Raw genomic sequence first — 144,179 nt, 5'->3', positions numbered from 1 at the left:
AGGTAGAAGAGATAGAACTACAATGGACATGTTATTCCATTGACTCTTGCGCTTCTATGCATGAACTATCTTTCCTTTGTCATTTGCTTATCTTAGCACAATTAACTTTCTTGCAGACCCTACGAGCCCGGCAGCCGCTGATAATAATTTAACAATTTTTACTGACAGCTTTTCTTTATATAACGAGATAACATCCCAGGCAGAAAAGGTCTGGTCACAGGATTCCAGTTCCATTATAGGATTTCATTTGTAGATACTACTCTTGTTATCTTGTAATGGGGAATCGAGACGAAAAAAAATGGTTCAAATGGCTCTGAGCACTATGGGACTCAACTGCTGAGGTCATTAGTCCCCTAGAACTTAGAACTAGTTAAACCTAACTAACCTAAGGACATCACACACATCCATGCCCGAGGCAGGATTCGAACCTGCGACCGTAGCGGTGTCGCGGTGCCAGACTGCAGCGCCAGAACCGCGCGGCCACTTCGGCCGGCTAATCGAGACGAAACCACGATATTAAGTTACGTGTTGTAGTAGTTTGCATCGAACAGACTTATGAAATATTCTGTGGTGCAATAGGCACACGACTTCTCACGAGCCTGGAATAATATCTGTGGTGTTGGGTAAAGAAGGAAAGGACAATTAATTTCAGAAAAGTGTTTTCAGCCGCTACTATTGAGTCATGAAGAATAGGATTACAGCCGTATATTTTTTATATGCCACTGTTTTTGTATTTTTACACTACATTCTTTTAAGCTAGTCACACGAATTAAAGCTTTAACTCATTAAAAAGTTCAGAAGTCAGTCCTTGCGAAAACGATTAGTATTCATATAGAGGTTAGGAATACTGTACATGTAAAATACTTACACGAATTACGCTCTAAGAGTAAAAAAGAGATACAACACGAAGGAATTATCCGATTGGGAGGGAAATCTTTAGATGTGATGTACATGTATAGACAAACTAATGGTTACAGTTTCAGAAAAAAATTGGATGATTTATTCAAGAGAAAGGGCTTCACAAATTGAGCAAGTCAATAACACGTTGGTCCACCTCGGGCCCTTATGCAAGCAGTTATTAGGTTTGGCGTTGACCGATAGCTACTGAATGTCCTAGTGACGCATTCGTGCCAAATCCTGTCGAACTGGGGCGTTAGATTGTCAAAATAGCGACGTGTTTAGAGGGGTGTGCCCATAATGCTCCAAACGTTCTCGATTGGGGAGAGATCCGCAGTAGCGGATTTACATATAGGACCGCTAGGCACGGGCCTAGGGGCGGCAGCTTAAGGGGGGCGGCATTTTTTACTCTGTACTCATTTTAACCTTTTACATTTCAAAATAACTGCGCTTACAAACGACAAAAAAATTTAATGTTGTTAAACAACTTGCTAGTTTAAATAAGCCTTAAGAACGAAATTCGACAATACAAGCTTGGAAATATACATAGTTTACTTGGTGACTGAATGGAAATCTAACATTGGGTTTCTGTATGGTATGGTATGGTATGATATATTTTGAAGTAAGCTGTCAGGACGGCAATCTACGATACAATGTTTGAAACGTTATTATTCTGAGACTATTGTCGGCTTCTACTTATCCCTATCATATTTTCCCCGTGGAAATACCGGGACCCCTGAAAAGCTGTGATAAACTAATCAGTAGTTTCTTAACTACTGTAACATGAGTGGGTCTCAGTATGTAAAACCCGACTCTACTTACATTTCTTGTAGAAATTACGGGGAAGTATCAAGTCATTCCTCCATTACTGTAATTAATGTGAATGCTCTGTGGTCTTTAGTATCTGAACTTTGATTTAACTACACCCATTTAACAAAACATGTTGATACTGGGAGTGTTTTACATAACAAAACATGTTGATACTAGGAATGTTTCACATTCTTAAACTCCTGTTTACACGAAAAGAACATAAGCAGAATAACTAATAATGTGTGAAATACACTTCACAACAGTTTAAAAATTTTATTTATTTATTTACTTAGTTACGTTTTTGGCGAAAAAATAATAAGAAACCAACTTTCGTTTATCTCATTTATTGTGCTGCAACCTGCACGATATCAAAGTTCCCACTCTGTGCAATCGAACAGTACGTGGCATTGCAAATTTTATATTAAACTTCTTAACTAAGCTTTTTTTCTCCTAGGAAAGGTTATTTTTATTCTATTTACGAACAAAAGGTGCATTTGCGTGTAGGCATAACAGCAGTGTTCATACAAATGACAACACACCACATCAACTGCCAACAAGACTACTTAAACTTTGTAGTCCGTCTTCTCTGCCCACAGAAACCTCTAAAATGTTATAAAAATAAGTGGGATAAGAGTCGATACTTCACACCTCACTGCAAGAAATTGCAGTGTCAAGAATATTCAGAACACATTTGCGTCCCAGCTGAACTTCCGGAGACGTGGGAAACAGAAACCAAGAAAGGGACTGTCTCGTTTTCTTTACGAGACGTATTCCAGCCGGCAGGTATGCTTTACTGTTCACTGACGACAGAGAAACAGGCGACAATGAAATTAAATTATTCTGCGTTGTCGTTCTTTCATAACACAGTTACGTAGAGTAATCCGAGCTGGTCAGCTCATCGCTCCGTGTTTAAAGGAAAAATCTTGGTGCTCATGTACCGTGTTTGAAGTAAATAGCTTTGTGCTCGTGTGCGGTGTAGTACGATTGGAACTGGGTACAGTCTTCCTTTCCTTTTACAATTTTTTCTTTTCTTTTGACTGTTGGCTGACAATTTTGTAAGTGCCTTTACATTAATAACAGTGAAAAATGCAAAATTAAGTGGGGCGGCATTTCGGAAATTATCAGAGGAAAGGCGAGAACGAGTAGCGAATGTTCTAAAAACGCTTGGTAGAGTAGATAAATTTTTCGAAAAAAAATGTTGCTGGGTCGACTTCGAGTTCAAGTTGTCCGGATGATATTTCTGGCACTGCAGCTGTTGCAAAAGAATTAAACACAGACGAAACATAAGTTAGAAATGAAGAAAAGCAAATTGTTCTTGATTTCGAGTTTCACGAACAACTGATTACAAAAAGAAATAACCTCGTTAATGATGATCCTGCGGAATGGTGTGTCAATGAATCAACAATCGACATTCTCTTACAACGTGGCATAATCAAAATTGTAACAGTGATTTTTCTAATTCAAGAAGATCAATAGGCGATAAAATGAGATATTTGAACAAAAATGTATTTTACCGTAAACTTTGAAATGGTGAATCAACTTTGCGTGATTTTCTAGTATACTTCTGTAGCACCGGTGCTGTTTTTTGTGCACCATGTAAATTGTTCGGAGGCAAGGCCGCGATTGCTACTAATGGTATTGCAGATTGGAAAAATATTTCTAATAGGCTATTTTATCCCATCTAGAGAATTCACTTGAACACAAAAATTCTGAGTTATCACTCTTAACAAGAAAAAAAGTCACTTGGAACAATAGATAACCATTTCGAGTCATATGTTGAAACAGAAAAAAATGTATTGGTGGAGTGTGTTGAAAAGGGTGTTTGCAGTAGTGAAGAAGCTAACAAGTTGTGGACTTCCCCTACGTGGTCACGTTGAAAGATTGCATTCATTATATAATGGTCAGTTTATGATGTCTCTTCAACTTATAGCCGAGTCTGATCCTTTTCTCGCAGATTACATTGAACGACATAGAAATCCAGGGCAGGGACATGCAAGTTATCTTTCTGCAAAAATCTGTGATGAAATAATAGAGCTTCTTTCTGAACGAATAAAAAGAATTATCATAAGTGAAATAAAACAGGCCAAATATTTCTCTATAATAGTCGTTTCTACTGTGGACATTTCACGTATTGATCAATTATCTTTCATATTAAGATACGTGAACGGGAATGCTGAACCTGTTGAAGGTTTCCTGCTGTTTTTGCCAAACCTGGGACACAAGTCCTAAAACTTAGCTGAGGCCGTACTAAAGGTCCTGTTTACAAATTTCACTGATATTACTGCCTGTAGAGGCCAGTCATATGACAACGCAAGTAATATGTCAGTAACCTACCCTGATTTGCAGGCACGCATTAAAGAACGGACTCTGAAAGCGCATTATGTGCCTTGTGCAGCACATTCTTTGAATGTAATCAGCACTAGTGCTGCAAGCTGTTGTCGGGAAGCATGTTCATTTTTCAATGTAGTGCAAAACCATTACAATTTTTTCTCTGATTCTGCACAGCGTTGAGATAAACTTCTTTCTTTCATGAAACCAGGAAGCAAAACGGAAAAAGTTCATCAAAAACACGTTGGCCAGCAAGAGAGGAAGCGTTTATAAGTCTATATGAGAACTGGGAGGGCGCTATAAATGCCCTCAAACGTATTGCCAGTAATACGTTTGAAAAACCACTTGAATGAAATGAGGCTTCAGCTTTATTGAATCAACTCAGCAGACTAGAAACAATATTCATGATGACACTTTGGAAGGACATACTCCAGAGATTTAATAGTGTAATTCTGAAATTGCAAAGTGTAAATATTGATACTAAAGTAGTGCATGAATTATATGAATTACTTGTAGGATTTATTGCATCTATTCGTGGCATGTTTGACTATTATGAAAATAAATCCATGGAGATTGTGACTGTTATAGACTATGAATGCACCTATAAAAGATCACGAAAACGCAAACTTCATGATGACGAAGAAGCGAACTCTGAAGAAGTTTTTCTGACTGGAAGGGAAAAATTTAGAGTTGAAACATTTCTCCCAGTACCTGACAACTTGTACGTCGAATTAGTGAGGAGGAAGGAAAGCTCTAGAACACTGTTGAACGCCTCCACAGTTTTCAGTAACCTTAAAGACAGTTCATCTGACGATATTGCTGAACGTGCAGCAAAACTCCAAGCGCCATATGACACAGATTTAGAGCCTTCCTTCCCTAGTGAATGTGTACATTTCGCGGAACTTTTGAAATCTTCTGATATACCAGTCGAAATGGGTAAACTTTTACGAAAAGAGACGTCGTGTTTCCGAATATTTCTATGTATGGCACTTACAAATTGTTCAGCAGAACGCTCGTTTTCGGTTCTTAAAAGACTGAAATCGTACCTACTTTCTAAGTTGTCTGTGTAGAGATTGAACGCCTTGTCCATTCTTCACATCGAAGCCGACCTCCTAACTGATAACAGTCTGAACTATGCTGCCAAAGCCAGACGCAAACTTGGCTGACTGGTGAGTTTATTTATTCATATTAGTTTTAAAAATTGAAGATTATAATGTGAGTTTTATTATAACTTAGAGCACATTAATTGAATTAACAAACTACGTATTATGTGTTTATGTTAAAGCGGGACTAAACCCCGTTTACGTGCAGACGTGACCGAAGGCGCTATACAGTCAAGTCATACTGATACTGTAGTATATTACAACTGATGCGTATTCTTGGCGTCTGCTGCAATGTATAGTTATCGCGGAAATATACGTTATCGGAGAGTACGCTCAGATGAAAAAGTGTTAATAAATAACGTAGTGCAGTTTTGCCGATAAACTCATGAAAGCTTCGCTAATACCGTTAGAAAGAGCTATGGTAAGAGCAGCAGCTGCAGTGCAAAACTATTCAGCCCTTACATGGATTAAGGGTATTGTGTACACTTATTATGCAGCATCTAGCTACACAGACCCTAATGCTTTACACGTTAACTATTAGATTATAAAGTAACTTTTATCTTTCCACACTGGTGTTTAAAATTATGTAACAGCAAATTCAGTTCTGTGTTGTCCGTCTGTATTTAGTTATTAGGTCGTGCACCGAAATCTCTACTTCATTTTCATTTCTTCCGCTTTCCTATAGATTCACGTCTTAAAACCGAATGTGCTTTTTTTTTAAATCTGCTACACATTCAAGTTATTAGAATGTAAAACGACAATTTAATTTTAATTTTGAATTCATGTCTGTAATAGTACGTATTAATTTCAGTTTTTAGATCGTGACAACTTTTTTATTTTCGTTTTCATCGGTTTCGTGTGAAACACACTAAAAGTGAATGTACAACAAAAATCCGTTGTCTCCTACACGCTCTGCTGAATTTTTAGGCCATAAAAGAAAAGTTATTTTCCTTGTGTTCGTTTCTGTTGCCTTTCGACAGAAGAGTGTGTTAACACAATGCAGTTTTAAATTTGTTTTATCCGCTCCCGTACACCAAGTACAGTTCAGGAACCATATTACATTTTGATTAAGAGCGACTAGACCTCTGACGCTTCCTTCAGAATAACGAATAGCAGAGTACGGAAACAGCTCACAGCGCTCCCACCCAAAACGGCAATTCTGAAGTTATTGGGTAGTAGTTATTATTTAAAACATGTTTTTGAGACGTGGGACTTAGGGAAGGCAGGAAAAGGTGTGAACGGGGCCTAATCAGTTACTGTTGGTTGCAAAGTAAACACGTACACTTTATTTAAGGAAATGATTTCTTTTAAAACAATCATTTTTTTAAAAAAACTGACTGTAAGACAAGCTACACTGACGGCTGAAGGCCTTATTACGAAAGAATTCAAAATTATTTGTCGGCTGAATGCCACAAGCAATAGTAATGATGTAGGCAAAGTATTATTTCTAAACAATTGACACTCAGACCAAATAAAGAAGGGAGTGGTCCACAGACAGTGCTCCAAGGATCGACCTGAGAAAAGTTCCTACAGCTGCGTAAGTGGTGAGACAGGCAGCCAAGAGTTATGCTCACCTAACAGGATGGCAGCTCAAGCTAGGGACAGTTTAAACGCCGATCAATCCTCTTACCAACTCCACCTAACGTGTGATAACCAGTACACCGATGGAATAATTTGAAACGTCCCCTTTGAACAATTATACATGACTGTGCTTAAACTGACACACAATATTTTTAGCGCAACGCAATCTGACTTTCGATAATCCCTACAAAAGAATGCCCTGACTAACATTAACCTATACCTTTCATAAATCACTTACCTCACAAAAATCTTCGTTACTCGAACTACTGCAATACAGCGAGCGCCACTACTGCCAGCTAAATAAAAGATTCAAACTACGGAAGGCACTAACTACTGATAGGCATAGATAGCAAATGAAAGATTTTAATAGAGAACAAACAATGTATTTACCTTAAAAATCATAATATACATAGCAGTTCATGACATCCAGTCTTACAAATTTCAAAACTCCGCCATTTCTCTCCCCACATCCACCACTGCTGGCGGCTCACCAACTGCGCAACGCTACGCGCTGTTAACATCCAGCTGCCCAACACTACAATGGCAGATATTCCAACAACAATGCAAACCAGCCACAGACTGCACACAGCGCAAACAGAGCGCTACGTGGCGTTACCAATATAAAACTTAAACAGCCTACTTACAAATTCAAGCGAAGTGACAGAAAGCACTGCATTTTCAGAACCCAGTGTTTAGAACATCGAAAGGCAGAAGGAACCACTACAACCAAGGTAGACAAAAGAAACCACAATGCACAACGCAATCAAGGAGGCTGTCGAACTACACGTAATGACGGACAGCATCGGCAAGGCTAGGAAAAGTACACTGCCGCAAAACTACGCTAACCTCCAGGGCAGGTAACTGGGGCGTTAGCAGCCACTAGGCTGGTTACACTTCACTAACTAATAACACAAAAGTCAAAAACGAATAACAGACAGCAGAAGACAGCTAATAGTTTCCATCAACTCGACACGGTTCACTTGCTGCTATTTCTCTCACGGCGACCCTTGGGCAGCAACGCACCAACAAACGGCGTGGTCACAAAATAGTGGAGGTTTCACTTCTGGATTAATGTTCACTCAACTCAAAGTGCTGGTTGTGGCCCTCGCAACTTCAGCCCCTCGATCCGACAATGCCTGCGTGCCGCCAGTGGTCCCGGAGTGTTCCCGCGCTGCCGGACCTCTTTGCTGCTCCGTCCCAACTGAACTACCAACTCACCCGACCCGGAAAACACTTCACGTCCTTCCAAAGATAGTACAGGCACTAGATATCGATAAACGCTGCTGCTACCACTCGCGGACAGGCAACGCTAGCAAACATAGCGGCGACAGTAAACACAAGAAGAAAACGAGACGCCACTGTCCCTATTACACGATGCCAACCTACCAATGGCACCAAAGCGAGCTGCACAAGGGGCTCAAAATTTTTAAATCCGCCACTGAAGAGCTGGCGACCATGTTGGCCAAGGTAAGGTTTGGCTAGTACGAATCCCAGCAGTAGAAACACTCGCCATGTAGATGGGCATTGCCTTGCTGAAATGTAAGCCCAAGATGGCTTGATCTGGAGAGCAACAAAACAGGGTGAAGAGTATAGTTGACATACCTCTGTGCTGTAAGGGTGCCGCTGATGACAACAAAAGGGGTCTTGCTATGAGAAGAAATAGGAACCGAGACCATCACTCCTGGATGTCAGGCCATATGGCGGGCGACAGTCTGGTTGACATCCCACCAGTCAGGGGTGTCTCCAGACATGCCTTCGGTTAACTGGGACTCATCACCGAAGACAAGTCTTCTATAGTCATTGAGATTCCAAGCCGAAGACATGTCTCGAGACGCCCCGGATAACTGTAGGGTGTCAACCTGACTGTCGCTCGTCATACGGCCCGACAACCAGGAATGATGATTTAGGGTGCCATTTCTTTTGATTAAAGGACCTCTTTGGTTGTCATCCGTGGCACCCTTACAGCACAGCGGTACTTCGTCGATATTCTACGCCCCGTTTTGTTGCCCTTCATGGCAAGCCATCCTGGGTGAACATTTCAACAAGATAATGCCCGCCCACACACGACGAGAGTTTCTGCTGCTTATTTCGTCCTTGCTAATCCCTCCCTTCAAGCGAGGTTGCCTAATCTCTCTCCAACTGAGAACGTTTGGAGCATTACGGGCAGGATCCTCCAACAAGCTCAGGCTTTTGTCAGTCCAGAAATGCGCGACTGCTACGGTCGCAGGTTCGAACCTTGCCGCGGGCATGGATGTGTGTGCTGTCCTTAGGTTAGTTAGGTTTAAGTAGTTCTAAGTCTAGGGGACCTACGACCTCAGATGTTAAGTCCCATAGTGCTCAGAGCCATTTGAACCTTTTTTTTTGGGATTGTGGGGGGGGGGGGGGGGGGGGGCTTTGACGATCCAACGCGCCAATTCAACAGAATTTTGCACGATAGGAGGATATACAACAACTCTACGAATCAATGCCAAGCCGAATAACTGCTTCCGTAAGGGCCAGAGGTGGGCCTACGCGTTACTGACTGCTCTTTCTCATGAATGAATCATCCAGTTTTTCTGAAATTGTAATCATTTGTAATCAGATGTACCGATTTCCTCCCAATCGGTTAATTTCTTCGTGGTGCGTCGTTTGTCTTGGAGTGATTCGACGAGCCAAAAATACGAGTATTATGACCAACGCCCACCACTATAATGAATGCCACGTGGTAGTTTTCCAGGAATGTGGCGTGTTAAGGAATGTGTAGAATGGAGCAGAGACGAATAGAGAATCATTATAGCGTCGATACATGCTGCAAATCGAAAATGTCCTTACATAAGCGACTTTGACAAACAGCAGACTGTTACGTGCGATGCTTGGGAACTAGCTTCTAGGAAACCGCGAAACCAGTTGGCTGTTCGGGAGCTACTGTCGCGAGCGTCTATGGAAAGTATCTGAAAGGCTTTGAAACCACGAATGGGCAACAAGACGTCGGTAGTCTACGCCTCTTTATAGAGCGTGGACGTCGGAGGCTCGCCCGCTTTATAAGAGCGACATAGAACAAGTGTTTCGGAGCACACCGTTGACTGCACATTGTTGAACATGGAGCATTCCCGTCGCCATACGGTATCGTCAATTACGATTGCAGTAAGCACTGCCATTGAGATTTGGCGGTGCATCAGTGACACCTTGACATCAGGTCGGGTAAATTAAGTTTCTTGATACACCAGATTGACAGTTGTGCCCGGATAAGCAGTTATCCAGGCGAACGGTTTGCTCGAAACACGCAGACGCAGGCCGGTGAAGGCTCTATTATGCTGCGAGCGACATTGACCTTGTCTTTCATTGGACTTTTAGTAATGGAAGTGTAAGTAGGCTGTTTGGATGTAAGTAGGTTGTTTAGATTTTTATGTTGGTAACGCCACGTAGCACTCTCTATGAAACTCACTGACTGTGCTGTGTGCAGTCTGTGGCTGGTTGGCATTGTTGAAATATTCGCTATTGTAGTGTTGGGCAGTTGGATGTGAACAGCGCGTAGCGTTGCGCAGTTGGAGGTGAGCCGCCAGCAGTGGTGGATGTGGGGAGAGAAATGGCAGAATTTTGAGAGCGGACGATCTGGACGTGTGTCCATCGGAAAGAGTAAATTTGTAATATTGGATATCATGATATATATATATATATATATATATATGATGACTTTGGAACATTATTATGGTAAATACAGTGTTTGTTCTCTATCAAAATCTTTCATTTGCTAACTATGCCTATCAGTAGTTAGTGCCTTCAGTAGTTAGAATCTTTTATTTAGCTGGCAGTATCGGCGCTCGCTGTATTGCAGTAGTTCGAGTAACGAAGATTTTTGTGAGATAAGTGATTCATGAAAGGTATAGATTATTGTTAGTCAGGGCCATTCTTTTGTAGGGATTTTTGAAAGACAGATTGCGTTGCGCTATAAGTATTGTGTGTCAGTTTAGTGTTGATCAGAATAGGTAAAGAGCGAAATGTCTGGGTACGTTCAGTTCTACTCAGCTGTTTGAAAATCAAATAATGTAAGAGGTTTATCAGCACAGTCATTCATAAATTTTTCTAAGTTCAGTTCTACTCAGCTGTTTGAAAATCAAATAATGTAAGAGGTTTATCAGCACAGTCATTCATAAATTTTTCTGACGGGACGTTTCAGAAGGCGTCATGACGGCTGTGGACTACGTGAACATTATTGCAATCCTTCTACATCTACGTGACTACTCTGCAGTTTAAGTGCTTAACAGAGGATTCGCGCAACCACTTTCACAGAATTTCTCTACCCTTCCACTTTCGAACAGCACTCGTGTGAGCTCTGATTTCTCTTATTTTACTAGTATGATCAGTTCTCCATACGTAGGTGAACAGCAACAACATATTTTCGCTTTCGGGTGAGAATGTGGAAGACTGACAGCTAGAGAAAACGCCTTCACGCAACGAAGTTCGACTTCGTTTTAATGATTGCCACGCAAACTTGCGTTATTATGTCTGTGACACTCTCTCCCCTATTTCTCGATATAACAAAACGTACTGCCGTTCTCTGAAATCTTTCCATGTCTTCCCGCAGTACTATGTGGTAAGAATTCCATACCGCACAGCAATAGGCCTACTCTAGCAGAGAACGGACAAGCGTGATTTTGTGGCATCTTCTAAGTGCTCTGGAATGAAACGCAGTCTTTGGTTCGACTTTCCACCAGCTTATCTATGTCATCGTTTCAGTTTAAGTTGTTTGTAATTGTCAGTTAAACTGACAGCCTTTAGGATTGTGTTATTTGTGATATAAGCAAAATTTGACGGATTCATTTTGGTACTCATGTGGATGCCCTCACACTTTTCGTTATGTAGCCCCAATTGGCAATTTTAGGATCATACAGATACCTTGTCTAAATTATTTTGCAATTTGTTTTGATACTCTCATGACTGTACTACACAGCAAAGGACAGCATCATCTGCAAACAATCTAAGATAGCTTCTCAGATTGCCTCCCAAATTTTTATATAGATTAGGAACAGTAAAGGCCCTATAATACGTCCTTGGAAACGTCAGATGTAACTTCTGTTTATCTCGCTGACTTTCACTCAGTTACGACGAAGTGTCACCTTCATGACAGTAAATCGCGGATCCAGTGACGTAACTGGGACAATTCTCTACAGACACACAATTTGACAGGAAGGAACGGTATCAAAAGCCTTCTGTAAATCTAGAAACAAGGACTCAATTTGAGATCCGCTGTCGATGGGACCCATTTTTTCATGAGAATAAAGAGCTAGTTGTACTGCGCTATCTGTTAACACCTCGTTTTCTTCGAACTAATTGATAACGGTCGAACACGAGGTGTATATGTTCCCAAACACTGTTTCAAATCGTCGTCAGTGATACGCGCCTCTAATTCAGCTATTTACTCCTATTTCCGTTATTAATTGTTGGTGCGACCTGTGCAACATTCCAGTCTTTCGATAGGGACATTTTGTCGAGCTAGCGGTTGCATAAAATTGAGAAGTATGGAGCTATTACACCAGCTATTACTCTTAAAGCCACCTAACTGAAACTCAGCCTGAGCTGGAAGACGTGCGTTTAATAAGTGATTTGAGTTACTTCGCTACCACAGAGGGTATCTACTTGTTAGTTAGTCATGTCTGTTGCATTCCTCGATTCGAGTTCTGGAATATTTCCTTCGTCTTCTGTGGTAAAGGGATTTCGGAAAATAGTACATAGTAACTGCGCTTTAGTGGCGCTGTCATCTGTAACGTTACAATTACTGTCGTGCGTGACTGAGTCTTGCTACTGATGTACTTTACACACGACCAGAATCTCTTTGGATTTTCTTCCAGATTTCGAGACAGTTTCATTGTAGGAACTGTTAATTGCGTCTCGCTGTGAAATCAGCTCTAAATTTCGCGCATCTTTAAAACTTCACGCTTGGTGCCTTACCTGACGGCTATGGCATCCTCCACCAGGATAACTATCCGCGCCACAAGGTCGGAACCGTACTACACTGTTTTGAGAAGACTGATAGTGAGCTCATGTAGATGTCTCCGGAACCAAATTCATTAGTTCTGAACCAGATGGAACACTCCCGGGACGCTACTGGGCGACAGATCCACGCCCACAAAACACCGGTCCGTAATTTGTAGGAATTTCGTGATCCATGCACAGACGTCTGGTGCCACATGACTCCACAACTGTACCAAGAATCTGTCGAATACAGGACACGAAGAACTGTTGTTGGATTGCGTTCCGAAGGAGCGTTGCGTCAAAATTTCAAACATTCGCTCAAAAACTTTCAGAGATTTGCGATTAGGAACATTTACAGTGTCCTCATAAGTACAAACAAGGGCGTTCATTTCTTCAAAATCTCAAATGTCCGGAAGTTCTTGACAGATTGCTTTGAAATTTGACAAAACCATGCATTCCAGTAGTCATGTGTTTTATATACGTACTGGAATGTCATCTGGTATATGTGTAATACAACGGGAAGCGTTATAAAAATGTAAACGTTTGTTCAAAATAGTTAATATCCGAAAGTTCTTACCGACTGTTTTGAAATTTTGACACAAGTTTGAATTCTAATACGGGCGTGTTTTAGGTAATTAATTCTTTAATATAATGCGTATATTTGTTATACATATAAGATATAAATATATTTATGTAATATACAGGGTGCGTCAAAAAAATGTGTACACACTTTGAACTGTCATAGACAATTTATTTCCCGTTCTACAAAGTTAAATATCTGTGGGAAAGTAATGTTATGTTTATTCAACAGGTGGCAGCAGTGGCAAGGAAGTAACTGCAACATGGCGGACGTGCGTTTGAGCTTTGAAGCGCGGAAGTAGATAATTAAGTGGTACTGGAAGTTTGAGAATGTAGCTGCGGTTCGAAGACAGTGGAGAAGTGAGTATGGTACAGAACCACCTTCAAGGTTAACAATTACACGTCTACAAGACAAATTCGAAATTCATGGAACAGTGTGTGATGTGCATAAAAGTTGATCAGGGCGACCTCGCACAGCTGCAAGTGATGGTTCCACAACTGCGGTCTTGGAACTATTTCAGCGTTCGCCTCAAAAATCTTCAAGGCAAGCGGCACGTGAGAGTAATGTAAGTGCTAGTAGTGTGCTACGCATTCTGAAGAAAGGCAAGTTTCGTGTGTACCTTCCAAGGCTGGTGCAACAGCTAAGTGACGACGATACAGATCGAAGGTTAGAATTTTGTGAATGGGTTCAGGAGATGGTGAGATGTAAACCGGGATTTATGGGTAGCATAATTTGGTCGGATGAAGTCCAATTCAAACTCAATGGAACTATCAATAGGCACAATTGTGTGTACTGGTCTGAAGATAATCCTCACATTACAGCTGAAAAGGCTGTGAATTTGCCTGGTGTAAATGTGTGGTGTGGTTTGTCTGCAAGGGGACTCATTGGGCCTTTCCGCTTTGAAGGTACTGTTACTGGAGAAACGTACCTAACAATGCTTGCTGACTCCATATTCCCTGCCATTAATGCATTATACGGTAATGATGAGTTTTATTTCCAACAAGATGGCGCCTCGCCGCACTGTCATAGGGACGTACGAGCATACCTGTATCACAATGTGCCAGGCCAGTGGCTAGGACGCAGGGGACCAATCGAGTTTCCTGCACGTTCTCCAGACCTCACGCCGCTGGATTTCTTCTTATGGGGAACAGTAAAAGATGAGGTGTACAAACATAAACCACGTAAGCTGGACACACTTTGGAATAAGAGTCAGGCGGTTTGCGCAGTAACCTCATTGGACACTTTGGTACCATGTATGAAATCAGTGGTGACTCGTACTCAGAAATGTATTGATGCTGAAGGCCACCAGTTTGAACATCAATCACATTTGCAAAGTACAGTACATTTATTTTTCCAGTTGGACTTTAAGCTTTCTATTTCCAGAAATTTAACATTGTAGAAAGGGAAATAAATTTTCTATGACGCTTCAAAGTGTGTATACATTTTTTTGACGCACCCTTCATAAAGGGAAAACATTGTTACCAAAAATCTCAAATTGTATGTTCCCGATTTACTTCAAATTTTTACACGTTAGTGTAATCGTTTAGACACATATAGATTATAGACTTTTCAATATATGAGTATACTTATATACAATAGCGAAACATTTTTAGTAAACATGAAAGTTTATTATTTGTGATTCGAATACTACTACAGAATCTGAATTTGCAATTATAATAAACAAGGCTCCAGATCAGAGAGGAGGGGAGAGGGGATGGACAGTGAAGGGAGGGAATGGACATAGACAACAGGAAATAGACAAGAGGGAGGGGCAGGAGGAGATGGAGAAAGAAGGGGGAGGAGAAGATGGACAGAGGAATGGGGGAAGAGGTGATGGACTGAGAGAGGGGAACAGAGGTGGGGCAGGAGGAGATGGAGGGAGAGGTGGGGGAAGGAGGGAGGTGGAGGAGGTGACAGAGAGAGGTGGAAGGAGGAGGAGAAGATGGTCAATGATGATGATGATGATGATGATGGTGTTCGGTATTGTCGGGGACTCAGCTGCACGGTCATCAGCGCACGTACACATTCCCAAGCTAGACACGGTCCAATGTAACCAATTTCATGAATGATGATGGAATGAGGGAGATGGTCAAAGAATGGGGAAGATGGACAGAGACAGGGCAGAAAAGAAGATTAAGATGTGTATCCAATTCCCATACGTATTAGAAACGTGTGCTTTCGCCTTTCTTTCTCTTCCATTTAAAAAGAGTCACAGCAAAGCGCTGCCGGGTGCAGCTAGCTATCTAAAAAGCAGCATAAACTTCACATGACACCATTCTGTATTTCAAAACATATTTAATTTCGATTTTAGCTCGACATTAGGTAACAGGTTTTGTGATTATATAACGCGAACGTGTTTGACAGAGTACTTTTTAAATTTCTGGCGTTTCAAAACGCTGCACGATTGTGTAATAACATTCCTTAAAGCGACCGGGAGGTGCGGAAAAGTACTGGACCAAGACGCAAAACGTACGGTCGTCGAACTCAAGAAGCGCTGATGCTGCGGCGTGAGTAAAGGAATAAAAGCTTTTGACCGAGGCCGAAAAGTTTCGGAGAAACAACTGCTTGACTCAAGTGGCCCCGTTATGCGAATCCTAACATCTTCACAACATAAAGACGTGTGTGTACCCGCAGAAGCGGGATTCGGAATACATTCAGCAGAACGCTAGCCTCGGCCCCTGACACGACTGCAGCGCCTCACAATGGCGCCCGGCGGTACTAACGACTGTAGCTTCCCATATTTGGTAGTCCTATCGAACAGCCGTGAATACCCGTCTCACCGGTGCGAACATCCATCACCTGCTGGACTGTTTGGCATGACTGACGTTGACGGACAATAATTGACGTCCCGGGACGGCTGCCCGCTAGAAGACAGACATGTGTTCGGCGAAATGGCTGTCGAGTGTGTGCGCTCCAGTGAGCTCTTGGCTACGTCCAGAATTTTTTCCCCGCGTGCTATTCGTTATTCGGTAACGGCCCGTTGTAACTCCTCGCCAGGGAGCAATATGCCTTGGCTCACTTTACGGCAGGGCGTGGGAGAGGATACGAGCATGAAACATTCCGTGCTGCACTTTATTGCAGTCTCGTGTATAACACGGAGCGCCCCTTTTATTTACCGGATGTTCAGGAGGGTATTCGGGTGAGTTGGCGCTTAGCTCTTGTACAATACGCGAGCTCGTCGAAATATTTCAATTCCTGAAATTTATGGGAATATTGCATCCGGTCGCATGCGTAAAGAGGTGTCGATATACCTCAACTGGTTCCCGTGCCGATCGCCAGGTGGCTATGCATACGAATAATCTTTTGTTCTAGCTTGTATGAAGGGCGTCGCTTTCGCGTCCATTTGGTCTACTGGAAACGATGCGTCATGAAACCAATTACAATTTCACAAGTCGTTTGTTTTGTGATTAGAAGACCAACAGCTTCGCTTGATATTTTGTTACATTTATGTAATTTTTTGTGACTCTTTTCTAGATCGCAGCCCATTCTGAAGCACACTTTCAAGCATGGGCTATTCCATTTCAAATCGGACGAGAAATGAGAAAACTGACCGGATCTTTTTTAAAATCGTTAATAATTCTTACGTGGGTCAATTATTGAAAAATAAAACAAATTCCATAAAATTATCTCTTAAATGTATACTAGTTTTCGAGTTAAATTTCGGTAAAGTTTGCGTTATTTTTCGAACGCGACAGTTTTTCTGCTGTGACCCTTATATTTGGATTTCAGTGAACTGAGGTTCATGCTGAAACTGAATGTCTGTTGTTAATGGATGTATATAGCAGTAATTAATACAGTTTCAGAAACATTTATTCATAAATTAATCACAAACACAATTTTCATAAAGATTAAACTTACGTAGACTTGAACCTATTTTATCGCATATTGATTTCAGATAAAGTAATTTTGGCTATTGGACCAGGTCGCTGTAACTACTAAAACATCTAAGTATCCGACGTTTCGACCAAATTCCTGTGGTGCTTTCCAGGGCGGATCCCGTCTTCTTCAGGGCAGGACCGCAAGAAGTCGGTCGGAATGTCGGCAATTTAGTAGTTACAAAGGCGCGGCCCGGTAGCCAAAATTATTTTATTCAAAATTACACCGGCCTAGGAAACCTACAAACTTACAACACTGATTTCAGTTTTAAGTTTTATGGAACCCTTTATCCGAAACGTGGAAAAAATAAATAAATAAACATTTATGATCACGCTGTACTCAGGTTGCGATGGGTTGTCGTGAAACATGAACAGTCAGCGAGCGAAAACGGTCCTTGTTTCAATTTATTTTTTATTTTTTGTACAGCTCCTCATTGAAGATACCATAAAAAGTTTACCAATATTATTTTTAAATCAAATGCTGAACAATATGGTATTTTTTTATTCGACTTAAAATTGTGGTTTTCAGAAAAAAATATGAAACGTGATAAAAATTACATTAAGTTCTAAGAAATACCGCATAAATACAACATAAAACTATACAATTAACTTTATTTTGAATTTCATTTGTCAGTTTTATTATGAATAGTTTCTTATTACTAGTCTCAGAATTGCGTGACTTTATTAAATTACGGTAACTTTGGCCTTTTAAAAAATTCTGAAGCACTTTCTTATCACTGCTGCGAGTTTGCACGAGGTATTGACCTAACGTCTATTCCAAGTGACCGAAAATTGAACCCCCACAAAAAATGCAAGATTTATTGCTGCCCGAAGTGAAATGAAAGGGTTTTTACAGACCATCTGTCGAGTTGGAAGACGACACCATCATTGATCACAGTTAGTCTTTGACAGTGAAGATGCCAGACTCCAGATCGAAAGCTTTTCTGTATACTTGAACGAGAGTAAGAGAATGTGTTTTCCACACCAAAGGTGAAATCTAAATAAATAAAACCAAAACCAAGTGTACCGCTGGAATTATTTTTTCTAAAAAAAATAAGTTATCAGCTGTGGACGCACAAATAACATGCTCCTCTAAAAGTAAAGGAAAAAACATTATTCATTGTATACATCGATGAAGTTATGAGGAAAAACCGAGGAGTAATTTAGAAACGGGAATTAAAGTTCAGGGCGAAGAAACTACGACGATACTGGAAAAAAAAATGGTTCAAATGGCTCTGAGCACTATGGGACTCAACTGCTGTGGTCATAAGTCCCCTAGAACTTAGAACTACTTAAACCTAACTAACCTAAGGACATCACACACATCCATGCCCGAGGCAGGATTCGAACCTGCGACCGTAGCGGTCGTGCGGTTCCAGACTGTAGCGCCTTTAACCGCTCGGCCACTCCGGCCGGCGACGATACTAGAGTAGAAGTCGAAGTGAGTGAGCTGGCACTGAGAGAATAAGATTAGAAAAATGAGGTACTAAAAGGAGTAAATGAGGTTTGCTGCTTCGGCAGTAAAACAGTGTTGTTGATAACATATGCAGGACGAGGCAGGTAAGACAGGTCACCGCAGATCCATCCACAATGAATAAATATAGCGAGGTGCGATTTCACCAAGTTAAAGCGGACGATGTGGCTAATTTCATCAAGTTCGCAACTGACGTGTATCGTTTGTAGCCGCCGAATTATACCTTCTTTTTACTTCTAATGGAACTATATACCGGGTGGTTATAATCAAGCTTTCCCTATTTAACACGCTATAACACGGAAACTAATTACTGTACGAGTGCCAAAGTTGGCAGCATTAATGTCAAGGGCATGGGGAAGAGAAATAAGGCAGAATAAATTCGATTGAAACTCTAGCAATGTGCTGCTACGGTACATCAGACCATTATTACCGGTACCATTACTGCTACGAAAGGGGCGCCCATCAGTGTCCAGAAGAATCTGAAAGCGCGGAATCGCATTCTGCACAGCAGAACGAAGCATGTCCCTAGGTATGCCGGCTTCCTCTCTTGATATGTTGCGCTTCAGATCAGCACATGCGTGAATATTCCATTGGTAAACCCTGTCCTTGAGGTAGCCGCACAACTAGAAATCACAGGGTGTGAGACCAGGTGATCGTGCCGGCCAACCATTTGGAAACGACCGGCTGATAATTCGATCATTTCCAAATGTGTCTCAGAGAAGTAGGTGAACTTCACGAGCGATGTGCGTTGGGGCCCCTCTTGCTTGAAAACTGTTGAGCTCAATGCGTCTCTCAATCCTTGCGAGAAAGTGGAGAGCGAAGTCAACATGTCGTTGTGCGTCTTGTGGTGCAAGCAGCTATACGATATGGACCTTGTACGGATAGCACTTAAGAATGGTTCGAAGCATCTTCCGTACTGTGGACCATGGGATGTTATTCGTAGTTGCAATGCCTAAGTATTTAGTTGAAATCACGACCTTTAGATTATTTTGATTTATCGTGTAACCGAAATTTAGCTGAATCCTATCGGTACTCATGCGGATGACTTCACACTAGAGTCAATTGCCACAATACGCTCCATGCAGATATATTGTCCAAATCGTTTTACAAGTTGTTTTCGTCATTTGATGACTTTATAAGACGGTAAATGACGGAATCATCTGCAAACAATCTAAAAGGACCACTCAGCTTGTGTCCTAAATCGTTCTTGTTGATCAGGAACAGCAGAGCGTATATAACATTCCTTTCGGAGAAAAAAAAGATGTAGTTCCTGTTTAATTCAACACTTGCCGTCGGCTATAACAAACTGAGACCTTTCTGTCAGGAAATCACGGATCCAGTCGAACAACTGAGACGATACTGCATAACACGCAATTTGGTTAGAAGTTGCTAGCGAGGAACGGTGTCAAAAGCCTTCTGGAAATCTAAGAATATGGAATCAATCTGATACCCCTGTCGATAGCACTCATTACTTCGTGAAAATAGACAGCTAGTTGTGGTTCGCAGGAACGGTATTTTCCGAATCCGTTTTCGCTATTTGTCAATAAATCGTTTTCTTTCATTTAATTCATAAAGATCGAACACAATATAATTTACAACATCCTACTGCAAATCGACGTTAGTGATGTGGGTCTGTGACTCACAAGGGGAGACCACGACGTTTGCAACGCGGATTTACTGCAAACTTCGGACACTCGTAGTACTCCATGAGGACAACAAAATGTGTAAGCAGTAGCGCGTACTTATCAAGCGCTACTGAGAAAATCGCAAGATTATTTCGGTCGTCGAATATATATCTGTGCGTGGCCATTTTAACCATGAAGCGACTGCAGCCGAGTGGTGACGTCACGGTAGCACAGCGTGTTCGGTCAGAGGGTTAGCTGCCCTCTGTAATAAAAATCTGAGTTAATGGATCAACGACGAACTGAAACGGATGTCTTGTAACATCCGCCCCGAGCAGATGCAACGAACGAAAACGAACAAAATGAGATTAACAAATAAAAAAATAAAAAAAGCGTGTTCGGTCAGAGCGTTAGCTTCCCTTTCTAATAAAACAACTGAGCGAACAGATGAACGAACAAACAGAACGGGTGTCATCGGACGCCCGCCCTGAACAAATTCAGTGAACAATATAGAACAAAATGTTTTTTTTTAAGACGCTATTAAAATACACTCGTTACTGCATAACCAATTATCAGCGCCGATTTTTAAGGAAATGCTGCGTTATGCATGGTTTGCTTCCAAACTATCGTCTGAAAGAGAGGTTTTTGAAAATGTTCACAAGGTTTGTTTTTCCACAGAAAACGTCAAAAGACCTTGCGTACAGCCGGCCGAAGTGGCCGCGCGGTTCTGGCGCTGCAGTCTGGAACCGCGAGATCGCTACGGTCGCAGGTTCGAATCCTGCCTTGGGCATGGATGTGTGTGATGTCCTTAGGTTAGTTAGGTTTAACTAGTTCTAAGTTCTAGGGGACTAATGACCTCAGCAGTTGAGTCCCATAGTGCTCAGAGCCATTTGAACCATTAGACCTTGCGTATGTTTTCCATGTTTTTACGAAAAATACCATCCTGCAACTTGTACTCGTAATGTTGAAAGCGACGATTAATTGTACATCTTTCGAAAGCCGTCGGTGCCGGTCAAAACTTGGAGGTAACAAGTCGTTTCGGGCTCCTTCCAGGTATAAGGTATTCCTCAAATCACGGACAAGCATACATTTTCAGTATGACTTTATGCATTCGGTCGTTCACTAGTCGATAGTTATGAATATTACATTATTTGTGATAGTAAAAATTAGTAGACTCTGCCAAATGACATTGTGAATTTAATTAAATTTCATCCGATTACACGTACTTTCCCCATTATATCAGTTATAATATAAATAATAAAGACAATGACTGTGTTGAAAATAAAAAAATGACGAACGCAACTCGATCCAGCGGCTTCATGGCTTAATTGGCCACACACACACACACACACACACATATATATATATATATATATATATATATATATATATATATATATATATATATATATATATACATACAGGATGGTCCAAAAGTCCGGAAACACCCTCATAAAATTCAAATGGAGTAGCAAACAAGGAAACAGAGTCCCTACACACGAGAAACGGGAAGGGGGAAACTTTATAGGCTATGCCACCAACATGGCGGCCATCTTGAAAGCCGCCATCTTGGATTCAACTCCAAAATTTCAAATGGGAATGTGGTCATGTGACATATCAAACAGATAGAGAATTTCACCAGAAAAACAATGCCGTTGTTATTTTAAACATAGCTATATTCATTCTCGGGCTATAGCCAGCTACATGTGGCACCGGTGGGATGCTGGGCAGCATGTGTGTTATGTGCCGAAGAGACATAACGCCGATGTTACACAGTCCCTTGAGACCACCAACAGTCATAGGAATGGCTCGATATGTTGTCCATTATTTTGGATTGTTAATGCTATCCTCCGAACCCAGTCCTGATGAACTTTGGCCAACACATCTGGCTGAATTTGTCCACACGCATCAGCAATGCGCTGCTTTAGATGATGCAAATCCCATATTTTCACAGAATAAACCAGTGCTTTGACATGACCCCAAAGATAAAAATCCAAAGGAGTCAAATCTGATGAACGTGGTGGCCACTCCACAGCACCCCTACGACCAGTCCACTTTTGAGGGAACTGCACATCCAGGAATGCTCGCACATTGCGCCCATAATGTGCTGGGTCTCCATCATGGTGGAAGAATTCCGTAAATGTCTCGTCCTCCGTTAACAACGAGGGAAACACTTCTTCATCCAATAACTTCAGATAACCATTGGCTGTTAACGTACCATCAATAAAAAAAGGACCAACGACTTTAGTACCCCACACACCACACCAGACCATCACTTTTTGTGAGTCGACCGTTTTGGAAGCATCAATCCAGTGCGGATTTGTGTCGGGCCAGTATCTGTGATTCTGCTTGTTCACCTCACTATTGATAAAGTAATTGGCTTCATCACCGAACAGCACCTGATAGGGGAAACGTGGGTTTATCTGCAGCTGTTGTGTCACCCATTCTGCGAACTGTACTCGACGGACTGGATCATCCTCGTTCAGGTGTTGGAGCAGCTGAATTTTGTACGAGTGCCATTTGTGCTGCGATACAATTCGCAGTATGGAGGTACGGCTAACCCCACATTCTTGTGACAGGCGACGAGTACTCCGTTGCGAAATCTTGCTAAATGATGCCAACACGCTCACTGTTGTTGCTTCATCGGTGGCGGATTTTGGTCTTCCAACCTTAGGTTGATCTGCGACAGAACCTGTTGCTCGGAATTTGGCCAAAAGCTTAGCAACTGCGCTGTGAGTGATGGGCTGTCTGGTTGGGTGACGACTGCTGAAGTCCTCAGCAATGACCCGTGTGCTTCTTTCTCCTGATATCAAGAAGATTTCAATGCGTTCTTCATGTGTTAGGGAGGTTTTGTAACCTGTAAATAAGGAAACAATGATTAAAACCTTAGCATGAGTAAATGATACCTAACAGTTAAACACATGTAACATATCAGGCATGGGATAGTCACTTTGCACCGTTTTAGACTCCATTTTATGACTTCTCAGTACGTAACACTCACGCTGCCGAGCATCCCACTGCTGCCACATGTAGCTGGCTATAACCTGAGAACGAATAAAGCTATGTTTAAAATAACAACGGCATTGTTTTTCTGGTGAAATTCTCTATCTGTTTGATATGTCACATGACCACATTCCCATTTGAAATTTTGGAGTTGAATCCAAGATGGCGGCTTTCAAGATGGCCGCCATGTTGGTGGCATAGCCTATAAAGTTTCCCCTTCCCCTCCCTCGTGTGTAGGGGCTCTGTTTCCTTGTTTTCTACTTCATTTGGATTTTATCACGGTGTGTCCGGACTTTTGGACCACCCTGTATATATATATATATATATCTTGCGATTTTCTCAATAACGCTTGAGAAGTACGCGCTACTGCTTACACATTTTGTTGTCCACATGGAGTACTACGAGTGTACGAAGTTTGCTGTAAATCCGCGTTCCTAACGTCTTGGCCTCCCCTTGTGAGTGGATTATTCCTATTTCCTTTTTTGGTCATTGGTGTGACTTGAGCAACTTTCCAGTCTTAGGTGCGTATCTTTAGACGAGCGAGCTGTTGTGTATGATTGCTAAGTACGGAGCTATTGTATCACATACTATGAAGGGAATCCGACTGGTATAGAATGTGTATCGGAGGCCTTGCCTTTTTTGATTGAACTGTTTTGCTACACCAAGGATATCTACTTGTAAGTTACTTATGTTGGCAGTTGTTCTTGATTCGAATTCCGGAATATTTACTTTCTCTTCTTTGGTGAAGGAATTTCGGAAAACCGTGTTTAGTAACACTGCTCTAGTGTCCCTGTCATCGGTAACATCACCGTTGTTACTGCACAGTGAGGGTATTGATTGAGCCTTGCCAATGGTGTCCTTAACATACGACCAGAATCTCTTCGGCATCTGTTATCCAAACACAAACACAGAACCAATTTTCGTCGACACGTAAATGATGGCGCAGCCGATCTTGCACGATCACCGATCTCTCTCGAGCGCTGTCAAAATTTACCCACCCATGTAGTATTTTGGTACAACTAAGCCTACCTGAGATGTAACTCAGGAGATTAAAGCACCCCATTAACTTCGGTTATATGATGATTATAAGTGCCACGACTATCTTACAGCAGATACACCTCGGTGAACTACTTTCGTGGTAGGATCAGAACCTGGATCCACCGCATGGAAGTTTGCTCGACCAGCAATGGAAACGAGAGGAAATAACCGAAGCATTTATTTGTGGTTCCAGTCACGCAGCCAGTACCACACAGAAAAACCCGCCGCCTTTCCAAGTTGGCGGTTGTCACTGTGCGTGGTATACAGTATACTGATGTCTCCGCTGACAGGAGAGCCCGCAGCCGATGTACTTCCAAAGCTCATCTCCCGTACTGCTCTTGCGCACAGTTGCAGCTGCTTGTATATCCGTACTTTTTATCTTCTTATTTCGCAAATAAATGCATAACTTTAGAATTTTGGAGCAAGTATTATGTTCGAGTATAACGACTTTTCTGGAGACTAGAGATCTACTTGTAGGAATCAGCATGGGTTTCGAAAAAGACGATCGTGCGAAACCCAGCTCGCGCTATTCGTCCACGAGACTCAGAGGGCCATAGACACGGGTTCCCAGGTAGATGCCGCGTTTCTTGACTTCCGCAAGGCGTTCGATACAGTTCCCTACAGTTGTTTAATGAACAAAGAAAGAGCATATGGACTATCAGACCAATTGTGTGATTGGATTCAAGAGTTCCTAGATAACAGAACGCAGCATGTCATTCTCAATGGAGAGGAGTCTTCCGAAGTAAGAGTGATTTCAGGTGTGCCGCAGGGGAGTGTCGTAGGACAGTTGCTAATCACAATATACGTAAATGACCTTGTAGATAACATCGGAAGTTCACTGAGACTTTTGCGGATGATGCTGTAGTATATCGAGAGGTTGCAACAATGGAAAATCTGAAATGCAGGAGGATCTGCAACGAATTGACGCATGGTGCAGGGAATGGCAATTGAATCTTAATGTAGACAAGTTTAATGTACTGCGAATACATAGAAAGAAAGATCCTTTATCATTTAGCTACAATATAGCAGGTCAGCAACTGGAAGCAGTTAATTCCAGAAATTATCTGGGAGTAGGCATTAAGAGTGATTTAAAATGGAAAGATCATATAAAGTTGATCGTCGGTAAAGAATATGCGAGACTGAAATTCACTGGAAGAATCCTAAGGAAATGCAATCCGAAAACAAAGGAAGTTGGTTACAGTACACTTGTTCGCCCACTGCTTGAATATTGCTCACCAGTGTGGGATCCGTACCAGATAGGGTTGACAGAAGAGATAGAGACGATCCAACGGAGAGCAGCACGCTTCGTTTCAGGATCATTTAGTAATCGCGAAAGCGTTACGGAGATGATAGATAAACCGCAGTGGAAAACTCTGCAGGAGAGACGCTCAGTAGCTCGGTACGGGCTTTTATTGAAGTTTCGAGAACATACCTTCACCGAGGAGTCAAGCAGTATATTGCTCCCTCCTACGTATATCTCGCGAAGAGACCATGAGAATAAAATCAGAGGGATTAGAACCCACACAGTGGCATACCGACAATCTTTCTTTCCACGACCAATACGAGACTGGAATAGAAGGGAGAACCGAAAGAGGTACTCAAAGTACCCTCCGCCACACACTGTCAGGTGGCTTGCGGAGTATGAATGTAGAGGTAGAACATATATTTTCAGACTCACTGGTACACTGATTCAGAGCAGCGTTCAGTATATGACAAATACTGCGCTCTTTAAATACCTCTAACTTTTTGCGTATGCATGTTCCATACTCGAAACATTTCTGTACCAAACTCTCTTTGTAGATTTCTTACAGAATAATTCTGTTTGCATTACATTATTGTTTCCATAGCCATCCTCCACAACAGCTCAATTACTGTTGGTGATCCCGTCTTAAACTTACTGCAATTAAAGCGTATTATTCACCAGCTCTCCATTGAAGTTACCGTAAAGAAGTTCTCTAATATTATTTTTTAAATCAAATGTTACAATATGGCATCATTTTTATTCCACTTAAAATTGTGGTTTTCAGAAAAAAATTGAAACATGATAAAAATTACATTAAATGTACGTTCTAAACATATCGAGTAAGTGCAACCTAAAACAATACAATTACCTTTGTTTTGAATTGTGTTTTACAGTTTTACTTTGAATATTTTCTGAGCTACGATTCTTAGAATTGTGTGATTTGATTAATTTACGGCAACTTTGACTTTTAAAGGACCCGAAAGCACTTGTTTATCACAGTTGTGGGTTTGCAGAAGACATTGACTAAACTCTGTTTCAGATGACAGAAAATTGAGCCCCCACAAAAATGCATTGTTTGTAAGTAGGCTGTTTAGGTTTTTATGTTGATAACGTCACGTAGCGCTCTGTATGAAAATCACTGGCTGTGGTGCGTGCAGTCTGTGGCTGGTTGGCATTGTTGGAATATTCGCTATTGTAGTGTTGGGCAGTTGGATGTGAACTGCGTGTAGCGTTGCACAGTTGGAGGTGAGCCACCAGCAGTGATGGATGTGGGGAAAGAGATGGCGGAGTTTTGAGAGAGGATGGTCTGGACATGTGTCCATCAGAGAGAGTAAATTTTTAAGACTGGATGTCATGTACTGATATATGTATTATGACTTTTGAACACTATTAAGGGAAATACATTGTTTGTTCTCTATCAAAATCTTTCATTTGCTAATTATGCCTATCAGTAGTTAGTGCCTTCAGTAGTTAGAATGTTTTATTTAGCTAGCAGTATTGGCGCTCACTCTATTGCAGTAGTTCGAGTAACGAAGATTTTTGTGAGGTAAGTGATTCATGAAAGGTATAGGTTATTGTTAGTCAGGGCCATTCTTTTGTAGGGATTACTGAAAGTCAGATTGCGTTGCGCTAAGGAAATATTGTGTGTCAGTTTAGTGATGATCAGAATAAGAGAGAAATGTCTGCGTACGTTCAGTTTTGCTCAGCTGTTTGAAAATCAAATAACGTAAGGGGTTAACCAGTACAGTAATTGATGAATTTTTCTAAGGGGATGTTTCAGGTTTACTGCCGTCCGAAGTGAAATGAAAGGTTTATAAAGGCGGATTCGGAGCGTGTACCCTCTCCCGACGCTACGAGAGAAACCTCTGCTAGCAAAGTAGTTGTTTACAGAATATGAAAACAAGAGGCAAAAAACTAACTAAATTATATGCCACTCTCTTTATAAATTACTGTTTTTAATTTATAAATACAAAAATGTAGAGACATATTATGTATCCCTATTTCCAGAATGACCATCGGAGATGTTTTACTTACAATATCAAAACGCTTCTGGTGAAAACGTGGTTGCACCGAACGTATCAGCTTTAGCGCTCTTTGTCGAAGTAAAAATAAACCTGTCTATAATAATTATCCGGGCTGTTATGCCGTGGTCGGTTGATGAATTCTGAGGTGATTCCCAACGTTTCGTCTCCGACTGCGGGAGACATCTTCAAGGGGGTCCGTAGCTTGATGGAACGTCCAACACACACACTGGCTCGCTACTGACTGCCGCTAAATTCCGTGTCCGGTTTTTATAGTTTTTAAGAGGCACTCAGTGATGTAGTTGTTAAAAGACAAGGACAGTGTTCTGCTCATGGGTGATTTTAATGCCAGGACTGGAAATCGAACAGAAGGATATGAAAAGTTTATGGGTAAATTTGGAGAGGATATGGAGGCCAACAGGAACGGGAAATAACTCTTGGATTTCTGTGCCAGTATGGGCTTAGTAATCACAAATTCCTTTTTTAAACATAAGAACATTCACCGGTATACTTGGGAAGGTAGGGGAACCAGATCTGTCATTGACTATATAACAACAGATCAGGAATTCAGGAAGGCTGTGAGGGACACACGTGTATTCAAGGGATTCTATGATGACACTGATCATTATTTAATCTGCAGTGAAATTGGGATTGTGAGGCCGAAAGTGCAGGAGGTCAGGTCCATATGTAGGAGGATAAGAGTGGAGAAACTTCAGGATAAGGAAATCAGGCACAAGTACATAACAGTGATCTCAGAAAGGTACCAGTTAGTTGAATGTAGTCAATTACAGTCATTGGAAAAGGAATGGACAAGGTACAGGGACACAGTACTAGAAGTGGTTAAAGAATGTCTTGGAACAGTAGTGGGTAAAAGTAGGATGAAGCAAACAGCTTGGTGGAATGACACAGTCAAGGCAGCCTGTAAAAGGAAAAAGAAGGCGTATCAAAAATGGCTACATACTAGAACTCAGGTAGACAGAGAAAGTTATGTTGAAGAAAGAAACAAAGCCAAACAGATAATCGCAGCATCCAAGAAGAAATCTTGGGAAGACTTTGGAAACAGGTTAGAGACTTTGGGTCAAGCTGCTGAAAAACCATTCTGGAGGGTAATTAGCAGTCTTCGAAAGGGAGGTAAGAAGGAAATGACAAGTATTTTGAACAGGTTAGGAAAACTGCTGGTGAATCCTGTGGATTCCTTGGGCAGATGGAGGGAATATTTTGAAGAGTTGCTCAATGTAGGTGAAAATACGATCAGTCATGTCCCAGATTTCGAGGTACAATGGGATAGGAGTGATGATGGAAATAGGATCATATTTGAGGAAGTGGAGAAAATGGTTAATACATTGCAGTGTAATGAAGCAGCTGGGGTGGATGAAATTAAGTCGGAACTCATCGAATACAGTGGAATGTCAGGTCTTAAATGGCTTACAGGATAATTGAAATGGCCTGGGAGTCGGGAGAGGTTCCACCAGACTGGACAAAAGCAGTAATCACACCAATCTTTAAACATGGAACTAGAAAAGATTGTAACAACTACAGGTATCTCTTTAATCAGCGTTGTGGGTAAAATCTTCTCAGATATTGTTGACAGGAAAGTGCGAGAACCAATTGGATGAAAATCATTGTGGGTTAGGCCTCTTACATGTTGTCAGGACCAGATCTTTAGCTTACGGCAAACAATGGAGAAGTGTTATGAATGGAACAGGGAATTGTATCTATACTTTATAGATCTAGAAAAGGCATATGACCGGGTTCCTAGGAGGAAGTTATTGTCTGTTCTACGAGATTATGGAATAGGAGGCAAACTTTTGCAAGCAATTGAAGGTCTTTACATGGATAGTCAGGCAACAGTTAGAGTTGACGGTAAACTGAGCTCATGGTTCAGAGTAGTTTCAGGGGTAAGACAAGGCTGCAACCTGTCTCCACTGTTGTTCATATTAATTATGGATCATATGTTGAAAGCAATAGACTGGCTGGGTGAGATTAAGATATGTGAACACAAAATAAGCAGTCTTGCATATGCGGATGACTTTGTTGTGATGGCAGATTCGATTGAAAGTTTGCAAAGTAATATTTCAGAGCTAGATCAGAAATGTAAGGACTATGGTATGAAGATTAGCATCTCCAAAACGAAAATAATGTCAGTGGGAAAGAGATATAAACGGATTGAGTGCCAAATAGGAGGAACAAAGTTAGAACAGGTGGACGGTTTCAAGTACTTAGGATGCATAATCTCACAGGATAGTGAAAGAACTGGAAGCGAGGTGTAGCAAAGCTAATGCAGTGAGCGCTCAGCTATGATCTACTCTCTTCTGCAAGAAGGAAGTCAGTACCAAGACTAAGTTATCTGTGCACCGTTCAATCTTTCGACCAAATTTGTTGTATGGGAGCGAAAGCTGGGTGGATTCAGGTTACCTTATCAACAAGGTTGAGGTTACGGATGTGAAAGTAGCTAGGATGATTGCAGGTACTAGTAGAGGGGAACAATGGCAGGAGGGTGTCCACAATGAGGAAATCAAAGAAAAACTGGGAATGAACTCTATAGATGTAGCAGTCAGGGTGAACAGGCTTAGATGGTGGCGTCATGTTACACGAATCGGAGAAACAAGGTTACCCAAGAGACTCATGGGTTCAGCAGTAGAGGGTAGGAGGAGTCGGAGCAGACCAAGGAGAAGGTACCTGGATTCGTTTAAGAATGATTTTGAAGTAATAGGCTTAACATCAGAAGAGGCACCAAAGTTAGCACTGAATAGTGGATCATGGAGGAATTTTCTAAGGGGGACTATGCTCTAGACTGAACGCTGAAAGGCATAATCAGTCTTAAATGATGATGATGATGATGATGATGATGTTTGCAGAGAAAAAGGAAAATTCGGTACTTCTCGCTAGTGTAATGTAATGTTAACCAGCAACTACCCTTTTCTTAGAACACGACTCAAGCAGGTCCCCAAGTAGTTACCAAGGTACTGCTGCATTCTGCTCCCTGACATTGTTCTGATGACGGTTAATGTAGATAGTTCTCATTATGAAATACAAAACATATTGCAGGATCGTAATATTAAATTTGGCACTTGAACATGACGACTAACCAGATGACTTATCAATACAAAAAGACAATATTATGACAATTTAGCAGGATTACTCAACATGAATTCTGAAATTGGGTAACCGAACGCAAAAGTGCTAAACGTCGTCAAGAATATACGAAGTCTCAATCGCACTAATAATATGAAGTTCGTGTTCGACAGCTCGCCACTTACACATTGCTATCTCCACCTCACTCCAGACAGCCCTGGGTGGAGCTGCACTAAGTTGCCGATGTAATTGAAGGCTTTCAAACCGACGACAGACCACAGATTGAAAAATGCAATCGAATTCTCTTGCAGCGTAAGCTTGGTCAATGTCCCTGTAATTTTTGCCCTCTTATTTCAGACCGAGTTGATGAACATAGTAAAATTCGTGACTCTCATAGATGCTTCGAATCTGTTCAGTAATTTTATCAGTAATTTTGATGTGACTTAAGACTAGTGAGGTCTACGATCAGGGCAACTCCTGCCAGTTTGCTAGGACACACATGTGACAGGTAGCACCTGATTTAAAACTTACCAAAAGGAATTGATAAGACATCTTTTGCAGCAAACCTGGAACTGCTTTCGGAGGCAACTAACGTTTTATAAAGTCACTACTTTACAACTATGATACTAAGGAGTTTCTGCATAAACTCACTCATTGCCATCATCGTGGCAGCAGTAGATAACTGATAACTCACAATGTGAAGGATGAGACAAGGTATAGATTCTGCATGAAATGACCTTGCACTCGTAAAATATTACTAACTCAATAAGATATCATTAGAGGGAATATTCACAGTATTTCATACAGATGACAAGAAAATGTCAGGCGAATTTAGCAGGATAAATCTTCTTGCAATTTCGACTTAGTAAATTATGTTAATATCATGAATGTCTGTTTTGCAAATGCCAAGGTGCTTCAATGTAAAATAGTTTCCGAAAAGATTCAAACCTACTGTCAACGATTCGAATTTGAGCTTTGTTCGTCATATAGGTCTAACATGTCAGGAGGTTGTTTATGAAGTGAACATGTAGATAAATATAGTTTCTCTCTTCTAAATTTTGTAATAGCTTTTAACTGTAGACGTTTGCTGACACCGGCGTTGGCAATTCCTTTGCATTCTGTGAAACCTCAAAATCGATAACTTTTTCTGGTTTAAATCTGACGACCTTAACTATCACTTCCGGTCAACGTTAAATATTTCCTGAATCCATACATGGAACTCCAAATGTGCAGTGCTTCTGCACTGTTACAGAGCATGCATTGGAAGGTATTCACACAGTTTATCGCATAGAGTTACCATAAGGAATGAAACAAAAACTGTAATACACTTTACACCACAGACGCTCACTCTGGCTTGACGAAAACATCCGAATATTGGCCAAAAGTTGCACAAATAATGGACTTTGAAACGAAAAGAAAGAGGTATGAAGCATTTATAAATTCATCGAATGTAATGAGGTGGTTTAGTTTCGTCTAAGTCTGTCAAATTAATTTCGGACCATACACAGCTCTTGTCGATTAATGTAATACAGTCATGGACTGTGCGGCTGGTCCCGGCGGAGGTTCGAGTCCTCCCTCGGGCATGGGTGTGTGTGTTTGTCCTTAGGATAATTCAGATTACGTAGTGTGTAAGCTTAGGGACTAATGACCTTAGCAGCTGAGTCCCATAAGATTTCACACACATCTGAACATTTTTGAATCTAATACAGTACCCGCCGGCCGCGGTGGTCTAGCGGTTCTAGGCGCTCAGTCTGGAGCCGCGCGACTGCTACGGTCGCAGGTTCGAATCCTGCTCCGGGCATGGATGTGTGTGATGTCCTTAGGTTAGTTAGGTTTAAGTAGTTCTAAGTTCTAGGGGACTGATGACCATAGATGTTAAGTCCCATAGTGCTCAGAGCCATTTATACCATTTTTAATACAGTACCCATCTACTAATCAGGGCGTCGGTCTATGTTGCTTTCGAGCGTGAATGGAAATCGTAGAAATCTTCTATGGAGCAACATTTAATAATAATAAAGCGTTTTAAATTATCAATAGCTATGAGCGGTAGCAGGCGCTTTGGATAAAGAACGGGGGAGTGCTGCGCCGCTGCTGTCGCCACCGCCGTTGCAGGTAGCCAGCAAATGGATCCCGGTGCTTTGCCGCATGCGACGTCCAGAGGAGGGCACTCTACAAGAAATCAGCCGCAAAATGGTTACTGGATAAAAGTTTGCTATCGGTGTGATAGAAAGTGAAAAATATTGAATCTGCATTACCATTAAATTCATGTCTTCAGCATTCAGTTGGAAGAGGATATAAAAATTTTTTGTGCCAGCTACTTTCGATCCACAGACGTTGTAGACAGAGACAACGCACGGTACCACAATACCACGGGCGTAAACAGCGTATGGCTTCTCTTATATGGGACAAGACTTCCTCCTGGAAGTGCCGCAGTCAACAGTGTTGCCAGATTGTGCAGATTGCCAGACTTAGATAAACCACATCGTGACGCAGAAAGCCTCTCTTGCAGCGTTTGCCACTGATGTTGGTCGATCGTCTTCGTGATGCTTTCGTCCTTACTAAGTGAATCTGTAACGAAACGCGCTGCTCGTTTAATGAACAAAGTAAGAGCATATGGACTATCAGACCAACTGTGTGATTGGATTGAAGGATTCCTAGATAACAGAACGCAGTATGTCATTCACAATGGAGAGAAGTCTTCCGAATTAAGAGTTATTTCAGGTGTGCCTACTGGCCATTAAAATTGCTACACCAAGAAGAAATGCAGATGATAAATGGGTATTCATTGGACAAATATATTATACTAGAACTGAGATGTGATTACATTTACATGCAATTTGGATGCATAGATTCTGAGAAATCAGTACTCAGAATTACCACCTCTGGCCGTAATAATAGCCTTCACACGCCTGGGCATTGCGTCAAACAGAGCTTGGATGGTGTGTACAGGTACAGCTGCCCATTCAGCTTCAACACGATACCACAGTTCATCACAAGTAGAAACTGGTGTATTGTGACGAGCCAGTTGCTCGGCCACCATTGACCAGACGTTTTCAGTTGGTGAGTGATCTGGAGAATGTCCTGGCCAGGGTAGCAGTCGAACATTTTCTGTATCCAGAACAGCCCGTACAGGACCTGCAACATGTGGTCGTGCATTATCCTGCTGAAATGTTGTGTTTCGCAGGGATCGAATGAAGGGTAGAGCCACGGGTCGTAACACATCTGAAATGCAACGTCCACTGTTCAAAGTGCCGTTAATGCGAACAAGAGGTGACCGAGACGTGTAACCAATGGCACCCCATATCATCACGCCGGGTGATAAGCCGGCATGGCGATGACGAATATACGCTTCCAACGTGCGTTCACAGCGATGACGCCGAACAAGGAAGCGACCGTCATGATGCTGTAAACAGAACCTGGACTCATCCGAAAAAAATGACGTTTTTCTATTCGTGCACCCAGGTACGTCTTTGAGTACACCATCGTAGGAGCTCCTGTCTGTGATTCAGCGTCAAGGGTAACTGTAGCCATGGTCTCCGAGGTGACAGTTCGTGCTGCTGCAAACGTCGTCGAACTGTTCGTGCAGATGGTTGTTGTCTTGCAAACGTCCCTTGACTCAGGGATCGAGACGTGGCTGCACGATCCGTTACAGCCATGCGGATAAGATGCCTGTCATCTCGACTGCTAGTGATACGAGGCCGTTGGGATCCAGCACGGCGTTCCGTATTACCCTCCAGAACCTACCGATTCCATATTCTACTAACAGTCATTGGATCTCGATCAACGCGAGCAGCAATGTCGCGATACGATAAACCGCAATCGCGATAGGCTACAATCCGACCTTTATCAAAGTCGGAAACGTGATGATACGCATTTCTCCTCCTTACACGAGACATAACAACAACCTTTCACCAGGCAACGCTGGCCAACTGCCGTTTGTGTATGAGAAACCGGTTGGAAACATTCCTCATATCAGCACGTTGTAGGTGTCGCCACCGGCGCAAAGTTTGTGTGAATGCTCTGAAAAGCTAATCATTTGCATATCACAGCATCTTCTTCCTGTCGGTTAAATTTCACGTCTGCAGCGCGTCATCTTCGGGGAGTAGCAATTTTTATGGCCGGTAGTGTATATAAATGACCTTGTGGATAACATCGGAAGTTCACTGAGGCTTTTTGCGGATGATGCTGCAGTATATCGAGAGGTTGTAACAATGGAAAATTGTACTGAAATGCAGGAGGATCTGCAACGAATTAATGCATGGTGCAGGTAATGGCAATTGAATCTCAATGTAGGTAAGTGTAATGTGCTGCGAATACATAGAAAGAAAGATCCTTTATTATTTAGCTACAATGTATCAGGTCAGCAACTGGAAGCAGTTAATTCCATAAATTATCTGGGAGCAGGCATTAGGAGTGATTTAAAATGGAAGAATCCTAAGGAAATGCAGTCCGAAAACAAGGGAAGTAGGCTCGACGTATTCGCCCACTGCTTGAATACTGCTCACCGGTGTCGGTTCCGTACCAGACAGGGTTGATAGAATAGATAGAGAAGATCCAACGGAGCTCGGTACGGGCTTTTGTTGAAGTTTCGAGAACATACCTTCACCGAGGAGTCAAGCAGTATATTGCTCCCTCCTACGTATATATCGCGAAGAGACCATGATAATAAAATCAGAGGGATTAGAACCCACACAGAGGCATACCGACAACCTTTCTTTCCACGACCAATACGAGACTGGAATAGAAGGGAGAACCGATAGAGGTAATCGAGGTATCCTCCGCCACACACCATCAGGTGGCTTGCGGAGTATGGATGTACATGTAGATGTAGATCTTCGCTGTTTCCTGTATCAGTCGTATCTGGTACGGATCCCATACTGAGTAGCAATATTCAAATTGAAATTTGGTTTTCGCCGGACATAGCGGATCAGGTTATGGTTGTGGAAAGGGGCCAAGATCAGTTACTGTTAGTTGGACCAGACACACAAATTTTATTTTCCCAAAGACACTTAATCACATATGCCCTTATAAGGAATGAAAAACAAAACGGCTGAAGGCCCGAACACGATTTATTAAAATTGTTTTAAGGACTACACACGGCTGAAGGCTTTAGTTAAAAAAGAAAAAAAATTTACATAAAGCTCGGCTGAAGTCCACATACTAAACACTGAAGAACTGACGGCTTAAGGCCTGAATAAGAAAGATCTGAAATAGAGCAAAATCTTCTTTTTAAAAATAAGTTTTAAACAATTCAATCTTGAAACCTTAATTGAAGTCGGCTGAAGGCCTTATTTTTAATTAAAACAAAATAAATTAATAAACAGCTGAAGGCCTCGCACAGTACTTGAGACAAAAGACAATCACAATTTAAAACAACAGATCAGTGGTGCTCAGAAGTGTTCCAAGGGTCGGCCTGTGGAGGTAACTAACATAAGTTTAGGTGAGACAGGCAGCCAAAAGTAAGATTAAATAATCGGACGGCAACCCGACCCAGGGATGGCTGAAGGACCGACCAACAACCTAATCAATCCCCTTCCGCTTGACCAACGGCACGACAACGGAAAATATCACCGAGGACGAAGATACGAGCAGCACTACGTCTTCAAAACTGGCGTTTAAATACAGCGAAGGCACAATAACCACTCAAAAATATAAACAAACACCAAAGGCTGTCAAACTACACGCCATGCTGGACAGCACCAACACGGCGAGGAAACACACACTCGCTGCTCTGTCCCACCCGACCGACTGCCTACTCCAGTACGCAGGCAGCATTCATAACTGGTCAGTGCAAATCACAGAATCTACACACAGTGCCACGTAAACACTTGCACCAAGAACTCCGACAGTCTTAAAACCAGTCACTGTGGAACAAAAAGGAAAAATCACAAGTCGACACAGAGTTTTCATAAGCGGTCGACGACCAAATACACGTCGTCCGATGAGACGACCAACCAAGGTCGTCCCCACTCAAGTTATGTGTGTCGGCAACGGTCGGGAGCGTCATGGCTTCCCTGACCTCACTGCAGATCCATCCCGACTCCCTTGATGTCCGTTCGGAACTCGGAGACACGGGGACCCGGGCACACTGGCTCGGACCCAACCATGCAGAGGTAATTCTTGCCCATTGGGCACCCGACGTCTCTGAACAAGAAATGAACCGACCCACGTCGGGCGAGATGACCATCTGCCGAGGCCCAGAAACGGTCAAAGACCAAATACACGTCGCTCGATGAGACGAGAGACCGAACGACCAACCGACGGTCGTTCCCGCTCCAATAAATGGTTTACTGAGGAAAACGCCCACAGGCGCTGAACACCTTTTAAGATATAACAGAAACAACTCACAATTTCTCTTTCTGAATAAGATATTAAAAACCCAGTACAATGAAAGGCATCTTTCAGGTATTACAAAATTTCAGTGACAAGTAATGGCACATCAGAGACGCGCGGAAACTACGACTCAGATCGTTCCTGAATGAAAACTGAAAGGAACGATGGAGAAGGAAAGACGGACGCCTCGGCGCCACCAGCAAACAAATAATAAAATACCCAACTTCAATTCGCCGAAGAACTGGAGACTGATAGACACAGCGGCCGCGTTATCGGTTACAATACGGACGACGCGCACCGCTGATTACACTACTGAAACAAGATAAAACCACGTAGCAACTGGGCAGTGTCCACAGTAATACAATCCTTAAAACGCTAGAAAAATCCAAAAACAGGAATATGGCCACAAGGGGCGCACAAGCCATTCACATTCAGAATTAACCACTTCAAATATCTGACCTAGTTTGTCATTAATAATACAGGGTGTCCATGAAGTCCCTTTACAACTTCAAAACTGTATTACAGCGGCAGTTGTTGAAATATTTTAACAAAATTTATTTGATTGTAATCACTGTTTACTAAAGTTTTTCTACATACTAAAATTTTATGTTTCAGTACTCTGTTGATGGAAGGAACTGAACCTCTATAAAATGTCAACTCTTCAAGAGAAGGCATAATGTGTGTCCTGGTTTACTGAGACAAAATCGGATGTTCAGACTCAACGAAACTTCAGAACGAAGTATGGAAGAGATCGACGATCGCGCCCTTCAATCCGTGAATGGCACAAAAAATTTATGGAGACAGGGACAGTGTTGCGTAAAGGGAGGAGCGGGCGACCAAGTACATCCGAGGAAAATATCGATCGCGTTTTAAACGTCTTCAGTCGTTCACCTACGGAGTCCATTCGCACTGCTGCCAGACAGTTGCAACTATCGCGTTCAACCACGCGTAAGGTCCTCCACAAGAACTTACGGTTGTACGCGGACAAAGTGCAACTGTTACAGACACTTGAGCCAAATGACAAGCCAAAACGGACAGAGTTTGCACTCAGCATGCTGTAACGCCTTTCGGAGGATGAAGCATTCCTCAAGCGAGTTTGTTTCAGTGACGAGGCAACTTTGCATGTTTCTAGGACGTTGAACAGACACAATGTGAGAATCTGGGGATATGAACACCCCCATGTGACTAGGGAGCTTCACCGGGATAGTCTAAATGTGAATGCGTGGTGTGGAATCATGTGCAAATTTTTCAACAGTTACTGCAGCTGTTTACCTAGACCTCCTGACCGAATATGTAGCACCACAATTTATTCACTTACAACCATCATTTTCCAGCAAGATGGTGCTCCACCACATTGGGAACTGCATGTTTGTCGGTTCCTCACTGAAACATTGCTAGGCAGATGGATTGGGAGGGATGGTCCAATTCCTTGGCCACCGCGTTCGCCAGGTATCACTCCTTTGGACTTTTTTATGGGGTATGTAAAACATATCGTGTATCAGACACAGATACGGGACATTGCTGACTTGAAGCAAAGGATTCGTAATGCCATTGCCACCACACTCGCTGGCCCGCACGCACCTCTCCGTCCGCAGCCCCACTACCCACGTGACAGAAAGAGGCAGGGCATACGCATAGAGCGACCGCCAACAACCAGACTGCACACCGGAGCGCCAACCAACAGACGTAAAACCAGCCCTCTCCCCACAGCGACCTGCGCTTAAGTAGCCGAAAAGCGACCAAAGAGAAAAACCTCGGCCACGGCATACAAAGCTAATGGCAGAGATCTTAAATGAATACAGAGAAGCGACTGCCGCCAAAGGTGTCACGTATCAATAATGAAAACAGAAATATTCTGTAAGAAATTTAGAGTGAGAGTTTGGCAGGGAAATGATTCCAGTATAGAGACATGAATACGTAAAAAGTTGAATGTATTTATAGAATGCAGTATTAGCCACATGTCGGTTGCTGCTCTGAATTGAGTGTGCAAGTGTATGTTATGCATTTAATTGTGAAACAAGCAGATACAAGGTACGGAATAAAAGACAGCTGCGAAGTTCAAAGTGCAGTCGGCATAATCGTAGTACTGAAGATATAAACACGCCTTGGCATAAATAAAATTTTATTTGAATTAGGTGGTGCTATAAATAATTAAATAATGCAAGTTGTATATATTCTTTTCAGTAATAACCGAGTATCGAGAAAACACGAATCGACGTACAGGGACTGGACAAAAATACGGAAACACCATGAGAAATGGATGCTTGGACATAAATACAGACGCTAGCCAAGCGTACAGGCTGCGCTGTTGTAATTGACCATGGCGGCAATTGTACCATGTACTCAATAAGTTTCAAGTGTCAGTTGTGGTCAGAACAGTGTTCTGTGTAGTTGTGAATACAGTATGTCGGAGCCGGCCGGGGTGGCCGTGCGGTTCTAGGCGCTGCAGTCTGGAACTGAGCGACCGCTAAAGTCGCAGGTTCGAATCCTGCCTCGGGCATGGATGTGTGTGATGTCCTTAGGATAGTTAGGTTTAATTAGTTCTAAGTTCTAGGCGACTTATGACCTCAGATGTTAAGTCGCATAGTGCTCAGAGTATTATGTAGGAGCTAAGTGTATTCGAACGACGGCAAATTGTTGGTGCTCGTGTGGTGGTGGGTGTTTCCGTAACCAAGACAGCTGGTGTGTTTGGTGTTCCAAGAGGTATCGCATCCAAGATATACAGGGTGAGTCGCTAACTATTGCCACCAAGAATAACTCCGAAAGTGTGATAGGAGCTGAAAAGTTTGTGGGACAAAAGTTGCATGGGACACCGGGGGCCATGATATGACGCTGGTTTTTTGTTGCTAATTGGGGTTGCTTCAGAGATATGAAGGTAAACTTTGTCTTTTTGAATGGGGTGTTATAGTTTGGTACTAATTCTCTGACAGCTGCTATCGAGACGAATCCAATGATATGTAACAGTAAGGTCTTTGAGGGTCAACGTAGGTCAGAAAAGCGGCATGAACGTCCATTTACAGAAGGTGTTCGAAATGATGACCTTTGGTATGAATGCAGTGCTTCAATCTTCTTATCATGGATTCAGTAGTATTCCTACCACTTCGACAATTGTCGAAGCATATGTTGAAAGTTTACCGTCTTACTTCCTTGCCTAGGGACGCCAGATGAAAGTTGATGTCGTCAAGCCCTGAGTCAAAATTGCGCAACGGATAACTGGGGAGAGGAGCTTGAGAGCACTACCTAGAGAGCGTGCCCTTTCTGTGCGATACTAGGCAAGGGGCTGGAGGGCTCACATGCTGATGTGTGGATCCCTGCATTCTGTAGCTTTTATTTTAAATAAATCCCTTTAACTTGACTTCTTTGTGATTTAAAAATCACAAATGTTATATGTTAAAGATTGATGACAGTTGATTTCCTATTTATTTTAAACATTATCACTCGACTTGACAGCGATAGCACCAATTGTTTCAGTTTACAGATATTACAATTTTACAACTTATAGCTCGGGTATATTATACACTAATCTGCACGCACATTTCTACGGGTAAGACGGAATTGCGTTGGCCAAATGTATACCACCAAATTCTTCCAATATTTTACATAGGACATTCACTATGTGAGGAGGATAACGGGCAAACTGGGGACCAGATACTTTAACACAGGGGGTCAAATTTCCGGAATTAAACAAGCACATTCATTACCTTACACAACCCGAAGCTGGAAATAAAAGAATTAGTACAAATATTCAAATACCTCTCTTCCATGCGTGAACATTGAGACAGACGCACTGAGGGCACGTCTGCTCACTTACCCGTCTTCTGTAACACTCCTCGAATATGGCGGGCACCCGGAGGTCTTCCTGGCCCCCGGTGGAGGGTGTGGTCGAACCACTTGGCCGTGACCAACCTCTCCACCCCAAATCTTGTGACACTAGAAAGTCTTTGACTTTTACGTGCCTGTGCTGTCTCTCTGATCCCCTATCCAGGAGTATGGTTGGCACTACTATACTACAGAACTACTTCCCAACAAATATTTGGCCACGATTTACGGAAAGGTGCGAGGAGGATTAGGAAAGTTCATGTGTAGATTCACATCCACGTACAAGAAATGCATAATACACGACACATATAAATACGTATTATGAAGCCTGACACATTTCTTTCCACCCGTCCACATGGGTTCTGTTGCACCCGCGGCCGGCCGCGTCGTGTAATAAAATTGGCTGCGGAGCCGCCTCTGTTTCTATTTCCCGGTGGGAGCGAGCAGCGAAACCTGCTGTTTATAGAGCGGAAACTACTGTACCGTTTCAATGTTCTGACAGTTCTTTCTCGCGTACCTTCAGGTGTAGTTGGAACGTCTTTATAAACAATGTCTTTTACGAATCCCCACAAGAAAAAATCCAGAGGCGTCAAGTCTGGCGAACGAGCCGGGCACGACACATCTCTTCCTCCTCAAATCCAACGATTTCGGAATTGTCTCTGCAACTCATTTCTAGCCAACAGCGAAAAATGTACCGGACACCCATCGTGTTGATACCAAATTCTGTTCCTTGTCCCTAAAGGTATTTCTTCCAATACCAGACCTAATGTTTCTTGCAGGAATGTGGTGTACTTCCTAACATTAAGATTTTCTTCTATGAAATAGGGGCCTATAATTCTATCCTCCGGAATCCCACACCACACATTCACCGACCATGGTTTTTGCTGTGCAACTTGCCGCAGAGAACATGGATTTTCGGTGTCCCAATAATGCATGCTAAGCGAATTAACATTTCCTTGGTTCGTGATTGTAGCCTCGTCAGTAAATAAAATCAAATTAAGAAATGTGTCATCGCTCTGGATCTGAAGTTGAGTCCATCGGCAGAATTTAGTGCGACGCATACAATCCGCACCAGTTAATTTTTGTTGGAGACTGATATGGTAAGGATGATATTTATGGCGATGCAGGACACGAACAACACTACTCTGGCTCATGCCAGATTCCCTTGCGATTTGACGCGAACTAACACAAGGATCTCGAACAGCAGTGGCAAGAGTACCAATTTTCGTTTCCTTGTTAGTAACTTTCCTTTGCTGGATGTGTTTCCGATGCGTTAAAGATCCAGTTGTTCTCAGTTTGTCATACACATATTTAAGTGTACGGTGTTTAGGGTGAGTACGTTGAGGCCGCGCGGGATTAGCCGAGGCGCTGCAGTCATTGCCTGTGCGGCTGGTCCCGGCGGAGGTTCGAGTCCTCCCCCGGGCATCGGTGTGTGAGTGTGTTTGTCCTTAGGATAACTTAGGTTAAGTAGTGTGTAAGCTTAGGGACTGATGACCTTAGCAGTTAAGTCCATAAGATTTAACACACATTTGAACATTTTTTGAGAACGTTGAGGATATCTTTCTGCGTATAAGTCTAGCTGTGACTGAATTTCGTTGGCATTCTCCGCAAACGAGAAGCATAAAGACTTGTTGTTCGAAGGAATACAGCATTCACATTCGCTTGATTCGACTATACTAGTCTTACCGTTCCTATTAGTGCTTTATTGCGGAACAGTTGAATGGTATTTACATGTCACTGACAGGTTAGATGGATACGCCGTATTCGACGAGTATTTACTATTTGCACGATGTACGAGAGAGAATTGTCAGAGCATGTGCTTCGATTAGTGCTGACGTGATAAGGAATACCACTCAATCCATGATAAGAAGAATGCAGCACTGCATTGCTACCAATGGTCATTACTTCGAACACCTTCTGTAAATGGACGTCCATGCCACCTTTTTAACTTTCGTTGACCCTCAGAGACCTTACTATTACACATCATTGGATTCGTTTCGATAGCCGCTATCAGAAAATAAGAACCAAACTACAGCATCCCATATCTCTGACGCGACCCTTCCTTGCAACAAAGAACCAGCGTCATATTAAGGCCCCGTTATCCCATGCAACATTTGTCCCACAAGCTTTTCAGCTCATATCATAATTTCGGAGTCATTCTAGGTGGCAATACTTAGTTATTTTGGATGAGTCTAGTTTCAGACTAACTTCTGCTCTAGTTTATGTACCAAGAGTGAAACATGGAAGTGGTTCATCGATGATTTGTTATACTATGGGCCCCTTGGTTACCACACAAAATCGCATTACTGCCAAGGATAATGTGACCATTTTCGCTGATCATGTCCACCCACGTTGTACAATGTTTGTTCCCCAGTGACGATGGTGTGCTTCGAGACCACAGGGTCCCCTGCTAACACAGCTCGCATCGTTTAGGTCTGGTTTTGTGAGCATTTGGATGAATTATCGCATGTCCTCTGGCCACAACAGTCAACATCTCAATATTAGTGAGCTTTTATTGGAATACTTCAAAAGAACGGTGCATAGTCGCTATCCACTGCTATCATCGCTGCCCGAACTTGCCAAAATTTTGCATTAACAATGGCATAAGATTCCCTTAAAACACACACAGGACCTGTACCATATTTATCCATTCCGAAAAGACTGGAAGCTGTTTCGAATGACAACGGGTTTCCTACATCGTTTTAGGTATGGGGGTGGCGTTTCCATATTTTTATCAAACCTCTGTGTATTTACTTGATATTTTTCGATGCTCCCGAAGTTTATACTAGTATTCTTGAAAGTCTTTGTAAGTCAGATGAGATCCTTGTCACTGCTTTTCAAACCTGTTACCAAATGGTGAACATTTTCATCTCCCTTAGGTGGTTAGTTTAACGAGACTTAATCATCCTGTATTCTCGTCTCTTAACAGTCGGAAAGTCTTTCGTGACCGTCTTAACAGTTGAGGACAGCTTCTGGTGAATGTCGTGTTTCTCTCGAGCACAGCTTTGGACGTAATGTTAGCGGCACATAAACTATCGAATCTTTACTTTTTTTTATCAATCACCATAAATATCACTCGCCACTTCAGAGATATTGAAATTAGCTAAAACGATGATATCGGACATGAAGTTTATGTAAACTCGTGACAGGTTAATACTGTTAATTGCTATGTAAAAGAGATGTTTTATCGAAATCTGGTTTGACTGGCTGGTCAATCTCATCCTGCTTCCAGCTGTGGAAAGACACCTGTTCTAGCGACCATGTCACTCTTAATGGCTAACTAACGGAACGGGTTGGAGCTTAAGGCTTTTTACTCCGGCTTTCCTATCCATGAAGGAAAATGTAGCCCTCAGTTCCTGACACAAAAATCCGACAAATTGCGAGAGGGGAGAAGATGTTCTAATTGGGCATATGTTAGCTGTGCTTTCCAGCAGCTGTACTCCTGTTGTAACCAAGAGAAAATCCCCAAAAGCCTTGCCGGAACCGGGGAACTGGAACTCATTTCAAACTATTTCTGGAACCATTTTGTCCTTGAAAATACATTTGAAGCGTTCCAGGGCTATTTATTTGAATTGTATAATGCCAGTGAGAAGAACGTAGTGCTTTCCTCCTTAACGTTGGTTTGTTTGCATTTACTAGCTACAGCATTATTAAAGGCAACGGGTCTGAGGTGAATAATTTGTATTCGAGAGAAAAACGTCTTTTAATGTTGCAAAGATAATACTAACATCTGAGTATCTTTCTGAGTTGCAGCGAACAAAATGAACCCAAAAATCATCGTCATAGTCCTGCAGCCGGCCGACAGGTTATTGAAGCACTAATTGAAGATTATTATCTCTTTTTATATGTGAAGTATTTCAAAGTAATTTTCTTGAGCGAATGTGCTCTATTTTATTAAAGAAATATTTCAAATTCTCTACGAAAAATGTAATAAGACGTGTGTGAACTGCGAATTGGTGTTCACTGTGACTGAAGTGAGTCGGAGGAACTGTATTTTCCTATGAAAATATACAGACGGAGAGAGAGAGAGAAAGAGAGAGAGGGGGAGAGAGAGAGAGAGAGAGAGAGAGAGAGAGAGAGAGAGAGAGAGGGAGGGAGCGAGAAGCAAAGCTCCTCTCAACAAACTGACTTTTCCCCTCTTATCTTGCTCCATTGCTCCATCGAACTGAGTAGATGTATTTTGTGTAAGTGTCCCTGTAGTAGACAGACCGATTTACAATTAAATACGTTAAAAACGGTCTTCATTCCTGCTATCGTTTATAGCTAATAGATCTCTCCGCAGCTACTAAACAGTACGTGGATTACAGTTTTGCTATGTTTGTTTCAGAAAAAACTAGCTGGAACTCGAATGGAGCACATCACGTCAAGAGACACAAAGTGCCGAATGAAATTACCGATCGGCCATTGATTTCATTCTGCTACAAGCAAATTGCGTCCCTGTGATTATTTTCGGATCATTTGACAGTGACCTGCAATCGTTCCGAGCAAGCATAAATTACGTACGGTCTGGCCGTTGACTCCGAACCGTGATTCTGCTGTTCCCTCTTCTGTCAGATACAGGACCCACGGGAGTGACGGTGGTGTTAAATTACTACGGCTCGTAAATGGTAAAGACTTCAGAAGCCAATTTATGTTCTAAAATCATTGCAATATTTTTAGATGCGTATGATATGCAGTAGGAAGAACGCGCCACCTTCAATAATGTCCGTTGCTACACTGCAAAATGGGAAAGAAATTAAATTCATTTGACAAGTTGATTTTCTTTTTAGCACTAGCATTTTACATTACGAAACAACTTCTTTGGATGAATGTAGGTTGTAAACAAGACTGTTGTATGCTAGGGCAGGGGTTACAAAATTTTTCCTCTGACGAAACACTTTCTCGTTTATTTTGAAGGTTAACAAAATTTTAAAATAATTGGAAAACTTATTCCGTGTTCACTTGAATTTTACATCATAACTAGTGACACAGAAATAATAATAAATTTTTTTAAGAAAAATTAGTAAGGTGAGGATGTTGTAAAACACACTATGTTGTTAATAGTTTCCCGCGCAGCAATTAATCACTTTCCAAGGGACAGCAGTGTTACACGCAACACAGTTTGGGAAACCATGGCCTGAGCGTAAGACAAATGAGGCACCGCTGTTTTAAACAGACTGACCTCTTATTCGGGGGGATGGAAGCTCTATTCTCCTCTTGATTTAGATTTTCGACGGTTCACCTAAATTACTTCAAATGCCGGGATGATTCCAACTGAAGGGCTACGCCCGGGTACGTGTCCCATTTTTGTCAGAGTAGACCTGTAACGATGTAGCTCGGTATATGAATTATGTCATTTTTCTGACACTATAATATCATGAAGATACAGGAGCAGCTGTAGAACACACAGGGGATCCAATATTAGAATCAGAATTTGAAAGAACTTTCGAAGACTAACGAATGAGGCAGAACGGGTAGACAGCATTTCATCAGAATTTCTAAATTCATTGGGGAAAGTGGCAAGAAAACGATTATTCACGTTGGTGTGTAGAGTGTATGAATCCTTTCGTGAAAATGTCATACACACAATTCTGAAGACTGCAAGAGCTGACAAGTGCGAGAATTATCGCAAAACCAGCTTACCAGCTTATGCATCCATGTTGCTGACAAGAATAATATACAAAAGACTGGGAAAGAAAACTGAGGATCTTTTACATGACGATCAGTTTGGCTTTGGGAAAGCTGAAGCCTCCAGGGGGGCAGCTCTGAAGGTTGATAATGGAACAAAGACTAAGGAAAAATCAGGAAAGATTCAAAGGATTTGTCGATCTGTAAAAAGGCGTTCGACAATGTCAAATCGTACTAGATGTCCGAAATTCTGAGGAAAGTAGGAGTAAACTATAGGGAGAGGGTGGTGGTGGTGGTTAGTGTTTAACGTCCCGTCGACAACGAGGTCATTAGAGACGGAGCGCAAGGTCGGGTTAGGGAAGGATTTGGCAGGAAATCGGCCGTGCCCTTTCATAGGAACCATCCCGGCATTTGCCTGAAACGAGTTAGGGAAATCACGGAAAACCTAAATCAGGATGGCTGGAGACGGGATTGAACCGTCATCCTCCCGAATGCGAGTATAGGGAGAGACGGGTAATATACAACATGTATAATGAGGGAATAATGAATGACTAAGAGGGATATGTTCGGATTAAAAACGGTGTAAAACAGGGGTGTAGTCTTCTGCCCCTACTGTTCAATCTATACATCGAAGAATCAATAATGGAATACACCGAAGAGCCAAAGAAACTGGTACAGGCATCCGTATTCAAATACGAAGATATGTAAACAGGCAGAAACCGGCACTGCTGACGGCAACACCTATAAGACAATTGTCTGGAGCAGTTGTTAGATCGGTTACTGCTGCTACAATAGCAGGTTATCAAGATTTAAGTGAGTTGGACCGTTGTGTTATGGTCAGCTATTGGACACAACATTTCCGAGGTAGTAATGAAGTGGGGATTTTCCCGTTCGAGCATTTGACGACTGCACCCAGGAATACGGTAAAACATCACATCTACGACATCGCTGCGGCCGGAAAAAGATCCTGCAAGAACGGGACCAATGACGACTGAAGAGAATCTTTCAATGTGACAGAAGTGCAACCCTTCCCAAAATTGCTGCAAATTTCAATGCAGGGCCATCAAAAAGTGTCAGCATGCGAACGATTCAACGACCGGGCCACTCGTGTTCCCTCGATGACTCTAGGACACAAAGCGTTACACTTCGCCTGGGCCCGTTAACACCGACGCTGGACTGTTGATGTGTCTCGTTTCAAATTGTGTTGAGCGAATGAACGTGTACAGCTATGGAGACAACCTCACGAATCCATGGAGGCTGGATCTCAGCAGGGGACGTTCAAGGTGGTGAAGGCTACTCAGGTGACACACACGTAAGCATCCCATCTGATCACCTGCATCCATTCATATCCATTGTGCATTCCGAAGCACTAGGGCATTTCAGCAGGACCTGCGACACCCTACACGTCCAGAATTGCTACAGAGTGGCTACAGGAACAATCTTTTGAGTTTAAACACCTACGCTGGCCACCAAACTCCCCAGATGTGATCATCATTGAGCGTATGTGAGGTGCCTTGCAATGTAATGTTCAGAAGAGATCTCCCTAGTCGTCTTACGGATTTATGGGCAGACCTGCAGGAATCATGGTCTCAGTTCAATCCAGCACTGCTTCAGACGTTAGTCGAGTCCATGCCACGTCGTGTTGCGGCACTTTTGCGTGTTAGCGTGGGCCCTACAGGATATTAGGCAGGTGTACCAGTTTCTTTGGCTCTTCAGTGTAAAAGAAAGGTTGAAAAGTGGAATTAAAATTCAAGGTGAAAAGATACAATGAGCTGATGACATTGCAATCCTCAATGGAAGTGAAGAATTACGGAAACGATTGAATAGGGTGCACAGTCTAGTGAGTACAGAATATGGTCTGAGACTGAATCGAAGAAAGTAATGAGAAGTAGCAGAAATGAGAACAGCTAGAAACTTAACACCAGAATTTATGATCACGAGGAAGATCAAATTAAGGAAGAGCAGATAGAGAAGACCCAGAGAAGAAAAATGTGTTTCCTTACACGTTCATTTAGTAACTACTAAGTGTCACTCTAGTAACATACTCAACAAGAGACATGCTTCTCCATATTCTTTACTGTAGAAATTCTGAGTGCTTAAGACCCTAGAATAAATAACCAAAATATTCTTTTGTCCTATATATATCTCACGAGAATCCTGGTGGGAATTAGAGAGATTGAAACTTGCACAGAGGCCTGTCAGCACTTACACCTCCTGCACTCCATTCGTGATAGGAAGAAGAGAGTGGGAGGTAACATCAGTACACGAAGTGCCCTCCGCCAGGGGCCATAATGTAGTTTGCTGAACATATCTTGTGAGCAACTTTGCATTCTGTCTTCCGTTGTAATTATTCTTCTCCTTGCCGATTATTTACTGTTTTTAATTATCATTACATGTTGCTCAGCTGGTTCGAGTTCATTAAACAAAAATCAGCTGGAATGTCACTACCAGTTTTTTATGTCCTTTGTTGTGACCGGTTAGTGAGTTATACACTGGTTGATAAAAAAGAGTGTAATGGTGTCAGACGCCATATGTATCAGGATGACCAAACGTAGTGGGAAGAGGTAGACGACACGATTTAAAACTCAGTGAGAATTTCCTCTTGGTTTGCATCACAGGGCCCGGCAATGCTGAGGAAGCACCCCAGCGGCGCTTGCAACACAATGCTGTGCTGTGCTGGCCTTGGACAGCCGCGGAATTGTAACGGCGTCAGGATGCACCAATAATTGGCTCAGCGATCTGCATCCCTGCTGATTACGTGCTGCTTGGTGTGAACCCTAGGCAGCCAGCTGCTGCTTCTTCTCGCCGGCGTGGCTGATATTGCGGCGAAGACAAGTGCCCGTGATACAGAGTCCGAATCTGCGACCCTCGCCTCAGGATGCCTCTGGCAGGTGTTGGAAGCCTATACGACTGCCCATGGAAGCGAGGCCTGGAGTGGCCTACCGCTGGCTGGCTGGCTACAGATCCCACGTTGGCCTCAGGGGGTCGAACCAACGTCCTGCTGTGGACTGGAACGCTGGCGCCCCATCTGCTGCTGTGCATAGCCAGGGGTGTGACTTGCCCCACTGTCCAGGAGAGCTGCCACACTTGAATGAATCTCGTTAGAAAACGGCACCTATTTATACTCGGCTGTGGGCCTCTGTTTCGCTAATGCACCGCTTTGCATCACGAAGCATAACACTTAGGTTGGCCAGTGGCCCCCTTCTGCCTGAATTTACGTTCCTTTGTCTTGTTTTCCCTCGACACTCTCCTGCGGATGCCGAGGAAGTAGACGGGCGCAGAGTCCAGGTTCGTTGGCCGGCTTAGCGAAGACGTGTCACCTGGACGTTCCGGCTGCGTCGAAGTCTCTTCCGGGAGGCAATCCGCAGCGGGACGAAAGATGCCTGCTTTCCTGTCTTCCGGCTATTTAACCCGGCGGCTCCCGTCTTCCTCCGCTGATTCCGGAGTGATGATTGGCGGCCGTTGGCGGTCCCTGATTGGCGGTTGGTGATATCATCGTGTGACCATCCGCGCCGTAAAAAAGCTCGTGGCTGTGCGTAGTTCGCGGCTGATTGAATGTTTGGCGGGGACGCGTCTAGCGCCAGCTGGCGGTATGCGCCGGTACTAAGTTGCAGGTGCAGCGTAACTCTGCCGCGGTAGCCGACCGTTGCGCTTGTGTGGCTGTGCGCGCCACGGCAAAGTTCATAGGAAAGTTTTATTTGGGATTGTTTTTCTCTTCAAAATGGCGTAAGAGAATAACTTTTCCCCGTCGGCTGCAACAGCTAACATCACCGTTCATAATCACCATTTAAGGCTGATTATGCCTTTCAGCGTTCAGTCTGGAGCATGGCCCCCTTATAAAATTCCTCCATGATGCCCTATTCAGTGCTAACATTGGTGCCTCTTCTGATGTTAAGCCTATTACTTCAAAATCATTCTTAACTGAATCCAGGTACCTTCTCCTTGGTCTGCTCCGACTCCTCCTACCCTCTACTGCTGAACCCATGAGTCTCTTGGGTAACCTTGCTTCTCCCATGCGTGTAACATGACCCCACCATCTAAGCCTGTTCGCCCTGACTGCTATATGTATAGAGTTCATTCCCAGTTTTTCTTTGATTTCCTCACTGTGGACACCCTCCTGCCATTGTTCCCATCTACTAGTAACTGCAATCATCCTAGCTACTTTCATATCCGTAACCTCAACCTTGTTGATAAGGTAACCTGAATCCACCCAGCTTTCGCTCACATACAACAAAGTTGGTCGAAAGATTGAACGGTGCACAAATAACTTAGTCTTGGTACTGACTTCCTTCTTGCAGAAGAGAGTAGATCGCAGCTCAGCGCTCACTGCATTAGCTTTGCTACACCTCGCTTCCGGTTCTTTCACTATGTTGCCATCCTGTGAGAATAAGCATCCTCAGTATATGAAACCGTCTACCTGTTCTAACTTTGTTCCTCCTATTTGGCACTCAATCCGTTTATATTTCTTTCCCACTGACATTACTTTCGTTTTGGATGTGCTAATCTTCATACCATAGTCCTTATATTTCTGATCTAGCTCTGAAATATTACTTTGCAAACTTTCAATCGAATCTGCCATCACAACTAAGTCATCCACATATGCAAAACTGCTTATTTTGTGTTCACATATCTTAATCTCACCCAGCCAGTCTATTGTTTTCAACATATGATCCATAAATAATATAAACAACAGTGGAGACAGGTTGTAGCCTTGTCTCACCCCTGAAACTACTCTGAACCACGAACTCAATTTACCGTCAACTCTAACTGCTGCATGACTATCCATGTAAAGACCTTTAATTGCTTGCAAAAGTTTGCCTCCTATTCCATAATCTCGTAGAACAGACAATAACTTCCACCAAGGAACCCGGTCATATGCCTTTTCTAGATCTATAAAGCATAGATACAATTCCCTGTTCCACTCATAACATTTCTCCATTATTTGCCGTAAGCTAAAGATCTGGTTCTGACCACCTCTAAGAAGCCTAAACCCACGCTGATTTTCGTCCAATTTGTCCTCAACTAACACTCGCACTTTCCTTTCAACAATACCTGAGAAGATTTTACCCACAACGCTGATTAAAGAGATACCTCCGTAGTTGTTACAATCTTTTCTGTTTCCATATTTAAAGATTGGTGTGATTACTGCTTTTGTCCAGTCTGATGGAACCTGTCCCGACTCCCAGGCCATTTCAATTATCCTGTGTAGCCATTTAAGACCTGACATTCCACTGTTTTTGATGAGTTCCGACTTAATTTCATCCACCCCAGCTGCTTTATTGCCCTGCAATCTATCGACCATTTTCTTCACTTCCTCAAATGTGATCCTATTTCCATCATCATTCCTATCCCATTGTACCTCGAAATCCGAAACATTGCTGATCGTATTTTCACCTACATTGAGCAACTCTTCAAAATATTCGCTCCATGTGCCCAAGGAATCCACAGGATTCACCAGCAGTTTTCCTGACCTGTCCAAAATACTTGTCATTTCCTTCTTACCTCCCTTTCAAAGACTGCTAATTACCCTCCAGAATGGTTTTCCAGCAGCTTGACCCAAAGTCTCCAACCTGTTTCCAAAGTCTTCCCAAGATTTCTTCTTGGATGCGGCAATTAACTGTTTGGCTTTGTTTCTTTCTTCAACATAACTTTCTCTGTCTACCTGAGTTCTAGTATGTAGCCATTTTTGATACGCCTTCTTTTTCCTTTTACAGGCTGCCTTGACTGTGTCATTCCAACAAGCTGTTTGCTTCATCCTACTTTTACACACTACTGTTCCAAGACATTCTTTAGCCACTTCTAGTACTGTGTCCCTGTACCTTGTCCATTCCTTTCCCAGTGACTGTAATTGACTACATTCAACTAAGTGGTACCTTTCTGAGATCGCTGTTATGTACTTGTGCCTGATTTCCTTATCCTGAAGTTTCTCCACTCTTATCCTCTACGTATGGACCTGACCTCCTGCACTTTCGGCCTCACAATCCCAATTTCACTGCAGATTAAATAATGATCAGTGTCATCATAGAATCCCCTGAATACACGTGAATCCCTCACAGCCTTCCTGTATTCCTGATCTGTTATTATATAGTCATTGACAGATCTGGTTCCCCTGCCTTCCCAAGTATCCCGGTGAATGTTCTTATGTTTAAAAAAGGAGTTTGTGATTACTAAGCCCATACTGGCACAGAAATCCAAGAGTTGTTTCCCGTTCCTGTTGGCCTCCATATCCTCTCCAAATTTACCCATAACCTTTTCATACCCTTCTGTTCGATTTCCAATCCTGGCATTAAAATCACCCATGAGCAGAACACTGTCCTTGTCCTTTACTCTAACAACTATATCACTGAGTGCCTCATAAAAACTATCCATCTTATCTTGATCTGTCCCTTCACAATGCGAATATACTGACACAATCCTAATTTTCTTGCTAGACACTATCAAATCTATCCACATCAGTCGTTCGTTTACATACCTTATTGCAACTACGCTGGGTTCCATTTCTTTCCTTCTGTAAAGCCCTACACCCCATTGTGCTATTCCTGCTTTGACTCCTGACAGGTAGACCTTGTATTCTCCTACTTCCTCTTCTTTCTCACCCCTCACCCGAATGTCACTAACAGCAAAAATGTCCAGCGCCATATTACTTGCAGCCCCTGCCAGCTCTACTTTCTTCTCAGAGTAGCCCCCATTGATATTAATGGCTCCCCATCTCATTTCCATTTGTTTGCCAAGTCGTATCTTAGGAGTCCCTGGTTTGTCAGTTAGAGGTGGGACTCCGTCACCTCCAAAGGTCCGAGGCATTTTGCTCTGATTGTTGCCAGCATCATATTTAAAGTACCAGGGAAGCAGGTTGCTAGCCTTACTTGCCCCGAGTCCCATTGGATTTTACCCCTAACGGTTGAGGGACTAACCGGTGGATTTGGTAGTCTTTGCCGTTTGGGCACAAAGGTGACCACGACTCAGAATATGTCCGAGATGCCCAGTCTTATTCCAAAGTAGCTGGTATCCCGACTGTCAGGACCACTTACTTGGCCACTCATACGTTGCCCGTGGTTCATGAACTAGGACATGACTACAGGAACCCACACCATGAACCACAACATCACCGTTGTCTATTTTTTTCATTCCCGGTTCTTCTTAATGAGATACTTTTTGTCCCTTTCATGTCTACTGTCGTATTGCTCGGCATGTTAAAAAAGACTGTTGTTTCGTCATCATAGCCAGTCTGATGAAAAGGATAGAGTAACAGTTTCGTAAATGTATGACGTAACGCTGGAAGTTGACCAGCTTCTCCTTGAAATTTACAGGCATTCTCTGTACTACTGTAGTACTTCGTCGGAGAGCTTTCTTCTTAACTTGCACATAGAAAAGAACCTTAGCTTCAGGTTCCGGATAGTTTCCACATCCCTTGAAAGACTTTCTCGTTGAAACTGCCTACTCCCATTTTTCTTCTGAAGCAACCGAAAGTAGAATATTACATTCGTACTTAGCATATTACTTTCTTCCGCCTCTCTGTTGGATGTGGTTTTGGTATAACGCAAAAGTGCAATTCCTCGGCTTGGTGATGCTTTTCGCAGTAAATGGCCATTCATATCGTCATAGATCAGACTTTCTTACCAGTATGCAACTGAAACTGAATTATAAGCTAACGAAACAATACTGTTAGACCCAAACATTGTTAAAGCTGATAAAATACCGGTATAAGTTTGCATTGCTGCGTAATAAACTGCCTTGTCACTAGTTTTGGCTACAGACACCTGTTGTATAGCAGTTGTTTATAAAAGGACAAAGTAGCGGATAGAAGCCGCAATTTAACTTTTCGAGGGCGAGATTTCGACAAAAAGTGCGGCAACACCGTACTTCGTCCGATACGCGATCCTATAGTACGGGGCTATTTGGAAAGTAATGAGCGAAGTGGAATCCACAGTGAAAATTCGATAAAGCTTTAGATAGATGTGTTGGGATGTGTCTCTTGTATGACAGTAGATAGCGTCATGTCGCTGTCACTCTTCTCACTTCTGAGTGGACAAGGAGCGTCTGAAGTTGCCTAGCAAATAGTGTCTTCCGCCAACTATCGGCGTCTGCGGAGAGATTTCGCCTTATTCCATGCAACCCCACATTACGTAACTGTCATGCAGTTCCTTCTTCATGATAGTTCTCGGCCACAAATTGCAGGGACAGTGAGGACGTTCCTGCATAGTTTAAGATGGGAAATATTGATCATTCACCGTACAGCCCTGAATTGGCTCCCTCTGATTTTCATATCTGCTCAGATGAACCGCTGGCTATGAAGACATTTTGGCATTGACAACGAGCTGTAGTCCTGTGCAGCAAATCGTCGGAAAGCCTTCTATTAAGAGGATATTGGAACGTTGGGAGAACACTACGATAAATCTCAAATTCGGAGCGGCGATTAAGTAGAGAATCGGCTGCAAGGAGTAGCTAACTGTTGCAAATAAAATAGTTTCCATTTCGCAACCGATCGTTGCTTACTTTGCGAATAGCCCCCCTGGTTCTCGGTACACTACTCGGTTACCATTCGAATGCTTCCTCTGGCTGCCTGTTCGCCGACGACCGCACCTGTAGGTTCCGCTTTAACGACGCCCTCGCTGGCGCGCACTGAAAACAAGAAACCGCGAAACTCATTGTTCACCCCTGAGATACTTAAGTACACATTGTCGCACATCACAGAGGTTTTTGTTGTTCTAATACCGAATTAGATACAGCAACAGTGACCTCACAAGATGTAGACGCAAATGAGTACGTCGAAGACACTTTAGTTGCGAGCCGTGCCTGGAACAGCCCCTTCACCTTTTGTGTCCACAGTGTTCAGTGCCCCTGCAGGTCGCCGGCAAGTTGTCTTGAAATTCATCGTGTTTACGGTATCGACCTACCGAGATTTTGTGAAACGTCTCCCTGCGGTTTTGTATCCTCTTTTGAATATAGCCACACAAAGAGCAGAAAGAGTTGATCTGATTAGCTCCCGCGGATCATCCCAGCTCCCCGCGACACACGTAACCGGAATCTGCTCGCACTTACCTGCCACCTGCTCCGCAGACGGCAAACACAGCCTCCCCCCTCCCCGCCCCCAGTTCTTTCCCTCCTTTGGACAGGGTTGACAGTCGGCAACCGCAGGCTGCGTGATCCGCTTAGCACGAACGTCGCAGAGGGAGGGCGCGTCTCACATTAGTTCGCTCTGTCCTCACGGTTCCTGTGATGTAGCGGGAGATACGCGACGTACTAGCGAAACACGAGAGCGCGAGAGGAGACTACTGGATGGTTAAGTTTCGCAACGTATCTTTTCTTTCTTTAAATTCTTTTTTACATCTAAACTGCAGGTCATTAACAATGTGACCAGAAACCACGTTAGGAGAGGTAGGCACATTGTCCTGAAGTAACTTGCAATACAGTCCAACTTTTTGTAGTTGACTTTATGAAATTCGTCTTATTAAACAACTGAAACTAACATCTGATGAAATAACACGATATTGTGGACCTTTTACGATCGAAGAGGTTACTTTGGTTATAAAGAAATCAAAGCTTGGTAATACTTCAGAATTTGATGGCATTCACTCAGAGTTCCCTCATCACTGCAGAAAGAGGAGAGGTCTACTACTGAGACACATTTTAGAGAGCACTCTCCGGGACGTCATATTACTTCCTCCCACATACATGTCACAAAATGACCATGACGTGAAAATTCGAGATATTAGAGCCAATACAGACGTTTACCGACAGTCATTCTCGCCATGCGCCATTCGCGAGTGAAATACGGAAGGGGAATCAGTTAGTGGGCCCAGAAGTACCCTCCGCCACACATCGTTCGGTCGCTTGCTGAGTGTGATGCAGACAGATGAAATATGTAAAAAATAGCTCTCTAGATGCTTTTGTGACTTATTACTAACTCGAAGCATACCTCATCAATGAAAATGCCAAAAATTGTGGACGTATGAAAATTTGGGAAAAATGGTTCAAATGGCTCTGAGCACTATGGGACTAAACAGCTGAGGTCACCAGTCCCCTAGAACTTAGAACTACTTAAACCTAACTAACATAAGGACATCACACACATCCATGCCCGAGGCATGATTCGAACCTGCGACCGTAGCGGTCGCACGCTTCCAAGCTGAAGCGCCTAGAACCTCTCGGCCACTCCGGCCGGCAATTTGGGAAAGAAAGTAATTGGTCTCAAAGCTTTAGTCCAGTTGCCCTACTCAGCATAATCTACAGACTGTTAGAAAGAATCACCCTCAACAGAATTGGCAATAATATACTGGAGTCAATTCCACTCGGACAAGCCGGCTTCCGACCAAATAGATGCTGCTCAGATCAGCTTCTCTCTTTAACTACTTACACTGAAGGTGGATTTCAAGCGCAAATCATATGTTGTATTTTCATATTTCACAGCAGCATATGACACAGTCCAGAGTCAAGGATTAATATGTAATTTCGTTCGTGTTATTCCCTGTCGTGTGACTGCTAGACTGATGGAAAAAGTGCTTAGCAGTAGAACATTCCAACATTATCCTGAATACGTGATTCAAGAGTATGATTAACTGTCTTGACCAAAGTCATGTTTTAGCTCCCCTGCTTTTTAGTCCGCGTATTGCTAATGTATCTGCAACAACATCTCCAAACTTTTGGATACGCTGACGATTGGGCACTAGCTGAGCAATGCAAATAAATTAAGAAGACGGAGAGCGTTCTAACAAATGATTTGGTTGCAATAGGGGAACTCAAATGAAAACGGGACAGATGAAAAGAAAGTGATCACCACACATTTATCCCACTGTGGGACAAGGTGGTCATTGCCTTCTGGAAAAATGTACTCAGGCGTGCACCTCTTCGTCCGAAGCACATCGACAATCACGAATGTGAAACTTTCTGGCAGATTAAAACTGTGTGCCGGACCGAGACTCGAACTTGGGACCTTTGCCTTTCGCAGGCAAGTGCTCTACCATCTGAGCTACCCAAGCACGACTCACGCCCCGTCCTCACAGCTTTACTTCTGCCAGGTTCGCAGGAGAGCTTCTGTAAAGTTTGGAAGATAGGAGACGAGATACTGGCAGAAGGAAAGCTGTGAGGACGGGGCGTGAGTCGTGCTTGGGTAGCTCAGATGGTAGAGCACTCGCCCGCGAAAGGCAAAGGTCCCGAGTTCGATTCTCGGTCCGGCACGCAGTTTTTGTAGTGTTGACAGATTGCCAACACTACGCACATTATTTAAGGGAGGCGGCCATTAAGCAAGCAGGCGGACTTGATGGTCTGAAACAGGATACTTCATAAATGCTATAAAGAAAAGTACGTAGCTGCTGGAATACTTAACTTTAATCCACCATTTGTATACATCGTTCTTGTTGAGACATGCTTTAGACGATAATTATCAATTGCTATGTAAGGCTAATGGCGCCTTGCTAGGTCATAGCCATGGACTTAGCTGAAGGCTATTCTAACTATCTGCTCGGCTAATGAGCGATGCTTCGTCAGTGTAGTCGCTAGCAATGTCGTCCGTACAACTGGGGCGAGTGCTATTCCGTATTTCGAGACCTGCCTTGTGGTGGCGCTCGGTCTGCGATCACACAGTGGCGAAACGCGGGTCCGACATGTACTAATGGACCGCGGCCGATTTAAAGCTACCACCTAGCAAGTGTGGTGTCTGGCGGTGACACCACAGTTTAATCTTCCAGGAAGTTTCATATCAGTGCACACTCCGCTGCAGAGTGAAAATCTCATTCTGGAAATCACGAATGTGTTTCTTCAGGACTCCAAAAATGTGGGAATCTCATGGGAAAAAAATCGGGACTATAAGGAGCACGTGTAAAAGCTTCCGGCATAACTTCTGCAGCGTAGTTGGAACCAGCTTGGTAATATATGGGCAATGATTACCCTGCAACAGAATGATGTCGTCCATCAACATTGCTAGGGGTTTGGACTTGATGGCATGTTTAAATTTTTGCTATGTGTCCACGTACCACTGTACCTTAATTGTGGCACTTTGTTCCATCAAGCCAATGAGCAGCACGCTCTTGGAGTCGAAGAGAAAGATCATCAAGACTGGCGTGCCTGTTGTTTCGATTATGCTGCGGAAGTTTCGCTGGGAAACCCTTACACATCCTGCATACAGTCTCGATCTCCTTACATGCGATTTTCATATTTTTGGAGCCAAAAATAAACGCATTCGTGACCTTCGATCTGCTACGGACCAAGAGGTGCACTCATGGATACAATCTCGTTTCCGTAGTCAACCGCACATGTTCTTTCATAATGGCATTGACCGTCTTGACTCGCAGTGGGCCAAATGAATCAACAGTTTCGGCGATTACTTTTGAAATAATGAACAGTTTACTTACTTCTATCCATCTGTGTCGTTTTTATTTGACTGCTCCTTATATTGCCGTAAATGTAGGCTCCGGTTCAGATAATCTAGGATGGAGTTTCATGCTTTCACCTGAACAATTAACTTACAAACATGGAACTAAGAATTCCTTCCGACATTGTCACCTTAGCACCTGACACTTAATGTCTAAGTATCCAGGAGATGCTTCAGACAGAATGTTAAGCTATAAGGAACAACTGCCAAAGGCAGCTACAAAATCCTGTAGAGGAATTACATCATACAGAAGCTATGTGGCACTACATGGGGCTCACCGGCATCTACTTTACGACACTAGCTTTAGCTAAATTCAGTAGCAGAATATTTTTGTCCCTTCTAGCTTAAGAGCCACCACACCACAAAAATTAAAGTCGAATTAAATCACACAGTGCGAATGATTTCGGGAAGATTAAGAGCACTCCCACCTTGTGGCTGCCAGTTCCATTCGCACACCTGTATGACAACTGCGAAGACAAGCACTTCTTAGAGGGTATAGAAAAATTCATAACAATCAAGAACTCCCTTTTCATCCTTTTATAATTACATAAATATCGAACGACTCCGCTCTAGGAAACTACGACTTGCGGAAGCTATGTGCTTAGAAAATACCGTGTATGGTATTGTGCAGTACTGGGAGAAAGCCTGGGAACGTACCGCAACCGCGGATCTCAATAAACTCCAAAGTATCTCCGATTAACCGATTGGCTTCGACCATCGATATAAATTCTGGTTAATTGTAAACCGAATTAGAACCAATCATGACAAATGTACTGAATTCTGCATAAATGGAAAATAAATACATCGAAGTGTGACTGTGACACGCAAAGACAACTCATCATACAGTGCAGACGTGTTCACAAAAATACTTTTTTTTCTTTTTTTCTGACTGGTCTGATGTAGCCCGCCACAGATACCTCTTCTGTACTAGCCTTTCATTCTCAAGTAACACTTGCAACCTACATCGTTAAATAGTTGCTGGATTTATCTCAATTTCTACAGTTTTTACCCTTCGCAGGTCTCTCTAGTCCCATGGAAGTTATTCCCTGATTTACTATCCGATGTCCTGTCATGCTGTCCCTTTCCTGGTCGGCGCCAATTCTGCGAAGAACCTCCTCATTCCTTACCTTACCAGTCCACCAAATTTTCAACATCCTTCTGCCACACCACATCTCAAATGCTTAGATTCTCTTATGTTGTGCTCTTCCCACAGCCTCCGTTCCACTACCATACATTCCTGTGCTCCAAACGTAGAGTCTCAGACATTTCTTCCTCAAATTAAAGCCTGTGTTTGATACTGGAAGACATCTCTTGGCTTTTTGCCAGTGATAGTCTGCTCCTTGCGCCCTCCTCGCACCGTTTGTCATATGCTGTTTTCCTGCCCAGGTAGTAGAATTCCTTAACTTCATCAATTATGATATTAAGTTTCTCGCTACTCTAATTTCTGCTACTCATTACTTTCGCCTTTTTTCGATCTACTCTCAATCCATGTTCTGTACTCATTAGACTGTTCATTCCATCCAACACATTCTTGTATTCTTTTTCACTTTCACTGAAGTTAGCAATGTCATCAGCGAATCTTATCATTGATATCTTTTCACCTTGAATTTTAATCCCGCTCTTGAATCTCTTTTTTATTTCCATCATTGCTTCTTTGACGTATAGATCGAACATTAGAGGCGAAAGACTACATCGCTATCTTACACTGTTTTTAATCCGTACATTTCGTAGTTGGACTTCCAGTTCCATTGTTCCCTCTTGGTTCTAGTACATATTGTATATAGCCCATCTTTCCGTAAAGCTTACCCCTATTTTTCTCGCGATTTCGAACATCTTGCACCATTTTACATTGTCGAACGCTTTTTTCAGGTCGACAAATCCTATGAACGTGTCTTGATATTTCTTCAGTCTTGCTTCCATTATCAACTGCAACATCAGAATTGCCTCTCAGGTGGCTTTATCTTTCCTAAAGCCAAACTGATCGTCATCTAATAGATCGTCAATTTTTCTTTTCATTCTTCTGTATATCATTAGCGTCAGTAACTTGGATGCTTGAGCTGTTAAGCTGATTGTGAAATAATCTCGAACTTCTCGGCTCTTTCTGAATGTCTGTGGTATATCGCCAATCTCATACCTTCTATATATCAATGAGAATAATCGTTTTGTTGCCACTTCTCCAAATGATTATATCAGTTTCGATGAAAATTTATCTACCTCTTCTGCCTTATTTGATTTTAAGTCCTCCACAGCTCTTCTAAATTCTGATTCTAATACTGAGCTCCTATCTCTTCCCTATCGACACCTGTTTCTTCTTCTGTCACTTCATCAGTACGTCTCCTCCACATAGAGGTCCCCAATGTATCCTTTCCGCCTATCTGCTCTCTCCTCTGCATTTAATAGTGGAATTCCCATGATACTCCTACTGTTGCCGCTCTTGCTTTTAATTTCACCGAAGGTGGTTTTGACTTATCTGTATGCCGAGATAGTCCTTCAGCCAGTCATTTGTTTTTCGGTTTTTTCACATTTTTCATTTAGCCATTTTGCCTTAGCTTCCCTACAATTGTTATTTATTTCGTTCCTAAGTGACTCGTATTTCTGTATTCATGAATTTACCTGAACGTTTTTGTACTTCCTTCTTTCATAGACCAACTGAAGTTTTTCTTCTGTTAGTCTTGGTTTCTTCACTGATACCTTCTTTGTGCCTATTTTATTCTTTCCATCTTCTGTGATTGCCCATTTTAGGGATGTACATTCCTCTTCAACTGAACTGTCTACTTAGCTATTCATTATAGCAATATCTATAGTCTCAGAGATCTTCAAACGTATGTCTTCATTCCTTAGAAGTTCCGTATCCCACTTCTTTGCCCACGGATTCTTTCTGACTACTCTCTTAAACTTCAGCATGTTCTTCATCATTATCAAGTTTTGATCTGAGTCTGTTTCTGACCCTGGGCACGACTTACAATCCAATATATGATCTCCGAATCTCTGCCTGACCATGATGTAATCTAACTGAAATCTTGGCGTATCTCCCGACCTTATCCAAGTATACCTCATTCTCTTCTGTTACTTGACCCGAGTACTAGCTGAAGTTCATTGCAGAACTCAATTAGCCTTTCTTCTCTCTCATTCGTACTACCAAACCCAAATTCTCCTTTCTTCTTTCCCTACAACTACATTCCAACCCCCCATTACTATTCGATTTTCATCTCCTTTTACGTATTAAATTACCTAGATGAGACACTTTGAAGATTTCCTGAACATGTCTGGTAATAACAACGAATGTAACCCTAGTTGGGCATCAGGTAGAACTGAACATGGTTAACAGATACTTGCATCTACGTCTATTTGATTACTCTGCAATTCACAATTAAGTGCTTGGCAGAGGGCTTATCGAACCATCTTTAAGCTATTTCTCTACGGTTCCACTCTCTAACAGCTACCTATGTAGGTGGGAGGCAACGAAATATTTTGCCTTTCGTAGGAGAAAGGTAGTGATTGAAATTTCACGAAAATATTCTGCGGCAACGAAAGCGCCTTTGTTTTAATGACTGTCACCCTAGCTCACACATTATGTCCTTTGCACTCTCTCCCCTATTGCGCGACAATACAAAACGAGCTGCACTTCTTTTGAACTTTTCGATGTCCTCCGTGAGACCCATCTGATGCGGACGCGACACCGCACAGCAACACTTCAGAAGGGAGCGGACAAGCGTGGTACACGCAGTCTCTTTTAGTCGATCTGTTGGATTTTCTAAGTGCTCTACCAATAATCATAGTCTTTAGTTTACTTTATCCACAACGTTATCTATGTGATCGTTCCAACTGAAGTTATTGGTAACTGTAATTTCGAAGTCTTTAGTTGAATTCACAGCCTTTATATTTGTGTGATTTTTCGTGTAACCGAAATTTAGCGGATTTCTTTTGGTGCTAATGTAGATAACTTCACAATTTTCATTATTTAGAGTCAATTGCCACTTTTTGCACCATAACCAGAATAACTCGAAAAATAAGCCTCACACGAAACAATGTGTAGAATTCAAAGTCGATTATTTTCGAGGAGGACTTCAGCTGGTCCTAAAATTAGGCCGCCATTCCAGCTCCCTAGGTGTGGGGCGGGAGGCAACTTTAAAATTTCAAATGGGAGCCCCATTTTTTATTGCAGAATCACATTCTACATAAAAAACTACGTAAATTTGGTCTTAAACATTTGTTTTGATTCTTGGTAGTTGGCGCTGTAATTCAAGAAAATGTTCTCCTTTTTGCTTGTAAAATGGTTACGGATAAATAAAAAATCAGTTCACTCGTTAGTAAGTAGGATGTTTGGTTAGTTAGTTAGCTAGTCAGATGATTAGTTTGACAATAAAAAGTTGTGTGGCCTCATAACCACGAAACAAACAAAACTTATCCGGATCTGCGGAAAAAAGTTAATATTTTAGTCGACATTTGTAAAACTCTAATTCCTCTCTCTCAAAATTTACGAAGTAAATAAGTATTTTTTATTTACCCCTAACCATTTTCCAAGCAAAAATGAGAACATGGATTTTCTTGGATTACAGCGCCAACTACCAAGAATCAAAATAAATGTTTAAGATAAAATGTACGTAGTTTTATGTAGAATGTGATTCTGCAATAAAAAAATAGGGGATCCCATTTCAAATTTTAAAGTTGACTCCTGCCCCAGCCCCAGGGGACTGGGGTGGCGGGCTAGCAGATGTCCCCCTCGAAAATAATCAACTTTGGATTCTACACATTTTTTCGTGTGAAGCTTACTTTTCGAGTTATTCTGGTTTGTCAACTTAAAATTTGCACCCTGTATACAGATGGAATTACTTCCACCAGCTTTGTGCTGCTGTACTGAAACGCTAACAGTCTGCTGTCTGGTCAGTTCGGTCTCTTTCAGCCGTGTTAATGTTGTTGCATTTTTAATGGCCAGCAGGGCTTATGTGTACTATCAGATCAAAAGCATCCGAAGTGCTCTATGTAATGCGAAATTGACATGCCACGGGAGGCGTAGCCACCAGTATTGTCAGTAGACAGTGACAACTGAGTGGGTCAGTCGGGAGAGCTCAGTGACTTCGAACGTGGGCTAGTCATTGGGTGTCGGCCGCGTAAGAATTCCATCAGGGCCAATTCGACTGCGGGTACTGTGGTTATGAAGTAGAAACGAGAAGAAACAACTACACTTAAAGGCCAGACCAGGAAAACCTCATATACTGACAGGTAGGGATCACTGAACAGAGGATGGCTGTAAAAACTGCATGAAATTAGCGTGAAATCAGCGTGAGTTTCAAAGTCCAGCTAGAAAACCGACTATCCGTAGGAAGTGAAAAAGAATGGACGCACTCGTTCAGCAGTTCACCGTAAGCTACACATTTCTGCACGCAGTACTAAGTGCTGCTTGAGGTGGCGTAAAGAACATCGCCACTGGACAGTGGATGATTGGAAACGAGTTATTTGGAATGGTGAACCACGCTATAACTTGTGGCAATCCCATAGAGGGTTGGAGGGGTTAAGTTTGGTGACTGTCAGGAGAATGCAACCTGTCAGCAAGTGTAGAGCCGCCAGTGAACTACAGAGAAGTAGTGTTGTATGGGGCTATTTTTCATGGTTATGGAGTGATCCCCGTATTATGGAAGACAAAGCTAAATCCAGAAGGATATGTTTACTTTTTACAGCATTGTGTAATGCGTACAGTAGAACAACAGTTCGGAGACGACGACTGACTATATGAGAATGCACCCTGTCATAAAGCAGCTTCTGCGAGGCGGTGGTTTATGAACAATAACATTCCTGATATGGACTGGTCTGCGCAGAATCCTGACTTGAACCCAGTGAAGCATCTTTGGTATGTGTTTTAACGTCGATTTCTCTTCGGACATCAGCATGACTTCGAACGTGGGCTAGTCATTGGGTGTCGGCCGCGTAAGAATTCCATCAGGGCCAATTCGACTGCGGGTACTGTGGTTATGAAGTAGAAACGAGAAGAAACAACTACACTTAAAGGCCAGACCAGGAAAACCTCATATACTGACAGGTAGGGATCACTGAACAGAGGATGGCTGTAAAAACTGCATGAAATTAGCGTGAAATCAGCGTGAGTTTCAAAGTCCAGCTAGAAAACCGACTATCCGTAGGAAGTGAAAAAGAATGGACGCACTCGTTCAGCAGTTCACCGTAAGCTACACATTTCTGCACGCAGTACTAAGTGCTGCTTGAGGTGGCGTAAAGAACATCGCCACTGGACAGTGGATGATTGGAAACGAGTTATTTGGAATGGTGAACCACGCTATAACTTGTGGCAATCCCATAGAGGGTTGGAGGGGTTAAGTTTGGTGACTGTCAGGAGAATGCAACCTGTCAGCAAGTGTAGAGCCGCCAGTGAACTACAGAGAAGTAGTGTTGTATGGGGCTATTTTTCATGGTTGTGGAGTGATCCCCGTATTATGGAAGACAAAGCTAAATCCAGAAGGATATGTTTACTTTTTACAGCATTGTGTAATGCGTACAGTAGAACAACAGTTCGGAGACGACGACTGACTATATGAGAATGCACCCTGTCATAAAGCAGCTTCTGAGAGGCGGTGGTTTATGAACAATAACATTCCTGATATGGACTGGTCTGCGCAGAATCCAGACTTGAACCCAGTGAAGCATCTTTGGTATGTGTTTTAACGTCGATTTCTCTTCGGACATCAGCACCCATTATTACCTTCTCTTTTCCTCCACAGACATTCGGGCACACCATCAAAAGTGTCCCCATCAGAGTTCAAACCAGCATATAGGCGAAGTGCGGACACACCCCATATTAATGTCCACTAACAGGTTCCCCGGATGATCAGATAGTCCGCAGGCCACCTTAACTGCTGTGATGCCGCTGCCCTATGTTTGACATTGTTTATTCTTGTTCACAATATTCTCTCTAAACATTTCCAATTGAAACTATATGATCTCAGAGACCTTTTTCAAGTCTCAGACGTCTATGATGTATATTACTCAGACTGAGGCGATGAATGAAAAGGCCAGGATTCGAACCTGGACCTCTTGCTCACTAGGCAGATGCGCAACCACTACACCACCCCGGCGCAATGGCTTTGCACAACTGCACGGACTACCCCAGCACGCCTCCCTCCCCAATTCGCGCCAGAGCCCACTTTGTATTCCCATCTCGAATAGTATTGCAGAGGTCCTCCATCTGTATTGCAATAGCAACTCAGATTCGAACGAAATGAGGGATTCTGCCTGAAACGCAGGCACAGGCGCTTTAATCAAATGAAATGTCGTGTGCCTAGGGCCTCCCGTCGTGTAGACTGGTCGCCTGCTGCATATGCTTTGAATTGACGCCACTTCGGCAGCTTGCGTGTCGTTGGGGATGAGATGATGATGAGGAAGACACACAACACCAGTCCCTGAGCGGTGAAAATCTCCGAGCCGGCCAAGTATCGAACCCGGGCCCCTCTGCATGGCATCCCGTCGCACCGACCACTCATCTATCGAGGCGGACTTTAGTCAGATGAAACTGTATGACTGCAGATTCCTTTTCGCTTGTCGCTTCAGTCGGCATAATATACATGTAAACATTTTATTTGCGTGATTGTATAGTGAACGTTGCTCTCATTACTAAGAGGATTTAATAGTGGCAACTATTTGTTTATAGCTCGTACAAAATAGATACGTGTTTCAAAGTTTTACTGACCTTGAAAGTAATCACCAGCGTTGTGTATAACCCGTTGCCAGCGATGTGCAAGTCGTAGGATACTCTTAGCAGTGCCAGTTGTGTTGACAGTTCTAGCGGCGCTGTCTATTGCCCGACAAATTTGTAGCAGTTCTGAAGCGAATGCCGTAAAGTGTTTCCATCAGTTTAGAAATCGAGGTGAACTCAAGAGGGCTTAAGTCAGGGGAGTGCAGTAAGTGGTATAGCACTTAGCAGTCCCATCAGTCAAACAAATCAGTAACAGCTTCCACTGTACGTGCTTGAGCATTGTCCTGCAAAATGATGGTCAGGTCCTGCAGAAAGTGTCATCACTTCTGTCCCTAAGCTGGTCGTAGGTTGTGCTCCAAAAATGAACAGCACAGAGACAGAAGTGATGAAACTTTCTGCAGGACCTGACCATCAATTTCAAGGACAATGCTCAAGCACGTACAGTGCAAGCGATTACTGATTTGTTTGACTGATGCGGCTGCTACGACCTATACCTCCTACTGCACTCCCCTGGCTTTTTTTTTTTTTTTTTTTTTTTTTTTTTTTTTTTTTTTTTTTAAAAAAACCTCTTCCACTTCAGGCGTTGGCCCCTATCACCCATACTACCCCCAAAAACCTATCTAGCCTAAAAACAAAAACAAAGCTAGTGCCACCGCCACTTTCATCCTGAAGCTAACTAGGACGGCCGTTCGCCGCCACTTCAGGTTCCGCCAACGAACAAAAATTAAATATGCCTCTGAACTTTGTATAAAAAAAAAAAAAAAAAAAAAAAAAAAAAAATAAAGGAAGAAAGGAAAGGGTATAATACTTTATTAAATTTTATTTGTTGTTCATTTTATTCTTATTTTGTTCTTGTGTATTTATTTGGATTTGAAAGCAGGTCTCCTGCCCATTTTTTTTTTTTTTTTTTTTTTTTCTTTTTTTAAATGTGCAAACAGTCACAGTTAACCAAGCCTGGAAAACTAAAACAGAATGAAGACGCCATTGAAGATATGAGACATAAATAGCATGAAAAGAAAGCTACCACGTCGTAGTGAGGCTTCCCAGCGACTGCGCCCACTGATAAGATTGTTCAATATATGGTCGTTTGCAGTTCGTTCTGACCTCATCTGCCACTGCCTGGAACATTCCAGCTACACGGCGGGCTGTGAAAGGCACTCCATAGGTAGTTTGCGAAGCACTGTCGATATCTGGTATGCCCGGTAATAGCATGATGTCTTTCTTGCAAATAGAGCCAGAAGTCAAGGAAATCCTTGTGTCCGTCACGACAGAGGTAATGGACGGCATGTCCACGTATCCAGGTGACAGAGTTGGTTCGAGTCTTGGGGTAAAATGTCTCATCCGGAAACAATAACGTGCGTGCAGATATATGCTCCGGCCTAACTCGCAAGAGATAAGCCAGCATCTGCCGCACTAGGTGCCTAACCGGTTCCGCCTCTCCACAGCTGAGGCGGTGCTCGTCAGAATCTACTGTATTACAACCCACACAATTGGGAGATTCTGTCATGTGGATATTGTAGAGACGTTCTTGCGTCACGAGCTTCCCATTAACGACGACGTACCATTGAGAAACAACATCGGAATCAAGCATGGCATCGTGTACAGTCTTCCACACCACGCGCCACCGTACGTCAGGATATTTTAGTTCGACCACATTTAGGGGGCGGCGTTGCAGCATGTCATGATAGAGGCGTCGAGTTGTGGCCATTTGTGGTGTCGTGAGCGCGACACTGCAATAACTTTGTTCTAAATAGAAACGTCCTATATAAAAGAGGGGCGCTGGGATGTCCTGTAGTGGCACCGGCGCCCTTAGTGAAGCAGGACGTAGCGCCGTCAGAAGCAGACTCGTGAGGCTCGTAGGACAACGGCGCAGCAGACTTAAATGTGAGCTAACATAGAGGGCAATGGCCCTATCATGGACGTTAACTAGGCCGAGACCACCTTTTTCCTTGGGGAGGGTAAGAGATACGTATCTGATCTTCAGTAACATACCAGAGGTGACGAAGTATCCCAGCGCTGCCATAATGCTACGAGCCAAGGGCTTCGGAATGGGTAGCGTTTGGGCGACATGCGGTATGCGGGACGCAAGGTATACATTGGCATAATACGCCCGCTGAACGATGTTGAGGGATCGCAAGCGCTGATTTGCAATTCCGGCCCTAATTTGGTTAAGAAGGCGTCGATAATTGAGCGTCGTCGCGCGTCGCATGTCGTTCATGAAATCTAAGCCCAAGCAGCGTACAGTATCACTGAAGCGTAAGGGGGCAATGTGTTCCTGCGGTAGCCCAATCCCGATGCTCAAGGCGACGGACTTGTCAACGTTGATTTGGCTACCAGAAGCTGTACCGTAGGTTGCAATCCAGTCCAAAGCCGCGGCCATATCGTCAGCTCCTCGTATGACGATCATCAAATCATCCGCATATGCGGTGCAGCGATAGATGGAGCCGCCGAACTGTATCCCAGTGAGCCTGTCTCGGAGACCACACAACAAGGGTTCTAAGGCCAATGCAAATAACAATGTTGATAACGGACATCCCTGTCGTACTGATCGGCGGATCGGCATGGGTGCCGTCAGTCTTCCATTGACAAGAACTCGAGAAGTTGCACCATGTAGTAGGCGTGTCAGCACTGTGATAAAGGGGTCGGGGTATTCCATGCGCCGTAGAACGGCCGTGAGGAAAGTGTGGCCCACACGGTCAAAAGCCTGGCTAAAGTCGATAGACGCGAGGGCTGCCGGCAAACGTCTCACCCGTGCAAGGGAGATGAGATCTCTGTAACGACATAACGCAGTTCTGATGTTGTTGGGTCCCCCCAAGGACGTCTGATCGCCGGACAAGACGTGCAATAGTGTTCCGCGAATACGTTCGGATAGCAGCCTCGAAAAGATCTTGAAGTCGCTGTTCAATAACGTTAAGGGACGATAGTCGCGGACATGATTCCGTCCCTTCGGCTTATGGATGGGGACAATCAGACCTTCCAAGAATGGTGCAGGCAATGTTATATCCGGGGACATCAATTCCTGGCAAATTTCAATCAAACACGGTAGCAACAGTTGTGTAAAGGCTCGATAGAACTCTAATGGTAACCCATCGATTCCTGGTGATTTATGGGGAGCACCTTTACCAATGGCGTCGAGCACTTCCTCTTCTGTCACTTCTCCCAGTAAATTCGGTACCATGTCTGGTGGAACTGTACCGTGGACATGTGCGGAAACGGTGTCTACCGTCGCCATATCAGGGAGCACTGCTGAATAAAGTTGAGCGTAATGCCCATAGAAGGCTTCTGCTATATCTGCTTGTTCTACCACATGTCGACCGTCGTCGGTTATCATGTCGGTTACCAGTGCCCTGCGGCGCCTCCTGCGTTCTATGAGCACGTGGTGCATAGATGGCCTTTCAGATTGTATCATGTCTGGAGCACGCGACCGTATAACAGCGCCTTGTAAATGATGGCGTGCTAAGGAGACGAGCTGCGCTTTCGCGCGATTGACTGTGATCTGCCTGTCAGGTGAGGGCTCCATAGCAAGACATTCCCGTAGGACGGTGTAATAAAAGTTTTCCGTGCTCCTCCTCCATGCCGCTGCTTCCCGGCCGTAAGCCATGAAGGTGCGTCTAAGAGCAGGCTTCGCACATTCAATCCACCAACTGAGGGTCGATCGGTACCGACCACGACGCCGTAAGGACGCGGTCCACGACTCTTCGACAGCACCTTTACATGCCGGCTCGTCCAGATGGGCGACGTTCAGTTTCCAGGGGGGCCTACTGCGCCACACACGTGCAGGTTGGAGGGCAATGGTGCAAATATAGGCTGTGTGGTCGGTGAATGCAGTGGGCCAGAGCTCTGCTCCTCTCGTCGCCGTCGAAAGGGTGCTTGTGACGTAAATCCTGTCCAACCGACTTGATGAATGGCTTGTATAATGGGTGTAACCAGGAGCTGGGCCATGGATGTGGCGCCACGTGTCAATCAGGTGGAGGTCACGCACTAGCATTTCCAATTCCGCACACGGGACGTGATGTGGCTGCTGATCAGATGGAGATAATGTACAGTTAAAATCTCCTCCGATCACCATATCGTCTATGTGGCCCATAAATAGACGCGTAATATCTTCCGAAAAAAAGCGGGCCCGATCTCTCCGTCTCCCTGATCCTGAAGGGGCATATACATTGATGAGTCGTACACCGTTGACGGTTACTGCCATGGCTCTTGCACTCGGTAAGTACAGTACGTCCGTAGCCGCCAAACCGTCCCGTAACAGAACAGCCACACCACAATCGGTAGAAGAGGCGTGGGAGATGTGGGCGGTATATCCGTAGATGTCAGGGAAACTAGCGACACATAATTCCTGTAAGAGGGCCACGTCGATGTCCGCCGCATCAAGCATGCGTTGTAGCATTGTCAATTTGTGTGGTGCCCTTATCGCGTTGATATTGATTGTGGCAAGGCGAAAGGTGTGCTGCCTAGCCTCTTCACCTAGGGTAGACGCCATGGCAATAAAAGCTAACCGCAAGAGATGCCGGACCCACCAAACCCGTTACAAATTATGAGTCGTTCACGCTGGTAGTGGCATCCCCAATGCCGCCCCCTCCCCTGTCACCCGTGCCCTCTTCAGGAAGTTCCTCAACATCGTCCGACCACAGTGGGTGTAACACGATGCTGTGTGGCTGATCGGCACCTAAATCTCTCTCACGTACGTCGTCTTTGGTAGAGGTAGACGGATCGCCATCCATCGACGCGACCTGCCGCGTTTGTGGTGCAAGAAGTAACTGGGCACTCGTAGTATGGGCAAGTGAACCGTGTACACCACTTAGATCCTCAGCAGGCGCAGCATCCATGCTGTCTGATGAGATGTCACCTTCTTGACCGGCCGTGTGTAGGAGGCAATCGTCAGAAGGGGTCCGCCGACGTCGCTTGCGTCGTCGGGGCGAACGTTGCTTTCGAACGTGGACATCCGTATCCGAATGTGGGAGGCAATCCAGCGTCGTATCACCTTCCGCTAGGAAAGCCGCGGTCGGGACAATGTTCGCGTCCACGTCCATCGCGTTCTGAATGTTATGTTGCGTCTGGAGTCCGTGGGACTGTTGCTGCTGTTGTTGCTGTGGAGGGGGCGACATATGGGTTGGCACCGAGGGTCCTTCCTCTTCCTCCCGTGGTACTTCTGGTGTCGATGGATGTGTCTGATCGCCCGTTTCGTTCTCAACTATGGTGCGCATCGTCGTCTGAGCGTACGTGAGGGGCAGGATTGTCGTCCCCGTCGGGGAAACGGAGTCTCCCACTGGTATCTGCGTAATTCTACGTTGTAAGCAGCTCGATCGAACATGGCCTTCCTGCCCGCATCCGGAACAGGTACGCGGTTGACCATCGTACATGATGATTGCTCGACAGCCACCGATGTTCAAATACGACGGCACATGTTTCTTGATCTCAAGTTTAATTTGGCGCACACCATTGTAGACCTTATACGTCGAGAAAGTTTGCCACTTTTCTGCAACGTGGTTGATAACATTGCCATATGGTCGGAAGGCGTCCTTGACAACTTCCTCTGGGACCTCGAAGGGGAGCTCAAAAACCCTTACAGTCCTTAGGCCCATGCCTGCATGATCCACCGTCACTGCACCGATATGCCCGTCAGAATGTTTGAATCGGAGAGAGTTCGAGTATTTAGAAACCACTGTCGCGCAGACCTCTGCACTGGTCATTTTAACATAAACCACGCTCGCCGTTATAGAAAAATGTATTCCGACGACAGTCGCCGGATCTAAACGTAGATCGTCGCGTATGAACTGTTCTATTTCATAGGCTCGAGGACGCGCGTGATCTGGTTGGAAAGTAATCTTGATCGTATCGTGGCGCCATGTGTGTGCCATAATCGGACTGAACTTGGAACAAATACAACTCGCGCCGCGAGAAGGTAAACACAAGCAAGCGCTCACGGTCGCGCACGGCGAGGCGCAGCGGACGTCCTCGCCCCACCGCAGCCGAAAGCAGACTGTTGACAAATTTGTAGCAGTTCTGAAGCGAATGCCGTAAAGTGTTTCCATCAGTTTAGAAATCGAGGTGAACTCAAGAGGGCTTAAGTCAGGGGAGTGCAGTAAGTGGTATAGCACTTAGCAGTCCCATCAGTCAAACAAATCAGTAACAGCTTCCACTGTACGTGCTTGAGCATTGTCCTGCAAAATGATGGTCAGGTCCTGCAGAAAGTGTCATCACTTCTGTCCCTAAGCTGGTCGTAGGTTGTGCTCCAAAAATGAACAGCACAGAGACAGAAGTGATGAAACTTTCTGCAGGACCTGACCATCAATTTCAAGGACAATGCTCAAGCACGTACAGTGCAAGCGATTACTGATTTGTTTGACTGATGCGGCTGCTACGACCTATACCTCCTACTGCACTCCCCTGGCTTAAGCCATCCTGAGTTACACGTATCTATTCTGTACGAGCTGTAAATAAATAGTTACCACTATTAAAGTTCCAACCCTCGTATGTATATTACTTACATTTCAATTATTTTTTCTGTTCTGTAAAAGTGAAAGTTGTTATGAAATTTTAACGTTCTACCACAAAATAGGTCCTTCGAGCTTTGGAACGTGCAGGGAGAGCATAGCTGGTCACCCATTATCCACCGTTGAGGTTGAAATCAGTCAGCTTCAAAAAGTGCAATGTTATGAAGCACTGAAAATTAGACTACGAATATAAAATTGCGAAGTCCATCCAGAATGTAAGTTTCGATGATAGAAAAAGAAAATAAAAAGATCACTAAGTGAGAAATGTTATTGCATGCATGTCCAAAGCAACTCTGCACCGTAATCAGAATAACACAGGCTGTGCAATATCGCATTTATCTGCCGATACTGGGCAAGCGACTTTCAAGTAGAACGTCTGACGTGTACAGGAATATACACTGAAAAGCCAAAGAAACTGGTACACCTGCCTAATATCGTATAAAGCCCCGCGAGCACGCAGAAGTGCTGCGAACGACGTGGCATGGACTCGACTACTGTCTGAAGTAGTGCTGTCGGGAGCTGACACCATGAATCCTCTAGGGTTGTCCATAAATCCGTAATAGTACGAGGGGTGGAGATCTTTTCTGAACAGCACGTTGTGGGGCATCCTAGATATGCTCAATAATGTTCATATCTGGGGAGTTTGATGACCAGTGGAAGTGTTAAACTCAGAAGAGTGCTCTTGGTGCCACTCTAGCAATTCTGGACGTGTAGGGTGTCGCATTGTCATGATGGCATTGCCCAAATCCTACGGAATGCACAATGGACATGAATGGATGCAGGTGATCGGTCAGGATGTTTAGGTACATGTCGCCTGTAAGAATCGTATCTAGACTCATCAGTGGTCCCATATCACTTCAAATGCACACGCCCCGCACCATTACAGAGCTCCACCAGCTTAAACAGTCCCCTGCTGACATGAAGGATCGATGGATTCATGAGGTTGTCTCCATTCCCGTTCGTATCCATCTGCTCGATACAATTTGAAACGATACTCTCCCGACCAAGCAACATGTTTCCGGTCATCAACAGTCCAATGCCGGCTGCTGATGGGCCTGGGCCCAGGCGAGGCCTCGTGTACCTTTGATGCACTCATCAAAGGTACACGAGTGGGCCCTCGGCTCCGAAAGCCCACATCAATGATGTTCCGTTGAATGGTTCGCACGCGGACACTTGTTGATGGCCCAGCACTGAAATCTGCAGCAATTTACAGAAGGGCTGCACTTCTGTCACGTTGAACGATTCTCTTCAGACGTCGTCGGCCCCGTTCTTGCAGGATGTTTCTCCGCCCGAACCAGTGTCGGAGAGTTGTTGTTTTACCGGATTCCTGATATTCATGGTAGACTCGTGAAATGGTCGTACGGGAAAATCCCTTCTTCATCGCTAACTCGTAGATGAAGTGTCACGTCGATCGTTCGCCGACTGTAACACCACGTTCAGACTCACTTAAATCTTGATAACCTGCCATTGTAGCAGCAGCAAACGATCTAACAACTGCGCCAGACACTTGTTGTTTTGTATAAGCGTTGCCGACCACAGCGGCGTATTCTGCCTGTTCGCACATCTTTGTATCTCAATACCCATGCCTATACTAGCTTCTTTTGCGCTTCAGTGTACATAATGGATGGACGATCACGGATCATAGGCGTATGGTTGACGACATATGGAAGTTTGGGTCTGGCCTTGAGTCGTGCAGGGATAGCCAAATGGTAGGGCGACCGTTCGCTATAATCGGCAAATGCGGGCTCGAGTCTAGGTCCGGTATAGATTTTTAGTGTCGTCATTTCGTTCTACAGTTAATAGTAGTCATTGTTCGAAATTGTTGAGGCATTTACCATAACGTTGCATCATCAATGTATGCCCTTGTTATTGGAAAACACTTCAGGAAATGAAAGAGATGAAACTCTATTAGGGCGAGGTCGAAGCTGTAAGGTGAACGGTCAGAGATCTCCCATCCAAGCTGGCGTTGGCTGCATGGAGTCTTGAATTATCATGCACAAGCGTAATGCCTCTTTTCAGTACCCCAGGTCGATCGCCGAGGACAGTGCACATGATTCTGGTCTTCACAGGTGAACCACTGTGCCGGGAATGTATCAATTGCTTTATTATTTCTGGTGTGGCGTGCGACACCCTTGTTTCATCCCCAGTGACAACACGATCGAGCAACTTATCAGCTTTTTCTACGTTCTGCTGTAGGAACTGGCACCCATCTTGCACACATTTTATGAAAACCAAGTCACCGGAAGACAATTTCGTGCAGAAATTTCTGTTTTTGAAATTGTGAAGCTCCAGTTAGCTAATTTGCTTGCCGCACACTATCCATCAGCGGTAGTGTCAGCAGGGACGGTCGGCCACTACGGTCTTCGTCACGAATATTGGTTCGTCCTTCGGTGAATTGCCTGCAGCATTGTCTATTGTCTGACCGTACTGTCGCTTATAATGTCACCACTGGCAATGGATGTTTGCTGGGCAATGCTTCTGAGCATACAAAGCATGGATAACTGCACGAACTTCCTAGTTGGCGGGAGACACTATCAGAGTAGCCATTCTACCCTAGCCACTGCCGTCACCAGAACTGCACCGCATTATTCTCACATACCTCCTCTCTACTCCTACACATACGCATAACAATCCGACTATTTCTAGGTGCCATTACAACTTACTTTCTGGATGCACCTTGTGTCTCGGATGGAAGAATATGGAGGCAAGCGGATCATGCACGATCTTCTGATTGAAAATGAAATTTAATACTGTGGCAACGATACGAGATGGAAACTACCGAATAGCCCTGCTGAGATGGAGCTTGACTTGCTTTCAACAGTATAAAGGTGCTGCAGTCTGCTGAATGGTTCAAATGGTTAAAATGGCTCTGAGCACTATGGGACTTAACATCTGAGGTCATCAGTCCCCTAGAACTTAGAATTACTTAAACCTATCTAACCTAAGGACATCACACACATCCATGCCCGAGGCAGGATTCGAACCTGCGACCGTAGCAGTCGCGCGGTTCAGGACTGAAGCGCCTAGAACCGCTGGGCCACAACGGCCGGCAGTCTGCTGATTGGGAACTGCATAGCAATTTTCAGCTGTAATAAGTCAAGGTTATTTGTTGTTCCTTTTGATTTCTTAAAGGAAGATCGCTTGCTTTCCTTTGACATCTCGTGTTACAAAAGGATAATGCATACAGTTGTTACAGTCTTATGTGTCTATAATAACTGAGAACTGAATTTTCTGTTTCTTTCTCACGCTGAGAGTCTTCTGTTGAACAAGCATTTCATTAGAGGTGAGGATTTCATTAGTGGTGTAGCTTGCGAAATTGCAATATTGTAACTAAAGTAAAAATCAGCTTTATTAAATAAATTGTGTTGTTACGTTTAAACCACGAGAGCCAAAAACTACAGTACTATCTACTTGTTATCAACTGACGAACTGTCGTGTAGAAATTGTGAAATGAATCAGTATCATAGTATTACAGAAAAATTTTAATTATTTTTTGTAATGGGAAAAAATGCTTAGGCCGATATAAGTAGAGGTATCTCCTGTCTGTCTCAGTTTCTCGGTCTTTACTAAAGCACGGATATTGCACGGCAGATAATACCGATAACTGGCTGTTTAAAACATAAAATAAATACGCTGATCGGCTGTTACGTCGTTTCTTGGTGGAATATTCTATACGTTATGAATGGAAACACACTCGACGGTGGTGTAATATTCTACACTTGAATACTCCTGCAACAGAATTTTACACCAGTGTCGTGCGTGTTTTAATTCATAATACATAAAATAAGTAAGTGTGCAGCTGACACTGGTGACCGATTTTCAGCGTAACAGTCAGAGTGGAATTTTTAAATGAAAGATGTACTGCTCTCTGTCTCAGTTGCGCAGTTGTAAGAAGAAAGGTGTTCAACTGAAGCACTATCAAAGTCATTGTGCTTCAAAAACGAACAAAAGCCTGTGTATTAGTTTCTTCGAAATTACAGATTGTCTTGGTAGTGGCATTAGTTCACGTGTTATTGAAAAGAACATTACATTGAATTTGCATTCTGGAATAATTGCGTTCAATTTTGGTGTGGTGTGGTAGATGAAAATATTCCTTTACTTAGTTATTGTACAATGATACTTTACAGTTAACTTCTTTGTTTTAAGTACGTGTTGAGCTGAATGTTATATTGATTTTGGCTGTACAGTGTGAATCACTTGCAGCGCAGATGATGCGGAAATGGAAGGTGCTGTTGATGTGCTGTTCTCACAGAATGGATTGGTAGTCAGGGGGCCGGCCGGAGTGGCCGAGCGGTTAAAGGCGCTACAGTCTGGAACCGCACGACCGCTACGGTCGCAGGTTCGAATCCTGCCTCGGGCATGGATGTGTGTGATGTCCTTAGGTTAGTTAGGTTTAAGTAGTTCTAAGTTCTAGGGGACTTATGACCACAGCAGTTGAGTCCCATAGTGCTCAGAGCCATTTGACCCATTTTTTTGGTAGTCAGGGGCTCGTACTGTTAGCCAATAAACAGATTGTAATAATACTTAGAAAGCGTATTTTTTGTGCAAACATATACTTTTTTAAATGGAACAATGTCTATTGACATTAACAGACTAAAAGTAGGTTAAATTGCAATGTCAGTGGTCTTTGTTGCACGATCTTAGTGCGTGTCGTTTACGAGGTATCGTATTTTGAAAAATGCCCACACTGACACTTGTACAGTACCTGTGGTAGGGCACACTAAAGAACAACACAAGTGTGCATACAAGATACCTGGATTTTGACCAGTAGCGAGATCACAGATTGTGTTCAAGACGACTACCGGCAGCGGCAATAAACACTTCCAGTCTGATGTGGAACGGTTGCTGCAAAAGTGCTAGCATTTCAGTGGAGATGTCCGAGCAGGCTGCAGTAATCCGTCGTTGCATATCATCGGATGCAGTGGGTATGTTCTTGTAGACAGTGTTTTTCAGCTTTTCTCATAGAAACAAAAGAGTCAAATCTGGGGAACGGACCGGCCCAGGTACAGATCCTCTGCGTCCAGTCCAACTATTTGGAAATAATTCACGAATACATGCTGTAGTACTTCGTGCACTATGGGCTGGACAGCCATCATGGAGGTGCCACAGGTTCCTCCTAATTTGCAGAGCAATGTCTTCTAGCATCCGTAGAATGAGGTCTGTTAGGAGGCGCGTTTAGTATTCCGTCTACGATGAACGTGCCTACGAGCTAATGGTTCACTATCCCACACTACACGTTTACACCCCAAAGACTTTGACGTTCCACCTGACGAAACCAACGGGGACTGTCTAGCAGATCAGCAGTGTATGTTTCGGCTGTTTACCAAGCCATGATTGGTAAATGGGGCTTCATCGCTAAACAAGATAGGCCGGCATCTGTGGCCGAGCGGTTCTAGGAGCTTCAGTCCGGACCCACGCTGCTGCTACGGTCGCAGGTTCGAATCCTGCCTCAGGCATGGCTGTGTGTGATGTCCTTAGGTTAGTTAGGTTTAAGTAGCTCTGTGTTTAGGGGACTGATGACCTTAGATGTACCGAGCGAGGTGGCGCAGTGGTTAGACACTGGACTCGTATTCGGGAGGACGACGGTTCAATCCCGCATCCGGCCATCCTGATTTAGGTTTTCCGTGATTTCCCTAAATCGCTCCAGGCAAATGCCAGGATGGTTCCTTTCAAAGGGCACGGCCGACTTCCTTCCCCGTCCTTCCCTAATCCGATGAGACCGATGACCTCGCTGTCTGGTCTCCTTTCCCAAACCAACCAACCAACCTCAGATGTGAAGTCCCACAATGCTTACAGCCATTTGAAACATTTTGAACTAAACAAGATTCATCTGGAGTATCCTGTCTTAATGCCCACTTACAGAAGTTAACGAGATTCTCACTGTCATTTCCATGCAGTTGTTGATGGAGAGAGATGTGATTGGGATGCAAAATATGTCTATGGAAAATGCGTAAGACACTAGACTGACTCACGCCATTCTTCGTGCGACTGCGCAGGAGCTAACGTGAGGTCCAACTGCAACAGCAGCAAGAACATTAACTTCCACCTCTTCTGTAGTCACTTGTTTTCTTCTGTTACGTGGTCTAGGCGTTACACTACCACATTCACGTAACTGGTTCAAGAGGTTGACAAATAATTTCTGAGGTAGTTGACGTCTGTTGGGATATCTTACCGCATACACCGTACAAAAGAGAACCGCATTCTTGCTGCGTTCCCTATACACGATGAGCATGCCGGTTTTTTCTGCATCGGTAAATGCCATCGTGCACCTACTGCTTAGACTGTCACACACTATCTATAAGTTCGCAATGCACTCAAGGAACACAAGCACACTGCAGGCGCTGGCCGGAGTGGCCGAGCGGTTCTAGGCACTACAGTCCGCTAAGGTCGCAGGTTCGAATCCTGCCTCGGGCATGGATGTGTGGGATGTCCTTAGATTAGTTAGGTTTAAGTAGTTCTAAGTTCTAGGGGACTGATGACCTCAGATGTTAAGTCCCATAATGCTCAGAGCCATTTGAACCATTTGATTCGAATTGTCTTCCATGAAGACGAATGCCTCGCAAATATGCTGCCGATATGGTTGTACTATCGGTCGGAGGAGGGCATTCATGTATCGCCAGCCGTCACGGTGCCTTCCATGCCAACCAGCGGCGTACGTCGGCTCCACATAATGCCACCCCAAAACAGCAGGGAACCTCCACCTTGCTGCACTGGCTGGACAGTGTGTAGAAGGCGTTCAACCTGACCGGGTTGCCTCCAGACACGTCTCCGACGATTGTCTGGTTGAAGGCATATGCGACACTCATCGGTCAAGAGAAAGTGATGTCAATCCTGAGCGGTCCATTCGGCATGTTGCTGAGCCCATCCGTACCGCGCTGCATGGTGTCGTGGTTGCAAAGATGGACCTCGTCATGGAGGTCGGGAGTGAAGTTGCGCATCATGCAGCCTATTGCGCATTATTCAACATGGTGGCGTTGCTGTCAGGGTTCCTCCGAGGCATAATCCGTAGGTAGCGGTAACCCACTGCGGTAGTAGCCCTTGGGCGGCCTGAGCTTGGCATGTCATCGACAGTTCCTGTCTCTCTGTATCTCCTCTGTCAACCAGCGTTGCTCTGCACGGAAGATGGCATTCCGGTCAACGGATAACCATGGTAACTGTGACGTCAGGGTACCTGTGAAACGAGGTAGTGTTTGTCGGGTAGTCTCGCATCCACAATCGCTGTGTATACAGTCACAGACGGTGAGAAGACGCCTTCTAGACACTCTGCGGTGGAGGGCCATAGAAAGAAGGGAAGCAGGACAGTCGCAAACTGATGTGGTCCGATAGCTTAGTGTGAATCGTTCTGAATGTTTCTCGGATGGCCGACCGCTGTGGCCTAGCGGTTCTAGGCTCTTCAGTCTGGACCCGCGCGACCGCTACGGTCGCAGGTTCGAATCCTGCCTCGGGCATGGATGTGTGTGATGTCCGTAGGTTAGTTAGGTTTAAGTAGTTCTAAGCTCTAGGGGACTGATGACCTCAGGTGTTAAGTCCCATAGTGCTCAGAGCCATTTGAACCATTTTTTTTCTCGGATGAGGCGACAGTTTATAGAGACTGAAACTGTATCCCGAAGACCAGGGCAGGGGCGAATACGTTTGACTTCAGAAAAGAAGACCGTGATTTGGCTGTAAGGGCACGACAGTACGGCCTTAGTCTTTTTTTTCCCCTTGAGTCATCAGCATTCTGTCTGTTTGCTGCAGCCCGCTACGAATTCCTCTCCTGTGCCAACCTCTTCATCTCAGATTATCACTTGCAACCAAAGTCCTCAATTACTTGCTGGATGTATTCCAGTCTCCTCTGCCTCTCCAGTTTTTGTCCTCTACAGCTCCCTCTAGTACCATGGAAGTCATTCCCTGATATCTTAACAGATGTCCTATCTTCCTGTCCCTTCTCCTCGTCAGTTTTATCCACAATTCTGGGCAGAACCTCCTCATTCCTTACTTTATCAGTCCACCTAATTTTCAACATTCGTCTGTAGCACCATATCTGAAATGCTTCGATTTTCTTCTGTTCTGGGTTTTAGCACAGTCCATGTTTCACTAAGGTACAGTGCTGTGCTGCAAACGTATATTCTCAGAAATGTCTTCCTCAAATTAAGGCCTGTGTTTGATAGTAGTAGACTTCTCCTGGCCAGGAAAGCCCTTTTTACCATTGCTAGTCTGCTTTTGATGTCCTCCCGCTCCGTCCGTCATTGGTTATTTTGCTGCCTAGATAGCAGAATTCCTTAACTTCATCTGCTTCGTGGCCATCAACCCAGATGTTAAGTTTCTCACTGTTCTCGTTTCCGCTACTACTCATTACTTTCGCCTCTCTTAGATTTACTTTCAATCCATATTATGTACTCATTAGACAGTCCATTCCATTTAGCAGATCATGTAATTCTTCCTCACTTTCACTCATGACAGCAATGTCATCAGCGAACCGTATCATTGATACCTTTTCACCTTGAATTTTAATTCCACTCCTGAACCTTCCCTTTATTTCCATCATTGCTTATTCGCTGTACAGACTGAACAGTAGGGGTGAAAGACAACATCCCTGTCTTACACCCTTTTTAATACCGAGCCCTTCGTTCTTGATCGTCCACTCTTATTATTCCCTCTTGGTTCTTGTATATTCTCCGTCTTACCCTATAGCTTACCCCTATTTTTCTCAAATTTCGAACATCTTGCACCATTTTACATTGTCGAATGTTTTTTCCAGGTGGACAAATCCTATTAACGTGTCTTGATTCTTCTTTAGTCTTGCTTCCATTATCAATCACAACGTCAGAATTGCCTCTCTGGTGCCTTTACCTTTTCTAAAGCCAAACTAATCGTCATCTAACACATCCTCAATTTTTTTCATTCTTCTGTATACTTAGTACAGCACGGGAACTGGCATGTGAGCTTGCAACATCCATTGACGTGTTGTATCGAGGCAAATGGTGAGCAGAATGCTTTGGCAGAGAGGCCTTTATCGTCAGAGATATGCTGTATGTCTACCTATGACACGTCTTCACAGCAGGGAACGTCTGGAGTGGAGTCATCAACATGCCACCTGGGCGATCGAACAGTGAGCCAGTGTTGCTTTCATAGATGAGTACCGATTTAGTCTAGAGAGTGATTGTCGATGGATTCCCATCTAGAGAGAACTTGGAACACGATTTCGGGACCAAAACATTGTGTAAGGAGACCAATATCGTGAAGAGTCCCTAATGGTGTGGGCAGGGATTATGTTTACCACTCGATCCGCTATTCATGAGATTGTATGGGTGAATCAGCAAGGTTTAACTGCTGTCACGTACCGTGACATCTTAGGATGCACTAGGCAGATGGCTTGCATCACGTCAGCATCTATCAACCACTATATGAAGATGGCATCTCTTCTTTTGGACATGTCCGAAAGAACAGATGCTATCTTCATATCGTTTAAGGCTAACCGGCTGATGACCTTCTTCAGTGCGGACGCACACATTTTGCCTGAAATCTTCCGGGCCTTGGTGGATTGTCTGCCGCGAGTAATGAGTATAATGGCAGGGGCACTACGATTGAAATGTGTGGGCTATAAGTTCAGAATGTGGGTCTCACGGTGAGCGTGCCAGCGATAAATCCCTGCAGTCGCACTCTCCTCTGTGCCCTCGGAGGCTCACATAGATAGAGCGTCTGCCATGTAAGGGAGATTCCGGGTTCGAGTCCCGGTCGGGGCACACATTTTCAACTGTCCCTGTTGATGTATATCAACGCCCGTCAGCAGCCAATGGTATTGATTTAATTGTAATTTCATTCTATCAACCACTGTCTAAGACTGCGAGCAGTTCTAGAGGAAGAATGGGCGTTATTTCCTCAAAATGAGAATCGTGACATCATTCACTGCACTCTCCACCGTTATCAGGCCTGTATTGCTGCCAGAAGGGTCACACACGATACTGAGCACATTAACCAGTTGTCAGAATGAGTGTGCAAATGCGTTAAGATGGCAAAAACGAAGAATATTTTTGACTATCGTTATGCATGTTGCAGCTGTTTACGATCTGAATTCTCTGGATTGTTTCCACTTTACTATCACATGTTTGTACTGTTTTGTGACAAAATAAAAAAAATTGCAAAATATCCGTTTGTTGCGTTAATTTTGGACACCAGTGTATATTATGTTGATGATAATTCACTTTTTTTATTTTGTCTTAGGAATGTACGCGGTTCATTCAAAAAATAAGAAAGTGTTTTTTTGTAAGGAATTTTATTTATTCGTCCACATCAGTGTAGAAAATAGTTCCTATCCGATATTGAACTCTAATGACAGAACTTGTTTAAATTCCAGAAGCATTGTAGGGCCTCGAGCTTTGGGATAACTAGTAACTCTCACGACGGTGCCTTTTCAATCTCATCTACACTTGTAGACTTGTAAAACGATGGCCATTTTAACCTTTCTTTATTTTTGGGAATAGAAAGAGGCTAGGGGATCAGTAAAGGTTTTTCCGCAATAATTCACGAACAAGCAACAAAGTGTGAGGAGGTTTAAAACTCGTGAATGGTTTCGTCACAAATCCTGGCGGATTTTTTCGGACTGCTTCACTCAAACGACGTTGAACTTGTAATTAGTACTCCTTATCGATCGATCGACCTTTTATTAGGTCATAATGGTACACTATGCCGCTAAAATCGAAGATCACAGTGAGCATAAACTTCAAATCAGAACGGACTTGCCGAGCTCGTACTTGGCAACTAAGGATACTTCCACTGCGACGATTGAGCCTTAGTGGTTATGTCAGATCCGTAAGTTCATGTTTCATCATCTTTTATGACACATTTTCTGAATCCTCGTCGACATCATCCAGCGTCTTTTGAGCAACTTGAGTCTGCTGCTGTTTTTGTTGGAAATACAATACGTGCTGTTACATGTTTCATACTCAAAACATCCGAAAAAAAATTCGTGACACGAACCAGTGGATGTGCCAACACCAGTAGAAACTCATCTGACTGTGATTTGGTGATCTTTCATAATCACTTATTTCACTTTTTCATCGGCTGGTCACTTGCTGGGGCTTCCAAGGAGCTTGTTATCTTAAAGGTCTTCCCAGCCTTTTTTGAAACGCTTATACCCCTCGTAACCACATGTTTTACTCATAGCGGGCTCACCAAAAGCAATGCTTAACATCCCTAAAATTTGCCTTATTTTATACCGTTTTTATAGCAAAATTTAATACAAATTCATGATCTATTTTTATTCAAAATAATCAACCACCGATACTACTAAAACAAATCTAAAATTTTGGACATCTGATAACAGACTAAATATGAAATATGGCTATCACCGTACCGGTACTTCTCCGAAATGTTTACTGTTGTGTACTACTTCGGACACGACAGTAAGGAGAGGTGGGCTACAGAGCGATGCCGCAGCTGTCATCGTAGGGACGCTGGACAGGGGCAGTTTTTTTTTTTTTTTTGAAGGAACACACAGCCATTTGACTGTTTTATACTTTATTTAAAACAAGCCAGGTTTCGGCCTTTTATGCCATTTCAAGTATTTCATTTTATGTCCTTACCATCCATTGCAAGACACTGAACATGTTGTCAGGCTCAAAGTTGGCCATAAATTAGAAAAATATTGCCTCCCCACGAAATGCCAGATTTAAAGTCACCATCTTGTAACAGATGAGTAAATAATCGTGGGAGCACCTCACGTTTTCTAAAAACAAGCTTACGTTGGTAAATAAAAGATGAGCATATGTCCTCAAAACGTAATGAGAAAATTTGAATAGGCGTAATGTTAGCATGTGTTGCGGTTACCTGAAACGATGACAACTTCATTAAGATAGTCATTGTTGGCGAGCTGTGTAACCCTCGTTACATATCTTCTCTTTCTCGAAACTAAAATTAATTGGAAGTGGCTACAAACAGTTCCTATATTTCATATAAAATCATGAATTACCGTTTTAAGGTAGAGAAAATTAAACAAAAGAATAATAAGAGCCAATGGAATAGAGGATTATATGCAAAGTAGCAAGGCGCTTTATTCAAAGCGTTTCTAACGAACGTCAGTTTTGTTTCGCAGCTACTATATAAACCAAACGCACGTATTGTTAACGTCTTTAGCATCTTGGAGTGTTTGTCTTCGAGATTTTAGCGTCCGAGCTTTTAGCGTTTTTTTTCGCGTTTCTTAAGTTCATGTACCACTACGTGGAATAGTTAACGTCATCGGAAACCGGGCTGATTAAAAGTAAATTGCTGATCCTTTAATTTCTTGTCAAAAGTACGGAAACCGACAGAACTGAGATAACGCAAACATCCAGCGAATATCTCAACCGATAGAAGATCGGTATCATTAACTCCAACTTACTGTCTTCAGTTGTTGCTGAAACTACTATTCACACATCTCATCGCTATCTGACCGTCGATTAGAGACCCAGTTTGGACATTTATTATCGAGCTAAAGTGCGACCATTCATAGTAGTGAATTATATCAAGGAAACTGTGTTAATAAAAACCAAGTTAAGGAAAAACTGTAGTGTCCTACGATTGCGAACAGAATATCACGAGAAGTGAACCGTGTATTGGATTATCTCTGGATAATAATAATAATAATAATAATAATAGTTTATCCCACATTAGTGTTAAAGGGAATAATTATCGACAGGCAAAACTTCGTGCTGTGTTAAATTAACCCTGTGTATTTTGATGGAATCAATTTTGGGTGCATGTGCTACGCTAATCAAAGATATCGATTCATTTTGAAACGCGAATCGGCCTCCTAGAAACTGTCAATGAGCATCTTTGGTGCCAACAACTAAACAAAGCAGCTAGTCGATATTAATAATTTGAATCTAACCTTATTAACGGAAGAGGCTTTAAAAGATTTGTGTACCCCGAATATAGTCTCAAATTAGCGCAAAGAGCTGATATATTCAATAAATATTTAATGCAATAACAGATGGTGTTGTGTCGCCTTTCTTTCATATAACACGATGAGGTGAAGAATGCTGGCTCGAAGTAGAAAAAGGACATAAGGACATTATACTTTCGGTGATCACGGAAATGCCAGTAGGCAGCAATACGAGGTGTCAGAAATTTAGCGGGGAGCCAGTATTTTTCTTAATTTATGGCCAACTTTGTGCCTGACAACATCAAAAGTATCCGGACACCCCCAAAACATACGTTTTTCGTATTAGATGCATTGTGCTGCCACCTACTGCCAGGTACTCCATATCAACGACCTCAGTAGTCATTAGACGCCGTGAGAGAGCAGCTCTGCTGAACTCACAGACTTCGAAAGTGGTCAGGTGATTGGCAGTGACTTGTGTCATACGTCTGTACGCGAGGTTTCCACACTCCTAAACATCCCTTGCTCCACTGTTTCCGATGTGATAGTGAAGTGGAAACGTGAAGGGACACGTATAGCACAAAAGCGTACAGGCCGACCTCGTCTGTTGACTGTCAGAGACTGCCGACAGTTGAAGAGGGTGAAACGTCCCCTTAGAAAAAATAATGAATTACTGTGCTGATAAATCTCTTACATTATTTGATTTTCAAACAGCTGAGCAAAACTGAACGTACCCAGACATTTCGCTCTTTATCTGTTCTGATCAACACTAAGCTGACACACAATATTTTTTAGCGCAACGCAATCTGACTTTCAATAATCCCTACAAAAGAATGGCCCTGACTAACATTAACCTATACCTTTCACAAATCACTTACCTCACAAAAATCTTCGTTACTCGAACTACTGCAATACATCGAGCGCCACTACTGCCAGCTAAATAAAAGATTCAAACTACTGAAGGCACTAACTACTGATAGGCATAGTTAACAAATGAAAGATTTTGATAGAGAACAAACAGTGTATTTACCTTAATAGTGTTCAAAAGTCATATATAGCAGTTCATGACATCCATTCTTACAAATATACTGTTTCTGATGGACACACGTCCAGATCATCCGCTCTCAAAAATCCGCCATCTCACTTCCCCACATCCACCACTGCTGGCGGCTCACCTCCAACTGTGCAACGCTACGCGCTGTTAACAGCCAACAGCCCAACACTACAATAGCGAATATTACAACAATGCCACCCAGCCACAGACTGCACACAGCACAGCCAGTGATTTTCATACAGAGCGCAACGTGGCGTTACCAATATAAAAACCTAAACAGCCTACTTACGAGGGTCGTAATGTGTAATAGGCAGACATCTATCCAGACCATCATACAGGAATTCCAAACTGCATCAGGATCCACTGCAAGTACGATGACAGTTAGGGGGGGAGGGGAGAAAACTTGCATTTCATGGTCGAGCGACTGCTTATGAGCCACAGATCACGCTGGTAAACGACAAACGACGTCTCGCTTGGTGTAAGGAGCGTAAACACTGGACGATTGAACAGTGGCAAAACGTTGTGTGGAGTGACGAATCACGGTACACAACGTGGCGATCCGATGGCTGGGTGTGGGTATGGCGAATGCCAAGTGAACGTCATCTGACAGCTTGTGTAGTGTCAGCAGTAAAATTCAGAGGCGGTGGTGTTATGGTGTGGTCGTGTTTTCCGTGGAGGGGGCTTGCACCCCTTGTTGCTTTGCGTGGCACTATCACAACACAGGCCTACATCGATGTTTTTAGCTCCTTCTTGCTTCCCACTGTTGAAGAGCAATTCGGGGATGGCGATTGCATCTTTCAACACCATCGAGCACCTGTTGATAATGCATGCCCTGTGGCGCAGTGGTTACACGACGGTAACATCTTTGTAGTGGACTGGCCTGCACAGAGTCCTGACGTGAATCTTATAGCACTATGGCTGCAGTACATTAGGACTTTGTTTTTATGAAACAGATCTGATGATGGTCATTAAAGACCGAAACCGGTAATCTGTTAAACAAAAAAGATTGTGACCATAGACGTAAATTAAAGGAAACTTATTACATATACGGGTCACTGTGTTTTTTCGCGACGATGTCGCAGCTTGTGAATCTTATAGAACCCTTCCGTGAAAAATGGGCTGCCGTTCCCCAAGAAAACTTCCAGCACCTGATGGAACGTATGCCTGCGAGAATGGAAGCTGCCATCAAGGCTAAGGGTGGGCCAGCACCATATTGAATTCCAGCATTACCGATGGAGGGCGCCACGAACTTGTAAGCCAGTTTCAGCCAGGTTCAAAATGGTTCAAATGGCTCTAAGCACTATGGGACTTAACATCTGAGGTCATGAGTCCCCTAGAACTTAGAACTACTTAAACCTAACTAACCTAAGGACATTACACACATCCATGCCCGAGGAAGGATTCGAACCTGCGACCATAGAAGCAGCGCGGTTCTGGACTGAAGCGCCTAGAACCGCTCGGCCACCGCGGCCGGTTTCAGCCAGGTGTCCGGATACTTTTGATCACATAGTGTATTATTTGACTGTTGTTCAGAAACATCAGACATTGTTTAGAAACAGATATGATTAGCGAGCAAGTAAATACAGTAAACAGAAGCTTTGCTTAGCTGGTAGTTTTCTCCAAGTATACAAAGATTCTTTACAAATGAACATGCAGCAGTAAAGTCCAGCTAATAGAGTAGCAACAAGAGCGTCATAGGGAGAGGCTCTCTTACCTAATGCACCTTGTGACTGGGTTGCATCTCGCTGGCGACTACGTTGCGAATGGGCCATGTTGCTGTCACCGACCATATCTATACTGCAGTAGCAGAGGACACTCATGGTACAGAGCCACTGGAGGTGTGGCCCAGCGAGCAGGCTCCATTGGATCCATCAGATGCCGCAACACCATTACTGGCGTCTAACGGAAACTTGGGTTGCCACTACCAACTGTGGGATGCCAGGGGGGTGGTATCGATCTATGATATCATATTTAGCAAAACAATAACGAAATAATTGCCCAAAATTACAATATTCCAACTATTTTTGAGCCAGTCGCAAATAGCAAGAAATGTTAATGTAACAGCTTTTAAAGATTCTGAAACGTATCTTCTATATCATTCAAGAGCTGTACAGCACTGCCTTCAAAAATTACTTTTATCTTTACTGTCGACAGTTAGAAGCCGAAAACTGTTACTCACATACGGTCACTGTGAGTATCAAATTGTTCGCTGGCGATGCTGTTAGCAGGTATGTGTCTTAGTTGTGTGGTACAGAAGCAATACTGAATGACTTGGAGAGTATTTTCGTCTGATGCAATGAATAGTAACTATCGTTTTAATGTCCAGCTTTAGCAATACGAAGAATTGTGAATCATGATGAGCACGTGAAATCAGTGGTAGACAAGTTGAACGGAAGACTTAGACTTTTTTGGGAGATTCATATGAAAGTACAGTAATGCGAGTGAAAGTATGATGTAGGTTGTGAACAACGTTGTTGTGGTTGATCAAAGTACAGTTCCACGGAGCGACTTTCTAGCAAAATCGTGAAATTCCGTAATTTCTATTTTAAGTTATATTCCTTTCGTGGAGATTCCAGACGTGTGCTCAGTTCTAGAGTTTCTATCGATGTTACTGCGCTGTTAATACGGAATACGTCCGTTCGTAATTACGTCAAGGTTTTGCTATCATTTTACGAACGCGCGCAAAATTTATTATTCCTGGCTTCATAACTGTCGGCCAGACCAGTAAAAAAAAAAAATCTTCAGTACGTTCGGTGCGACGATTTTAGAGTGTTTTCGAATGTCTATTTGCATTTTACGCACACCGACCAGAGTAGCACTACAAATAGACTGGCCCTTGCTCCCTACCACACATTAGTACACCGTGTCACGGAAGACTGAAACCACACGTTAACCCACGACATCGCTGACGCTGACCAGGTTCACAGTTAACCGTGTACATACGGCAACGAAGCTCTGAGGTGGACGAATCACAACACTCAGCGCCTGCGGACTGCACGAAGCGAGTTTGGCTTGAAGCGACGGCCACATTATAGTGCGTTCATCATAAGAATAAACCTGATGTAAACATTACGCCATATATTCTACCGCGTTTGCTTGAATCTCACCTGGATTTCTTTTCACGTGGAGCGGAAGCCAAGCTATGTCCAGTACAGTCAAGTACGATCATAAGGATACGTTTTATGCTGTGCTACACGCACACAGACCGAGCGGTAATGCAGGACAACAGTTTTACCGGATCAGTTAATTTCGACAGAATTGTCCAGCCAGCTGATCCAACTAACCTGCAGTGATGTGAGCAGTTGCAGTCCAGAAGTAAAAAGAGACCAGCAGAAATGATATCCGGCGATACTTCAGTAATACTGAACGCTTCTTAAGTGACCAGACGGAAAGCATATTATGCTCTCGTTGTCACCTAACATAGTATTCTAATTACGAGGGCTATTCGGAAAGTAAGGTCCAATCGGTCGCGAAATAGGAACCACTATGAAATTCAAAAATGTTTGTTCTAAAACAGTTAGCTAGACCTTCCATCTGACTATATAGTCATCGCTCAGACTTAGACTTGTTGTAGCGTTCTACCAACTTTCCAATGCCCTCGTCATAGAAAGCAGCCGCCTGTACCTTCCGCCAAATCTCTGCGCTGGTCCACAGCTCACTGTCTGTGCCAAAATGTCTTCATAGCCAGGGGTTCATGTGAGCAGAAACGAAATTCAGTGGGAGCCAATTACGGACTGTATTCTACATCTACATCTACATGGATACTCTGCAAATCACATTTAAGTGCGTGGCAGAGGGTTCATAGAACCACCTTCAAAAATGGTTCAAATGGCTCTGAGCACTATGGGACTTAACATCTGAGGTCATCAGTTCTGTAGAACTTAGAACTACTTCAACCTAGCTAACCTAAGGACAACACACACATCCATGCCCGAGGCAGGATTCGAACCTGCGACCGTAGCGGTCGCGCGGTCCAGACTGAAGGAATCACCTTCACAATTCTCTATTAATCAAATCTCGTATAGCGCGCGGTAAACAAACGCTTTGTGCCGCTAACGCCCATATCTGGACACCGTCTCAAGTATACTTACTGTATACACAACGATTGTGACGAAAAGAGTGTAAGAAGATCTTACCGCCTAACTTTACTGATATTTACGACCGGCAAGAGCGTGAATAGAGCACTTATTTGGCGGAGCGGACACAAGAAAGGATCATGATAATATGGGGTACCGGAATCTATATTTTCGTAAAACAGTTCTCTGAGGTCTGATTATTTAGCAGCGCGCGACTCACCGGCTTGTTAATACACGATTGCGCGAGGTGCTTTTAAAATTTGTTAAAACTGATGTCTACGTGGCGCGTTCATACTGACAAAAAAAGTAAACGTAATCTTAGGGATTGCATTTCGTGTTATCGCATTAAAATATTGCTGCAGGATATCTTTACAGTAGCGAAATTTAATTAAAAGAAACCTTTGACTTAAAGAAAGTATTTCCCTCTTTTAAACGTAGTAATCTTTGTTTTGCCGAGAAGCGGCCAATGTCTGAACTGAACTGAATGTCCTTAGTTTCTACCTTAATACGACATAAATTAATTTATGCACTTTCTTTTCCTTACTAATTATGGTGCGAGTCTTTTAAAGCGTCCGTTGATGACGGAACGCAATGAAATTATAATGAAGTTATTCCTATGCAAGATGTCTGCTAAGAATGGTCGATTGTTCGACCGTTCTTGTTGTTTATCAAGCGTGCTGAAAACCTTACAAATAAAATTTTTACTTCTGCATGAAGGTCACTATGCATATGAAAGAAAAATGCACAATCAGCATAAATTTCCATATATTACTTAAAATTCACAACTTACAATGTGACATGGCCGCCGTAGCGTGCGTTATCTTCAAGGTAAGAACAGAGAATGAGTAATAACGCTGGTCTTTTTGGTTTCTCACGCCAGCGAGTAAAAGGACAACTAATTACCACAAAGATTCCATACAGTTACCTTACAGAGTCTGTTTGTACCATTATTATTTCATTTCGTTATAAATTCCCCTTCCGACAGCTAATTGCATGCGAATTTTCAGAGTTTTTTTAACAATTTTCATTTTACTTTGTTTTGTACCTGACTTGTCGTCGCACGATTTAATATTTTGTACCGTGTGTCGGTACAACTTCCCATCGAAAACGTTGCAGGAGCGTCTTCATTGTCCCTGCAGAGTGCGGGCGAAAATTGTCATGAAGAAGGAAACACATGACAGTCATGTTATGCGGGCTGAATAGCTTCAGGCGAATCTCTCACCAGACCCTCACACTTGGCGAGAGACACGTTTTTCTAGGCATCTTTACGTGCTTACTATCCGCTCAAAACCGAAATGAGCGACGTGATGCGATCGACGGACACAGTAGAGACACTGCCCAACACATCTGTGCGAAGTTTCATCGGATTATCACTGTCTTTCCATTTCGCGATCGGACCTTACTTTCCGAATGGCCATCGTACAAACACGAGTGGTGATAATTCCTAACTTAAACAGGCTAATTTTCCTGAGCTAGTTATACGTGATACAAAAGCATACTGCAGGGATTTGACTGCACTGTTGAATACTGAAGCCACTGATGGTATAAATACTATCAGTCGTCTAGTAATCTCTTATCCGAATCCAAGAAGCACATTTCAGTTCTGGAACTGGCATCAGCTACGTTGATAACGAGTTGGTCGACGTCAGAATCCGTGAAGCCCCTCAGTCGCCGTATTTTCGCCTCTTCTTTTATAACGTGTCGATCTATATCCCGCCAGCGGTCGGCAGTGCCATGTGAAAAAACTGCTTGCGTTAGTTCTAATACGTCTGGCAGCTTAACAGTCTTGTTATTTCTCGCGACAAATCCATTAACTTGACTCCATATCAATTCTGTTGGCTTCATATTGTAATGGTATTGTGGCAAATGTAAGAAGGCAGCATTTGTGTGGTGTGAAAATGATTGTCTTTCATGATTCTACGACACTTGGCTCTCTTTGTCCCAAAAATTAAATTACTATGTTTTCTTAATTTAAGCAACCTTTATTAACAATCTGTCATTGAATATCAATAATTAAGAATTCGTATTTGAAATGAAAATAGGAATTTCGCTTGTAATATGTAATTAGAAACAAGAAGATATGATTATTTATAAAAAAGTGATGACGAATTTTACAATTACGAGATTTAGGTGTTTCAAATTGAACGGAAAAGAAAAAAAAATGACTGTGGCTTGATTTTTTTTTTATCTTTGCTTGCGAGGCTCGAATCAACATTTTCGAGCCGATCAAAAATTATTTTCTTTGCTTGCTTGTCTATTGATTGCATTTGAACCAGCGATCTGTGAGCTGCAGTAGCGTAGCAGCCTGCTACTGCACCGATACCGTTACACATCTAACATGCACGTTATCTCAATTGTATAAAATACAGTTCCGTCGAAAACTTCAAAGCCGATTTTTTTAATCTTATGAAAAACATTAAGAACAACCTATTTCTCGGCACGTTTTTAACCGCATTCGACGCTCGTGTCTCACTACCGAACCGGAATCAGCTTCAGCCTTTTTCATACTGCGTATTAGCAGCGCGACAATCAGAGCACAACAGCACAGAGACTGTGACTGTACACGATTTTTAAAATAAAAAGTACGTAGTTAAAGCGTGATTAAGAAAAACGTTGACGGCTGTTAATACAGTAGAATATCATAAAGTTTCATTTAACGTAACTTAGTAATAAGATATCCAAATACGCGTGCTACATTTCTGACCAGTCATCGCGTTTGTGTTTGTTCACATCAAGTCTATTCTTGCAATAAACAGAGTGTAGTCTACTACTACTACTACTACTGCTGCTGTAACTATTTTTTCCTCTCAGCAGTATTTCGCGAAATTATCTCACAATAAAATCAGAAAATGCAGTCTCTTACGGAGACTTAACCACTAGCCGGCCGTTGTGGCCGAGCGGTTCAAGGGGCTTCAGTCTGGAACCGCGCTGCTGCTACGGTCGCAGGTTCGAATCCTGCCTCGGGTATGGTTGTGTGTGATGTCCTTAAGTTAGCTATGTTTAAGTAGTTCTAAGTCTATGGGACTGATGACCTCAGATGTTACGTCCCATAGTCCTTAGAGCCATCTGAACCATTTTGAACTTAACCACTGTCTTCCTTCCTGCACACCATTCACGAATCTATTACATGTAGCCACTTGTTACGTTCGCGTGTTATCGGCAGGCTTGCGTAACTCGTGGTATGTTCTGGAGTTCGTGTCAAGAGAAATCGCCGACATCATTAGGACAAAACACAGCTTGGAAGCTGTCCGTAATTCAATTCCTCTTCAGGTTGCTATTGATATGTGCACACACATAATCTTACGACGATAATGGATTGCTGGCGTAATTCTCGCGGACGTCTGTCGTACTTTGTAGGATAATACTGTACCGACACTCACGCTTAACCTGTCCCAGCCGTCAACACAGCAAACGACCTTTTGATATATCCCGCGCGCGCTAGCGAAAGCCTCTAGGGGTAGGCGGCGTCCCGCCTTTGTTCGTCTCCCACGCACCGCCAGCCAGCTAGGTAAGGCTCGCCCGCGGCGGGCGGCGTAATGGCTGTGTGGTGTGGTGTGCCGTGCTGTGCTCGCTATAAACTCGCCGCCGGCCGACGCAGCGCCTAATAACACGGCTACCTCGCCTGCCCTTTGTGGTGAGATTAATCTCGCAGAGACAGCCGTGCCGAAATCAAGATCTCACGCCGTCTGAGCGTCAGTGTGTGTGTGTGTGTGTGTGTGTGTGTGTGTGTGTGTGTGTGTGCGCGCGCACTCCCTGCGAGCAGCCGCAAATGAGCACGCACCTCCTAACATATCACGTTTCCGTGAGAAGGTCTTCGTGCGTGTGAACAGCTTTCTGTTCACAGTGATCACACAGCCAACCGACATTACATGAGTTTTCTTAGGATAACAGACACATCAACCCGAGAGGTTAGTGGTCGCCTTTGAATCTACTACTGAATCGCTGATTGCAAAAACAACCTAAGTCACATTCACCTAGTTTTAAGGAAAGTGGAAAAACAATATAAGTACTACAAAATTATTGCCGGCCGGGGTGGCCGAGCGGTTCTAGGCGCTACAGTCTGGAACCGCGCGACTGCAGGTTCGAATCCTGCCTCGGGCATGGATGTGTGTGATGTCCTTAGGTTAGTTAGGTTTAAGTAGTTCTGAGTTCTAGGGGACTGATGACCTCAGAAGTTAAGTCCCATAGTGCTCAGAGCCATTTTTGAACAAAATTATTAGAATAAGGTGAAACTTAAGGTGAAGATTAAGCAGCACTCAACAGGTTTATTGTCAACATCTCACACTTACATGCTAACCCGGTTGCATTGCAAAAAACTTTTTGTGCTGTGGATTTAGGTTCTTTTTGCAATCAAAGCCTGTGATGATAAAAAAATTCAAAAAAATACAACAAGAAATTAACTATTTTTATTTAGGTTGCAGTACCCTGTTCTTTTGTTTCTTGCAGAGCTGCAATACGACATATATGAATGCTTTCGCTGATTAACACTATTTACAAAAGGAAAAACTAGTAACAAAATAGTAATTAATGTTTACAGTAGAAAAGTCCATGCAACGTGCCTTGAATATTTGCTGTAGGCCAAGTAATATTTCATTCCGGAAGAATGACACACTTTCACTGTCAGGAACAAATCGTACACATTGTTTAATGTCTTCCATTTTCTTCACCCCAATAGGTACTTTCGTATCCTTGCAACACTTTTCATCTGGCAACTGTGGTTTCTTCCTTTGGTCAAATTTCAAGGAGAAGTTATTGGTCTGAAGCCCATTAATGAATTCCATTGCTTCCACAACTCTTGGAATTGTTGATTTATAACGGAAATGATGAAACTTTGAAAAATTTAGTGGTTCATTGTCAGCCCTTGGAATATCTTGTTTCCATGTTTCGATAGAAAAGAAAGTCTTCTAATAAATTGATGGCTATCACTTCTTGAAGTCTACTATTTCATCTCCATTCACTAAATGCACGATGAAATTACAGTTTGCAGTTAGTATAAGCTCCATTAATTCATAGATTGGGTACATTCTCTCTACTTTCTTGAGATCTCTCTTTATTACCCCAAATACCCTATCACATAGCAGGAATGAATGACCGCGGATAGGGTAAAAATGTTCAGTCTTTTAAAATCGGTCTGACTCCACAAGGGCTAAACGCAGGCGGATCATTGTGTTGTGTTTGTGCTGTTCCGGGCAGTTATCGGAAAACAGAAGTAAGTTTTTCACATCTTGGGCTGTATATTCATTGATGTAGCTTAATAGAAAAGTACAAACTTCATTGGGTCCTTTCTTCGCATTTCCTTCGTGATAGCGATAAAAAACAAATGACCTTGTATGTAGATAATGTATACAAAATACCAATACAGTCAACTGGCGCAAGTAGAACAGCTCTTGCACCGGGACACGAGGAAGTTGAACATTTTGCGTGTAGTCGAAACATAAAGCAGTAGTTCTAGGATTAACCTCCGACAGTCTTTTCCCATATTTCAGAACATCATAAAAATTCTTAGATCTTCGGATATGGACAATCTTCTCTGCTACTGCTGCTCGTTTTGCTACGTGGTTGAGTGTTTATGACTTAATCTTTAACGTCAACTCTTCGCAGCTGCAGCAAATGTGTACTTTAGGTCTTCCGAAAGCAAGTGAAAAGTTTTCACGAAAAATCTTATTATAGTGCTCGTATTTCACAGGCGAGTTAGGATGTTTGGCAATAAAAAGTTGGTGTATTTTTTCACAGTTTATAGTCGAGGTAGCGCGTAGTGCTGCTACCATAATGACTTTCCTTAATAGGGAATGATCTGATGTGATCTGTGATTTTGACAATTCAATTTCCTCTGACGGCATAGCATTAACACTCTTACATTTCCGTCTTCCGTCTTTCAGTGTCTGTCCACTACACAGCTGTTTGGGAATTCTTTTAACTCTCGCATCAGCTACTGCATAAACACTTAGAAAAGCTTTTCTACATACCTCAAATCGTTTGCCAACGAGGACACAGTAGCTAAAACTTTTTCACGCCTGCACCCCTTCTCACTTTTGGGGGGGGGGGGGGGGTCTTTTAATGTCAACAGCTGTGATCAGTCCTTGCAGGAAAAGGTTCTGGCCATTTTACATTCCATGTTCAGAAAATGTGCTAAAGCTTGAGTTCTCTTGCAATAATACTAAAACACTTGCAGTCTTCTCCTGCCTTCTTTTTCGGAATTGCTTTGCCTCTATAATTCACATGTTCTTCTACATGAATTTTAACGTTCTTCATAATATTCCTTTGATATTCCGAAGAATGTTTCATCCTTTTCTTCTCATAACTGCTGGTACACGCCACTTTGTCCATTTTCACAATAATACTAAATTAACAATGTCAGTATCTTCCGTACAGTTGTACCGCACTTTACCGTAGTGCCAACAGTTGAGAAGAAAAATAACCCACGTCCTGGACTTCAGACGTTTCTGCACTCAGCTTGAACTTCCTAGGCCACTACAGTCTGGAACCGCGCGACCGCTACGGTTAGGTTTAAGTAGTTCTAAGTTATAGAGGACTGATGACCTCAGATGTTAAGTCCCATAGTGCTCATAGCCATTTGAGCCATTTAAACTTCCCACCTCTGCTTTAACGGCAACAAACGATGACTTTGACTGTTTTCGTGCACAGTCTGGTTTAGCTATATGCAGGGTGTGCATTTTTGCCTTTAAGTCAGTTTTCACCAAAAGTAGACTTAGGAGATTTTTGCACTCAACGATTCTATTGGACTGAAGAGTTTCTAACAGACAGAACACATCATCTTCACGGTGAAAATTTATAGAAAGCGACTTCGAGCGTCCCTAAGGGACTATTGTAAGACCATTACTGTTCACAATGTACTAGGTGTTTGTTTTGACTTGAGACAACCAAATATCTCGAAAACGACGCGTAGTACGAAAAAACGTGTTAGGTGTAAAGTTATTACCATTAAATGGGGAATCTGGCCGTGTTATAACTGCCCATTTCGTAACCACACCTGCTGCGTAGGCGGAAGTCACATATGTATTTTCAAATGAGAAGCCCTCGCCCTCCATTTTATTGCATATTCTGATTGCACGTAAAAAAATACGTACGACATTGTTTTCTATTCGTGGTAGATGGCGCTGTATTGAGAAATGTCAAGTGAGCATGTTTTTGCAACTAAGAACTGATGCATTTGGTTCTACATTTCATTTATGATGTAAATGTAAACCTTTGTGATCTAACGATTGATGTTTATGTTCGAAATTTCCTTCAGCGTTCCAGATTTGACTGTACTGTACAGTATGTTTAGCCGTTTCAAAGTTTGGTGAGAAACTACAGTACGTTTAGCACGATCAAAGAACAACAACGTGGGTGCAGTAGTTTTGTGTTCCCATCGGGATGCTTGATATCGGTGAGTCCCCTTGACTCTAACCATTGGGATACTTGATTTCGGTGAGTATCCATGACGGGTGTTGCTGTCGCTGTCGCTTCACAGACCTTTTTACCCTATTACAATGGCGGTGGTCTGTATTCCGCCTGTAGCCGCATGAGCGGCCAGCGAGAGAGTATGGCATATGGACGACAACACACACCGAAATCAGACACCCTGGTGACGGGGTTAGGTGGCGGCCACCGAAATCAAGCATTCCGATGCTTTGGGGACTCACCACAATCAACCCAACCCGGAACAGGGAACTACGTTACCATGTAAGTAGCTTACTTGCCAGAAACGTCATTGTCTAGTCATATTATTTGTAATGTACAATCACGATGCAAGACTCATGTAATGTATGGACATCAGTACCAACTGTTAGAACACGAAGGTTTCCATTTATATCATAAATAAAATTCAAAATCGAATGCGTCGATTTTTAATTACTAAAACAGGCACACTTGCTATTTGTCGATTACAGCGCCATCTCCCGCCAATGGGAATCAATAGTTTGAGTAAACCGTACGTATTTTTGGGCGTAGCGTCGTAATATGAGTAAACGTGCGGGATTCCCATTTGAAAATACAAAGTTGACCCCGCCCACGCAATAGGGTTAGTTAGCAGATGACCAGTTGTAGCACAGACAGATGTCCCCTTCACCAGTATTAACATTTCACCTAAAACGTTTTTTTTCGTGCGACGCATCACTTTCGAGATATTTAGTTGTCTCAGGTAAAAACAAACAGCCTGTATACAGGGCTTTGACTATTGTAGATACAAACGAAAGGGACGAGTAGAGAACGATGAAACCAGTAAATAGACCTAATTAACACAGGTCCAGAAAGCAGTGGTTCCCTCTATACGACATGTTACTGCTGAGTGCATAAACACCTTACAAGAGCTTACCGGAGCGTCCATGCTGGTGAATTGCACCTAAGGACAAACACATCACAACAAGCATTCCACAAGACAGTCGCTCATGTGAAGCAAGGCTGCAGCCCGTCTCCTCATCGGTGGCTGTACACATTCAAAAATCGCAGTCCTGTTCCGAATGCATTGACAACCATCCACAATGGGTTGCCGAAATTCATCGATACCAAATCCGTTAAATATTCCTACACAAAGAAAATCCATCGTGATCAAATTGGTGGAAGCCAATAGTACTGGCGAGCTGTGACCAATACACTTGTTGTCAAAGGTTCAGGCTATATATTCCCGAACAGCCACATGACAGGGTGCCAGTGCATATACCACATAAGCATCCTTTTACAATAAGGAACATCATCCAAATAGTCGATTAGCTTGTGCTGGACGAAATGAAGGAACACACACGACCATTATTTTGGCCGGGTAGGAGAAACAACCCCACCAACCGAACAACATCTGCTCAAGCATTAAAGGGAAATCTGGCCGATTTGACATGACAATGCTAGCACTGTGGGTACCTCGTACCACTACTAGCATCTTCTCTCCCTGTTCCACTCCCAAACAGAACGAGGGAAAAATGACTGCCTATATGCCTCTGTACGAGCCCTAATCTCTCTTATCTTACCTATGCGGTCTTTCCACGAAATGTAAGTTGGCGGCAGTAAAATTGTACTGCAGTCAGCCTGAAATGCTAGTTCTCTAAATTTCCTCAATAGCGATTCACGAATAGAGCGCCTCCTTTCCTCTAGATACTCCCACCCGAGTTCTTGAAGCATTTCCGTAACACTCGCCTCTGAATTGCTTCTATGTCCTCCCTCAATCCGACCTGATAGGGATCCCAAACACTCGAGCAGTACTCAAGAATAGGTCGTATTAGTGTTTTATAAGCGGTCTCCTTTACAGATGAACCACATCTTCCCAAAATTCTACGAATGAACCGAAGACGACTATCCGCCTTCCCCACAACTGCCATTACATGCTTGTCCCACTTCATATCGCTCTGCAATGTTACGCCCAAATATTTAATCGACGTGACTGTGTCAAGCGCTATACTACTAATGGAGTATTTAAACATTACAGGATTCTTTTTCCTATTCATCTGCATTAATTTACATTTATCTATATTTAGAGTTAGCTGCCATTCTTTACACCAATTACAAATCCTGTCCAAGTCATCTTGTATCCTCCTACAGTCACTCAACGACGACAACTTCCCGTACACCTCAGTATCATCAGCAAACAGCCGCACATTCCTATCCACCCTATCCAAAAGATCATTTATGTAGATAGAAAACAACAGCGTTCCCTGGAGCTCAAACGTGTGTGTTGTGGATGTTCATAATAGTGTCTTACGTAAAGCATGCTTCATCTCTTAATAACGTGTGCGCGAGTACCCGTTGACTATTTCCACATGTAATAAGGATGCATTGCTAGAAGGCAACGCGTACGGTAAAGTATTGTGTGGCCAGGGCTTGCACACTTTGCACGCTGAGTGGGTACAATTGTCTCTCATGTAGTATCCGTCATATGATGGAGAACGAGACGCGTTATGCACGATTCTTTCTCGTATTTGTGCCCGGCATCGTATCCAATTTTAATATACGCTTCTCCTTTCGTGGTGTCCACACTGCCTACCTGCATGACAGTACTTACAACAGTCAGTCATGTACACAGCGTGATTCAGCTGCCACTACCGATGTCGTGTTATGGAACACTCAATTGTATATGTGGCCTTCAAAAACCGCGCACGAGATTTCCATATTCTCTCGCTCGCTGTGTACGAACTACTAATCCCAAAGAAAAAATGAATAGGACCTTTTTGCAGGACATTTAATGTAGCTAAAGTTTTTACTCGGATACAATTTCGCTAGAGGCCGTTGTTTTCGAGTTAAAAAAATAATAAAAATAAAAAATAAAAACTCGCACAAACGTGACCTTCAAACGCACCGCTACTCCCACACTCAGGCCCCACAGGTCAGGATTTCCAGTATGTTGTTCATGGCTCTCTTCTTACCACGGTACAAAAATTTGCGACTGCACGTATTATTTCCCACATTCGACCTTTTTTGGTCTTCATTTTACATAACAATTTTGTAGAGGTTAAAAGATAAGCCACACAGTTGCAAACTAAAAGTTTATTTAGCCCTTGACGTAGGGTTCGATATTTATAAAAATACCTTCTTCAGAAGCCCGCATCTCGTGGTCGTGCGGTAGCGTTCTCGCTTCCCACGCCCGGGTTCCCGGGTTCGATTCCCGGCGGGGTCAGGGATTTTCTCTGCCTCGTGATGGCTGGGTGTTGTGTGCTGTCCTTAGGTTAGTTAGGTTTAAGTAGTTCTAAGTTCTAGGGGACTGATGACCATAGATGTTAAGTCCCATAGTGCTCAGAGCCATTTTTGAACCTTCTTCAGAAGGAGTGGGGCTTGTTACATCACATAGTCGTAAATTACACGAGCTGAAGCCGACAGCCGCTCGGCTTCAGCTCGTGTTAACTCCTTCTGAATAAGATATTTTTATAAATATCGAAACCTACGTCAAGGGCTAAATAAACCTATAGTTTGCATCTGGTTGTCTAATTTTTTTTAACCTCTTCAAATTTATACAGTTACTGAAACGCAGTAATGTTCAAGATTTTAACAATTTTGTGAATTTTAACAGCATAAAATAAACAACAATCGTTGTATTCGTCAGACCTTCTGACTAAGAAGCTACTGTGGTTATATCGGTTAAGTTTGGATCGAAGTGTCAACGTAAGTTAATAATTTTATAATGCGGGGATGTCATTTTGAATTTTGTTAAGGTATCGATGTGCACGTCAGAGAAGAGAGCAACTTATATTATTGCTAAACAATCTTTGGCCTTGTTGTGGCGCAGTCTCTGCGCAGTCTGGTACATAGTCCATGGAAGTGTGGCAGGTGACGGACGTATTCAGCAGTGCTGTGTGGACCTGTGACTCTATCTGTTAGACGAAGAAAGATTTATTGTAAAGAAATTTACTGAAAAGGACAGTAAGAATGAGTATCAAGTGTGTATTGGAAGGCAAAAAGAATATCAATTCTGAATAACGTTATTTTTTTAGCAGAACAAGTTTGAGGTAAGGCTTGCAGCACTGCGCAGCTAGTTCGTCGGTATGATTTTTGTCGGCTAGTTATCTTGCTTAGAGTTGAGAGAAAGACCACCTTGCCGGCCGCTGTAGACGAGCGATTCTAGGCGCTTCAGTCCGGAGCCGCGCTGTTGCTACGGTCGCAGGTTCGAATCCTGCCTCGGGCATGGATGTGTGCGTTGTCCTTAGGTTAGTGAGGTTTAAGTAGTTCTAAGTCTAGGAGACTGATGACCTCAGATGTTAAATCGCATAGTGCTTAGAGGCATTTGAACCAAAGACCACCCCACTTCCCTGAGTCACGCATCAAGATATCAACTAAGTAAGCTATTTGGTTTTAATCGAAATTCTCTGTTAACATTGCCCCCTTTTCAAATCATTGTTCACTTTGTTAAGCACAGCATTGTTCAAACCAATGTTAGGTGTGAAGACCACGTGCAATTTTATTCTGTCTTTTTTAATACACATTTCAATCCAAAATCGTTGTGTTGGAATATCATTTCATAGGAATAGCTACTCTCCCCATCCCACAGTTTAAAGGTGGTTTACCATTGCACATTACCACATGCACCGTATGGTATTGTGAAGGGATATCCTCCATTAGCAATACTTTTCGTCAACATTAGTAGTGGATAACAAAGATAGTTTTCGAATTTTGGACATGCCAGTATTATCTCAGCTCTTTTTCTGAAAAATTTCATATAATTTTGTACACAATATGTCATATTTCAAGCTAAAATTTATGAAAAGGAATTACATTATTTTCGTTGTTCCACCGACATATACTTGCTCTGAACGCCTAGTTAATTTTTGTAGAAACATCTGAAATTACAAAATATTTAAACTTTCTATTATTAATTACGCAATCTAGTACTGTTTATTATGTTTATTTCTGGAATCGTTTATAAAATAATAATCTAAACTAATACAAATTCATTAAAATTGTAAAACCTTTGGAATATTGTTATTACCATGGGGTAAAGTAGTAGTAAGCATGCCTCTAATGTGACCTGACGTATTTTTGAATTTTGGACGAACAATGTAATTTCGGTTTTGTTCACATGAAAATTTAAAAGACAGTGTGGCATAGTAAAATGTGAGACAATAATTATCGTGAAAACAAAAATTCTGCAAAGACATTATCCAAAATTATGTAGATAAACCTAAAATGTAATAATTTCAGCCTCCAGAATCAGAACCCTGGACATGAAGAACTGGAGCCAACTGTGCGAGAAAAGGTAAGTAAAAAGTTTATTGTAAATCTTACTTCTTTCGAATCTTCTGAAAAGACTTCACCAACGTGGACGGTAGCAACAACAAGAAAGGGAGGGGTAGATTACAGTATGCATCAGTTTGAATATTGTTTGGAAATTTTATATAAATATATAAATCTAGCTTACGTAACGTACTTCGATATCGAGATTGTATAGAGACCATTGGTAACAACGGTGTAGGTCATAGATAAAACTTTACACCTCCAGGAGTAAAACAAAGCAAACGTAGAGTCAGGGAATCCACACTGTTTACGAAGTATTTGGTTGATTATAATGAGTGGCATATGTTAAAATGTCAGGCAGTGAAGACCTAGAACGAGTGAAAAGCAGCGTTTCCATGATTTGCCTAGCTTGAACCCCTCGTGTCCGTTGAGCAGACTGTCTGCTAATTGTATTTCCAGTTTCCTTGACCACTGAATCCCAGTAGGATGAGGCTGTGACAAGTATCTCAACTTAACCGTACTACGTGGGATGGACAGTGGAAATACAGAACGATGTTCAGCCACTGCAGATTTGTTGGCTTGCAATAGAACAGTGCATCGCTGGTGTTCAATTCAAGCGACTCACTTTGAGAATGGCTGACAGGTACACGAGTTAATAATATTCGGATACACTCCCGAAAAGTGATGGAATATTCGTCACTGTTGTCCTACCATTCGACAGAAGCTGCAAAAACCGTATTCTATCAACGTCTGCAAACTGTTCACATATTTTTGGTGCGACGATCGACACGAAACCTGAACAACGTGTGCCGTCGCCCTCGCCTCGCATAAGGCTTTCATTTGGTAAGCTTACGGACTTGAATGTTTCCAGTAATTGTTCTTCAATCGTCTATCCATAGATTAACGGTTCGAACTTCCTGTTTATGCGAAATGCGCTACATTTTCTTACGTTGAGTGTCAAATGCCAATCCCTTCGCCATGTGTCGGTCCTCAGAACTTTGCTGCATTTCGCAATAATTTTCTAACGTTGCTACTATTTTATATGTAATGAAATAATCAGCGAACAGCCTCGTTATACACCACAGTTGAGTCGGTGTAGGCTGATCCTGATAGGTGCAGTGGGCTTCGCTCGGCTACCTCAAACAATAACGTAACGCGATTTTCTAAACCTCTCTGTGACAACGCTCTTCATTGTTTTCACGGCTGCTGTTTTTGCCTGCAACAGTTAGCGCTTCGCAGTTAAGTAGGACTGCCGACATTTATAAAAGATATCTGATATACGATTGTCTATATTTGAAAAAAGAAAAAAACATTATAAGCCCTCGATATATCCAGAAAGAGTGTAGATATATGGACGGAAAATATATCGAGATACCGGCCTTTAAAAATATCGGCTGCACACTATAAATATACTGCCGGTTTCAAAGCTCACTATTAAAGTACTGATTTAATACTAGGTAGTCTGTACGTCAACAAGCTAGCAGCCTCCTTATCCCTCTAGAGCAATAAATCAAAGGAAAACGATGCACGTTCATGCTTGGCGATAACTGCTTTGCTGACAGTGGTAACTGCATGTGTAAGTGGCGTAATAAAAGTGCCTGATGGGCCCGTCGTTCGGTTTCACATACCGGATTTGTCTGAAACACTTCATGTCGACTTCCCTGTTTTTTCATTTCTGCAAATGCCAGAGAGCTAGCAGTTGTAGTGTCACAATTGCATGGTGAAAAACGTTTCAGTTTATGTTGGTAGCGCCGAGCGCCGATTATTTTCCCCTCACACACATTTCCCCTTACTCGTCTCCGAACAACGCAAAGAGCAATCTTGTCATTTAGACTTTTGTTCATCATTTTCTTCAGCTGATTTTGAAGAATGCTGATGTGAAGAAATAGCACACTAGTTGCATTAAAAATTGTTTTTTAACGCAACTAGTGTGCTATTCCATTCACATTGCCACCTCCCAGTGCAACCAGACATATTCTTTGTGCCACCTATACTTGCTTCACACAGTCAAAGACAAGACTGGACGTGATGAAAGCTCAAGAAGTAGTAAGACTCCTTCACACAGTGAAAGTAAAACTATGCTCTACTACAATTTCAAAAGAGAAACGTTAAATATTTACCGAAAATTCTGGAAAAGTATAATGTAAATTAAAAATATCGGCATTCGATATTGCAATTCCGATATCGATAAATAGCGGACGAAAATGTCACCGTCATGCATATATATTTTTCGGAAAAATGCCGATACATCGATATTTATCCACAGCCTTAGATGAAAGCTGGCAACAACCCTGGGATCTGTCAGCCATCAACTTACGCCGTCTCCACTATAGGTCATTTATACAGGATTATTCAGCTGTCCGTACCGATAACGCTTTACTCAACCCGCAGTTCTATATCTGGCCTTCAAAAACTATATTTCATGTCTCTCTCGCTCGCTCGTGCAAACTATTAGCCCTACAGAAAAAATGAACAGATTCTTAATGTAGGATACTTAAAGCAGTTAACTTTCCACTTCGATACATTCTCTCTGCCAGCCACGGTTTTCGAGTTACTCAAGAAAAAACACACAAAAGAGGCCCTGAAACGCATCTCCAATCTCACACTCGTCCCTTACCAGTCAGAATTTCTGCACTGACATAAAACTAATCACCATACAATAAAAAAAAGAGAGATGGGTTACAACAGTGGCATATGGGCGTGCGTTATGTTGCTGTAAAACACCTCCTGGAACGCTGTTCATGGATGGAAACACAACAGTGCGAATCACCAGATTGATGTATAGCTCTGCAGTCATGGTGCGTGGAATAACCACCTGGGTGCTCCTGCTGTAATACGAAATCGCACCGCAGACTGTAACTCCAGGTGTAGGTCCAGTGTGTCTAGCACGCAGAAAGGTTGGTTGCAGGCCATCAACTGGGCTCCGAACCGGGGCAGATCCAGATTTCATCAGAAAACACATCTCCACCCTGCCCTGCAATGAGCCCTCGCTTGACACCACCCCAAATCGCAAATGACAGTCGTTTGTGGTCAATGGAATGCACGCTACAGGGCATCTGGCTCGGAACTGTCCTTGAAGTAACCGATTTGTAACAGTTCGTTGTGTCACTGTGGTGCCAACAGGTGCCCAGATTGTTACTGCAGACGCAGATACGCCAGAGCCAAACGCCAAACACAACGATCTTCCATCTGGGAAGTGCCACGTGACCGTCGGAGAGCCCGATTTTATTGCGACCGTACATTCTCGTGATCACCAGTGCCAGCATTCATGTACAGGACTACATTCCTCCAGAGTCTTTGTGCAGCATCGCAGAAGGAACATCCAACTTCTCGTAGCCTTTTATACGACCGCTTTCAAACTCAGTGAGGCGTTGCTAATGGCGTCTTTGTCGCCTCAAATGCATTCTTGACTAACATTGACTCACTACTTCCAGTCTGAAAGGTAACAAACGGTCACGACTGTCACATAGTGTAACCGTGTATTTAAAGTAAACCTGATTTGCAGGGTCATATTGGCGCTACTAGTGCCACTTGTATGCGACTGGAGTGAAATTTGAACTGATATCGTCTTTCAGATATAGAAACACGTCTACCAATTTTCGTTCCTTGTGCTGCGGTTCTTTTCCCGTCAGTGTAGTACGTTGCTCACGGCACTCTCTCCTACCACTGGACAAAAATTTCCGACTACACAAACTATTCCCGACATTCGACCCTTTTGTGGTTTGCATTGACTGCACCACTACGCGGCGAACATACTCAACTATTTCGTTAACATTGTAAGTCCCTCCACTATATGTCTTTGTATGAAACTTTATTGTAAGCCCTTCCACTATATGTCTTTGTATGAAACTTTATGTAAGCATAATAGTTTGTCTACAACCATCAACTGCCAGTGGGCTGGTAGATAATGGTTGTAGATCAGCCACATTGTGTATACGATTGGGGTTAACTACTCCCCCCCAACTCCAGCTAAAGCCTGAAGGTCGTGTACTGAATCATCTAAACTGGTAGCTATATAATAAACAACATCGAAAGAACGGCTGCGGGTATTCCCTCTTATTATATAAGTAAATGGCCGAAGTCCCTCAAACCTTCGTTCAGATGGATGAACATATAAATCAGACCTTCAAATCGGGTCGTCACGACTCTATATCATGAAGGGTCTCTCCCGCCATGAACTGTTCTACTGGGTATATTTCTAGGCAGTGCGTGGTCAACTATTCCTCTAAAATTGAGCTGTTGTTCTTCTATAGTCTATTCTGAACTGAAAAAAGTCATGGGGTAGAGATATGCACATATACAAACAGCGGTAATACCGCGTACACAAGTTAAACAAGGACAGTGCACAGTGCACTAGTGGAGCTGTCATTTGTACTAGGGTGATTCATGCGAAAAAATTTCCGGTGTGATTATGCTAGCAAAAAGGGAATTAACAGATTTTGAACGCAGAATGGTAGTTGGAGCTAGACACCTGGTACATCCCATTTCGGAAATCCTAAGATAACTCAGTTTTCCACAGTGTCAAGGGTGTGCCGAATTCCTAAATTACGGGCATTGCCTCTCATCACGGGCAAGACAGTGGCCGATAACCTTCACAACGACCAAGAGCAGTAGCGTTTGCGTAGAGTTGTCAGTGCTAACAGACAAGCAACACTGCGTGAAGAAACCTCAGAAATCAATGTGGGACGTATGATGAACGTATCCTTTAGGACAGTATGGTAGAATGTGGCGTTAATGGAGTACAGCAGCAGACGACCGACTCGAGTGCCTTTGCTGACAGCACGACATCGCTACTGCGCCTCTCCTGGGCTCGTGGCCATATCGGTTGGACCCTAGAAGAATGCAGAATTCTGCTCTGGTCAGAGGAGTCCCGATTTCAATTGGTAAAAGCTGATGGTAGGGTTCGAGTGAGGTGCAGACTCCACGAAGCTACGGACCCAAGTTGTCAATAAGCTACTGTACAAGTTGGTGGTTTCATAATGGTGTAGGCTGTGTTCAGATGGAGCGGACTGTGTCCTGTGGTCCGTCTGAACCGATCTGTAACTGGAAATTGCTATGTTCGGCCACCTGGAGACCATTTTCAGCCATTCATGGACTCCGAGTTCCCAAGCAACGATGGAATCTTTATGGATGACAGTTTTAATGGTTCTTTATTTACGTGATCATTACGGCACTCCAACCCCAGTTCTCGATACCAGTAATATCGTACTACTTTTCTGCGAAATAACAGACATATTTTTGTGACAATATTCACATTTGGTTTTATTAATGTATAGGTACTCCGATGTATCGATATATTGCAGTGATGTAGTCGGTTCTTTGTGGGAAGAGACCAGACAGCGAGGTCATCGTTCTCGTCGGATCAGGGAAGGACGGGGTAGGAAGTCGGCCGTGCCCTTTCAGAGGAACCATCCCGGCATTTTCCTGGAGCGATTTATGGAAATCACGGAAAACCTAAATCAGGATGGCCGGACGCGGGATTGAACCGTCGTCCTCCCGAATGCGAGTCCAGTGTGCAAACCACTGCGCCACCTCGCTTGGTACAGTGATATGGTTCTTGTGTGTATTCATTTCTGTGAGACTGTCGTAATCTTTGACTTACTTGTAACCGTTTTGGCGCGAATGCGCACAGAGCAGTCTTTGTTTCACTTTGCAGAAATTAAGTTGTTATTTCACTTTGTAAAAGAACAGTCAAGTCTTGTGTTTGGTTAAAGTGGAAATTAAATATATTAAGATTGATAAAAAAAACTGTTTTCTTGATGATGTGACAATTAAAAAGAAGTATATGTGAATTTACAAGAAGTTTAATAAAAATGTGGATCGTGAACACCAAGTCAAAAATTATTTCTACCATACCATTGTTCTGATCTGGGATTGTTTGATCATTAAGAATTTCCTGAAAAACGCATTTGTTAAGTCTTCAAATATTGCTAAAATACAGATCTTCTAGCAGTCAAAGTGGAATCACCTTAGAATCAACAAGATGAGCCATAACAACTTCGACGAAATCTACGTGGGAATCCATTCAAGATAAGTGCCAAAATTAATGATTTTTTTGCAGTGACTTCATTATTTCCATTCTGACGATGCCATCCACAGTCAATAACTTTGTTGTTGCCCGATAAAGCGAACATATGCTGCGTGAGCAACATTATTAATCTGATTTCTATCCTAGTTTGCAAGTGGTGCTATTGTTAGACAGTGCACCACGTCACCGGGCCACATTTCTTCGCAGTTGGTTTGATGAACACTCTGGACAGTTCGAGAGAATGATTTGGCCACCCAGATTGCCTGGCATGAATCCTGTTGAAGATTAATGGGACATAATCGAGAGTTGAGTTACAGAATCGTGCGCCGGCAACACTTTCGGCTATAGAGATAGAATGTCTCAGTATTTCTGCAGGGGACTTGCAACGAGACTGGAATAGAAGGGAGAAGCGATAGAGGTACTCAGGCTACCCTCCGCCACACACCGTCAGGTGGCTTGCGGAGTATGGATGTAGATGTAGATGTAGACTTGTTGAGTTCATGCTTCGTCGAGCTGCTGCACTACGTCGGGCAAAAGGAGGTCCGACACGATATCTAAAGGTATTCCACGATTTTTGTTATTCCAGTGTACATGCCGCTATTCTGAGCTAGTTGTACCTCACTGAAATATAGCACTACGGCCTGTTTCTCTAGTTTACTGAACAGCTCAGTGTACATTCGCAAGTATACACCTGAAGATGACCAGAAGACTCGGCGCCAAAATATTGAGGCAACAGGTAACTGATACCTGGCAGTTGCAAGATCCCCTCGCTTCTAAACTGACACTGTTATTAGCTTAGCCGCGAGTCCGTAGAGGGTGGTATATGTGACGTACAGTATGACTGGTCAGCATTTCCACCCGGAATTTGCGAGTGTAAGTCGGACCTTCCTTGATCCGCCTTGGTGGGTCGTGTTTCCTCCTACCTGTGCGCGGTGCAGCTCTCGTAAATGTCGTCACGTGCATATTCTTCATTGGCGCATTGGATGTCTCTGTCGGTGGAAGCTAATTATCTGAAATTGCTGTCGATCAACTTTAGGGTATCTATTTACTCGAAATTAACATTCAGAATGCCGTAATATCACTTTTATTCCTATTAGATCAATAATGTAACACTCATGTCACAAACTACTCGTAACCGAGAACATGGCTACCATCGAACAAAACAGGAAGAGCTCTTAACGCCGACTGCCGACTTTGGCGCGCAGTCCGTATCTCTTACTAGATTCGTCATAGTTCGTGCATTTCCGATCAAGTTCGTACTTACTAAGATATGCATTTGTTAATGAACGGGTTTGAATTTTAACGAGGCAAAATTACGACAAATAGTTTTAAACATCCAGAGGCTCCTCCTGGTATTCATGTTGTCATAAATGACTTTAATTATTAAATATAAGTGAACAACATCGGTGACTTTGGCGCCAAGATGTCGGTACTTCCCGTCATGTATATTTCCCAGGCTAACGCTTGTTGCTACGGTCCAGCGCCAAGCCCCATCCCACTACGCGCGACATATGGTCGCTTCGTCACCTAGGCAGCCAGCGTGGGAAATGCTCTCCGATTCATGGCCGGCTACGGACTACAGCACTTCCTATCGTGAATACATCAATAAGACACAATAATTTATTAAAACTGGTAAAAATGTCTTCCTCACGTAAGAGGTACCTTACACATTTCGCTCTAAATTTAACGGAAAGATCTGTACACCACGAAAGTTTCAAAAATTCGCGAATGTAACATTTCAGACGTTCCTTGGCGCCGCCGTATATTTACGAGTTCAAGCAGCTTCATAATGGGTTTGTATTTCCCGTGCTGCAGCGGCACGATTCGACAGCAAGGCGAGCCCTGCTGGGTGCGACCTGCCCCGAGTCAGAACAGCGCCCCCGTAATCCTATTTGGCAAAGAGCCTCCCCTCACATCCCTTCCAACTCCCCACTCACCCTGCGCCCCTAATCCCGCCAGCCGCTCGCACTCGCTTTCTTGCCAAGGCGACAATGGCCCTCAATCGGATCAGCGTGGCGTCAGTCGGCTTCTGGGATGGGGAGGGGTTTAGGCAGGCACAGCAGCACAGGGGGGGCGCAGGAGCAGAGGGGGCCCAACCAGGCGGCCCAATTCCTTCCGGGCCAGCAGCCTCCAGCCAGTCCATTGGCCTTCTGCTGCGGTTTCACTGCTCTGCGGCTCTCTACAGTTCAGCGAATTCGCGGGTGCAGCGTCCACTATGGCCTCAGAAGGCGCTCTATTAACAGCCGTAGAAATCAGCGCCGCGTATCTTTTCACTACCGTTCCGTCGCCTGTGAGGGAGGATCAGCTAGACGGGAAGTATAACGCGATACGGTGCGGGCGACAGGGACGCCAGTTGTTTATGGAGGCGCTGGTGGGAATGTAGGATCTCGCGGCGAGTTCTGTGTATTATTGCCGAAAAAATTAGGGAAATGACGAGTCAGAGACAAATAAAGGGACGCCTTCAGCCATGAGAAATGCTGATAACAGAAGACAGGACGTCTTGTTTAAGAACTTACACACAAAATAATTCTGTCTCGGTCGCACTTTATTACACTACTGGCCATTAAAATTGCTACACCACAGACGCGAAATTTAACCGACAGGAAGAAGATTCTGTGATATGCAAATGATTAGCTTTTCAGAGCATTCACACAAGGTTGGCGCCGGTGGCGACACCTACAACGTGCTGACATGAGGAAAATTTCCAACCGATTTCTCATACACAAACAGCAGTTGACCGGCGTTGCCTGGTGGAACGTTGTTGTGATGCCTCGTGTAAGGGGGAAACATGCGAATCGTCACGTTTCCGACTTTGATAAAGGTCGGATTGTAGCCTATCGCGATTGCGGTTTATCGTATCGGGACATTGCTGCTCGTGTTGGTCGAAATCCAATGACTGTTAGCAGAATATGGAATCGGTGGTTTCAGGAGGGTAATACGGAACGCCGTGCTGGATCCCAACGGCCTCGTATCACTAGCAGTCGAGATGATAGGCATCTTATCCGCATGACTGTAACGGGTCGTGCAGCCACGTCTCGATCCCTGAGTCAACAGACAGGGACGTTTGCAAGACAACAACCATCTGCACGAACAGTTCGACGACGTTTGCAGCAGCATGGACTATCAGCTCGGAGACCACGGCTGCGGTTATCCTTGACACTGCATCACAGACAGGAGCGCCTGTGATGGTGTACCCAACGACGAACCTGGGTGCACGAATGGCAAAACGTCATTTTTTCGGATGAATCCAGGTTCTGTTTACAGCATCATGATGGTCGCATCCGTGTTTGGCGACATCGCGGTGAACGCACATTGGAAGCGTGTATTCGTCATCGCCATACTGGCGTATCACCCGGCGTGATGGTATGGGGTGCCATTGGTTACACGTCTCGGCAACCTCTTGTTCGCATTGACGGCACTTTGAACAGTGGGCGCTACATTTCAGATGTGTTACGACACGTGGCTCTACCCTGCATTCCATCCCTGCGAAACCTTACATTTCAGAAGGATAATGCACGACCGTATGTTGCAGGTCTTGTACGGGCCTTTCTGGATACAGAAAATGTTCAGCTGCTGCCCTGACCAGCACATTCTCCAGATCTCTCACCAACTAAAAACGTCTGGTCAATGGTGGTCGAGCAACTGGCTCGTCACAATACGCCAGTCGCTACTCTTGATGAACTTTGGTATCGTGTTGAAGCTGCATGGGCAGCTGTACCTGTATACGCCATCCAAGCTCTGTTTGACTCAATGCCCAGGCGCATCAAGGCCGTTATTACGGCCAGAGGTGGTTGTTCTGGATACTGATTTCTCAGGATCTATGCACCCAAATTGCATGAAAATGTCAGTTCTAGTATAATATATTAGTCCAATGAATACCCGTTAATCTACATTTCTTCTTGGTGTAGCAATTTTAATGGCCAGTAGTGTACTTCTGATTACACGTTTAAGCACTGAACCGTCCTCTGATCAAGAGCTTAAAGAATAAATACAGCGTTTTACGACAAACAGTTCATGATCGTTTCATTGCTCAGTTATACGCTTCGAATTCAAGTGGGTAAATTTCCAAGAGCAAATTCCAGATAATACATATTTTCAGTAGCGCTCCGCTGCTTCCAAATAATTGTCGAAACTCTTGTTATACCATGGTCAGATACTCTACCAGTATTTGTTATTGATACCAGTTTCCGTTGTTACTAAATATCATCAGGCACAAAAATGTTTTTCAGTGTACATACACGACGTTGATTCTCATTCTGCACACATAATGTTCAGTTATTCTGCTTATGTTTTTGGTATGTAAAGTGAGATAGAACGGATTTAGCATAAAGAAAAGTGAAAACTAGCTTGATGAAATTAGAAGCAAAGAGGTCGACATTAATGGTGCGAAACGAATACCAGTGCTGTACCTGTGGAAGAGAGCAGATAACTGAAAACAGTATAATGAAAGGCTCTACGAAGTTGAGGAACTGTCTGATAACGTGACTGAAGACGAAATGGGACTCGATACACAAAACACAGGGGATCCAGTATTAGAGTTAGAGTTTGACAGAGTTTGGAAGACATGCTTCCGAGTAAGGCAGAAGGGGCACAGATAACACTCCTTTGGAATTTCTAAAATCAGCAAGGGAAATGGCGTTCGACGGCTGTTCAAGTTGAGGTGTAGAATCTGTGACATGGAGGCGTAAAGTCAGAAGTCGGGAAAATATCATCCACACGGTCCCGGAAACAGCAGAGGCAGTTAAGTGCGATAACTATAGCACAATCAGCTTAACAGCTCACGCGCCGAAGATGTTGACAGCAATAATATTGAGAAGAATGGAAAATAACACTGAATTCCGCAAGATTACAAACAGTTTGACTTTAGGAAAGCAACAGAGACCCTGTTCTTACTTTGCGTCAGATAATGGAAGCAGGACTTTCAAAAGAATAAGACAGGCTCTGATTACAGTCCCACGAGGTCAGAATATATATTGAGAGTAAACCAAAGAAAGAAGAAAGCTGAAATTAATGAGTTGCAGTAGAAATGAAACTGACAATAGACTTAAGTTCAGAAGTGGAGACTATGAAATGGACGAAGAGAAGGAATTCTACCTGACGCACGAAGCAACGGGGATGAAGAGATAAAGAACGCATTCCTAGCTAAAAGAATACTGGTGTCTATCACAGGCCTTAATATGAGGAAGAAATTTCTGAGAATGTATTTTTAAAGCAAAGCATTGTATGAAAGTTAAACATGGACTGAGGAAAAACTGAACAAGAAGAGGAGCAAACGCTTGAGATGTGGTGATATGGAAAGATGCTGAGCAGTAGGTGACCTGACAAGATAGTTTCTCCGCAGAATCGGCGAGGAAAGGAACAGGACGGAAACATTAATAAGAAGAAGGGAGAGGATGAAAGGATATCACATAAGACATCAAGGAATAGCTACAGTGAAGCTAGAGGAGCTGGAGAGAGTAGAAGCTTTAGGAGAAGACAGAGATTTCAATACATTACAAATAATTGAGGACATTCGGTATAAGTGTTACTCTGCAAAGAATGGGTTGTCACGAGAGGGAAGTCGTGGTTGGCAGCATCAGATCTGTATAAAAGGGCATTACACTCTCCTTGAAAGTGATGAAGTAATGGCAGTTAGTTAGTTACTTGTTCCACAGGTCACTCGAACTACTTATTTATTCAAATATGTGGAATGAGTCTGTTCAAAGGGTATGTACAAGTGGTTAGTGTTAACAGTAATGAACATATTATTTTTGAGTCCTACGCTTGTATTCACACAACTGCACATAAAAACAGGCTGCCAATTTATAAATAGAAAGTTTTTCGTGGAACAGAAAGAGGTGTGCAGTAGAAATGATTTTAAGTTAGATTTAAAAGTTATCATTTTATGTTACTGGGCAAACGATCAAAAATTTTTGTTCCTGCATATTCAATTCCTTTCTGAGCCACTGACAGCATCACTAATGAATAATAAAGGACGTTTTTTTTCTGTAGTGTTGTAGGTATGGGTATCACTGTTCTCCTCAAATTGTGAGGCATTATTTACGACGCATTCAATTAAAAATATGTGTAATGTTAGAGTGCTGTTAAAATGTCTAACATCTTGAAGAGGTACTTATTTTAATTGCTCACTTTTTTGAATGGACGTTTTCTAAGTGATGAGCAACACCAGAAAATTGTTCCACGAGTCATTACTGAGTGGGAATACGCAAGATGTGTCGGAGATTGCCTCATTTCTTTCGAAGATTAGCAATTGTATAGAGAGCAAAAGTAGCTGAAGTTAATTCTTTGCGCAGCTCCGCAATAAGCTTCTTCCAGTAGAACATTTCATCAATATGTAGGCTCAACAGTATGGTGGAGTTTATCTGCTCCTGTCCATGTGCCACATCAACTGCTGAAACGACTCTATTTGTTTTACAGAATTTAGTGTAGTGTGTTTTCTCAACATCGAGGGAGAGTCCATTTTTTTGAGAACCACTTAATAATTCTCTAAAAAACAATATGAACAACCTCTACTGTTGCTTTCTGTCTAATTGGGTTGTCGTAACACTAGTATTGTCTGCGAAAATGTACCAATTCCACCTGATAAACGTTAGGTGGAAGGTCATTCACAGACATGAGGAATAGGAGTGGGTCGAAAATTGAATCTTATATGACTCCGTTCGTATAGTCACTATAGTTGAAATTATAGACAATGTACAGTGCCTTAGAAATATAAGAAATTGAGTTTTTCTAACTGTATCTTCTGCATCCACATCTACACTCCACGATCTATCTCCAAGATTGACGATGTTTTAAGAAAGCTCAAACTTAGTGCCGACTTCAACGCGAGAAATTTTTAATAGTTTCCACAACGAAACTCTGTCTCGAAATCTGGCAGAAAATCCAAAGAGAGTCTGGCAGTATGTTAAACATGTTAGCGGCAAGAAACAGCCTAAACCTACACTTCGCAATAACAGTGGTAATGCTACTGACGGCAGTGGCACTAAAGCGGAGTTACTAAACACCGTTTTCCGAAATTCCTCCACCCAAGAAGTAAATATCCTCTGTGTACCGAAGCAACTGAAAACGCTTAATAAGGACAAGGCCTCCAGTCCAGAACGAATAGAGTATGCTGATACAATAGCTCCATACTTAGCAATCATATACAGCTGCTCCCTCAACGAAATATTCGTACCTAAAGACTGAAGATTTGCGCAGTTACATCAGTGCTGAAGAAAGAAAATGGGAATAATTCACTGAACTGCAGATCCGTATAATTAACGTAGATATGCAGGAGGATTTTGGCACATATATTGTATTCGAGCATTATGAATTGCCTCGAAGGAAACGGTTTATTGTCAAATAGCCCTCATGGATTCAAAAAATATCGTTCTTGCGAAACATAACTAGCTCTGTATTCTCACGAAATGAGTGCTATCGACAGGGGATGCCAACTGATTCCATATTTTTGGATTTCCAGAATGCTTTCTTCACAAGAGATTTCTAATGAAATTACATTCCAACGGAGTAGCGTCTCTGCTGTGCCACTGGATTCGTTATTTTCAGTCAGGAACGTCACAGTTCGTTGCAATTGACAGTGAGTCATCGACTTAAACAGAAGTGATATCTGGCGTTCCCGAATGAAGTGTTATAGGCCATCTGCAGTTCCTAATCTGCACTCCTGGAAATGGAAAAAAGAACACATTGACACCGGTGTGTCAGACCCACCATACTTGCTCCGGACACTGCGAGAGGGCTGTACAAGCAATGATCACACGCACGGTACAGCGGACACACCAGGAACCACGGTGTTGGCCGTCGAATGGCGCTAGCTGCGCAGCATTTGTGCACCGCCGCCGTCAGTGTCAGCCAGTTTGCCGTGGCATACGGAGCTCCATCGCAGTCTTTAACACTGGTAGCATGCCGCGACAGCGTGGACGTGAACCATATGTGCAGTTGACGGACTTTGAGCGAGGGCGTATAGTGGGCATGCGGGAGGCCGGGTGGACGTACCGCCGAATTGCTCAACACGTGGGGCGTGAGGTCTCCACAGTACATCGATGTTGTCGCCAGTGGTCGGCGGAAGGTGCACGTGCCCGTCGACCTGGGACCGGACCGCAGCGACGCACGTATGCACGCCAAGACCGTAGGAACCTACGCAGTGCCGTAGGGGACCGCACCGCCACTTCCCAGCAAATTAGGGACACTGTTGCTCCTGGGGTATCGGCGAGGACCATTCGCAACCGTCTCCATGAAGCTGGGCTACGGTCCCGCACACCGTTAGGCCGTCTTCCGCTCACGCCCCAACATCGTGCAGCCCGCCTCCAGTGGTGTCGCGACAGGCGTGAATGGAGGGACGAATGGAGACGTGTCGTCTTCAGCGATGAGAGTCGCTTCTGCCTTGGTGCCAATGACGGTCGTATGCGTGTTTGGCGCCGTGCAGGTGAGCGCCACAATCAGGACTGCATACGGCCGAGGCACACAGGGCCAACACCCGGCATCATGGTGTGGGGAGCGATCTCCTACACTGGCCGTACACCACTGGTGATCGTCGAGGGGACACTGAATAGTGCACGGTACATCCAAACCGTCATCGAACCCATCGTTCTACCATTCCTAGACCGGCAAGGGAACTTGCTGTTCCAACAGGACAATGCACGTCCTCATGTATCCCGTGCCACCCAACGTGCTCTAGAAGGTGTAAGTCAACTACCCTGGCCAGCAAGATCTCCGGATCTGTCCCCCATTGAGCATGTTTGGGACTGGATGAAGCATCGTCTCACGCGGTCTGCACGTCCAGCACGAACGCTGGTCCAACTGAGGCGCCAGGTGGAAATGGCATGGCAAGCCGTTCCACAGGACTACATCCAGCATCTCTACGATCGTCTCCATGGGAGAATAGCAGCCTGCATTGCTGCGAAAGGTGGATATACACTGTACTAGTGCCGACATTGTGCATGCTCTGTTGCCTGTGTCTATGTGCCTGTGGTTCTGTCAGTGTGATCATGTGATGTATCTGACCCCAGGAATGTGTCAATAAAGTTTCCCCTTCCTGGGACAATGAATTCACGGTGTTCTTATTTCAATTTCCAGGAGTGTATATAAACGATTCTGGAAACAATATGAGCAACCCTATGAGATTCTTTGCAGATGATGCTGTCATCTGCCGTCTCGTAATAATCGGATGATCAAAACAGATTGAAAAATGACTTAGGCAAGACATCTGTACGGCGTGAAAAGAGGTTCAAAAATGGCTCTGAGCACTATGGGACTTAACATCTGTGGTCATCAGTCCCCTAGAACTTAGAACTACTTAAACCTAACTAACCTAAGGACATCACACACATCCGTGCCCGAGGCAGGATTCGAACCTGCGACCGTAGCGGTCACGCGGTTCCAGACTGAAGCGCCTAGAACCGCACGGCCACACCGGCCGGCGTGAAAAGAGGCAGTTGACTCTACATAATGGAAAATGTGAAGTCATCCAGGTGAGAACTAAAAGGAATCCGCAAAATTTCGGTTAAGCAATAAATCAGACAAATGTGAAGCGTATATATTTAACTACATACTTGGTATTTACAATAACGAATAACTTAAATTGGAACGATCACATGGAAAATGTTGTGGGGAAAGCGAATCAAAGACTGTGATTTACTGGCAGAACACACTTGTCCGTCCCCTTGTTGGTTATTGCTGTGCGATGTGGGATCCGCATCGGACAGTATCAAAGGAGGACATTCGAAAAGTTCAAAGAAGGGCAGCTCGTTTTGTATTACCGCGAAATACGGGAGATAGTGCACCGTATGTGATACACGAATTGGGGTGGTAACCGTTACAACAAAAGCGTTTTTCATTGCCACTGGATTTTCTCATGAAATATCAGTCATCAACTTTCTCCTCCTAACATGAAAATATTTTGTTGGCGTCCACCTACACAGGGCCAAATGATCGTTTTCATAAAAAAAAGAGCAATCAGAGCTTGCACGGAAAGATTTAAGTGTTCTTTCTTTTCGCGCGCCGTTGGAGAGTGGAACGGTATGGGAATAGTTTGGAGCTCCCTCTGCCAGGCACTACATTGTGAATTGCAGAGTATTCATGTAGCTGTAGAAGTTGTCTTAGAGCGTGTTGCGTAGTGTACTTTTCATACCACAATCCGTTCATCCCTCCCCTATCCATTCGCCAAACGTGCATGAGGAGAAAAACTATCGGTAACCATCCGTGTGAACTCTAATTTCTCTGATTTTCGCGTTGTGACCATTTCTCGAGGCATTTATGGGAGGTAGTACTATGTTGCCCGACTCTTCTTGAAAGGATTGAACGTATACTCAAGGAATTTCAGAAGGAAATCTCTCCCTGTTTCAAAACGCCTCTTTTATAGCGTCTGACATTAAAGTGTGTTGGGAACCTCTGTAAAGCTCTGGCACAACGAAATGTACCGCAATTCGTTGCTCTTCTATTAATTTAATCTGAAGGGTTTCCGTACTAATGAGCAACCTTCAGTCTTCCAAGTGTATTCTATGCCACTACTCTCATACGTGATTTACGTTACCTTATGATGCAGCCTATGAATCACTTCTACAAATTGCGAGGGTTGAGTGAAGAGTAATGCCTTCATATTAGTAATCTGGGTTTAGACAGAGATATTTTAGTAAATCGCAGAAATAATCGTTAGAAGTCCTTTTTAATTACTGTCACTGTCTTTTCCACATAACAGTTTCGTGAGACTAAGCGGACTGGTGCTCATCTTTCAACTGGCGACTCGAGCGTCCATCACTCACCCAATTTATCCAATTGGATACTGGGGACATGCACTCAGCCGGCCGATGTGGACGAGCGGTTCTAGGCGCTTCAGTCCAGAGCCGCGCTGCTGCTACGGTTGCAGGTTCGAATCCTGCCTCGGGCATGGATGTGTGTGTTGTCAGTTGCTTAGTTAGGTTTAAGTAGTTCTAAGTCTAGGGGACTGATGACCTCAGATGTTAAGTCACATAGTGCTTGGAGCCATTTGAACCATTTGATTTGAACTTGCACTCTGACGTGGAATCCGAAGCACATATTGTACCTAGCGAAACTTCACATCATTTACGATAATGATGGAAGCTGAAGAAATGTATTAAAATTTACGCGATCGCCAAACTTGAACCTCGATATCCTTGCTTACCTGCCTAGTAAGCAAGAAGACCCTGCCTCGAGTCCCGGCCATGGTACAAATTTTAATTCATTTCTTCAGCTTCCATCATTATCGAAGATAAAGATGAGACTCAAACGTCTTGAGGAAAATTTTGTTACGTCAGATCTTCACATCCCTGGTGGCTGTTGGCTATCTTAGTGGTAGACTGAAAAATTTCGGTGTTTCTATCGGGATTCGAACCGTCGACCTCTAGGTTTCCAGGCACGCACTTTACCAATTTTTCCCTTTTTCTTATTTCTTTCCATCTGCTTCTTCGTCTTTTTTCTTCGGTAGTTCTGCGTCGCAGTCGCATAAGCTTTACCAAATATCGTTGTGAAAACCTGACTCAGTTTTGCTTTTATTATAGACGATGGCCGGTCGCTAACCGAACACGTTGAGCTACTGTGCTGTCACCACTAGGCGAGAGGGCCCGACACGATTTCGCATAATCACCAGAGAACTGCAAACGATGAACAACTTTTGTGGAGCGGTCACGAAATAAGTGGAAACTTTGTTTCAACAACGAGCTTCTCACTGTTCTCTCAACTTCTTCATCAAACGCATAGTAATGTTCCCAAAGATCACTTATCGTTAACGGCAACAGACAAAAGTTTTATGGGGGTAGTTCTGGAACGTATGGAAAGTGCCTTACGGTGATGAGCTTCAGTCTCTGAAATTCTACTGTGGTGGCATGTGAAGCATGTCGTCTGGCATTGTTTCGCTGGGTTCTGTACCACGGTTAGAAGTCGACTACGCTTGCAGTAGTCAACGACCATCCTTAATATCAACTTTTTATTTGGTGAATTCAGGTGGTTGCTGTCACAAGCGGTCTAACTTGGCCACGTAAGTCGGAGCTTCCTTTCCCGTCGTCTTTAAACTTACAGGACCAACGATGCACGGCACTCACATGAATAAGATCACCAAAACACAGCTAGCATTCTCCGATAGGGTGGATCTTTTCGCTGTCAAGAATTCAATGACAGCTTCAGTGACAGCTCGTTGCTTAAATCGCACTGGCCTACGGTCTTCGCAGGGTTACATTCTTTACACTGTAACACAACAACCGTTCGCTGCTAATGCTTCCCACCGACTGGAGCTGTAAAGGCGAGACTACTAAACAGGCCAGTCCCTGTCTCACAGCTGTGCTACCATATGCTCAGGAGTTACGAAGGTTGGAGTATCAGTTTTCGTACACCTCTCGTGCGTTCCCAGCCTTTCGTTTCGCAGCAACATTTTACAGCATGACACGGTCCAAAACCCAGAAAATGTGACGAAAATTGGAACTCTAATATTTATAGGTAAGTTCGTGTTCGTGCATCAAACAGAAAGTCACTTGATTAAGCAACACATAACAATAACTGCTAGCGATTGCTGATGACAAACATAGAGTGAGTTGTAAGTTATAAAAGTTGACTGGCTCGACAGAAAACGAGTGTAACACAATCGAGAGGCAGTCCAGATTCCAGGCTTTAGAGATAGGGAAAATTAAATTCTTCATTTGTGTGGCCATGTTGTTCATAGTTGCCTTACAATTCTTGAGGGTATTTTTGTTCTGTAGTTGTAACTACAAAAATTAGGTTTTTTTTTCACCAGGCGTGTTTCGCTTTATTCCAGTAAAGCGTCATCAGTGATGGTGATTTTCGCATGATTTCTCGGTTACATTTCCCGAAGCCGATAGAAGCGAGAAATCAAGCGAAATCACCACCACTGATGATGCTTTACCTCAATAAAGCGAAACGCGTCTGGTGAAAGAAACATGCATTTTTGTAGTTGCAACGACAGAACAAAAATACCCTCAAGGAGAGAAAATTAGTTCACAAACACAAAATATTTGATTAGGCAAACATCCGCAACTGATAAACATACTAACTGAATAACCGAAGCATGTGAATCCGAATTTTTGTTGTGCTTATCGTTCAGAAATACAAAAGGGAAAAGGAAGACTATGTCCCCCTACTGACGACGAAGTCACTGGGGACGAAGCGCAAGCTCAGATTCGAAAGCGTGGGGAAAGAAATCATGTGCGTCCTTATCGAAAGATCCATTCTGGCATAATCGTTAAGAGACTTAGGAAGACCATGAAAAGTCAATTGATGGCCGAGCGGGCAAGAAATAGTACGAAAAATGGTATATATGAGGTATTCCTGCCATAAAGCAATAAACGTACTATCCGTACCCTAGTGAGGTGCAACAGAGAAAATAAATATGAAAAATGAAATTTCAGCTTGTTACCTAATTATCCCACTACGAAGAGAGACAACCGAACGACTTTTCAACCTGGTGTGAAGATTCTATGAGAATGGAGACAAATCATGATACTTTTGTAAAAATACCAGTGTCATCCACACAATCCCCGAGACAGCAAGGGCAGATACCTGGTAGAACTGTCGCACAATCAGCTTGACGTTTCACGGATGCAAATTGCTGACGAGAATAATATATAAAATAATGAAAAAGGAAACTGGGCATGTGTTAGACGACGACGTGATTGGCTTTAGAAAAAGTTAAGACACCAGAGAACAGTCCGATATTGCCCTTGACAATGGAAGAAAGACTTAAAAAAAAAATAATTAAAAAAAAAAAAAAAAAGAATCAAGGCATTTTATTATCTGACGATCCAGAAAAAGGTTCGACAATGTAAAATCGTAATAGACATACAAAATTGTTGGGAAAATAGGTTTAATCTATGGGGAATGTCGGTAATGTACAATATGTACAAGAACCAGGAAGGAAAAATAAGAATGGGAGACTAAGCACGAAGTACTGGGATTATAAAAGAGTGCAAGACAGGAATGTAGTCCTTCTCCTCTGCTGTTCGGCTCATACGACGAAGAGACAATAACGGACATAAAGGAAATTTTCAGGAGTGGAAGAGAAAATTGAGGGTGAAAGGATACCAGTGACAATACTCGCTTATGACCTTGCTATCTTCAGTGAAAGTAAGGCAAAATTGAAAGACCTGTTGAAAGGAAAGCAATGAGGAGCAGCAGAAATGAGAACGGCGACAAACGTAACACCAAAATTGGGTACCAGAAAGAGGACGAAGTATGGGAATACTGTTTCCTTGGAAGCAAAATAACGCATGACTGACAAATCAAGAAGGATATAAAACAGCAGAATGGTGCAGACAAAGAAGGATTTTTATACCAAAATAAATCTATTAGTATCAAACTTAGGTCTTAGTTTGAGGAAGAAATTTCTGATGATGTTCGTTTGCAGCGCTGTATTGTACGGCAGTGGATGACGGACAATGGAAAAACAGGAAAAGAAACGTTTGAAATGTGGTTCTACGGAAAGATGACGAAAATTAGGTTGACTGATAAGAAATGGGGAGGTTCTCTGCAGAATCGGAAAGGAGCGAAACTCTGAAAAAAAGGAAAAACGAGACAGATGTTGAAACATTAAGGAATAACTCAATTGTGCTTGAGAAAGCTGTAGAGGGTAAAAAGTGTAAGGGAACACAGTGATCGCCACACGTACATCAAATAACAGAAGACATCGGGTGCAAGGGCCACTTTGAGATGAAGAAAAGAAAATTAAAAAAATTAAAAGAAACTGAACAGAGAGACACTACCACAAATTTCCTATTTTACCACGATGCTCATTCATAGTTCGCCTGGCATCCATTTTGGTTGATTTACGTTGTATGCATTAGTAATAAGATATGGTGAAAGAAAGTTTTTGAAATCAATACACGATAATTGGTATCTGAATTACGTGATTGGCTGTACTCGAACATTTCACTTCCACCCTTTATCTTTGTTCAGAAATGTCGTACACATATCCAGCCAAGTTTCCATACCACGGTTCGACTTCTGAGCTAACCCATGTCTCAATAGAGACCAGAACTCAACTGTGCGCTGAGGAACAAACGACAGTGTTCTTAATGCTGATAATAATCTCTTTGAATTTCGTGACGCGTATACTAACCTGAGAGATTATGTTACTGTCTGCGTACTTAAATAAGTGAACAAAACAGAAATTTTGATGATTTTACAACTGAGATTTTGCCTTTCGTCCTCCGTATACGAGTCCAGAAATAGAGCCGTTGCAGTAAGACTGATACGAAAGGTCAGCACCTCAGTCAGAGGTTAAAATTGCCTTTCACGGGTGAGGGTGGGCTGGTAGATCTAAGATTCGGCGCTCTCTAGCCAAAAGCGGAGGTAGCTTCGGAGTATTAAAAACCGTTAAAAATTTTAATGATTTTTGAAATGCGTGTCCAGAAACGCAGCCGTTGCAGTAACACTGATACGAAAGGTCGACGCCTCAGTCAGAGGTTAAGATCGCGCAAAGCTTACGATACATGTTTTTGTTTTCCCTTCACTGTAACTTAACTGCTTCGCCTTTCATGGGCGAGAATGAGCTGGCAGATCTAATATTCAGCGCTCTCCAGCCAAAAGCGGAGGTAGCTTATAATTTTTGAAATTCTCTATAGCAAGTAATTGGGGGTCTGATGATATCCAGAGAGATCAGCAACCTTTGACGTTTAATAACAGTTCATCTGCCGTCACGGTTGCGAAACAACCGGTTTCGGTCAGTATGACAAGTTGCATTTTAAAAAATGACAAAAATTATAATGCGTTAAGATCAACGACAGGATTACTCATATAAGATTTATAGTTGCAATATGTGAAGCTAATTTACAATATTAGTATAGAGATTATGATGCAGCAGTTGACCAAATGTGTGATTTACTTAATTCAAAAACACAGCAGTTTTCGAAAAGTCGTGATTCTGTTATGCTGTTCTATAAACATGAAAAACACGAATAATTATTTCACTTATTAAAATACATGTCACGAATTATCTGCCTATGTTGTGAAGTATGACATACCTTGAAGGTATTACTCTATCAGTCACAGTAAAAAATATGTAAGCTCGAAAAATGCATTGTCAAACATATAACTCTCGTGTTACGTGTACGTGGTATAACGTGTCAATGATTTTAATTCCTTGTTACGAATACATCAGTAACAACCAACGACGCAGCCTTTGAACATCTATACAAGTAGTGGAAATCAGTGTAAAGGCAGTGTTACTATGACAGTAATAGTCAGTGTCTTTAGCATGGCACCGGATTTATTTTGGAAGTGGTAAATATGCATAAGACATAAACAATCATGACGGAGTTACATAGCTTCTTTCATAAAAGAGTAAGAAAGGCGTTTGGATTTCCTGGGTCGAAATTTATAGAAAGACACTCACTGTCCTGTTGTGTTATTGCCTTGTTAATATTTTCTCTAACCTCCATTCTTCCTAATTATCTCAAAAATTCTCTTCGGCACTGATTTTGTTAGGGTTTGTGGTTCTTGCAGTGAAATAGCTGCCCGTTCTTCTCGTGTCGCACTTTTCAGCTCGCATGCTGTCTCGAATTGCCTTCCCTTGCAATAAACAAGACTTGCAAGTATTCCCTAATGATTTTCCGGGCTATCTGCAGGCCAGGGCGAGATATCGATATCATTATCGTGTTGAAACATCAGACTTTCGTTCCCTAGGTCCTCATACAGTCTAGTCAGTTCTGTCTCTAATCTCTCACTGTGCATGTTACCTTTTATCGTAGTGTTCAGCCAAGCAATGAATAATTTACCTTTAGCTGACAAGGGAGTCCAAATCATAACATTTCCACCACCAAAATTTCTGCGCATTCGCATCTGCTACTCTGTTCTCACATCATGCCAGTAATACTGAAATACATCCGGCCCATCTAAGTTACACTTTTTCTCATCGCTGAAGACGACTTTATCCCAGTCTGAAGTCCATGACATGTACTTTTCAGCTAACTCCAAACCAGCCTGCTTATGTTTGGATGTTAGAGCAGGTTTCTGCAGTCGTTTCTTCAAAGCAAAACGTTTGTCATTTCACGCAATTTGTCGTACACGTCTGAAAGTTACTGACAACTGTCAATCAGCAACAAGATGAGAAGAATAACGCTTTTTGTCCCCTGCATTGCGAAAGGAACCTTTTCGATGCCTCATATAATTTTCAATTCAGCCCATTATTTTACTTTCTGTCCACACCGTGCGCCCAGCCTAACGAAATTACCAATCGCTGTACTTGAACAGTTCAACTTCTTGGCGATTTGACGCTTAGAGACTTTCATTTCCATGTACGCATCGATTTTTCCTTTTTCATCTCATGATAACTGTTTTCCACGTGGCGTCATCACAATCGTGGTTTATGTACACAACACGCACTGCCACTAAGGGCAGGTTCACATCACAAGCGCTTAACGCGCTCAAAATTTTTGTATAGTGTTCACATGGTTCTCGCTTGTCAGGCTTTGAACGCGCGTTGCAGCGGCCGCCTTGGTTCATTTTGAGATCCACATTTGTCGAAGATGGGCATAGAAACAGTTTTAACGGTGATTTTATACCGACGGCAAAAACGACGCGACAGAAGACGGAGATATTGGGTCAACCCAATTTTTTCATACAGGCTGACTGAAAGCCAGTACATAACTTTGTATCCTAAAGCTAAGGCAATACAGAACCTAATTTTTTAACTATTTCAGAACTTGCATCAAATAATTTGATGATTTACTGGTTCTCATAAACGATGAGCTCGTAGCAGATAAAAACGCTGTGCGATATTGTACTTCACCAGAAGAAAAACTCGTAATTACGTTGAGGTAAGTTTTTTATTAATCAACTCATTTATAAATCGATACTTGTTTAGGGAAGAAAATTTAAGGAAAAAAGAACGTTTTGCTACTCGCAGGATAACTGTAACTCCGATTCATTGCTGGCTTTCGTTGGTGCTGGCGATGGAGTGTGTGTTACTGGCGATAGAGGTTCCATTGCTGTAGAATAACCATCATGTACTAAATTATTTGGCACACTAGACTGCTGTGATCTATAATCATGATATTGAAAGCTTGACTACGCTGCTCTTGTGACAAATAATTTTTTCGTTGTGGTAACGGGTTACGATAAATTTGATTCTCAAATGACTGATGTTGCGGTCCTTGAAGGAAAATTTGGTTTTGCAAGATTAAATTATAAATGCTAATTTTAGTATGAATTCGTCTATATTGCGGGATTTTTTAATCTCTTTAACGAATGACAAACAAAACAGCTTGTCTTTATCGTCATCTTGTTTCAGTTCCGAAACATTTTTCTGTGCTAAACTTTGCTCTACTATGCTTGCAAATCTTTCGTCAGTACAACTTTTTTTTTCCTTGGAGTAGATTTAGGATTCTTAGAGGCAGAACATACTTCTGCGTCATCAACTTTTGACGAAGCTGATGCATTAGTTGCATCGAAACTACATTCTGTATCTTTGTTGGCTATAGATGCCTGTAGAAGTCGCACTCTATTATAATGAATATATGACGAATTTTTTGAAGCTCCTGATGCAGATTTCACAGCTTTCATTTTCTTTACCTCTCTCATATAATTATGTCGTAAACTCTCATTTTTTTTGCAAGGAAGACGCTGCAATAAAAAAACAGAATTTAGTTCTAGTACACCAGCCACTTAGCCTCTTTTCAAATATTTATATTAAGGTTTTTATGTTTTTTTCAGATATTTGGCCACAGGATGTTCAATTGGGACATTAAGCTACGATAATAGAACTGGAAAATCTACTGCGGCGACTATAATACAACATGTATGTGAAACTATTTGGAAAAAATTGAGACACATTGTTATGAGTGAACCAACGAAAGAAAAGTGGTATGAAATATCCACGATATTTGAAAAGAACTCAAAGTTTCCCATTTGTTGGGGAGCCTTGGACGGGAAACATACACGGCTAATCCAGCCTGAACACACGGATTCAATGTATTAAAGCTACAATAATTATTTTTCGCTAGTTTTATTGGCGCTAGCAAATGCAAACTATTGTTTTGTGTGTAAAAACAGTGACTCAGGTATATTCAAGAATTCTTCACTGTGCAAGAAGCTGACAGAAAGGTCATTAGACCTACCTGAACCAAAGGTATTGTTAATACACAATAGACCAACAGTGTTGCCATACGTGATAGTATCTGATGAATCTTTTGGCATGATGGAGAATTTAATGCGGCCTTATGGGGGAAGGTCACTAACTTATGCTAAAAAATTATTTAATAACCGTTTGTCATTAGAACGCCGGTATGTCGAATGTACTTTTGGCATAATGTGCAATAAATGGCGTATTTTACTTAGGCCATTATATGTTAACACTGGTTTTGCAGGAAAGATCGTAAAATCGATATGTACACTACACAATTATGTCAGAATGAGGGATAGTTACAATTATGAAGGTACTCTTCATACTCCACCAATGGAAAATCTGGCCCCACATTATAACGGGAGTGCTGTGCGACAGGCGAACAATGTTCGAGTGTATTTAACAACTTATTTTATCAACGAAGGAAAAGTTGATGGGCTAGATCGTAATTTGTAACACAGACTTATTGAAAATATAAATATTTGTACTCACATAATAATTTCTTCTTTTCTTCATTGTCATCTCCTTCACAGAATATGAGAACGAGTTCTTTCCAAGCACTTCTCCTTAAGTTCTTATCTGAATAAATGCTACTAGTCATGTTCCGTATCGCAGGACGTTCTCTTTTTCATCTCTAAATAATTCGGTATTAAAAGCTTCTCTTTCCATTTCGGACAATTTCTGGATGAACTGAGCGAACTCTAAAATACGTCTGTCCGCATCAAAAGCGTGCGCTCAACTGAACAATAACATAGAAAACCAATTATTATCTCAATGGGCGCGTTGACTTGCGCTGACAGCAGTCGAGCGCTAGCGCAGCGTTCAACGCGCGCTTTATTAAAAGGCCCGTTAGCGTGTGTACGGCCTGAATAAAATGTATGTAGCTGTAAACGCGCGTTATCAAAACGCGCGTTAGGGGCATGTCGTGTGAAACTGCTCTAATAGCGCCTGTTTCCCATCTGCAGCAGAGCCACACACGCACACACTAACACCACTGAGAGTCGGCTGCCTTTATACTGAGTTCACCCTCCTACCACCTGGATCATTGATGTATCGTTGTATATGCACTACTGATATCAAATGTGATATCATCTCAAATGTGATATCATCTGACTGCATTTGTCAGTATACTGGATCTCGTACTGTTGTATATACTCTGTGCACAACTATTCCAGCCGACAATGTTGATTTTCGTACTAATATCCTTTATACTGGTTTCCACTGCTGTATGTCTGTGTCACAGCAGTAGCTAAAAATATTCTTTGTACCTATCTTACAATGAATTGAAATTTGACAGAATATTATAATATTCATTGGTATATCATTCCAAATATGCAACCCTTGGTAACCAGTCGAGCCCCCACGACTACCCTCAAGGGCAAGGCTGTTTTCCTGACAATTTATATGACAGGTACTTCACCATTGTAGGAGTATATGATAACAAATTGAGACCGAATGAAGCAAACATGTCAGAACAAAGGGCCTACAAACAGTCGCAACAATATACAGTGTACCCGCCTCTGGCAGTAACACAGGCTTGTATTCTCGCATGCAAAGGCACAGTAAGGTGCCGAATGACATCCTGCGATAGGTTGTCTCAAGCACCTAGCACCTTTTGTTGCAATTTGGGCAATCGTTCTCGCAGGCTCTGGAGATCGACTAAAGTCCCCCTTACCACGCATTCAGTTGGTAGAAGGTCCGGTGATCTTGCTGCCCAGGGCAGTTGAACGCCTGTCTAAGCAATGCCAGTAGCAGGTGACAACTTCCTGCGCAGTGTGGCTCGCACTGGTTACGTTACAATGCAGAAAGGCCAAAAGTGATCGCGAGTTGTAATAGACGCATGAGGTGTGTTCGTAAAGTATTTTCGCGGGTTGTGTTAGTTCGATTCGCGCAGTTTTCTTGTCGTTGCGTGCGTGATTAAAATAGAGCACTTCAACGGGCTTTGAAATTATATGAAATTCATTTTCATTTGTTTTGAATAATGTAATTCCCAAATAAAAAAGCACGTTTTTTTTGGTCATCAGCCTACTGACTGGTTTGATGCGGACCGCCACGAATTCCTTCCCTGTGCTAACCTCTTCATCTCAGAGTAGCACTTGCAATCTACGTCCTCAATTATTTGCTTGACGTATTCCAATCTCTGTCACCCTCTACAGTTTTTGCCCTCTACAGCTCCCTCTAGTACCATGGAAGTCATTCCCTCATGTCTTAGCAGATGTCCTATCATCTTTCCCCTTCTCCTTATCAGTGTTTTCCACATATTCCTTTCCTCTCCGATTCTGCGTAGAACCTCCTCATTCCTTACCTTATCAGTCCACCTAATTTTCAACATTCGTCTATAGCACCACATCTCAAATGCTTCGATTCTCTTCTGTTCCGGTTTTCCTACAGTCCATGTTTCACTACCATACAATGCTGTAATCCAGACGTACATCCTCAGAAATTTCTTCCTCAAATTAAGGCCGGTATTTGATATTAGTAGACTTCTCTTGGCCAGAAATGCCTTTTTTGCCATAGCGAGTCTGCTTTTGGTGTCCTCCTTGCTCCGTCCGTCATTGGTTATTTTACTGCCTAGGTAGCAGAATTCCTTAACTTCATTGACTTCGTGATCATCAATCCTGATGTTAAGTTTCTCGCTGTTCTCATTTCTACTACTTCTCATTACCTTCGTCTTTCTCCGATTTACTCTCAAACCATACTGTGTACTCATTAGACTGTTCATTCCGTTCAGCAGATCATTTAATTCTTCTTCACTTTCACTCAGGATAACAATGTCATCAGCGAATCGTATCATTGATATCCTTTCACCTTGTATTTTAATTCCACTCCTGAACCTTTCTTTTATTTCCATCATTGCTTCCTCGATGTACAGATTGAAGAGTAGGGGTGAAAGGCTACAGCCTTGTCTTACACCCTTCTTAATACGAGCACTTCGTTCTTGATCGTCCACTCTTATTATTCCCTCTTGGTTGTTGTACATATTGTGTATGACCCGTCTCTCCCTATAGCTTACCCCAACTTTTTTCAGAATCTCGAACAGCTTACACCATTTTATATTGTCGAACGCTTTTTCCAGGTCGACAAATCCTATGAAAGTGTCTTGATTTTTCTTTAGCCTTGCTTCCATTATTAGCCGTAACGTCAGAATTGCCTCTCTCGTCCCTTTACTTTTCCTAAAGCCAAACTGATCGTCACCTAGCGCATTCTCAATTTTCTTTTCCATTCCTCTGTATATCATTCTTGTAAGCAGCTTCGATGCATGATCTGTTAAGCTGATTGTGCGATAATTCTCGCACTTGTCAGCTCTTGCCGTCTTCGGAATTGTGTGGATGATGCTTTTCCGAAAGTCAGATGGTTTGTCGCCAGACTCATATATTCTACACACCAACGTGAATAGTCGTTTTGTTGCCACTTCCCCCAATGATTTTAGAAATTCTGATGGAATGTTATCCATCCCTTCTGCCTTATTTGACCGTAAGTCCTCCAAAGTTCTTTTAAATTCCGATTCTAATAGTGGATCCCCCATCTCTTCTAAATCGACTCCTGTTTCTTCTTCTATCACATCAGACAAATATTCACCCTCATAGAGGCTTTCAATGTATTTTTTCCACCTATCTGCTCTCTCCTCTGCATTTAACAGTGGAATTCCCGTTGCACTCTTAATGTTACCACCGTTGCTTTTAATGTCACCAAAGGTTGTTTTAACTTTCCTGTATGCTGAGTCAGTCCTTCCGACAATCATATCATTTTCGATGTCTTCACATTTTTCCTGCAGCCATTTCGTCTTAGCTTCCCTGCACTTCCTATTTATTTCATTCCTCAGCGACTTGTATTTCTGTATTCCTGATTTTCCCGGAACATGTTTGTACTTCCTCCTTTCATCAATCAACTGAAGTATTTCTTCTGTTACCCATGGTTTCTTCGCAGCTACCTTCTTTGTACCTATGTTTTCCTTCCCAACTTCTGTGATGGCCCTTTTTAGAGATGTCCAGTCCTCTTCAACTGTACTGCCTACTGCGCCATTCCTTATTGCTGTATCTATAGCGTTAGAGAACTTCAAACGTATCTCGTAATTCCTTAGTACTTCCGTATCCCACTTCTTTGTGTATTGATTCTTCCTGACTAATGTCTTGAACTTCAGTCTACTCTTCATCACTACTATATTGTGATCTGAGTCTATATCTGCTCCTGAGTACGCCTTACAATCCAGTATCTGATTTCGGAATCTCTGTCTGACCATGATGTACTCTAATTGAAATCTTCCCGAATCTCCCGGCCTTTTCCAAGTATACCTCCTCCTCTTGTGATTCTTGAACAGGGTATTTGCTAATACTAGCTGAAACTTGTTACAGAACTCAATTAGTCTTTCTCCTCTTTCATTCCTTGTCCCAAGCCCATATTCTCCTGTAACCTTTTCTTCTACTCCTTCCCCTACAACTGCATTCCAGTCGCCCATGACTATTAGATTTTCGTCCCCCTTTACATACTGCATTACCCTTTCAATATCCTCATACACTTTCTCTATCTGTTCATCTTCAGCTTGCGACGTCGGCATGTATACCTGAACTATCCATGTCGGTGTTGGTCTGCTGTCGATTCTGATTAGAACATCCTGGTCACTGAACTGTTCACAGTAACACACCCTCTGCCCTGCCTTCCTATTCATAACGAATCCTACACCTGTTACACCATTTTCTGCTGCTGTTGATATTACCCGATACTCATCTGACCAGAAATCCTTGTCTTCCTTCCACTTCACTTCACTGACCCTTACTGTATCTAGATTGAGCCTTTGCATTTTTCTCATGGTAACCTCCCCCTTGGCAGTCCCCTCCCGGAGATCCGAATGGGGGACTATTCCGGAATCTTTTGCCAATGGAGAGATCATCATGACACTTCCTCAATTACAGGCCACATGTCCTGTGGATACGCGTTACGTGTCTTTAATGCAGTGGTTTCCATTGCCTTCTGGATCCTCATGTCGTTGATCATTGCCGATTCTTCCGCCTTTAGGGGCAATTTCCCACCCCCAGGACAAGAGAGTGCCCTGAACCTCTATCCGCTCCTCCGCCCTCTTTGACAAGGCCGTTGGCAGAACTAGGCTGACTTCTTATGCCGGAAGCCTTCGGCCACCAATGCTGATTATTTATCAAAATTTAGGCAGTGGCGGGGATCGAACCCGGGACCGAAGGCGTTTTTGATTATGAATCAAAGACGCTACCCCTAGACCACGCGTCCTTAAAAAAAAAAAAAAAAAGCACGGTATGAACATACAAAGAGGCAAACAAACTGGCCCACCTGCCTAATATCGTGTAGGGTCCCCGCGAGCACGCAGAAGTGTCGCCGCAGAAGTGTCGCAAAACGACGTGGCATCGACTCGACTAATGTCTAAAGTAGGGCTGGAGAGAATTGACACCATGAATCCTGCAGGGCTGTCCAAAAATCCGAAAGAGTACGAGGGGGTGAAGATCTCTTCTGAACAGCACGTTGAAAGGCATCCCTGATCTCAATAATATTCATGTGTGGGTAGTTTGGTGGCCAGCGGAAGTGTTAAAACTCAGAAGAGTGTTCGTGGAGCCATTCTTTAGCAATTCTGGACGTGCGGGGTGTCGCATTGTCCTGCTGGAATTGCCCAGGGCCGTCGGAATGGACATGGGGCATGAATGGATGCAGGTGTTCAGACAGGATGCTTACGTACGTGTCACCTGTCACAGTCGTATCTAGGCGTATCAGGGGTTCCATATCACTTCAACTGCACACGTCCCACACTATTACAGAGCCTCCACCAGCTTGAAGAGTCCCCCGCTGACATGCAGAGTCCATGGATTCATGAGGTTGTCTCTGTACCCGTACATGTCAATCCGCTCCATACAACTTGAAACGAGACTCGTCCGTTCCAGTCATCAACAGTCCAATATCGCTGTTGACAGGCCCAGGCGAGGCGTAAAGCTTTGTGTCGTGCAGTCATCAAGCGTACACGAGTGGGCCTTCGATTCCGAAAGCCCATATCTATGATTTTTCGTTGAATGATTCGTACGCTGACACTTGTTGATAGCCCAGCACTGAAATCTGCTGCCTGGGTCCTCCCTCTCGCCTGGGTCCGTCAACACCGACATTGGACTGGTTGCACTCCTGTCTTGTTGAACGATTCTCTTGAGTCGTCGTTGGTCCCGCCCTTGCAGGATCTTTTTTCATCCGCAGCGATGTTGGAGATTCGATGTTTTACTGGATTACTGATATTCAAAGTACACTCGTGAAATGGTCGTACGGGAAAATCTCCACTTCATCGCCACCTCGGAGATACTGTGTCTCGTCGGTCGTGCGCAGACCACGTTCAGACTCACTTAAGTCTTGGTAACCTGCCATTGTAGTAGAGTAATCGATCTAACAACTATCATATATAGGCGTAGGCGACCGCAGCTCCGTATTCTGCCTGTTTACATATCTCTGTAATTTAATACGCGTGCTTACACAAGTTTCTTTGGCGCTTTAGTGTAAAATGACATAGTTAATAGTTTAAGACTATTTCCAGAAAACTGTAAAATGCACTATTATAGTCAGAGAGTCGGTCATGACGGCGTCTCAACTGGCTCGTACCATGGAGTTTCTTCGATTGTTTTGCGTATGAAAGGTATGGCAGCAAAATTTCTTCCATAATTGTTGAATTTCGAACAAAAGCAGCGGCGAATGTAAGTCGCTCAAGAGTCGCTGGACGAAGTCAACAACGATGCAGAACTACTGAAATGTGTCATAACAGTTGATGAAACACTTATTTTCGCATATAATGTCGACACTAAGACTCAATCGTCCCTGTCGACGCGTTCTGTGTTGCAAAGACAGAAAAAAATTGACTTATACTCGCTGTGTTCTTCGATTTTTACGGCAGAGCAGCACGAGTTCCTGGCAAAAGGTAGAACGATAAGTAAGGAGTCTTACTTGGAAGTTACACGCCGTTTGCATGTAGCAATGCGAAGAAAAGGATTTTTGACCAAACAAGTAATGCCATTTGCACCACAATAATGCGCCCTGCTCACACTTCGTTGCTTGTTAGTGAATTTTTGGCTAAAAACAATACCGTAATAGTGCCACAACCTCCATATTCGCCTGCTTGGCCCGATGTGACTTTCCTTTCCCCAGAAATTAAAGGCACTGTTTTACAAGCATAAATGACTTTAAACCGCACAGCTGCGAGAGCTAGAAGCTATACTAAGATCCAGTTCGAGAAGCGGAAATTGGAAAAATTGCTGGCATAAGTATATCGTATCTAATGGAGACGTTTGAATTGGATAACATTGACATATATGAATAAATAAAACTCTTTCAAAAACATTATTTTAGAACACTCATCGTATGTGAGTGTTGGAATCTTACACTGAAGCACCAAAGAAACTGGTATAGGCACGCCTATTCAAAGACAGAGATATGTGAACAGGCTGAACATGGCGCTGCGGTCGGCAGCGCCTATATAAGACAACAAGCGTCTGCTGCAGTTGTTAGAGCGGTTACTGCTGCTACAATGGCAGGTTATCAAGCTTTAAGTGAGTTTGAACGTGGTGCTATAGTCGGCACATGGGCGTGGGACAAAGCCTCTGCAAGGTAGCGATGATATGGAGATTTTCCCATAGGACCATTTCACGAGCGTACCGTGAATATCAGGAATCCCGTAAAACATCAAATCTCCGACATCACTGCGGCCGGAAAAAGATCCTCCAAGGACGGGACCAACGTCGACTGAAGAGAATCGCTCAACGAGACAGATGTGCAACCCTTCCACAAATTGCTGCAGATGTCAGTGTTGGGCTATCAACAAGCGTCAGCGTGCGAACTATTCGACGAAACATCATCGATACGAGCTTTCGGAGCCGAAGGTCCACTCGTGTACCCGTGATAACTGCACGACACAAAGCTTTACGCCTCGCCTGGGTCCGTCAACACCGACATGGACTCGAAACATGTTACCTCACCGGATGAGTCTCGCTTAATTTGCATCGAGCGAATGGACGTGTACGGGTATGGAAACAACCTCATGATTCTATGAACCCTGCATGCCGGCAGGGGACTGTACAAGCTGGTGGAGGCTCTGTTATGGTGTGGGACGTGTGTAGTTGGGGTGATAAAGGAGCCCTGATACGTCTAGATACGACTTTGACAGGTGACACGTGTGTAAGCATCCTGTCTGATCACCTGCATTCATTCATGTCCATTGTGCATTCCGCTGGACTTGGTCAATTCCAGCAGGACAATATTACTCTCCACGCGTCCAGAATATCTACAGAGTAGTTCCAGGAACACTCTTCTGAATTTCAACACTTCCACTGGCCACCAAACTACCCAGACATGAATATTATTGAGATCTGGGATGCCTTGCAACGTGCTGTTCAGAAGAGATCTCCACCTCCTGTTACTCTTTCGGATTTCTGGACAGCCCTGCAGGATTCATGGCGTCAGTTCCCTCCAGCACTACTTCAGATATTAGTCGAACCCATGCTACGTCATGCTGCGGCACTTCTCCGTGTTCGCGGGGGCCCTACACGACATTAGGTAGGTGTACCAGTTTCTTTGGCTCTTTCAGTGTACTGAAATTACAGTATCCTTCAGTAGCACCGCATCTCAAAAGCTTTTCTGGTTTCCCCACAGTCCGTGATTCTCATCCACACAGCACTGTGCTCTAAACTTACATTTTTAGAAATTTTTTCCTGAAAGTAAAGCCGATGTTTGATGTTAGAAGACCTCTTTTAGTTAGGAATTCCCTCTTTGTCAGTGCTAGTCTGCTTCTTACACCTTCCTTACTTCGTTCATCATGAATTATTTTTGCGTCATTGGTCACTAATTCAATTTCTACTACTTCTCGTGACGTTCGCCTTTCGGCCGGCCGCTGTGGTCGAGCGGTTCTAGGCGCTTCAGTCCGGAACCTCACGAATGCTACGGTCGCAAGTTCGAATCCTGCCTTGAGCATGGATGTGTGTGATGTCCTTAGGTTAGTTAGGTTTAATTAGTTCTACGTTCTAGGGGACGGATGACCTCAAATGTTAAGTCTTGTAGTGCTCAGAACCATTTCAACAATTTTTACGGCCGCCTTTCTTTTTTTTACTAGTCTCGAGTAGTAGCAGTGAGACATTCGACCCTAACGTCTCTATGAAACGTGCCACACGGACTAGTGCCTGTGAATTAACTTCCAACTCTCACCGATTAAATTTTGGCAATGGAAATTGCTCGTACAAACTTGAACGAGAATGTTATCTCGCTCAAAGCGCCACAAAATTAGCTTGCGTTGCAGGTACGAAGACAATACAAAAAGACTGCATGCTCGCTGCCACTTACCTGATACTGTCACGTAATTTGCCTCTTTTTACTTAATAGCTCAGCCGCAAGCAAGCTGCCATTGAGCAGTGAAAAAACAGTTGCCATAACGATGCACCGGGTTGCACGGACACCTGCTGAATCATTAGCATTAATCAGCCGAGCGACACTAATTGTGCCATTGTTATTTAATAACGGGGAAGTTAACCTGAACTGAGGCGCGTGCTGAATATTGAAACGAATTTTTAGCACGTACGGTGACATAAAAACATTACGTGAGGACCTGCATCGCTGTAGGAGGTCCTGTCGTGATAGTCGCTGGTAAAATGAAGGTGACCTGCCGCAGGCGCAAGAACTAAAGTGTCTGCGAAATGTTTACCGAGAAATACAGGCGTGCCAGTTCGACGTCAGCGCACGGCACTCAAGACGCTTTCAGGACAATAAGTTCGTGGAATACTAGTTGAGGTTTGTAACCAGAATCTGTGGCTGTTCGTGGACGATGCTATTTTCTACGGCTAGAAGTGTGCGCGGATGCGAAAATCCACAGGTGTGAGTATTTCTGCAATGATTATTAACTGTTGGGTAAAATCTTATAATTAAATTTTCCACGAGATTGGGGTGCTATTCCAGTGCCGGAGAGCCGTAGCAATAGCGACAATTTAGTGGAAATATAAAATGAAGGTACGAACTGAAGTATGTTTTGGCTAGGGCATTAGACGTTTGTAGTTTGTATAGCAATGCATCCCACCGTGCTGGGGTGGTGTAGTGGTCGCCGGCGCGGTAGGTCAGCGTGTTCGGTCCGCAGCTCGTTGCGTCTGAGTCACGGGCTCCCGGATTCGATTCCCGGCCACGTTGGGGATGTTCTCTGCCTGGAGACTGGGTGTTTGTCTTGTCTTCATCATTTCGTCGTCATCATCATCATTCGCGTCAGCGGCTAGATTGGATTGTGTAAAAATTCGGACTTTTTGCGGGCGCTGATGACGGCGCAGTTGAGCACCCCGCAAATCAATCATCATCATCAGCAGCAGCATGTTCGGTCAGAAGGCTAGCTGCACTCTGCAATAAAAAACTGAGTGAACGGATCAACGATTAACTTGAACAGTTGAACTTGAGCAGAGATCAGCAAAACAAAGAAAAATGCGGGCAGAATTTCTGCTTACAAGGGAGCCTCCCCATCGCACCCCCCTCAGATTTAGTTATAAGTTGGCACAGTGGATAGGCCTTGAGAAACTGAACACAGATCAATCGAGAAAACAGGAAGAAGTTGTGTGGAACTATGAAAAAATAAGCAAAATGTACAAACTGAGTAGTCCATGAGCAAGATATGCATCATCAAGGAGAACGCGGCCTCAGGCGCACCGTGGTCCCGTGGTTAGCGTGAACAGCTGTGGAACTAGAAGTCCTTGGTTCAAGTCTTCCCTCGAGTGAGAATTTTAATTTTTTATTTTCGGTTTATGTGACAAACTCTTATGTTTTCATCACTTTTTTGGGAGTGATTATCACATCCACAAGAAAACGTAAATCGGGCAAGGTAGAAGAATCTTTTTACCCATTCGCTAAGTGTACAAGTTAGGTGAGTCGACAACATATTCCTGTCATGTGACGCACATGCCGTCACCAGTATCGTATACAATCTACCAGACGTGTTTTCCTGTGGAGGAATCGGTTGACCTATGACCTTGCGATCAAATGTTTTTGGTTACCATTGGAGAGGCACGTCCTTTCGTCTACTAATCGCACGGTTTTGCGGTGCGGTCGCAAAACACAGACACTAAACTCATTGCAGTGAACAGACACGTCAATGAACGAACGGACAGATCATACGAAAATCAAGGAAGTAAACTTTTCACTCGAGGGAAGACTTGAACCAAGGACCTCTCGCTCCGCAACTGCTCACACTAACAACGGGACCACAGCGCTGCTGAGCGCACATTGTCCTTGATGTGGCCTACCTTGCCCATGGACTACTCAGTTTGTATATTTTGCTTATTTTTTCATAGCTCCACACAACTTCTTCCTGTTTTCTAGATTGATCTGTGTTCAGTTTTTCAAGGCCTATCCACTGTGCCAACTTACAACTAAATCTGAGGGGGGTGCGAAGCGGAGGTTCCCTTGTTAGTAAGCAAGAAGCTCCGAGCTGAGTCGCGGCGTTGGCACAATTTTAATTCATTTCTTCAGCTTACATCATTATGGTGAGTAATACTTTGTAGTTACTGGCAATATTGCGATGTTATCTGGTTGGAGAGTCATTGTCAGATGTAGAAGTAAATTCGAGTGTGGCCCGGGAAGTGTGATGGGACCCTTGCTGTTCATATTGTATATTAATGACGGTGCAGAAAATATGAATAGTAAAATCAAGCTTTTTTCAGATGATGCAATTATCTATAATGAAGCACTATCTGAAAAAAGCTGCGTAAATATTCAGTCAGATCTTGATAAGATTTCAACGTGGTGCAGATATTGGAAACTTGGTCTAAATGTTCAGAAATGTAAAATTGTGCACTTCACAAAACGAAAAAACGTACTATCCTATGACTACAATATCAATGAGTCACTGTTGGAATCGGCCAACTCATACAAGTATCTGTATGTAACACCTGGTAGGGATATGAAATGGAATGATCTCATAGGTTCAGTCGTTGGTAAAGCATGTGGTAGTTTCAGTTCATTGGTAGAATACTGGGAACGTGCAAGCAATGTACAAAGGAGATTGCTTACAAATCACTCGTCCGACGAGTTCTAGAATATTACTCAAGTGTGTGGGACCCGTACCAGATAGGACTAACACGGGATTTTGAACATACACAGAAAAGAGCCTGTAGCGCCTAGAACCGCTCGACCACCCCGGCAGGCTGTAATGTTAGATTTAGGACTAAAACAAGAGTCATTATTTCAGTGTGATTGCGATGTAAGATTATTTAAGTAAAGTAAAATATGTGACACATTAACTAATGAACTATATACAAATTACAATAGTTGTTCATAGAAGAAAATAGATTGAATAATAAACTTTCGTGATATTAACCAAAAGCGTGGCTGAGCAGAACCATATTGTCTTTAATATGTCCTAAATTACAAACAAATGAGATATACTGGTGAGAGTAAGCTGGTAAGTGGAGCTGCTGTGATTACGCAAAGTAAATTTTTTTGACATAACAAGAGAAATTATAACAACCGAAATGACGGAAAATGGGTCATGTGAGTAAGAGGGGTAATTTATAACATGGCCGGATGGTATTATGAGTAGTATCTGCTCTTAGTAGTGGAGTGTATGAAACTGTGTCTGATCATTCCGTACTAAGCTTGGGCTGATGGACATATGTTTATTAATTTCACTATTTCAAGGTACTTTATCTTGAAATCATCATGGATGTGATGTAATACTTCATGTTTCACCTTGTAACTGTGACCTTCTTCAAGCAGTTGGTGTTGAAAAGTAGTCTCCTTTCCTAACGTTTCAACTTCTTTGTACAAGATGATGGCACAACAGCCGAAAACTGTTTTGTGAAATAAATAATAGTGTAGAATACTACACCAGCGTTGTGTGCGTATATACTCATAAAGCATAAAATATTCGACCGAGAACCGATGGAACAGTCAATCAATGGTACCACATATTGTTGCGGATACCAATAAAAGGTGGCTGAGAACAGCCAGGCACGTCTAAAGAAGAGTGGAGGGATCAAGACTGAGAGAAGTGTCGGAGAAGAAACCCGAAGGGTGGTCAAAGGTTTTCAGATACTTGGAGCAAGGGAAGAAGATTCCAAAGACAGAACGCTGTGGAGGAGACTATTTGACGAGGCGAAAAATCAACTGCTGTTTTTTGGGGCCAGGAAAGTAAGTTAGTTACAGTTCTGGGATACCTTTTAAGCGAGTGGCAGATTTGGAGTGAAAAAACTGAATCACTCTCACAGCACTGAATCAGAGAAAACCATACACACAAACCCACGTACAAAGTCGAGCTGATGTACCGCGCCAAACACCTTCAGTCGGAAAAAGTGGATTACTTGTTAATATTGTCTCAACTTATTATCGACTTTAATGTTTTGAGTGAACGAAGGGTTTGTTAAGAAGTCTGTAAAGTTCTCTCATTTTTTTGCATTAAAATGTTGTAGGTACGTGACACCTAATGTTCGAGAGAAGCCCTGTGCTGTGAAGTCAGTGAATTTGCAACGTCCAGCCGACTGCTGAATCGCGGCGTAGGCGAAGATGACAACTACGGAACAAGACGACTATGAACATTTGCCGGTGACTGTTAAGATGAAACAGAAATTGTTAAAGAGAGAATTAGCGTGACATGTTTGTTCGCTGAGAATGGTTGTTGGCTTGTCCTTTTGGAATTTTGAGAACAATATTCGAGTACTGTTCGAGTAGTGAGCCTCGAGAGAGATTATCTCAAGAGTATAATGAAATCGGCTCACACTCACGATACGCGAATTAGTCTGCAACGGGGATAGAACTCAACAGTGTTCAAAACAGTTCTAAGACCATATTGGTAAAAGCAAAGTTCAAAGAAATTAAAACCCTAAAGAGAAGTAATAGTACTTTTCAATGAATATCTTGCAACGGCGGTTAATTATACATGGAAAGTTATTGCATTTAATTCTGAAAGGTTGGGTTGACGAAATAGTTTATTACGATAAAATTTCAGTAGAGTCCAGAATATTGGTGTAGCAGGGCGCTGCTTACAGAGATTATCTTTGATTGACAACGAAAGATAAACAATGTTGAATTATATCTTTGCCTTGCGAACGTATTCTCCAAGTTACATAAAGATTTGTAATGTTCACACTGGTTGCGTGTATATACGATTATTCATTGAAGCTTTAGAAGATGAGGAACTACAAGAAGCAACGGATCTCTATGATGTATTCATCAGTTGTATACCAAATCTGTTGTTTCTGGTACCTAAATTGTTGAGAAAGGATTTAGTTGTGTTGTTAGAGTACATAGAGTAAGTGTCGCTATAGGTTGCTGTTATTGGTAAAGTAAATATTATCATTCCTACTCCCCGTAGGTTCTCGCATTTAGTATTTTTCTGGTAACTGACACTAGCTTTGATGGTAATTTATCTTTCGAACCTACTGAACATTGATAACCAGATGAGGTCGTAATTAATATTCAGATAGTTAGCCGGCCGAGGTGGCAGAGCGGTTCTAGGCCCTACAGTCAGGAACCGCGCGACCGCTACGGTCGCAGGTTCGAATCCTGCCTCGGGCATGGATGTGTGTGATGTCCTTACGTTAGTTAGGTTTAAGTAGTTCTAAGTTCTAGGGGACTGATGACCTCAGAAGTTAAGTCCCATAGTGCTCAGAGCCATTTGAACCATTTTCAGATAGATACCACTGACCCCATTATACCACGGAAAGTGCTATTGTGTCCATCCTTTCGTACATAGTGATGTCGTAGCAGCTGTAGTCTTATTTATAGCGTGAGAAGCTGAATATCAAATCTTAGGTGACGTCGTTGTGTTAGTACAGACTATTATTTCAAGTCACACATATTACTCATTGTGTGTAGGCAAGGTCTTGTCAGTACAACTTATTGTAGTATTACGAGAGTGAGCTACAGTGTCCGACGTACTTTTCACCTACGTATTGCAGTGCTGTTCACACAGCATATCTCCTAAGAGTTAGTGGTATCTAAAGGATGCCGCAACACACTGACCATCTGGAGTATGTTTCTCGTAAGGAATTGGAATTCTACCACTGATTCTTTCTTTGCTCCGTGACCGCGGCCCGAATTAAATCTGCAGAAAGGCATGCGAAGCCTGGAGATGCTTATCAAATGCGAGAGGCGCTTCGACAATGGAACAGGAGTGACGCGCGAGAAATTCGTCTAGAATTCCCCAGAAAAACAGTGCAGAGACAGACGGACGCACACAATTCCATTAACGTCTCGTCCGGGACGGACCGGCCTCGGCCTATCGCGGGATCGGAGATCTTTGTTGCACCGCCTCCAGAGTCCAGACAACGCCGCGCGGCTTATCGACAGATCTCCGGGGAAAAGACGCATCGGAGGCGGCGCCGCTGTGGAACTAAGCTACCGTGTAACAGATTTAATATGATAATGGGATTTTAACGTTCTCCGTCCGCCTCCGGACCGCGAGAGGGCGGTCCATTCCATTGCTCGACGTCCGGCGCGCAGAAGCAGCAGCTACAGAGGGCCGGAGAGAGACTTTGGCCAGTCGTAATCTGCTGCCAATGAAGAGCGCACTGGACTTT

This window comes from Schistocerca serialis, chromosome 2, assembly GCF_023864345.2.
Source record: "Schistocerca serialis cubense isolate TAMUIC-IGC-003099 chromosome 2, iqSchSeri2.2, whole genome shotgun sequence".
In the NCBI taxonomy this organism is placed as follows: domain Eukaryota; kingdom Metazoa; phylum Arthropoda; class Insecta; order Orthoptera; family Acrididae; genus Schistocerca; species Schistocerca serialis.
The sequence above is the reverse complement of the archived record's forward strand: the minus strand, read 5'-3'. Positions refer to the sequence as shown.